Source organism: Erythrolamprus reginae, chromosome 6 (genome assembly GCF_031021105.1).
Source record: "Erythrolamprus reginae isolate rEryReg1 chromosome 6, rEryReg1.hap1, whole genome shotgun sequence".
Lineage (NCBI taxonomy): Eukaryota > Metazoa > Chordata > Lepidosauria > Squamata > Dipsadidae > Erythrolamprus > Erythrolamprus reginae.
Genome location: NC_091955.1, coordinates 31,799,780 through 31,943,958, shown reverse-complemented (window position 1 = coordinate 31,943,958; position 144,179 = coordinate 31,799,780). Strand labels below are relative to the sequence as shown.

The 144,179-nt window shown below is 40.8% G+C and overlaps 1 protein-coding gene across 2 annotated transcripts; it reads right to left on the bottom strand.

Moving 5' to 3' along the window:
- Nucleotides 1-50,197: 50,197 nt before the first annotated feature.
- Nucleotides 50,198-117,712, bottom strand: TFEC (transcription factor EC). 2 transcript variants are annotated; one of them, XM_070755483.1, is made up of 7 exons: nucleotides 97,626-97,688; nucleotides 95,847-95,942; nucleotides 68,906-69,020; nucleotides 67,808-67,858; nucleotides 63,350-63,425; nucleotides 61,518-61,665; nucleotides 50,198-50,921 (listed from the first exon to the last, which is right to left on the bottom strand). In XM_070755483.1, exons 2-7 carry the CDS (start codon nucleotides 95,940-95,942, stop codon nucleotides 50,550-50,552), a joined length of 858 nt encoding a protein of 285 aa, XP_070611584.1. In that variant the 5' UTR covers nucleotides 97,626-97,688; the 3' UTR covers nucleotides 50,198-50,549. The 2 variants fall into 2 exon arrangements, with proteins under 2 accessions (XP_070611584.1, XP_070611585.1); XM_070755484.1 differs by lacking the exons at nucleotides 95,847-95,942; nucleotides 97,626-97,688 and adding an exon at nucleotides 117,646-117,712.
- Between the last annotated feature and the right edge of the window lie 26,467 nt (nucleotides 117,713-144,179).

Below are 144,179 nucleotides of genomic sequence, written 5' to 3'. Positions count from 1 at the left end.
TTATATTTTTCTTATATTCAGAAATGTTCAAGCTACCAATCCCACACCAACTTCAGTAAAATAGAATGCATTTTGCAAGCAAAACTATCCATAAATTGAAAACACCTTCACAAAAACGGGGGGGAGGCACATTTATGTGCAAAATAAACCAATAAGGATTAATTTTTTCAGTTCAATTTTCATTCCATTGTGTGCAGAAATGTTCAAACTTGTTTCCAGATGAAAAAAGCTTTCAAAAAGACCAAATATAAGTATCTAAAATGATCAATTTGCAGTCCGGGTCAAATAGACCCGGGAACATAACATTAGGGAGTTTTTTTGCCCAGCAAAAACTAAGCCCCCCACCCCCACCCAAAAAAAATTCTCATAGAGAGAACCCCTGAAATGATGAAAAGTCATGAAATTTCAAGTTTCAGATATGCAGGGAAAATGTTTTACAGGGGACTCAAACTTGGTTTCGGGTCACATACGACCCGAACAGAACAGCAGGGTAAAACATGACATTTCCTGCTTTGGTTAACCAACATAACTTGGGCCTTTGGATGGATAGTTTGGTGGTTACAGTGCTATGCTTTATTCATACCTACATGTCTGCCTTGCCTTGCAAAAAAAAAATCCCTTACCAAAAATGTAGTGGATACCTTTTATAATGTCTAGCCAAAATTGAGCATCGTGAATGTCCCCTAATCTGCTAGCTCTCTTATTTTCATCTAGGTCTGAAAAAAATAAAATAGCAGCTTTCTCATTATATTTTTTTTACTATTTTCTTTTTCCCAATTGAAGTTTTAAATAGTCCATATTAGATTCTTTTATTCTCCAACTCAGATTGCAAGCTTGAATTACATGGGATTTCTTTGGATTTTAGAATTCCAGTCCTGGAAGAATCAGGGCTGATTGGCTCAGCTTTGTGATAGAGAAAGAGAAATTGGCCACTGATTGGAAACATAGAATAGTGGAAAGTAATTTTGTGCAGGAAGTATGTGGAATTGGGAATTGAAAATGACAACATTGAAGTGTCTCTGCGTGTAAAGAAAGATAATTATAGACATGAAAATTAAACATTCATATCTGTTTATTCATTTTAGTATCTGGCATCAGAAATTGGAGATGAATTGGCAAGACCTTGGGGTCAATACCTTGTGGGATTTAGCTCATCATCCACTATCTAAAACCTAAAAATGCCAGGGCATGTGGATTTCATCAAGCCTAGATTTGGGAAATGAAATAATTTTATTATAAGAAATGCATGGGGTTTTTTTTAATCAAGGATATGATTATACTCTTTCCTCAGGAGTCTGGCATTGTACTGTTGCACAATATTTATTCTAAGCTAGCAACATACATTCACAAATGCAATGAAAGATTATGAAGCAAATATACCTGGGCTATCAATGCCTAATCCTTAAAATGATCTAAAAGCAATTCATTTTTCCTAGGGAATCCTGGAAAGTAAAGATAGCAAATAGAATTGTAGAACTTTAACTTTGATTTTGTTCAGTACTGCACCAAATTCCAATTGTTGGGATTATTTAGAATTGAGTCACATGTTAAAACATTTGAGTACTTGTAATGAAATTATTATTTATTATTTATTATTTATTATTTATTATTTATTATTTATTATTTATTATTTATTATTTATTATTTATTATTTATTATTTATTATTTATTATTTATTATTTATTATTTATTATTTATTATTTATTATTTATTATTTATTATTTATTATTTATTATTTATTATTTATTATTTATTATTTATTATTTATTATTTATTATTTATTATTTATTATTTATTATTTATTATTTATTATTTATTATTTATTATTTATTATTTATTATTTATTATTTATTATTTATTATTTATTATTTATTATTTATTGTAACATAGAAACATATAAGATTGACGGCCGAAAAAGACCTCATGGTCCATCTAGTCTGCCCTTATACTATTTCTTGTAATTTATCTTAGGATGGATATATGTTTACCCCAGGCATGTTTAAATTCAGTTACTGTGGATTTACCAACCACGTCTGCTGGAAGTTTGTTCCAAGTATCTACTACTCTTTCAGTAAAATAATATTTTCTCACATTACTTCTAATCTTTTCCCCAACTAACCTCAGATTTTGCCCCCTTGTTCTTGTGTTCACTTTCCTATTAAAAATACTTTTCTCCTGAACCTTATTTAACCCTTTAACATATTTAAATGTTTCGAACATATCCCCTTTCCTTTCTGTTCTCCAGACTATACAGATTGAGTTCATTAAGTCTTTCCTGATAAGTTTTATGCTTAATACCTTCCACCATTTTTGTAGCCCATCTTTGGACCCGTTCAATTTTATCAATATCATTTTGTAGGTGAGGTCTCCAGAACTGGAGACAGCATTCCAAATGTGGTCTCCCCAGTGCTCTATACAGTGGGATCACAATCTCCCTCTTCCTGCTTGTTATACCTCTAGCTATGCAGCCAAGCATTCTATTTGCTCTCCCTACTGCCTGACTGCACTGTTCACCCATTTTGAGACTGTCAGAAATCACTATCCCACTTCAGAAGTTTTTGCTAGCACAGAACTGCCAATCCTCAACTCAGATTGAGGATTCCTTTTGCCCAAGTATATTATTTTACATTTGGAAACATTAAACTGCAGTTTCCATTGCTTTGATCACTTATCTAGTAAAGCTAAATCATTTGCCATATTGCAGACGCCTCCAGGAATATCAACCCTATTGCACACTTTAGAGTCATCGGCAAATAGGCAAACCTTCCCTATCAAACCTTCCCCTATGTCACTCACAAAGATTTTAAAAAGAATAGGACCCAGAAAGACCCTTGTGGCACACTGCTTGTAACCAGGCTCTGCTCAGAATACTCATCATTAACAACAACCCTCTGATATCCACGCTTCAGCCAACTGCAAATCTACTGAACTATCCAGGGATTAAGTCCAATCTTCACTAATTTATCTATCAGCTCTTTATGTGGAACTGTATCAAAGGCTTTGCTGAAGTCCAGGCAATATCCACGGCACCACCTTCATCCAACACCTTTGTGACATAGTCAAAGAAATCAATGAGATTAGTCTGACATGGTTTGCCCTCAGTAAAGCAATGCTGGCTTGGGTCCAATAAGTTATTGGTTTTTAGGTGCTGATTTATCCTCTTTTTGAGTAGAGTCTCCATCATTTTAACTATAACTGATGTCAAGCTAACTGGCCTGTAGTTACTAGCTTCTTCTCTTCTGCCATTCTTGTGGATAGGCACAACACTGGCCACTCTCCAGTCATCAGGAACATCTCCTGTTAAAAGGGATTGTTTGTTTGTTTGTTTATTTAGATTTGTATGCCGCCCCTCTCCGCAGACTCGGGGCGGCTCACAACAAAGTGAAGAAACAATTTGCAACAAATCTAAATTTCTATTAAAACATTTAAAAGATCCCATTTTCTAAACACACGTACATACACACATACCATTCATAAATTGTATATGCCCGGGGGAGATGTCTCAGCCCCCCATGCCTGACGACACAGGTGGGTCTTAAGGAGCTTACGAAAGGCAAGGAGAGTAGGGGCAGTTCTAATCTCCGGGGGGAGTTGGTTCCAGAGGGCCAGGGCCGCCACAGAGAAGGCTCTTCCCCTGGGGCCCGCCAACCAACATTGTTTAGTTGACGGGACCCGGAGAAGGCCCACTCTGTGGGACCTAATCGGTCGCTGGGATTCGTGCAGCAGCAGGCGGTCTCGGAGATATTCTGGTCCAGTGCCATGAAGGGCTTTAAAGGTCATAACCAACACTTTGAATTGTGACCGGAAGTTGATTGGCAACCAATGCAGACTGCGGAGTGTTGGTGAAACATGGGAATACCTAGGTAGGCCCATGACTGCTCTCGCAGCTGCATTCTGCATGATCTGAAGTTTCCGAACACTTTTCAAAGGTAGCCCCATGTAGAGAGCATTACAGTAGTCGAACCTCGAGGTGATGAGGGCATGAGTGACTGTGAGTAGTGAGTCCCGATCCAGGTAGGGCCCCAACTGGTGCACCAGGCGAACCTGGGCAAACGCCCCCCTTGCCACGGCTGAAAGATGGTTCTCTAATGTGAGCTGTGGATCGAGGAGGACGCCCAAGTTGCGGACCCTCTCCGAGGGGGTCAATAGTTCCCCCCCCAGGGTAATGGAAGGACAGATTGAATTGTCTTTGGGAGGCAGAACCCACAGCCACTCCGTCTTATCCGGGTTGAGTTTGAGTCTTTTGCACCCATCCAGGCCCCAACAGCCTCCAGGCACCGGCACATCACTTCCACTGCTTTGTTGACTGGACATGGGGTGGAGATGTAAAGCTGGGTATCATCAGCGTACTGATGATACCTCACCCCATGCCCTTGGATGATCTCACCCAGCGGTTTTATGTAGATATTAAATAGCAGGGGGGAGAGGACCGACCCCTGAGGCACCCCACAAGGGAGAGCCCTCGGAGTTGACCTCTGACCCCCCACTAACACCGACTGCGACTGACCAGAGAGGTAGGAGGAGAACCACTGAAGAACAGTGCCTCCTACCCCCAACCCCACCAGCCGGTGCAGAAGGATACATGGTCGATGGTATCGAAAGCCGCTGAGAGGTCAAGAAGCACCAGGACAGAGGATAAACCCCTGTCCCGGGCCCGCCAGAGATCATCCATCAACACGACCAAAGCAGTTTCCGTGCTGTAACCGGGCCTGAAACCAGACTGCTGGGGACCTAGATAAACAAATCAGTCAGGGGGGTAGCAATCACATATCTGAGTTCTTTAAGAACTCTGGGGTGAATGCCATCTGGACCCATTGCCTTATTAGTCTTTAATCGTTCAAGTTCTTCTAAGGCATCGGCCTCTGAGATCACTGGAGCTGAATCCCTACAGCTGGAAGTAATGCTATATCCACCCATAGTATTATATTGTAAGCTGCCTTCTGAGAAAACTGAACAGAAGTAGCTATTCAAATAGTCAGCGACCTCCTTATTTCCATCAATGTATGTATCATCTCCAGAACTAAGCTTTGTGATGCTGCAGTTTTTCTTCTTCCTATCACTAATATATCTGAAAAATGTTTTATCCCCCTTCTTTACAGATTTGGCAATTTCTTCCTCTTTTGAGGCTTTAGCAGCATAAATTATCTGTTTCGCCTCCATCTGTCTCTTTTTATACACCTCTCTGTCAGCTATACTTCCAGACTCTTTATATCTCCTATAGGCAGACTTTTTTTCATTGACTAAATGAATTTGACTAATGGATTTGACTAATACATCATTACTAAAAGGTTTCTTCTTCCTTTTACCTTTAGTTATTTGCCTTACATACAAATGGCCTTTTTTAATACAGTCCACTGGGAGGTTGCTCCTGCCGTTTTATCCCTGCCCTTTAATTCATTATTTAAATATTCCCCCATTTTATTGAAATTTGTTTTTCTGAAATCCAATACAGTAATACCTCGTCTTACGAACCTAATTGGTTCCCGGGGAAGGTTCGTAAGACGAAAAGTTCATAAGACGAATCATTGTTTCCCATAGGAAACAATGTAAAATCAATTAATCTGTGGCCTCCCGAACCCAAACTTTTGCCAAACTTCCGGGTTCGGCGTTCAGGAGGCCACTGAGAAGCCCCGCCGCATGGCTGTCATCTTTTAAAACAGCCGGGGGGCTTCTCGGAGGCCTCCTGAATGCCGAACCTGGAAGTTCAGGTTTAGCGTTTGGGTTCAGGAGGATGCTGAGAAGCCCCCCGGCTGTTTTAAAAGGTGACAGCCAGGCGGCGGGGCTTCTCAGCGGCCTCCCGAACACAAACTTTTGCCAAACTTCCGGGTTTGGGGTTCAGGAGGCCGCCGAGAAGCCCCGTTGCCCGGCTGTCGTCTTTTAAAACAGCCGGGGGGCTTCTCGGATGCCTCCCGAACGCCAAACCCGGAAGTTCGGGTTTGGCGTTCGGGTTCAGGAGGATGCTGGGAAGCCCCCCGGCTGTTTTAAAAGATGACAGCCGGGCGGCGGGCCTTCTCAGCAGCCTCCCAAACCCGAACTTTTGCCGAACTTCTGGGTTCGGCTTTTGGGAGGCCGCTGAGAAGCCCCGCTGCCCGGCTGTTGTCTTTTAAAACAGCCGGGGGGCTTCTCGGAGGCCTCCCGAACGCCGAACCTGGAAGTTCGGCAAAAGTTCGGGTTCGGGAGGCCGCTGAGAAGCCCCACGGCTGTTTCAAAAAGCGACAGCCAGGCAGCGGGGCTTCTTGGTGGTGGCGGCGGTGGCAGCGGCGGGTTCGTAAGAAGAAAAAAGTTCGTAAGAAGAGGCAAAAAATTTCTCAGGTTGTTTGTAAGACGAGGGGTTCGTATCATGAGGTACCACTGTATTTGGTTGTAGTATGGTATAGTATATATTTGTAGTATATATTTATTGTAGTATTTATTTATTTATTTATTGTAGTATTAATTAATTAATTAATTAATTAATTTAGTCAAGTACGTATTGGTGGTATACAAAGATATAACAATATTTATATGCATGATACTAATAAGAGAGAAACATTAGGACAGGGGACTGAAGGCACACTGGTGCATTTATGCACATCCCTTATTGACTTCTTAGGAATCGGGAGAGGTCAACAATGGATAGTCTAAAGGTAAGGTTTTGGGGTTAGGTGATAATACTACAGAGCAGGTAGTGAACTTCATGCATCAACTACTCGGTTACTAAAGTTGTATTTTCTTTGGTCAAGTTTAGAGAGGTTTAGTTTAAGTTTGTATCTATTGTGTGCTTGTGTGTTGTTGTGGTTGAAGCTGAAGTAGTCATTGACAGGAAGGGCTGGTAGCAGATGATTTTATGGACTATGCTTTGGTCGTGTTTAAGACTATGTAGTTCTAAGCTTACTAATCCTAGGATTGTAATTAAGTTGTGTAGGGTATTATGTTGCGAGTGGGGGACTCTTCTAGTAAAGTATCTCTGCACATTTTCTAATGTGTTTATGTCTGAAATGCAGTGTGGATTCTAGACAGATAAGCTGTATTCAAGGACTGGTCTGGGGAAAGTTTTATATACTCTGGTTTGTAGTGTGAGATTACTGGAACAGAAGTTACGTAGGATTAGGTTAACAACTCTTAAAGCCTTTTTGGCAATGTTGTTGCAGTGAGCTTTGGCACTTAGATCATTTGATATGAGTATTCCAAGGTCTTTTATGGAGTGAGTGTTGTCTGTAAGGTCTTGCTTATTCAGCTTGTATTTGGTGTTCTGATTTTTTTTTTTTTGCCAATGTGTAGGACAGAGCATTTTTGGTTGAGATTTGGAGTTGCCAGATCTTTGACCATTCTGACACAAAGTCAAGGTCTTTTTGGAAAGTAGTTGTGTTATTGGTGGTGTTGAAAGATTTTGTATTGTCAGTGAAGAGAACCCAGTTGCTTGCAATGTGATCACAAAGGTTATTTATATAGAGTATGAAGAGTGTTGGTCCTAGTATGCTGCCTTGTGGTATACTGCTTGTTAGATCAGAATAAATGGAAGGACATACGTTGGCCTGATTTGTCTTTATTAGGAATCAGCCCATTTAACAAAGTAACCAGTAACTGTAACACAATTGAAGTTTGCGGCAAAAGATGAGGCGTGTGGCATGGTCTCTGTATTTAAAGGGCTTTATTACTGTAGGCACGGCTTTGACAGCCGTTTGGATTTTTCCACCTGTGATGTAGCCAATCAGTGGGTGGGTATGTAGATGAGTAGATTTAAACAGCTATTAACATAACTTATTTACATATCCTTACTTACATAGGTACATAACACTGCTGTTAACAGGAGCAGGATTAGATATGGTCCTTCCTCTTTTGACAACCTGTTTTCTGTTTGATCGGAATGCAGTTATCCAACTATGGAGGGATTCTAAAATATCATAGGATTTGAGTTTTAGATGTAGTTTGTCATGAACCACTGAGTCGAAGGCTTTACAGAAGTCAATGTAAATTGCCTCTATTGATTTCCCCTGATTGAGATGTGTAGTCCATATGTTTTGCAGTGAAGGAGTTGCAGGTTATAAGTTTTCTGAAACCAATTTTTTTGTTAGAGAGTAGGCTGCTAGTTTCTAGGTGGAGGGTAATTAATTGGTTTATGATTGATTCCATGACTTTGCATGGGACACAGCATAGTGAGATTGGTCTGTAGTTTTCAACTAGACTGGGATATCTTTGATGTTTATCTCAAACCCATATTGGATAAATGAATTTAAAATTATTAAAGGTTTTAGAAAGTTCTGCATTCAGATTCTATTTTTCAAAATCTACAAAAACCATGTTTCTGTAGAAGGATGAACTGGAAAAGCAATATCAAGAAATGCAGATGGCATATGGTATATCAATATCATACTGAAATGAATAGTTGCTTGGGCAACAAACACCTGTATAGTAATCATTTATTTTATACTTCCAAATCTCAATTTGGAAGTATAAAATAAATCTTTTTTATATAGACTGCATAGAGAGATTTGGTAATGAAGGAAAAATCATTAAAGCATCATCTGGCCCTTTTGCTGTATATTTTAAAGCTTCTGGGTGTGTTCTAGTTGCGTTTATCAAGGGGAAACATGGCCAAATTGAGCAGGTCTGGTTACAACTCTACACAATGGTAATATTTGGACAAATATATTTCCAAACTAATCTACTATGATGTTTCACTAACTTTGTACAAAAATTCTTCAGCAGATAAACTGAAAGAGAAAAGAATCCTGGATGGTGGTAATGTGAGATTTATTCCTTTATTTAGACAAGTGTTCAGAAATTAGTTATAACAAAAGTTGTACTCATTCTTTTCTGTTTGTTTGTTTTAAGTACTGAAAAGTACTTAAAAGTACTGAAAATGAAGAAACTTCTTAGCTAAGTAACATCTTAGCTTCAGTTGCACAATGAAAAGATAGATATTGAGATCTATGAATTACACTGCATCGCAGTCTCCTTGGATAGACGATCTAATCACTATGAGTGACATAGGGGAAGGTTTGGTAGGGAAAGTTTGCCTATTTGCCGATGACTCTAAAGTGTGCAATAGGGTTGATATTCATGGAGGGGTCTGTAATATGGTAAATGATTTAGCTTTACTAGATAAATGGTCAAAGCAATGGAAACTGCAGTTTAATGTTTCCAAATGTAAAATAATGCACTTGGGGAAAAGGAATCCTCAGTCTGAGTATTGTATTGGCAGTTCTGTGTTAGCAAATACTTCAAAAGAAAAGGATTTAGGGGTAATGATTTCTGACAGTCTCAAAATGGGTGAACAGTGCAGTCAGGCGGTAGGGAAAGCAAGTAGGATGCTTGGCTGCATAGCTAGAGGTATAACAAGCAGGAAGAGGGAGATTATGATCCCGCTATATAGAATGCTGGTGAGACCACATTTGGAATACTGTGTTCAGTTCTGGAGACCTCACCTACAAAAAGATATTGACAAAATTGAACGGGTCCAAAGACGGGCTACAAGAATGGTGGAAGGTCTTAAGCATAAAACGTATCAGGAAAGACTTAATGAACTCAATCTGTATAGTCTGGAGGACAGAAGGAAAAGGGGGGACATGATCGAAACATTTAAATATATTAAAGGGTTAAATAAGGTTCAGGAGGGAAGTGTTTTTAATAGGAAAGTGAACACAAGAACAAGGGGACACAATCTGAAGTTAGTTGGGGGAAATATTAAAAGCAACATGAGAAAATATTACTTTACTGAAAGAGTAGTAGATCCTTGGAACAAACTTCCAGCAGACGTGGTAGATAAATCCACAGTAACTGAATTTAAACATGCCTGGGATAAACATATATCCATCCTAAGATAAAATACAGAAAATAGTATAAGGGCAGACTAGATGGACCATGAGGTCTTTTTCTGCCGTCAGACTTCTATGTTTCTATGTTTCTATGTTTTGTTGACCTCACAATCTTTCACTCCAGCAGAATGTCTGTGTTCCATTTTATAAATGTAAACATTATTAGTACATATATGAAGACCACCTCAACTGTACAATAGAGGATAAATAAATAGGAGATGTTATCACACTCTTGACTGAATATTATATATGATAGGCGCATTCAAATTTTGACAAAAGAAAAAGAAAATGCTTGTAGTAAGGACTGAAATATAATGGACCATTCTAAAGCAAGCTAAGTAATGAACCTTCTAAATAAATTTCATTATAATTAGGGCTTACAATAAAATTTCAGATGTTAAAATCTCTCCAATTGCTCTTTTTTAGTAAAGCAGCACTAACTCATTAAAACATTTATTCCTCTTTTATATTGAGCTTATTTTCAAAAGAAGCCATTTCTGAAGCTGGCTAGATTTCTATTATTACAAATAATTTATATTATTATAAGTCTGCTCTGTAACACAAAACACATGTGAAAGAAATGGGTGGAAAGCACATATGGAAAAGATGCCCTTCATAAGCATTCTGATTTGTATTTCCAATATGTAGAAAATCAAAAAATACAAGGGAATATTTTTAACCTAAATGCTATTTGTTCATGGCAGAACAACCTCTTGTAACTTGCACAGTTATTATTAAGTTACAAAACACACGTGTCTTTTGATGCATAAACCTCCCAGAAATATAGCTGGAATATAGTAGGTGGATTCTAGATACCTCTTCCTAGGGGTTGGCCCAAAGCAGCTTGAAAACTGTTTTGGTGGAAAGCTTGGAAACCATGCCAAAAAGCCACAGTTTAGGAAAAACATAATATTAACCAGACATGAGTTGATTGGGCCAGCATTCCCAGCAAAAACAAGCTGACAGTCATCGTGTTGATTAATGCAGATCAACCTCATGCAGATCAACCAGTTCTTCTGTTTCCATCATCACCAGGCAGACTCTGAAGCTTGCCCCCAGAAGAAGCCTCCAGAAGAGCCGCCTTCAGCAACACCACATCAAACTCTCTGACTATCGCATTCCTGTCATAAGCCAAGAGCACTTCCTGGTCAAGTTCAATCATTTCGAGGGGCCTCTCCAGCTCACCATGGTCACCGGTAGCCTTTGAAGCCTCTCCAGTCCTGTTGCTTGATCTTGCTGACTCTGGCCTCATCAGCTCAGCTCAGCTGAAGTGGCTAGGTACATGGCTAAGGACCCTTCACTCAAGACTGTCTTGAACTGGGTGTGAGGGGGATGGCTGAAGGACCCTGAATTCAGGCCATTCATACAACGACAGCATGGACAGTCAAAACAGGGAGGTTGCCTCCTGTTGTGTATACTCCCTTGCAGCTTGAGCAATATTCAAACTCAGATGAGATAGTAAATTTGCCAAATTTAGCCACAGAGGGCATGGTTAATGGAGACCATGGAGCTAGTGATATACAAATGGATTCAGATGAATCAAATGGGGAGATGAGAGATGGAGAAATGCCCATTTCAGAAGGTTTCACAAACACTTAGGGGAGAAGGGGAGGAGATATTAGAGTGATTAATTAATTACCTCACGTCTGTGTGTGAAACAGAAGAGAAGCTGGTTTCGTCAATCTTTCAATCTAAAGATGGTTGCATCCAGGACTTGCTCCGGAGCATAAGCTATCATGTGTGATTTATTACTTGCTTTTTTATGACTCCTGGCTAACCCTGATTAGCCCATACATTTTAGAATGATTTGTGGAATGTTTTTTATCTACTTAATTGCTGAGGTAGAGATGAGGAGAGAAGAAAACTGCAACGTAGAGGTGTTAAAAGGAGAAATAAAGAGGATGTGTTTTACAATGAGATGTATTGACAAATCATTTATTCCAAGTATTATCTGTATGAGCCTGAAATCTGAACACCTCCTATGAGGTGACCATGTGTCTGTGTACTGGCATTCTAAGGATCTTGCATGGGAGCCATCCAGGGATTGTGTGGATGAAAGCCCTTACTAGATGTTATGTTTGGTGGCTAAATATGAACTTGGAAGTTCAAGGTTGGGTAGAATACTGTAGGTCATGCCTACAAAGTGTGTAGGCCTTGCCAGGAGTCCAGGCCAGCTTCCCCAAAGGCCCCAGTTCACAATTGGGACAAGCCCCTTGGTCTACATATAGTCTTAGCAGGCCCATTTCATGACCAGACCTTTATGATCTTGGTTGACGCCTATTCCAAATGGCTTGAGATTTTTCTAATGGGCTCAACCTCTGTCGAAGGTCCTCCAATGCCTATTTGCTACCCACAGGTTACCAGTTGTCCTAGTATCTGATAATAGAACACCATGACTCACCATGACTCAATGAGTCACCATAACTCAATTTGAGGGGTCCCTAGTGGACCTAGGGATCTACCATATCCTGTCCATGCCAGTCCATCTGGCATTGAATAGCCTGGTGGAAAAATTCATATGATTCGCCAAAGAAGACTTTGGAAAGCTAGGCCACAGGGACTGGCATGCCAGGGTGGACAAATTTTGTCACAGCATATCACCCCAGTGCAATAACAGGCCTTAGCCCAGCCAAACCAAACCATTCATAGGTCACAGGATTTGCTGAGTCTTAGACCAACTTCACCCCAACTACATGCTAAAAAACCATGGCAAACCAAACCAAACCACTAGGTTCTTCATTGAAGGAGACCTAGTATTTGCCAAGGGGTCCCTACAGTTACATGGGGAAGTTGAAAAAATCCTGGGCCCAATGTCCTATTCAACAATGGCCGGCAATGCAAACAGCACATTGACCAAGTGAGGAAGCATGTTAAGGGGAGTTACAAAACCCTCAAAATGTAAATAATTATACTCCTTCCCTAGCTAACTCAAGCCTGATAGAGCTGGAAGACTTACCTGTCACACCAGGAGTCCAGCGGCAATTGCATGATGAACCAAGTGGCCACACCTGAAAGCTTCCAGGAGCTTCCAAGCTGATACCACAGAGCAGCAGCAGATCTGTCCACTCAGGATACTGCCTCACCCATGACTGAGCTGTGCATGTCAGAGATGGTTCCTAAATGCCCCACCTACCTGTGTGATTATGTGTGCTGCATGGATTGCTCCATCTGGGATTATTCCCACAACTCAACAGAATGATTTAATTATAAGCAAGGGCATGAAGATACACCTAAATTATCTTACTTCAAGTGATGTGAACAATGGGATCAATTCCTTTGATTTCCATTTTTTCCCTAGAGGTAAAAAACCCCACCTCTGCCACAGGAGACTTCTGAAATATATCATTTATTATTATTATTATTATTATTATTATTATTATTATTATTATTGTTGTTGTTGTTGTTGTTGTTGTTGTTATTGTTGTTGTTGTTGTTGTTATTAATAATAACAATAATAATTAGATTTGTATGCCACCCTTCTCCGAAGACTTGAACACTCGCGAGTTGCTCGCGAGATATTACAATATATCATATCATATATATCACTTATTTTCAATTTAACTTATTTTCTTTAACATACATCAATAGCATAAAGGTAAAGGTTCCCCTTGCACATATGTGCTAGTTCTTTACAACTCTAGGGGGCGGTGCTCATCTCTGTTTCTAAGCCAAAGGGCTAGTGCTGTCTAAAGATGTCTCCATGGCCATGGTCATGACTAAACGCCAAAGGTACACAGGACAATGTTATCTTTCCATCAAAGATGGTCCCTATTTTTTTACTTGCATTTTTAAATTGTTTTTTATCTTTAAACATCATGACATTTTTTTTCACAAATCTACATCCAAATTTCACACTTTGCAATTCACATATCTATTTACAATACCTTTTCCGATTCTTGTCCCAATTCTTAGTCTTTTTACTTGCATTTTTCACGTGCTTTCGAACTGCTAAGTTGGCAGAAGCTGGGACAAGTAATGGGAGCTCACCCCATTAATAACAGGAGCTCATCCCGTTACATGGCATTAAGGATTCAAACTCTGAAGTGCTGACCTTTTGATCAACAAGACTTAGACAGTGAGCCACCATGTCCCTTAGCAAGAGCATACAAACAGTTAAAAGGAGTGTGAACATGGGTTATATAGATATAACATTTTTATTTTTTCCAGATTATGAAATAGACAATTATACTTGAATTCAAAATCAGGCTTCACTTCAACTGAAGTAAAATCCAAAAAATCCATATTATATGTCTTTAGTTGGATATGATCTTTTTTCCTTGTTAAATTGTTACTACAATTGTCTTAAAAACAAAACAAAAACAAAAATACTCACTAAAAATCCATGGGAAAATCAGTGATATTTCTGTACCTAGCTAAAGACAAAATTTGGCATGACCAGGATGCAATAGTTAGAAACCTGGCCCAGTATCTGCGTTAATTGAAAAGGAGTTTAGAGGGGAAGAGAGAAAAAAATGTTTTCAGAAGACATGTTTAAAATAAACTACTTAGAAGAAAATTACTGTGACACTCCATGGGTTTTTATTGATAGGAGGGATATGTTTAAGACACACTGACACAAAATAACAAATCAATGCTGACTTCTGTTATTAAAAGCTAAAAGTAACATTCACTGATAGAAAAAAAAATGAGGGTGGGTCTCCTGCTTCTAAATGATAAATATGTATGAAAAAAGAAAAGTGTCACCATGGAAACCAAAGTCTTTCCAGAGTTTTTCAGGCAGGCAAGTGTTATAATAGAAACTTGCAACATTGTGAAAACAAATGGCTGGAGACTAAAAAAGGAGACCACATGTTTATTTGGGCCCATTTTGTACTTAAAATGGCACTATTCTTTTTGCCATTCTCATTCTCAACTGCAGCTTACAACATTGTGTTTTGGATTTTTTTTTTTCTTAAATAGGGAGTGATTTTAAAAGTTGCAGTAGGATGGGGAAATCTGAGTGGAGGGCTTTTCTGGTGAAGTATTTCTGGACATTTTCTATTGTATTTATGTCCGAAATGCAGTGTGGATTCCAGACAGATGAGCTGTATTCGATGATTGCTCTGGTGAAAGTTTTGTATGCTCTGGTTAGTAGTATGATATAACCAGAGAAGAAACTACATTGGATTAAGCTAGAGAATGAGTTTGCTTGCAATGTGACCACAAAGGTCATTTATATATAGGGTATGAAGGGGGTTAGTCCTAGTACATACCTTGGGGTACGCCACTGTTAACAGGAACAAGATTGGATATGACGCTCCCTGTTTTGACAACTTGTTGTCTGTTTAACAATCCTGCTTGTCCTTCAGGGAAATCAAGACTAGCAATTGGCTGCTATATGGATTGATCTACCCCTAATTACCTTTTTTGGGGTGATGTCATTGTTGGTCTCTGAGCTTGTTATTGTCTTGCAGATGTTTCATTACATTTTCAGTGCATTTAACGATTATTCCTTTCTCACTAGTCCTAATGCTTTTACTTTGCTTATTTGCATGCCTTCACTCTATCCCCTCCTTCTCACATTATCTTTTGACACTAACACAGATCCCTTTTTTTTCTCTTATATTCACCATTGCTTTCATTCTACAAATAGTCATACAATGGGAAAAGTGTGGAGGTTTCATGGAAACTTTGCAACAAGGTTGAACAGCTTAGCTTTACAGAAAGAAAGAAAGAATCTTCTTACATTTCAACTGTACATGGGGATCTTGAGCAGAAAGAGAAGACAAAACCCTCCCTTTCCCTTGACCCCCAACAAGTATACCCAAGGGAATCCTGCCTGCCTCAACCAACATAGAGGTGGCACTTGGACATCTGTTTCAATAACCACCGATACACTTGACATCCATGAATCTGTCTAATCTTGCCTTGAAGCTATCCAGGCTGACAGCTGTCACAGCCTCCTCTGGAAGTGAATTCCAAAAACCAATGACCCTCTGGGTGAAGAAATATTTCCCTTTATTTGTCCTCGCTTTCTTACCTATGAGCTTTAGGGACTGCCCCCTCATCCTAGCATTGTGTGATAGAAAAAATATTTTTTTTCTATCCACCTTTTCTATCCCATGCATGATTTTATACACTTTGATCAAGTCACCTCTTAAACTCTCTTTCAAGGCTGAAGAGACCAAAGCATTGCAACCTGGTTTCGTAAGGGAGGTGCTCCTTGATAATTTTGTTGTCCTTTTTTGCACCTTTTCCTTCTTGAGGTGCAGTGACCAGAACTGTACACAGTACTCCAAATGTGGTCTCACCATCGATTTTTAATGAGGCAATACAACACTTTCCGACCTATTTTTGATTCCCTTCCTAATCATGCGAAGCATGGAATTTGCTTCTTTTTTTTACTGCTGCTGCACACTGGGTTGACATCTTCATTGAGTTGTCCACCAAAACCCCAAGATCCCTTTCTTGGCTTGTCTCAGAAAGCTTGGTACCCATCAGTTGGTAGGTGTAATTGGGGTTCTTCACCCCAATATGCATAACTTTGCACTTGTTTAGGTTAAAATGCATTTGCCACTCACTCAATTTCAAGAGATCTTTTTGGAGCGACAGTTTCCCTTTTCACTACCTGGAACAATTTAGTCTCATCAGCAAACTTTGCTACCTCACTATTTACTTCTACATTCAGATCATTAATTAACAAATTAAACAGTAAAGGTCGCAAAACTGAACCTTGAGGTACACCACTTCTCACTTCTTTCCATCCAGAGAATTATCCATTTATTGCCACCCTTTCCTTCCTACAATTTAGCTAGTTACCAATCCAGGACAAGACCTGTCTTCTAATTCCATGACTGAGGAACTTTTTTAGGAGCCCTTGGTGAGGGAATTTGTCAAAAGCCTTTTGAAAGTCAAGATATACAATATCAAAGAAGTGAAATATACAGAAAATAAAGGAATGGGAATATTTACAGTATTATGAGCAAGGAATGGGAAAATTGGTTCACCCAGCCTGGACATAAACCATTGGTATGCTCCTTGGGAGATGTAAAGTTTGTATGAAGCATGAGCTTCTAACTTCAGAGAATAGGTCCTTGATTTATCAGCCATCCTTGGATCCATTGCAAACTTATAAAATATTGAGAACATATTAGCCTGGCATCATAGGATGAAATGCCTAAATGGAGCAGCGACCAGTCCTGTTGGAAAAGGAGTGTTTGCAGCTGTAACTGGGATTGCTATTATAAGAAAAATAATGGATGCAAACCTTTTTGAAAGAGTTAAGATAGCTCAAGTCCAACAAGAGCAGTTTTGAACTAAAGCTGGAAGACACCAGGGAGTGGTGAGAAGACAAATTATCTGCTTTTTGCATTCTGGAAGCCGTGTCTGGCCTGTATTGGCAATGGGCCAAGCAGAAAGTATAAATCTGCTTGTAGTTAATGAAATATGTTGAAAGAGTAGCACTAACGAACATGAAACAGTTAAAAACTGATTTAAAAAAAACACCACACACGTACACCCTCCAATTACATACCACAACAGTAATGAACCCTGTATGAGTTCCTCTCTTCTATCCATCCATAAAATTACAGTGATATTTGCAAAAATTAGTTATACCTCTATATCAGGAGTGCTAATAGTAACCCTGTAAAGAGATTTTATATATCTATTTATTTAGTTAGCAAAGTTATATAGTTACAAAAAGTTACTCTGGACATTTTGCAAGCAATATTATGATTAAAATCATGTCACATTATAAAAACAATCAGAGATAAATAATTTTAAACAAAAATTATAGTTTATGAACTGTGAGTGATATTTTTAGGCATTAGTACCACCTACCTATGAGTCACATAAAGAATAACTACTATAGTGAACATCACAAGGAAGATTGCTACCTTTTGGCTAACTTGGCCTTTGGGCCTTTAGCAGATTGTAGGTACAGTGCGGCAGACTCAAATCTATCAAAATTTAGAAATAGTGGGCACATAGAATTCTACTTTACATTTACCTTTACAATTTACCTTTACAATTACATTTGATGTTGGTATTTTATGTTGACAAAGGTAATCTAGAAGTGCATATATAAGATGCCCTAACTGAGAAAATCCATTCAATGTTGATGGGGGAGTTGAGGAGGTAGAGGGAAAAGATATGCAAGTAAAGAAATTATGATATGTGGCGATTTTATATCTAGAACAAAGACATTGTTTCATTGCAATACTATTTTTATGTTTTACTTTTGTTTTTCAAACAATCTCTAAAAACACAGATGTAACTTGTAAACATGGTTGGCTTGGTTTACCTTTTTACTTGCCAACAGTTTACATATTGTTTTGATTATACAGCCAAACATAATACCAAAAATATGCAGGCAGATTTCAATTCTTAATGACAGCTTGTGGCTGATTTAACAGCCTTGGCTGCTAAAGGCAATTGTTTTTATGTATTTATGCCAACATTTCGTTGTAAACAAAGCACATGGGCTTATATTATTGTATCACTACTGCAAAAACCATTTTAGCAGGTTTGTGACAGTATAAATGCCTAAGATTTCAAAAGTAGCATTAAAAGAGCAATATTCTAAGCCTCCTTGACATAAACTAAAATCTAGTGAAAGTCAGGCCTGCGTCCAAACTACATTTGAGACTGCTGTGATTTAACAAAAACATATATAAAGAGAAATACAATAAAACTGAAACCTGAAATCAATATGTAGGGTGTGGAGGGGGATGAAGAGAAATAAATTAGATTTAATTGTGGCTTTTGTTTTTCAGTTCTACTTGCATTTCTAAAGTTTCATTCTTTGAACAATATCCCAGTTTCCAATATTTGTATATTTATATAGGATTTCATAACTCTTGAAGCATTGATATCTGTTTAGTTAAATGTAATTGGTTTTATAACTTGCTTGTTATCAAGTGCCAGGCATTGTGTAAGGGGTGGGGAGAGAAATGCTGTCTACCAACTGGGCTTCCACTAGTTTTTGTCATGGATTACCAGCCCATCTAGGGTTGAAATAATTATCTTGGCTCTATACCAGTGGTTCCCAACTTGAGGCCCATGTCCCACAGGGGGCTAATTTGATTTTTAATGAGAGCAATTGGAACCTTGTTTAAACAAAGTTAATGGCCTTTTAGGCTTCCTTCATGTGAGTAGTTCACTTTTTGAATAATAAGCATTATATGTCACAGGGGTGGGGTTGGGGCTCAGGATTTAAGAGATGCTTAGGTGGGGCACGGCCAAAAAAAAGTTTGGGAACCACTGCTCTATACCTTTCCATAGGATTTTGGCAGAAAGTAATATTTCCCAAGTTGCAATGCAAATTTCCAAATATCCGCTGGCACCACAAACATAGAGTGATTGCAGCCAGTGGTAGGTTGCTACTGGTTCCCCCAGTTTGGGCGAACCGGTAGTGGTGGTAGTAGGCTCTGCCCATCCATCCACATGTCAGACAGATGATCTGTGCATGGGAAGAAGGTTCTGAACATATGCAGAAGCATTGCATGCATGCAAAGCATGCACGCACACATGGGCAATCACAGTTCTGAACCAGTAGTGAAAGTAAGTGAAACCCACTACTGATTGCAACAGCTTTGATGCAACACTCCTAGGGATCTGCCGAATATCATTCTGTCCCATGTTGTTTTATATTTTCTTCCCCACTCACTCACTCACAGCATTCCATTAATTTCTGACATCCCCCCCCCTTATCTTTTTAAAGCATTGGAAAATCATAACTCAACTTTAGGTTTACATAAAACCTTTACTAATTTGAACTTTTTAAAAGCAGAATACACTAAGTGATTTCCTTAGACTGAAAAGAACCATAACTCTGATGAAGATCTTTGCAATTTTCATTAAATATTCCAGGTTCAAATCCTAAATTTCCAGATTAGACATATGCTCAAAGAATTTAAAGACTTATTGCTAGCCAGTGTAGGTAATCTGACTTATTTATCACAATTAACAGCCTGTTGTAATTCATCTTTTTGTGTCACTAAGAAAGAATGTTGCTGGGGATTAGGATATTAGACAATATTTACCATAAAGTCACCAAGAGGCAGATATCACTGAATGGATAATATTATCATTACTCATATTAAAAAGAGTTCTTAGGCTGAACAGAAGGAAAGAAACAAATAGCATTTATTTTTTATACCTAGTAAGTCTGGCATACTCTAATTTGGGATAGGGTAAAGAGCTAGTAGAGAGAGGAAGATAGATAATCTTGGCAGAGATATGTGGGGACCGTTGCTTAGGCAAAGGGAATGAAATATATTTTACATCCAGAAGAAGCTAACATTTGGAAGACACACACTTCCCTAATATTACTGAACTATAACAAGCAAGTGACTGGTTCAAAAACCTTCAAAGAATCCTTTGTCCTTGGGGCAGCTCTTAGGAACTCAAGCAAGAAGGGCCCCAGGGTAGCTATTTAAACAGCTATTTAAAATTAAGATTTTAAAAACCCACCCAGTTTCTTCCATTTTTTTATGCTTGATGATAATACTGCACTCTGCTAAATATCAGTTATCAATATTAATTCCGTTGTTGCATATTCCTTAGCTAAACATTTCAGCTTTTATTTGTCATAATACAACATGTGATGGCAACATGATATTGCAAGTTTGACGATCATGGGCTAGATTCTAGCCCTACAGTTCAGGAGACTGTAAAATTGTACGACAATTTAAGAGTAGTTTCTCAATACTCAAAAATTGTTCCTTCTGCCCTTCTTGTGGATAGAAAAGAAATACACACACACACACACACACACACACACACACAAGCAGAGAGAATGGTAAGAATGACTAAAGTCTAAAGAGACACTCACTAGAATGGGCCCAGGAAACTGGCAAGAAAGAATCAACCAGTTCCTGCTGGCCCAACATATCACCCAATGTGCAGCCACAAATCAAAGCCCTGCCAAAATACTGATGGGTCATAGACTAACGTCACAACTAGACCAATTGAACCTAAACTATCACCCAGAGAAACCTTTCAACTCTAGACAAATATCCCAGTCATTGGAAATGGGTGACCTCGTCTTTGCACATAATTACACTGGAGATCCCAAGTGGGTGAAGGCAGAGGTAATCCCAGTCAGTGGCCCAAAGTCATACCATTTTGGAAGTTAGAAGAATGGACAGGTGTGGAGACAACATATCAACCAGCTTAGAAGGATGCTGGGGGATTTGTGGCTTTGCTATCAGATAAATTCCAGCCTCTTGAAAACTTGGAACAGTTAGAGTCTCTATCTCATGGGACCTTCAAAACAATTGAGAGTGCAATTCCACAAGACAGACTTGTCCTGACTACCAGATACTAAGAAACCCTAGGCTCAATACTGGACAAATGAGCGGACACCTACCAGATTCAATTATAGTCCAGCGAAGTCATCCTGAATCGAAGAAAGAGGACCCAAGAGTGGCTGCCACCATGCCTAGCAACAGGTTCCAGATAATTCCAGAGATGAAGCTAGGAGCACCAAATGGCATGTCCACCACCAATGAATTCCCCGGCATTAATGAATTGCACAGGCCCAGTAAAACTGCACAGTGCCCCACCTACCTGCATGGCTATGTAACTTGTACACAGAGACAATTAGAATATTCAAAGAGAGGCGGGATGTTACATATGATTGTATGTGGCACAGATTTGCAAAGCCACTGCTGATTGCCTAGTCTAGCGGCGGGAGAAATGAACTGCTGTCAGTGGCCAGCTAGCTACAAGAAAGGCTTTAAAAGTGGCTTCCCCGTAGTCTCCCAGCAGCCTGTATTACTTTCAGCTACTGATAAATAAAGGTGCTGAATTGCTCCTACATCTCGCCTCTTCATTCCCATGCAATCTAACAATACTACTTAAGGCTGAAATAAAACGCTATCCCCAGGGACTTTTAAAAACTTCAAGAGGTCCAGAGGACAATTATTCAGCTGTGCCTTCCCACTCCAACCTCTTTTCTTGATACTGGATTCTGTATTAAGAATATTTGGTATTTCTGTTGGTTTTGATCTACTCAAGTCAATAACCAGTATCAGGCTTTTGAGACAATCCAAAAGAGTTTGTGCTTTTTATTACACAGAAATTTTGTGCAAGTAAATGGAGGGAAAAGGCCATTTTTTATGTAGTTATGGGACTATATATTCAGATATTTTGTTCAGTTCTTCAGATATTCAGTTAGGTTTTTAATGTGGTCTATCTCTGTTTATCCCTAAAATTGTCCTGTGTTCAAGAGAAAAATGCTACAATCTAGCTTTGATGTAGACTACAAAATTGTTTAACCTTTATTTAACCTTTATAACTCCTTACATTGATAAATGAGTTGATTCACCAAAAGAGGTTTATAAGTAAATTCATGTTCTATGTTTATAGAAAGACATAAAATGTTTTGGATTCTCTTTTTGGAAGCAATCAAAGCATCAGGCCAACATTTGCAGATACTTTAGTTTGACACCAAAATCACAGTTTTCTATTGGAATCCTGCTAGCTAAGGTTATGGTATCGGCAATGGTAAATTAATTCAGAATGTAAAGATGGAAATACAATATTGGGAAATGTAAATAACCCACAAGGGTGTTGTGGACATGCTAAGTGCAGGTCATTTCAACTTCACTGAGTCTAAAATTGCTTTCTCATTATAATAAATTGATCTATCATCAGCTGACATTAAAGTCATCCTTAAAATAATGCATGCCTTGGGGTATATTAGAAGGTGAATTTTTTCAGGTACCCTATTGACTTGTCCCTTATACCCTTATATCTTTCTTTGAGAAATGTAGTTGCTGCTCCAATAGACATTAGCATAGTTTACTTTTCTTGGTTGTTTTATCTGGAAGGCATTCTTTTTCTTTGCTTTTATCTCCTTTTTTTGTATGATTGCTCTATGATTATAAATTGAATAAACTAAATGAAACAATGTTCCTGCCAAAACTTTGCAGAAGGATTTGCTGACTAGGAAAAATAATTCCAAACCCTAATCCAGCAAAATGGGGGGAAGGGAGATTCAATGATTCCAGATTGCTTCAGAGACTAAGCAATGATGATTTGCTACTATGCATATCTGACCTGGTCATATTCACAATGAAATAAAGTATGACTTATACCATCCTGGCTACTTTACATTCTTTTAGCTATCTTTGCCCAGTGGAATAAACCTTATGACTATTTTTAATAAAAGATAAATGTGTGCCTTCAATAGAATATTTCCAATTCACTTTATAAAAAAATGGGTAAAGTAAAATCATAATGATGCACTCAACCTTTCTCTTCGAAGAGGAGTCAAAAAAGGTTTGTGCTTGCAATTACGGGATCTAAGTATATGTTGAATCTTAAACATGGCGCTGAAAGTCTCATGCTGCCTGTCTCTCAACAGTAAGGCACTTTTACTGTATTGTTTTTATCTGGTTGGAATATTCAGTCTTTGGAAAACTAGGGTGAAAGCTCAGACTTCTGTGCCAAAGTCTACCCATTGTGTATTAAAATATCGAAGATGATTCATTCAGTCAAGCCAACATCTACTCATCAGCAGGTGAACTGGTTAAGGAGGCATTATATCTTTCTTTGGCATAAGTTAAAGGGAGGAATTCCAATCAAAAAGCTAAAACTGTTCTTTTGAGTAAAATATTTAAAGGAGCCTTCCTTTAATTCAAAAGAAAGCTGTTCCAAGAGAGACCTCTAGTGGCCAATGCTACATGCAACAAACGCTCTGCATTTTTAAACTGTTTTAAGCTCACATGGTTTGAATTTCATTTCCAAAAGAAATGACTGCACATTTCCTCTTACCTCCCCTTTTAATGTGGGTAGTTAAAGATCAAAGGTGCCATCTATTAAATATTTTATAAACTTGCATATAGCTAAATCCTTGTTAGATACTGAAGCGAAATTATTTTAATACGGCACTTACCTTCTACTCCAGTACAAAGAAAATTAAAAGACTGGAGCGCAGAACAATATTTCATCTCAAAAACAAAGAAATGTACTAAGTTACCTCTGTCAACTTGTCATAATTTGGGCTTTGAACCATTTTTAAAGGAGTTGTTGCCAATATCTCATTGTATAAATGATTGACTCCTGGTCATTATATGTAAGTTCCTTAACAATCAAGTGTGGGGCGGGGATGGAAATGTTCAGCTGAAATGGAACAAGTGAAGCTTCATATGTTTTTTAATGTGTATCATACAGATGATGGACATAAAAAATAGGCAAAATTTCATTTGCACCAACACCATAACATTTTGACTTTTTAAACCATAACCTGCAGACATCTCTATTCAGTATATTTAGACTGCTATTGCATTTTTCCAATATTTATTTTATTTTTACTTCTCAGCCTTAAAACTTCTGTTTTCACATCCATGTGATATGAAGGTAGGGCAATTCTGTTTAGCTTCTCAAGATTAGCCAAGGCTGTATGAGGGGTATAATCTGCAGTGAACATGAAGAATTTATTCCCATAAACACTGTTCTACCCCTTTTCTTGCTAGAATCATTGAAGCCATTCTTTTTGTCAAAAAAAACCCCAGTAGTTTCATAGCTGAATGTTACTACCACTCTGGCAAGAACACACTTGCTCCTCACAAATATTTGAAGACACCTTTATAGAGCACAATGAATATTGTTTAAAAGTGAGAACTTTAGCCCAATATTTTACTCCTCTCTTCTCCTTCCATGTTATCTAAAGTATCTGAAGTATCTTTTATCTAAAGCCTTAGGTCCATTCTCTATTCCCAACTGACGGTATTTGCCTTTAGAGGCAAATCATATAAATATAAGTATACCCAATATCAACTTTATCTCAATCAGGATTGATCAACTATATACAGGCTCACTAAATCTGCCAGATAATGATTCTGGGACCAGGAAATTTATTTCCTATCAAGGATCAGCTTTTAAAAGAAACCCAACTCTTTTCCAATAAGGAAATCAAGTGACACATATGCTTAGAAAATGTGGAGTACAGTAGTCCCTCGCTATACCGCGCTTCATCTACTGCGGCTTCACTTCATCGCGGGTTTCTGAGAAAGTCGATTGGCAGATTTAAACAGCCCGCCGAACTCGATCGGCAGGTTTTTCCCAAAAAAAAAATAAAAATCTAAAATTGTAAATACTGTATTTAAATACTGTATCTAAAATAAATACTGTGTGGGAAGGGTTTATAAACACTTAAAACAATGAAAACTTACCAAACAATTACAATATAAATACTTAAATAAGTACTATCAGTCGATAAATTCCCCATCGCGGATTTCACCTATCGCGGCCAGGTCTGGAACGTAACACCAGCGATAAGTGAGGGACTACTGTATTTCATAATAAACCTAAAGAATTGAAATGTGAAATATTTCTTCTTGTATCTTGAAAGAATATTGAAATATTTAAAAGTCAAATGGTGAGCAAATACTGTTTAATTCCAAAAAGGCCAATTCTGGAACCATATCAAACAAAATTGATTTGAAAATTGACTTTACATTCAGGCCCATCTTTGATCAAACTAAACACAGGCTTTGTTGGCCAATAGGTTTTACATTTTACTGATTTACAGCATACTTCCTAGAACAAGGGCTAAGTTTCTTTAGTTCTGATTTAGATATTTGCCTGCATTCAGGTGCTGAATTTTCCTCAAAATGAATAAAATCTGAGGAATCTACGTTTGGTTTGAGAAATTAAGGCTTTAAGGCATTTGCAATTGAGGGAAAGCAGACATTCAACCTGAAGCAAGGCATCGAAGTCATTGCAGTAATCCTTCTCAGAGGGCCTCAGACATGAACAGAGGAAACTTCAACTGCTGAAGCAATCACTCAACCAAAAGCACAATAAGAGCCAACGATTTAGAAAGGATTAACAAGAAAAGCTTGTTTGTTTTTTAATACTGTGGTTTTAAAAACACAATTTCAAACTCTTTCTAGGGTTATTGATCAAGGATCAAATGGTGGCCCATTCCTCATATAGGAACTGAATGCCCACTGAAAACGTGGCTGCAAATTAAGTACCACTGTTTCAAGGGGTGTAGGGGAGGGGCTTAAGGAAGAAGAGACCATGCAATCAAAGCAAAATGTGCAGATAAAAAAAAGCCAGGCATTCAAGTGTGTAATTTTGACTTTTTTGACATGCTTGCCGGCTTTCAGACAGGTTTGCTAATATGCTTTTTCTTTTCATTTATCATTTTTCAATCATTTTGTTGAACTGTTTTTCATAGAGCTGTGCAGTTTACTGGAGATTTGTATCTGACAATAGTGGGCAGGGAAAGCTATTATAGGCATTCATGCATTAAAAAAAACAGTTGTTCCTTGACAAAGTTTTGTGTACATGCAAATTTCTTTGATTCTGAAGCATTTGAAACCCATATGTGGTTCCAATAAGGAAAAAAATATATCTTTAGCTCAGGATAGAACTATGGAATCCTTGGAGTTCTGAGAGTTTGGTTCTTTTCTTGTAGACATTTCATTACCTGTTCTGTCTGGGTCCCTCCAGAAGCCAACACCAACCAAAAAGAGAATCCAGACACACTGGTAAAAAGCAAAGGCAGTTTATATAATTCAAAGCAAACACAGGTAACAGAAACTGTTCTTACAGACAGGAGCACACTAGAACTTCACAGAGGTTTCACGAAGGCCATGAAAGAAAACAGGATTCTTGCTGTCAAAAACAACGCTGGAGATAACAAACCCACACCTCCCCCAAGTCTTCCAGACTTCTAGGCCACAAGCCAAGATCAGAGACGCCGAGAAGCGAAGCAGGGTCACAGAACTTCCTGTTGATAACTCTCCACAAGGCTGCAAGGGCGGGCCTGCCTTTTAAACCCTGCTGAGGAGAACCACACCCAAACCCAGCTGTTGCCAATTCAGTGATGCAAATACCTTTCTAATTGATCCGTCTCTGAGCTGCATGTCGCTGTCTCATGTCAATTATAGCCTGTGCTGCTTCATCCAATGAGTCCAGGCTACTAGCTGGGGAGAGCCCCCCCCCCGGGGCTCTCAGGCTGCTCTCCCTCCTCCTCTTCCTGATGTTCCTCTCCCCCGTCTGCCTGGTCCTCCCCCTCCTGTTCACTGTCCTCCTCCTCTGGGCATGGATCCAGCAGAGACGCAGCCGGTCCCTGAGGAGCCTCAGGCTGAATCACAACATTACCCAACTAGGTAATATGAGTCAAGTGAGTGTGATGTTTGCTCCCAGTTTATATACAGTACTTATCCTGCCAGTGCTGGTGGGAGTGTGGTTTTATTCTTGTTAGATCCTTGATTAGGGTATTGTATTATTTAGGGCCATCCCTGCTCTCACAGTCATAGCACATTTTAGAAGAAAGTCTTCTCTCTTTTTCTATCTTTTCCATTTCTTACGTTTTTTTGCTCAGTGCCTGTTCATTATATATTTATTCCTCCTGTTCTACTTTAAGTAAAATATCCTTGCAACATACATCTTGTGCTACAATAGTAAGTGTATGTCATTTAACATACAACTAATTAAAAATATTTTAAAGTTTAAACAATCCGTCAATTTTCCATATATTTTAGTTGTCTCTTTATTAAAAATATTTAATATTGTTTCTCATAGAAAATAATCTTCAAGTGGTTTGCACATCAAGTACAAACTAACATTCAAAGCACTCAGATTCCTTTTCAGATGAAAGGGAGTGAGATGGCTATTACAATAACTTAAAACGGTTTGTGTTTAAAAGATATCCAAAGCTTACAAGCCTTAGCAAACCTGAGAGAAAAGATCTACAGGGCAGGTACTATTATGAGAAAGTGATGTGTACAACCAAAGCTGAGATAATAGGACCTTCCTGGAAGACTTAATTGGGGGCATTTTAAATCCCATAATTAGTTATATCTCTAGAAATATTCTATTTGAATCCTACACTGGCAATTTTGGAAATAGTTTAATACAATTCAGACTGATCTGGAAGCCCTTTAACTCAATTTAACTGAATATGAATCTTATTGAACAAACATGAAACTTTTGACTACAAATTGAAATCAACAAGTGGCTATAATTTTCTCTCCAGCATATAACATTCTCTCAAGTATATTGGGAGTTTTTGTTCTAGCTAACTTTATTTTTTTAATACAAGAAAAAACCTTTTTCCTTGGCATAATTAAATGAAAACAGCTGGCAAATGTGTCTCTTAGCTAGGATCAAACTAGCTAACTTCCAGATTAATAAATTACTGTACATTTACATTACAACCCCAAAAAGGATGTGCATTTTCCAAAGTGATAATGTTATAAAGTGTCACAGACTGTAGAAGAAACCCTAGATAAAAAGCCAGCAATATTTCAGAAGATTAGGAACACTGATTTTTAAATCTGGAAGAGGGAAGTGATTCCCTTTCCTCTCCTTTGAGCTTGTTTTAATAGGATATTATATAAAAATGACATATCATAAAAATGACTCTAGGCAAAAAACTTGCGTATTTCAGAAGGATAGCTGCAGGGGCTTGAAAATGGTGATGAATGAAACACTGCTTACAGGTTTTTTTGTTTTCTGCTCAATTAGCACCAACATCTAGGGAACTATAATGACAGTTGAAATAGTGAATAGGGAGCAGAAGTAGAAGCAGGCAGACTTGCATTTTCCAAGCAATCTTTCATTACTTACAGCTGAGTCCCACAGATCCTCCCTTTCCATCTTCGCTTCTAAGAGAGAGAGACTAAGAAAAATTATTGAAGTCTAGAGTTCTCCTCTAGTAGAGTGTTTTTCCAAGTTGGCAACTTTAATGTGTCATACTGCTGGGGAACTCTAGGAATTGATGTCCACACACTTTAAAGTTGCCAAGTTCAAGGTAACACTGGTCTAGTATGTTACTTCCCCAAACAGTTTGATTTATTAAAAACACAGTATTTAAAAAGCCAAAGATGTTAGCTACGATATTTTCTTCCGTCCTTTTTCTTTATTTATATTGAACACTTGGTAAAGGAGTTATCAACTTTTGCTAAGGGACTGAGCCTGTCACCATCTCTGAGTCTCTGAATCAATAATGAAATTCAATACATTTGCTCCAGCTTTGATATGATTCCAAGAAAGCCTACTTAAATTTTGATATACGTAATCCAAGACTGTGAGATTTTATTTTCAAATTCAGTTAAATCTAAAACACAGTGCTTCCTAATCCAGGTTGCTCACTTCCAGTAATAGGGTGGCAGTAATGTTGTCAGGACATATAATGGATATGGGAACACAATATAGACAACCTACCAGCAGACGTTGTGAACTTCAACACTCTGGACCTTTTTAAGAGAAGATTGAACTGCCACTTGACTGGTGTACTATAGGGTTCCTGCTTGGGCAGGGGGTTGAACTTGATGGCCTCCATGGTCCCTTTCAACTCTAACAATAAATAAATAAATAATAAATAAACAATGCAAGTAGCTGTCCCACAGTAGTAGATCTATAGTAGACTGTGGGACAGCTACTTGCATTGTTTGTGGCATTTGTTTTATATATTTATTTATTTATTTATTATTTATTTATTTATTGTTAGAGTTGAAAGGGACCATGGAGGCCATCAAGTTCAACCCCCTGCCCAAGCAGGAACCCTATAGTACACCAGTCAAGTGGCAGTTCAATCTTCTCTTAAAAAGGTCCAGAGTGTTGAAGTTCACAACGTCTGCTGGTAGGTTGTTCCATTGGTTGATCGCTCTGACCATCAGGAAGTTCCTCCTTATCTCCATGTTGAATCTCTCCTTGGTCAGCTTCCAGCCGTTGTTCCTCGTCCGGCCCTCTGGTGCCCTGAAGAATAAAGTGATCCCCTCCTCTCTGTGACATCCCCTCGTATACTTGTAGACTGCTATCATGTCCGCTCTGGCCCTCCTTTTCTCTAGGCTATCCATGCCCAGTCCCCTCAGTCTCTCTTCGTAAGTCTTGGTTTCCAATCCCTTAATCATCTTGGTTGCTCTTTTTTGCACCTTCTCCAGAGTTTCAATGTCTCTTTTGAAGTGTGGTGACCAGAACTGAATACAGTACTTCAGGTGTGGTCGGACCAGGGCGTAATAGAGTGGTATTAAGACTTCCCTGGTCTTGGAATGTATTCCCCTGTTGATGCAGCTTAGGATTGTGTTGGCTTTTTTTAGCTGCTGCTGCACATTGTTGGCTCATGTTTAGTTAATTGTCCACCAAGATTCTGAGGCCTCTTTCGCAGTCACTACTGCTAAGAGGGGTTTTTCTTGATTTCTTTTTGCAATACTTTGATGATCATTCTAGAGATCACAAAGAGGCAGTATTTTTATTGTCAGTTTCTGTTATATTCTGCTTGGACAGTTGTTCTTGTTTTGTGTTAATTATATACTTCTATGGCTCAATAGCTGAGTGGAATGCTTGACACTTTTCAGGCTGACAAGATTTTACATTATCTCTACAAGGAACAAAGAACCTTCTCCTACCACTCATCTAGTAGGACTTTGAAATTTTTGACCATACCACCATTGTGCAAATTATTTCACTATTGCTACTTTATTCAAGGTCAAATATCATTTGACTTTAATTGTTCAATGATGAGTGCTATTAGAAACCATTCCAATGTATCCCAAACTACTAGTCTATCTTCTGAATTAAGATATCAATAGTTAAATTTACTGGTACTTCCAACACCATCTTCTCCAAAATACATACATTAGCATAATGTATGGTGATACTTCATGAAAATTACATATTTGCATCCTGATGTTAGAGATAAATATGTTAGGTTACAGCCAGTGAAGGGCTACCAAAATGTTTACTACCGCACCGTGGGTGTGGCTTATGCAGGATGCCCTGCATTTTCTTTCAACATCTTTCAGTGCAAATTGGGTGCTCTGGAGTGGAGCTACATTTTTGCTACCCCATTGCGTGTCCCCCAGTCTGGACAGTAGCCCACCCCTGGTTACAGCATATACATGAGATTGGGACACACATTTTGTCATTTGCTACCCTTACACTTCCTTATCAACACTCAAGGTGAGCTTCTGATTTTTACAATGAACTCATATTCTTTCAATACCAGACTAACCCTGTTTATTTATTCAATCATTTAAAATCTATATTTATTCTCCATGTTTATTCTGTTGTTGCTCTGTCTTTAGGCACTATTCTTGTTATAGTCTCATATGCTTCTAGTGTCTTGTTTGGCATATTTTTCAAGAACAAAATATTTCAAACCTGAATAATCATGCTGTCTTCTTTATCACAAGATGCCTCAATCTCAAATATAACACAATGAGGCTGCCTTGTATATGGTTGTTTGGAAGGCTTCAAGCTTTTGTCAATATTAGAACTGAGTATCTTAAGATAATCAGGAAAGGAAGACGAGAATGGAAACATCAAATCTCCATTCAATATTAATTAAAAACACAGAGGACTTTTTTCCTTGGATGAATTATATTCTACCTAAAAAAATGACATAAAACAATATGTTTATTTAGATGAGAGAGATGAATGAAAGACTTATGAGAGCAGCATAGGAGAAATAAAGATTTGATAAGTATGTGCTATAAAAGAAATATCTCTTACTACAGCAGGTCTTGTGAATTCTATCAGCTAATGCTGTCACCTTAAAGGTTTATGAGGCAAGTTAATCCAGAATGAGTTTCTGAGGATGCTATTTCTTGACTTTTGGAGGTTATTAATAATCATTACTTTTTAAGTGACAGAAAATTGAAGATCCTCAATTCATTGTTAGTGCCTTTTCACTTGAACTGACCTTCTCATATATTTGCACACTGCAAGGAAAATATATTTATTATACAATAGGTTAATGTTAATTATGCTTGGATTCTAAATGAAAATTCTATTTTATAAAAGCAATGAAATAAAGTAGTTTGTAAACATTTATTAATATGTACAATGTATGTCAGTAAAGTCAATGCTGACCAGTTATTTATGTATTGTCATTTTGAAAAATAATTGTATGCATTTGAAGCACTTTTCAACAGAATAACATTTTTCTCTATTATTTTATAGATCTTACAATTTAATGATGACATTCTGGGCTTCTTCTATAGAGACAAGTTGAGGTAAAATAAGAAATGGGAACTTTTTGAAAAAGCCTATAAAGACTATGCATGCAGGGCACATCTAATATTTTACTCTAAGGGATATAATATTATAACATCTGATAAGCAAGACAGAAGTGTAGGAGAAGAGACATTTTTGTCTTTTGACATCTTTGTCAGCTCCAAAACTAGAAGAGGTGAATTGCCAAGAGGATAGGACTTCTGCAGGCAGTGAATTAATAGTTTATTCCTATCATGGTTTCTTTTTGGCCTTTTGGATAGTCCAGGTTTTTATACATTGAGAAGATGCAGCCCTAAAGGTGTTGATTGCTAGCAGATTTCAGGGATGCCTGTACCTTATTTAGTCTTGCGATGAACGTGAAAATGTGTCTTAACTTTTCTGTCACAAGGTAGTTTTCTATCACATCTACATTAAAGCAGAATGGTAAAATGCATTTGAACATGTTCAAATTAAGGGTAAAATGTTTGACAAAACAATTTAAAACAGCCTTCACATGCTAGATATGTCTTAAGCTAATCATAAAATTCATATGGTAAATCAGAATATTTCAGAAAGGATATTCAGCTAAAATTCAACCAGAGGTCGGATGCTCCCATTTCAGACCAGTTCTTGAGAATCGGTAGCGGGAATTTTCCCCTGCTCGCCAAATCAGGAGCGATCACTGGTTGGCCACGCCTGGTGACAACATCTTGTTTTTGGCTTCTGCACACATGCAGAAGCTGTTTTGGTTTTTGGCACTGCTCATGGAAGGGAGTGAACTGGCGGTGAGGTAAGTTAGAACCCACCCTTGAATTTAATAACCCTGTAATCCCTTGCATCAGGATGGAGTCATAGAGACTGAATGGAGATGAGAATTTATTGGCTGGAGAGAGACCTATGTGCATCTCATAGCAAATATCTTCTCTTTGTGCCCAGAGAGAGAAATATCTGCCACTGCCTTCTGATTGTCTGTTAAGAGCTCATCACCATGTTCCCAAATAGTTGGCAATAAATGAATGAAAATAACTGTTTCAAAAATGTACAAATTAAAAAGGATATCAAAACAATAAAATATCATTGCAATGGCATACCTAGTATATTTGACATCCAGAGCTGATAAAACCTTTTAAAACCTTCTTCCTCATGTTACAAATTTATTTTCAGTAATAATCTTGAAACAGGCAATAAAGATGGTCAGAAAATAAATCCAGACAATGAATTTTTTCTTTTCTTGAACAATAATCATGCTAGTAAATTACATAAATAAAGGATGCACTTTATAGCATTAAAAATTTTAAATGTTTATCCTGCTCTTACTGCTGCCAGTAAACTAATATCTTCAAATAAGAATACCACTGCCATCTGGTCTTCTACAGGTGAAACTCAAAAAATTAGAATATTGTGCAAACATTCGTTTATTTCAGTAATGTAACTTAAAAGATGAAACTTAATATATGAGAGATATTCATAACATGCAAGGCAAGATAGTTCAAGCCATGATTTGTCATAATTGTGATGACTATGGGGTACAGCTCATGAAAACTCCAAATCCCCCATCTCAGGAAATTAGAATATTACATGTGATCAATAAAAAAAGGATTGTACATAGAACAATATCGGACCTCTGAAAAGTATAAGCATGCAAATGTACTCAGTACTTTGTTTGGACCCTTTTTGTAGCAATTACTGTCTCAATGCGGTGTGGCATGGATGCTATCAGCCTGTGGCACTGCTGAGGTGTTATGGAAGACCAGGATGCTTCAATAGCGGCCTTCAGTTCTTCTGCATTGTTCGGTCTCATGTCTCTCATCTTTTTCTTGGCAATGGCCCATAGATTCTCTATGGGGTTCAGGTCAGGCGAGTTTGCTGGCCAATCAAGCATAGCAATCCCACAGTCATTGAACCAAGTTTTGATGCTTTTGGCAGTGTGGGCACGTGCCAAGTACTGCTGGAAAATTTAAGTCACCATCCCATATTACTTGCTTGTGCCCTGGTACCCTCACTTTTTTCTCTTATTATTTTCTCTAACTCTATCTCCTCTCTAAATAGTGCTTCTTTATTCTCCCTCTCATTCAGATATTTACATATTGCATATGGCACTGGACCAGATTATCTCAGGGACCGCCTTCTGCTGCACGAATCCCAGCGACCAGTTAGGTCCCACAGAGTGGATCTTCTCCAGGTCCCGTCAACTAAAGAATGTCACTTGGCGGGACCCAGGGGAAGAGCCTTCTCTGTGGTGGCCCTGGCACTCTGGAACCAACTCCCCCCAAAGATTAGAATTGCCCCCACCCTCCTTGCCTTTCGCAAGCTGCTTAAAACCCACCTCTGCCGTCAGGCATGGGGGAATTGAGACCCTCTTCCCCCTAGGCCTTTACAATTCTATGCATGGTATGTATGTATGTATGTTTGGTTTTTTATATTAATGGGTTTTTAATTGTTTCTAACATCAGACTACTATTGTATACTGCTTTATTGTTGCTGTTAGCCGCCCCGAGTCTCCGGAGAGGGGCAGCATACAAATCCAATAAATAAATAAATAAATAAATAAATAAATAAATAAATAAATAAATAAATAAATAAATAAATAAATAAATAAATAAATAAATAAATAAATAAATAAATAAATAAATAAATAAATAAATAAATAAATAAATAAATAAATAAATAAATAAATAAATAAATAAATAAATAAATAAATAAATAAATAAATAAATAAATAAATAAATAAATAAATAAATTTGTTTGTAGCCATCTTATTTATTTATTTATTTAATGGGATTTGTATGCTGCCCCTCTCCATGGACTCTTACTTACTCAACCCCCATTCTATACGATTTCTACTTGGCCTCCCATCCTTCTCATATAACTGTTCTATCTTAGTTATCCCTCTTCCCTTCAACTCTCCTATAACCCTATTAAAGCTTCTTTCATCTATTTATTTATTTAAGTTTGTTTCATTATCTCTACATATAATGATGACAATTTTGATTTATATAATCTTATTTTCCCCTGCCATTTTTTCCAAATTTCCATAGTCCCTTTCAGGGGACATATTAATTTATCTAGATCACTATTATTCCACCTTCTAAAAATTAATTCTCTATTTTTCATCCTATTCATCTCTTTTTCCAGTTTCACCCATTTATTTTCAAATAATTGCAACTTCATTAATCTTTCAATTTGAAATGCTTCTCTATACAACTCCAAATAGGGAATTCCTCATCCACCCTCTTTTCCACCCTCTTTTTCATTAGCTATTAACCGCTTTTTCCTTACTCTTGGTCTTTTATCTTCTTCAATCCAATAATTAAGTTTTTTGTCCCACTCCCTGAACTTTGATACTGATAAACCCTTGGCAATACCTAAAACATGTACATCATCTTGGGAACTATCATCTTTTTAATGCTCTTATTTTAGCCATTCTCCTTAGCTTTTTTCTTTTTACAGCTCCTCATTTGTTTCAACATTTTCCTCCATATTTGTCTTTAATTGACCTCCTCAATTTTCGCTGGATTTCTCAATAACCAAATTACCAAGTATTTAATTTTCTTTAGTCCTAACGTCAACCCTGATTCTTTCCTAATTTCTATCTGCTCTCCTGATTCTTGTTTAAACTCTTGCAAAATATTTCTTATACCATTAATCGTCTCCATCAGGGTCTGGGTCAGTATAATTGCATCGTCTGCAAATAGGTTAAATTTCATTTCTAATTCTCCTATTTTATATCCTACCCAAGTGTTGCTATTCCAAATAACATTAGAGATAATGGGCATTCCTGCTTGGTGCCGTTTTGAATTTTAATTCTCTGCATTCTTTGTCCATTCACTCTTATATATGCTTCATTCCCCTTATATATCTCCCCCATATTTAATTCCTTACATAATTTATATAAATAACTGTGGTTAACTTTATCAAAAGCTTTATAGACATCTAATTTCAAAATTCCCAATTTCCTTTTAGTAACAGTAGCATGGTGCATAACATTTATTACATTTCTAATTGGTTCGCTTATCTTCCCATATTGATCCTCTTCAATTATTTTTGGTAGGATATTTTCAAGTCTATTTGCCAATATCTTCATAAATATGTTATAATCTTGATTTGCCAAACTAATAGGATGGTAGGATCCTGTCTCTCTTAAATCTCGGTCGATCTTCGGGATAATCACATGTAATATTCTAATTTTCTGAGATGGGGGATTTGAGGTTTTCATGAGCTGTACCCATAATCATCACAATTATGACAAATTGCAGCTTGAACTATCTTGCCTTGAATGTTATGAATATCTCTCATATATTATATTATAGATCATAACCAACACTTTGAATTGTGACCGGAAACTGATCAGCAACCAATGCAGACTGCAGAGTGTTGGTGTGACATGGGCATATTTGGGAAATCCCATGATTGCTCTCGCAGCTGTATTCTGCAAGATCTGAAGTTTCCGAACACTCTCAAAAGGTAGAGAGCGTTATTGTAATCGAACCTCGAGGTGATGAGGGCATGAGTAACTGTGAGCAGTGACTCCCGGTCCAGGTAGGACTGCAACTGGTGCACCAATTGAATCTGGGCAAATGCCCCCTCGCCACAGCTGAAAGATTGAGGTGGACGCCTAAGTTGTGGACCCTCTCTGTGTGGGGGGGTGTTAGGGTTACAGGTAATACACACCCAGAGGCCTGCACCTGAAAACTGACCACTTCTACTGCCCCATCCTTGGTGGACCATTCCAGCAATGGCAGGCCATTAAAAAGATGAAACAATAAACTCAGTTCTCACTGAAGACCTTCCAATCCCAATTGTATTCAAATGACAGTCAAAGAATAATAAAAGAAGGCTAGACCTCAACCACAACTGATTGTTGCATATCTTGAGGTAAGCTTGGGGAGTTTTTATATGGGCATCCTGACATAATACACAGCTTTGAAAGGAATGAAGTGCAGGATGTGATCTACTATCATTACTGTGACAAAAACATCAATTTTTCCCAGTGTCAAACCAACTAGATTACTCTTATTCATATTTCAAAAGATAGTATAACAAAATCTTATATTGCTAATTTATTTGATAGGTTGACTCCCTCTTCTTTATGGTAGTCTCTTAGATATTGGAATACTGCTATCATTTCATGCTTAGTTCATAGTTTTATTTCCTTGGGTAATTTTTTTATATTTTATATAAAGGACAACTCAAAAATTTGGGCAAACATGTATACACAACAGAATTTTGAGAGAAGAGATATTTAATAAATTTGAATGTTGTTTAAATCTGAATTCATGTATTTAACAGATTTAACTTCATTTGTACGAAATAATTTGCATAGTTATACAAGTGATCTAATCACATTTTTGTCAATATGCAAATGACAATGTCATAATTATAGAATTATACAAATGACAATTATACAAATGACAATGTCATAATTATAGAATTATACAAATGTACATCAAATGACCCCAATTATTTGGACTGCTTTGGAATCAATGGAATTTATCTATTTGCGAGTAAAGTGAATTAAATTGTGTTTCAATGAAGTTTTGTTTTTCTATGTTAGAAGAGGGGGGGAAATCAAAACATATACTATATGAAATGGCCAAATAGCTAAATCCCTACCCCCTCTATATTGTTTTCACATAATTTTTCTGTTAATGCGAATACAATGTATACATTTCTGTATTATTTGCATAGCAATGATATACATTCCTTTGCAAATGTATTTCTTCTTCATAAAGTCCATCAATGCCTGTGTTCCCCAATGTGATCCCTCATGAAGTTTTTTTATTTATTCATTATTTGCAAACCATTACCTGTTAACCATTTCCCATTTACTTTGTTAGCTCCATCCTGGATCATTAAAAAAAAATCCAAAATCATATCAACAGTATGACCAAAAAGGCATTTTTTTATTTCAAAATGGTAATGCTGGGAAATCTATGCAAGAATGATATATCAATTTCAGTATGTTCAGAAACAAACAAAAACCCCAAAGAGATAATCCATTTTAAATTCTTGGAGCTTGAAAAAAGATAGCAGTCCACTTGATGTATATAACTATTTAGCAGGATTCGCAGCAATTCTGCTACAGGATTCTAAGACTGCTTCCTAATTTTTTAAAAACAGTTCAAAGCCTCTCTCTCCTATTCACAACAGCAGCTCTTAAATATCTTTAAGTCAGTCAAAAACTGTTTTATCAGCTTCCCATTAATGCATTTTGAACCTTGCTTAGTTACAGTCTTCAGTCATTTTAGTACATGGAGAAGTAATCTCTAAGTCTGCCATTCCCTTTTTTGCATTACAAATCATTTGTAGTTTTATAACTGTCATTTCCAAGGACATCTGGAAAAGATAGATTTATGAAAGGTTATCGTGCATTCTAAAGAGGCCAGAAATTAGCATGACTTTGTAAAGGTTTTTGGAAATTGAGCAGGAGCTATAACCGACAATAAACTATTTTCTGCTCTAGTCAAGTATCTTTATTTAAATATTAAGAGAAAGGTATGACCCCTGGCCTCAAAGATCACTGTGCTACAGCAATAGTGCAATCTATTAACTGTCAATGAAGTACCATGCACTTGTATCTCTCAAGATACCTATTTGTAGACAGTGCTATAATGCTCCTTCCATTAGGCATCCCCAAGGCAAATAACCTTGGCTTTAACAGAGTCAATTTAAAATCCCTTAGAGTAAAATTAAGAGAATATCTGAGTTTTGTGAATTTAAGATAGAATGCCCGCATTAGTGTCATTCCATTATCTAGATGTCATCTCAATGGAAGAAATTCACATATGCCTACAAGTAAATGAAGAAGACATCAAAAAAGCCAAAAGGGTGTTTTCATCAGAATGACTCATTTTCACTGATATACATCTTATTTATTTTACTATAAAGAAAAAAGTCAACAAGAAGTTTGTGCAGAAAAACTCTAGTATTGCGTAAGTGAAAACTTGTTTAGAAAAGCCAGTAATTACATATTTTTTCAAGTAGAATCAGTGATGGGCTCCTACGAGTATGGTGAAGTAAATAGAACCGGTAGAAAAAAATGGTTTTTTTTCTTTTTTTCCCTTCTGGGCTCTGGGTATGTTTTTCCTATTGCAGTAAATGAGATTGAATGTGTATAATTTTAGAAGAGCTGTACATGTTTGTGCATTTGTGTGTACATACACATATAGTTTATATAGTAGAAAAATATTTTTTTGTGTGCCTATGTGTCTATGTACACATATGGCATATATACATAGAATTAAATAGTATATTTTGGATGTTCAGTAATAGTAAATAGATAGGGAAATTGTATCTTTTTGAGGCGAGGAGAAGCCAGGCACCGTAACCCTAACACAAACTTTTGACATTAGTGATGTCAAGTTGGCTACCTCTTTAAGCCAGTCACATGATCGTCAAGGCACTCCCACCTGGTCATATTTCCAGCAAGCCACACCCACAAAATAAGCCATGCCCACAGTGTGATAGTAAAATTTTTTGCCTCCCTTCACTGAGTAGAATTGATATTAACATACCATCAAAAGTAACTTTTGGATAAATTTTGGATTTGGAATTCAGATTATGACATTTTCCCAATCTAATTTAAATGTTCAAAAATATATATTTAATATGATTTGTCAGGAGTAAAATGTATGTTATTAACTGGACATTAATGAATCATAATTAGTAAAAAATATAGTCAATCGTTCATATGGTATAATTGTGAGATGCCATACTTTAAAAAAACCACTACGTATTCCATCCACATTTTGAATCTGAAATAATTTTGATAATTGTTAAAATTATGGAATTTTACTTGCAAAATGTCTTAGTCTCAAGACCTGTAATACTATTAGGTAAGAATCTTTGGGTAAAGTTCAGCTATTACCTAATTTCAACAGTAAATACGAGAGAACCCATCTTGATTTTTTTAAACAAATAAATTAAGGCTGCAAATTGTCTCACAATGTGTCCACATAGTACTTTGGGCACTGATCTATAGTTGTCAAAAGTTAACAGTACAATTAAGTCATTAATAATTGTTAAAATTATGGAATTTTACTTGCAAAATGTCTTAGTCTCAAGACCTGTAATACTATTAGGTAAGAATCTTTGGGTAAAGTTCAGCTATTACCTAATTTCAACAGTAAATACGAGAGAACCCATCTTGATTTTTTTAAACAAATAAATTAAGGCTGCAAATTGTCTCACAATGTGTCCACATAGTACTTTGGGCACTGATCTATAGTTGTCAAAAGTTAACAGTACAATTAAGTCATTAATAGTTACAGCTTAAACAGTAAGGGTTAGATAATAGGCTTGTAACATTGAAACCATTAAAAATGGAGCCATGCATACAATTCTAGTCTTTCTGTCTGAGTTATGGAAAAGTACTCATACTTTAGACAATTTAAATACTTTTTATTAAGGCCATGGATTCTGTGTAGATCTATATTAAAGCTCAAGCAAATATTGACTACAGATTTCCTTCAAAGTACAGTTCTCCATTTTTAAGTTTCATTTACAATCAACATTATAGAGAGGGGTGGAGCTAGTCGTTTCACCATTTTTTTTGTTGTGGTTGTTTTATGTTGGTATGAAAGTGCAGGGTTTTTCTAACAACTGGTATTTTTTAAAAAATTAAAAGTATTTTAGGATAAATCAACTGATCAGAAGGTGGGAAAAATGCTAAGATTTTGTTTATTGAGAAGTATAGAAAGTAATAGTTGTGGACAACTACTTTAAGAGAAGTCTTGCTGCTTTCAAGAGTGTGGCGAACTGCTTGGAATTTTCTGAATTATGTTCAAAGATATTTTCACCAGTTGATTTCCTGCATACCAGGTATTTCAAACCATAATAATAATAAATATGAAAATTGGTCACAAGAATGGAACAATCTGGTTAATTTAATCCAGGGGTGTCAAACTCAAGGCCCAGAGGCTAGATCCATCCATTTATTGGGCAGGCTAGGCCCAATATGATTGCTTCTGACATCTTAGGAGCGACTATAAATTGAATGAGTTCATGGTGATGGCCCATTTGCAGTTCCACTAACTCAGTTAAGAGGGAGGCTGGACACCACCAACCCCATTAAGAGATCTGTCCACTTCTTGGAATCAGATGGGTTTAGCTAAAGGTTTGTTTTGATTCTCAATTTTTCTACTTCTGTTTTGCTAATCAGGCATTTCGAGCAACCTGTATCTATCAGGGCATCCACTTCCCTCTCTTCCCCATGCCTTAAGGAGGAATGGATGGATGGCTTCACTCACCATTAGATCATTTTCTCCACTGCCCCCACCTCAACCCAATATGAGCTGAGCTCTTCTGTCAGAGATCTGTCACTTTCAGTCCCAGGGGGAAAGGCTCCACTACTTGTAGAGCCCAGAGTCCCGGCTCCGGGTCTTTCACCGGTTTCTCTTTGGCTTTGCTCTTGGGAGAGAGAGTGGGGGTCTGGTGCCAAGCATTCAGACACCCTGTGACCAGCCTGACCATATAGTTAGCACTTCACATCTGTCATAGCTTCGAAGCAAGGGGGCACAGCCTGATGAGGAAAAGCATGACATCCTGTTGGTTTGCAAGCCATACAATTGGGGATTGGATTTTTCTCATTATGGGTTATAACCAGGGGTGGGCTACCATCCCCGGCCTTCCAGAACGGGCCGGGAGCTTGCCCCTGTGGCCCCTTGTGCACACCCCATGTGTGCATGAGATTTCTGGGGGGGTTTTTTGCTTCTGCGCATGCTCAGAAGCAAAAAGAACCAAGAAATAGGAAAAAAGGCAAGTACCTGCTCACTGCTGCCAACCGCTGTTCGACACTCCGCACCTCCTGCTCGATGCCATTCGCCCCACAAGGCGGCTTCCACCACCCACTACCCACTCTGCTGCTCCGCCATCCCCTCGCTGTCCTGCAGCAGTGGGCTTCTAGCTGGAACGGTAAATTGGGCTCACCGCCATGGCTCGTTAGTGCTTGCAGGGCCAGTGCGATTTTACTTATTTGTTTATTTATTTATTTATTGGATTTGTATGCTGCCCCTCTCCGCAGACTCAGGGCGGCTAACAACAATGATAAAAACAGCACGTAGAAATCCAATTAATAAAACAACTAAAAACCCTTATAATAAAACCAAACATACACACAAACATACCATGTATAACTTGTAATGGCCTAGGGGGAAGGAATATCTTAACTCCCCCATGCCTGGTGGCATAAATGAGTCTTGAGTAGTTTAAAAAAGACAGGGAGGGTGGGGGCAGTTCTGATCTCCGGGGGGAGTTGGTTCCAGATGGCCGAGGCCGCCACAGAGAAGGCTCTTTCCCTGGGGCCCATCAAACAACATTGTTTAGTCGACGGGACCCAGAGAAGGCCAACTCTGTGGGACATTATCGGTCACTGGGATTCGTGCGGTAGCAGGCGGTTCCAGAGGTAATCTGGTCCCATGCCATGTAGGGCTTTAAAGGTCATGACCAACACTTTGAATTATGACCGGAAACTGATTGGCAGCCAATGCAAGCCACAGAGTGTTGAAGAAATGTGGGAGAATCTTGGAAGCCCCACGACGGCTCTCGCAGCTGCGTTCTGCACAATCTGAAGTTTACGAACACTTTTCAAAGGTAGCCCCATGTAGAGAGCATTGCAGTAATCAAACCTCGAGGTGATAAGGGCATGAGCGACTGTGAGCAATGACTCCCTGTCCAAATAGGACCGCAACTGGTACACCAGGTGAACCTGGGCAAACGCCCTCCTCACCACAGCCGAAAGATGATGTTCCAATGTCAGTTGTGGATCGAGGAGGACGCCCAAGTTGCAAACCCTCTCTGAGGGGGTCAGTAGTTCCCCCCCCCCCAGGGTAATGGATGGACAGATGGAATTGTTCTTGGGAGGCAAGACTCACAGCCACTCCGTCTTGTCTGGGTTGAGTTTGTTGACACCCATCCAGGCCCCAACAGCCTCCAGACACCGGCACATCATTTCCACTGCTTCGTTGACTGGACATGAGGTAGAGATGTATAACTGGGTATCATCGGCATATTGATGATACCTCACCCCATGCCCTTGGATGATCTCACCCAGCGGTTTCATGTAGATATTAAATAGCAGGGGGGAGAGGAACAGGCAGCAACTGCGCTTCTCAATGGCCTCCATTCCAGGTTAGATGCCCATGCAACCTCCATCTTGGCCGCACACTCTTGGTGAAGATACAGGCTTGACACTCCCCCCACTGGCTGTGGAAGATCTGCTCCTCCCAAAGAAAGGGATTCAAAAGCCAGTCATTTCCATCAAGCCACCAGTCACTCCCCCTCCATAGTCTCCAACCAGCCCATTGCCTCCAGAGGAGCAGGATTGAGGACTCCAGCGCTTCTCACATCTGGTTCCTCAGCTTGCTCTTTCTTCTCTGTTGCGCCTGAGTTTTCCCACCACCTGATACTGGGAAGCTCAAGACCCCAAACAGCACCCCAACTGGCTGGATGAGATGAAAGTTTAGGAGTATTGAATTAATGTCAGCATTCCAAATAACACCAGAGAAATAAATTAGAGTCCAAACCTTGGCTGCCTTCCAAGTTCCAATTTATTAACAGAGCCATGTTGGTTATGAACTGTAGTCAACCCGATACTAACATTTCCTACAGTTCTCCACCAAGGTTAAAGTTTATCCCTCATCCCCGCACCCACAAGTTCATCATATGGATCACTCCGGTTCTCTCAACATCCATGATCCTTCCCTGTACTTCTGGCTAGTGCTAAACAAAGGATGACCTTGAATCACTGGAAAGAATTTGTTGTGGCTAGTACCTGTTTCTATATTTTGTACTTTTATATGTTGTAAGCCACCATGAGTCCTTGGAGAAGGACAGCATATAAGTAAATAAATTCAATGAATGAATGAATGAATGAATGAATGAATGAATGAATGAATGAATGAATCTTTCCATCTCATGCAACCACCCCTCCTCAATTCCCACAGTACTTTTCTACTTGTGGCAGGCCAAAGTCTCTAACTCAAAATGATGGCTTCAGACTGACATAAATATTTTTTTCCACAGAACTTAACTGAGGTCTAATGCAGTCAAATATGTTTGTGATTCTGCCTACAAAAGTTTCACATATATTAAATCAAAACGTACTACTATAGGATTGCCAAGTGCCCACTGATTTTCTTCAGAAGACAATTTAGAAGATAAAGTTGATCCAGAATGCAGTGGCATCAGTAGCAATTCTTAGGTCATCCAATTGATCTCAGTAGGTTTCTTAGGTCAGTTCAAATGCTGGTTATTGCTTTTAAACAGGGTTAAAATGCTCCCAGTTCGTTCATGCCTGTCGGTCTTTGGAGAGCCGGTCAGGAAGGGAGCATGAAGCTCTGCCCACCTGCCCACCTTTTACCTCTGTGCATGTGCAAAGCGTTCGGTGCATGTGCAGAGGGTAAAAGAACACAAATGGCGGTGTCCAGGCAGGTGGGCAGAGCCTTGCACTCCCTTTGCAACCGGCTCTCTTACGACCAACAGGCATGAGCAAACTGGGAGCATTTAACTCATGCTTTTAAAGCATTTAATGCCACAGAATTAGGTTCCATCAGGCACCTTCTTGCCTGTTTAAAGATGGCCTGCAAAAACATCTCCTAAGCTTGAAGTAGTAGATGGATACTTTCTCTGACATGCACATTGGGACACAATTCTTCAGAAGATATGCTTTACTCCTTTCTTTTGCCTCCAGAAATTATGGGCACTCTATCACTGGATGTTTTTAAGATGATTCCAGACAGTCACTTATCTGGAATAGTATCGGTTTTCCTGCTTGAGCAGGGGGCTTATTAGAAAACCTTCCAGCTCAATTATTCACAAAGAGCTAAAACATACAGTACTATTTCATTCTATATCTGATGCAAAATGAATGATTGGGGAACATCATCTTTATATAAGTTAGGAATATTAATTACTGGATTATTGGCTTTTTCTGATTTTTCGTTTCCTTCATGGCCTATTGCAGCTGATTAAGGTTCCTTACAAATATATAAACAAGCATGGTGTATTGAATGTGAAATATAAAATCTATGTCACCGCTGCTTTTTAAAAGAGTCTATAAGTTGTAAATATGAACTATACAATGAAATATTTTATAACTTCATTGAGGGAGGTAGACATTTCTTGACTTCCTGTGGCTGTAAAACCTGTATGATATTTATTATTAAGACATTCAAAAAACCTTTTGTGCATTCTTTGTAAGGTACAAATATTACAGATAATATCGAATCAGCTCAATTCATCCAACCACCAGGGAAGATTTTTCCTATTGTCATCTTCTAGGATATTTTTGAACTGCTTAATCTAGTTATAACTTTTAAATTCTCAACCCTCCCCCCAAAAAACCACACCCCAAACCCACTTTCCTTCAAGTTTTGACCAGGTATCTCCATGTCTGAGCTTTCAGAAAAGGTTGCCTTTATACTCACATTTGCAAACAATAGCATATTTCCAATACCTAGCACAATCCTGTAACACACAAATTATTAAGAGGGATTATGCTCACTCGTTTTACTACATCTCACAATATAAGGACACATGTATGTTTAGAAAGATATGAAATGATACCAAGAATAACAGCAAGATTTTAAAAAAATTGTATTAAGAATGTCAGCTGGATAAAAGCATTCTTCCTATCCCCATTCCAGATAGAAATCAATATATTAATAATATCTTAATAGTGACATTTTAGCATCACAGCTAATTTCAATAAGAATAATTGTCATTTTTAATGACACCTGGAAGAAAATGTTTGTATAATATGAACATTGTTCCTGTCTCTTTACAATATATTGCAAAGAGATTGTTATTGTTATATATAACCTCCCATAATTTTCCCTATACAGTTGTTTTCCATCAGCCTTTCTCTCCCTAGCCTGCCTCTTATTCAATTATAATACTTGAATGAGTCACGTGCAATATTTCCAGGCTACTTTTCCTTGCTCATGAAACTTTTTAACGAAATGTTAGCATTTGCAGACACCAGATGTTTTGACATAAGGAGAGGCAATATGCAAATTTTAATCCATGCTAGGAACAATAGCCTGCAGGCACCTTTTTCTTATTACATGAATCATATACTTAACCACATTGTGGTGGATTGTATCAGAATCATTGCTATCCTGAGCATTCGACACTTGTCTTGTAGTTGCCAATTAATGAAACTGATGTATATTTAAGTTGATGGGTATCAGTGATTTACCAACATTGCTTGGCATACTTCACAACTGGTGCGTCCTTGATTTGGCTGGCAGACTTGACACTGATTAGCATCAAACCTCCCCAAGTTTGCTTCTAATCGACATTGTCTTTCCATACAAATGATGCTGACACTGAGTTTGATTGGAAGTCTTTTGTTAATGTCATTGTCTCTAATTAAGTAGATAGCAGACTGTTTTTGAAAACTGTATATTGTGATTCCATTTTCTCAAGCTATTTAACTGAATTAACAGAGTGACCCAACTCTGCCTATGTACAGATCATTCTGTGACTTCAAACACACTAAAGCTTTTGCATCATCAGCTCTCATGTTAAATTTCTTTTTCTAGTCCATCTAATTCAAATTTAATTGAATTACAAGTGTTAATTAGTCCCACTGTGTACAACAAAATAATTAAAAGAGTTATAATTAAATAAGTCCGAAGTAAATAAATCCGTATATGTACATTCACATGCCATGCTAAATAGCATTTTTAAAGGCTGTGAATTTTAAAATATGCAAGGCTGCTACAAAGTTATTGCTAGCATTGTATACTATTTAATCACAATGTACCATTCTATCATTTGCATAATCTTTTAAATATATTCTAGAAAAACACACACTTAGTACTGGGAATTTTAAATGCTAAAATTCTTTCTTAAATTCATGAAACATGGATATCTTTTGAATGACACAATGTTATGTAATTATCAATGATTTCCAATATATTGCTTGCTGAGATAAAATATTCTGTTTCTCTTAAACTGTCTGAGGAGGAAGTTTTAATATACTTAAAAGGTTGGTACAATGTCTTTATTAATTATTCAGTATCATCTTGCCTACCAGCAATTACTACAGCATTTTAAATTGTTTCCAAAACTTTAAGAACATGAATGAAACAAAAAAGGAAGCAACATGAACATGATTTAGCAACATCATAGCAACATGAACATGATTTAGAATGGCGTTGTGTATTTATTGTTCAACATAGTCTCCTCAGTAAGGATGCTTAACTGGTAGTAGTAGTATTATGTGTCACTGGATATATTGTTTAGTGCCATTATGACTTCATGCAATTTATTAAAAGATCTATTTTACCTTTGTTATAATCTCATACTTTAAATAAATAAAATATTAGCATGTATTAAACCACTTTAATGAAGATTGAATCAGAGTTGGTAAAAAAACATATTCTTTTGCATTCAATTGCTTAAAAACAAGTGATTGTATTATTATTATTTATCAATTATTTATAACAGTAACACTAAATAACAGTAAATGCAAATAATCTACAAGATTTTACCTAATTTTAAATTACAATAATTTTTTTATAAACAAGCCCTATTATAATTAAAAGATCTATAACAATGTTCTTAATATTAAGCGATGAAATTATTACAGTGATATAAAGCCATAGCAATTCTTTTTTATTTTTATAGAATCTTATCTCTGCTCTTAGATATCTTAATGCTTGGGTTTGTATTTATCTCATGAATACCTACATTTACTGTATAAATTTAATAAATTCTTTCTCTTAATTTTACTGTTCATTTTGATTAAACGACTTAGGGAATGTAGAATATCTCTTACTAGGGAAAAAGATAACAAATATTCAAAGTTCCTGTTCCAATGAGTAATTTCTATGACCTTTACCACATGGAAAGTACATACTTATTACTGAGTCTTGACTAAGTGATTTTGATAGCTTTTGGGTTATTTTTCAAAGATATTTGAACAAATATTCAAATACCCATTTGGCCTACCTCTCTTCCCCATGTATGGGAACACAGTAAGAAGGCAAATCCTACCTTCTTTGCATAAAGGACACAATAACTATCTTTCAATATTCATCTTACATTTCAAATATTGGTAAAAAATAAATGCACTTCATGCAAAGACGATATTAGAGCAATTTGGATCTCCCTCTCTCTCTTTCTTTCTCTCTCTCTCTCACAAAGAGAGAGACATATAGAAGAGTCAGAGAGCGAGAGAACTGTGCAAATTGCTCTAATGTCGTCTTTGCATGAAATACAATTTTTTTAGAGGAGGGAGAGACATAAAATATACAAGTACTTTGTTTGAATATTTAAATTGAGATTCAAAACACAAATGCATGTATATTGTAACATGATCAATAAAATTATACTGCAGATGAAAATGCAAGATTTAAAAAAACACAAAATAGCAAGTACCTCAATATAAACTAATGGGCATATAATTGATTTAATTTCAATGTATTCATTAAGAAAGTGTCCGTTGTAATGTTATTTTGAAACTGCTTAGATTCTTTGGCAGTCCTACTTTGTGGTATGCTCCTTCTTTTCTTTTTTTTGTATCAAAATTTCCTGCTATTCTCCAGGATGTCATATAGCCTAAAATGAGGTAACCCATGCCTCTTAGTACTGAAACTTTTTCATCATCAATCTATGTTTTGTGGACATCTATTACAAAAGCATTTCTGTTATTAAGCACATCCTTAAGCCAATTTTCAAAGATTATCCCAAAGTCAACTAGTTTCATCTTTGGATCATAAATTGTGTGTGTGTGTGTGTGTATGTGTGAGTTGTGTGTATAATATAAACAGACACTTTCTGTGTAGTATATATAAAATGCTCCAGTGGCAAAAATTATGAGTGCTTCAGTCTCTTTAGCCTTGATTCTTATCTATCCTTCTATTCATACCTAACATTGATATTTCATTTCAAATAATATGCACAATGAATTCCACAAAAAATTTCCTGACTTTAATGGGGTATAGTTTTCAACAGCTATACTCCTGTAGTACAATTTCTCCATTCTAATAAAATGTCAATTCTTCAGTGATTGGAAGAATTAACATTCATGATAGGTATTTTACTATATTTAAGTATTAAGCTGAATCAATCTAGGCCAGAGGTCTTCCAACTTGGCAACTTTAAGAATTGTGGACTTCAACTCCCAGAATTCACCAGCCAGTTATGACTATAACTATAGTAAAACTCTGAGTCTGCGGAGAGGGGCAGCATACAAATCTAATAAATAATAATAATAATAATAATAATAATAATAATAATAGTAGTAGTAGTAGTAGTAGTAGTAGTAGTAGTAGTAGTAGTAATAGTAATAGTATTCTGAGAGTTGAAGTCCAGAAATCCTAAGGTTGCCAAGGTTGGGCACCCCGATCTAGGCCTTTGTTTATATGGCCTGGACTTTTAAAACCACTGAGTGATTTTATCTCCAAAGTGCACTGGGGCAAAATTTGTACACCAATTTATAATCATATAATTCACCTTCAAGTGATAATGCTGGGCTATACCCTGTTTATGGGGAATAGGGCAGTCCAATTATGTGAAGATAGAGATGTCTTCCCATATGCAATACTGTTTTATATCCCTAATTCATGCTTTCCGTGCTGTTAGGTTTATTACCCACTGAGATTCATTCCTAGTGAGTAAATAATTTAAATTGATCAATGTCAAGAATTCCAGGATGTGAAATACATTCTCTGAACTTGAATCTTTTTAAGCTGTTATGGATGCAGTATGATACATAGAACAATTTCTAGAAGTTGCCAGGTATCTATTTTAGGGTCCTGCTTCAAATATCTATTTTAGGGTCTTGCTTCTCATTTTCAATAGTTCAAGCATCCTTGAACTATAGTAGTATTGAATTTCTGGAACACATTCCCTCAAATTTTAGACTGGTATGCAATGGGCTATCTTTGACCCCATCACTCTCTAGCACCAACCTGCTTCAATACAATAGTGGAATAAAATTGCAAGATAATGTATGTAGGGCATTCCTGGTATATAAGTAAGAACAATGCAAAATGTCTGATGCTTTGAGTCATCACTTTCAAACAAGAGAGTTATGGAAATAAATAGATTTTACATATGTTAGAAACATAGAAACATAGAAACATAGAAGACTGACGGCAGAAAAAGACCCCATGGTCCATCCAGTCTGCCCTTTTACTATTTCCTGTATTTTATCTTACAATGGATATATGTTTATCCCAGGCATGTTTAAATTCGGTTACTGTGGATTTACCAACCACGTCTGCTGGAAGTTTGTTCCAAGGATCTACTACTCTTTCAGTAAAATAATACTTTCTCATGTTGCCTTTGATCTTTCCCCCAACTAACTTCAGATTGTGTCCCCTTGTTCTTGTGTTCACTTTCCTGTTAAAAACACTTCCCTCCTGAACCCTATTTAACCCTTTAACATATTTAAATGTTTCGATCATGTCCCCCCTTTTCCTTCTGTCTTCCAGACTTTATGTTCCTGCATAAAATGGTATAGTAGAGCTTCTATATATTAGCTTCCATGCACAGAGAACCAAGAATAAGCTCAAAGTTCTTTTCATGATTCTGAGACTTTGTAATGAATAAATTAAGCTCTCATTCAAAACGTTTCTCTGTATGCATGAAAAAGTAATGTTCTCCTTGAAAATGGGTGTCCCCCCCCCTTGTCTTGCCTAAGTGTAAAATCTTTCTTACTTTCTATAAAGTTGGAAAATTTCTTCTTATTTTTTTATTTCACACTCAACTCTTTCCAAAACAGATTCTATCAGCAACCAAACTGATTATGCTCAAATAAACAGTCACATAAATATAGCACCAGTAAGGCAAGGGAAAATTCATTTTATTCTATCTATGGAATGTTCTTCTATGTTATACGTCATCATCTGAACTGTAACTGCTCCTTCGGCTGCTTCCTTTTGATACAGCAGGAGACATAGAAGATAAAAGAGGGTCAATCCCAAGAGGCGATATGGTATCATCTAGTAATATTTCCTCCAGTCTCTGTTCTTTTAAAGCAGCACTAAAAGACAAGTCTGTAAAATGGGAGAGTGGATCAGAAAAGGCTGCAGCTGGGTCGTGTAGATCAACATGTTGCTCATGAGCCATGGCTATATGTTGAATATAGTCTATTGAATTCTCTTCTGGATATGCCTGTTGTCTCATGACTCTGGATGCTAAGTCAACTACGCTGACCGAAGACATGATTGGTAGTCCATGGGTATGTGCTTGTATTTCTAGCTCCTGTGTGAGAAAACAAAATATTTAGAGAGCAGGAATTTTAAAAAATTGTAGGAATTTCATGCATCATGGTAGTATATCTGGCGCAGTTCTGAAATCTAGTCTCACAGTATGCTTAAAACGTAACATATTAACGCAACAAGCCTAGTTTTTTATGTTTTCATAAAGCCACATAAAGACTACATAATCATCATAATGTTGAATTCTGGTCAGTTTGGTATGATTTGGGAGTCTAAGTTTCAAACACAAATATAAATTTATTTATTCCTTCCTTCCTTCCTTCCTTCGTTCATTCATTCATTCATTCATTCATTCATTGGACTTATATGCCACCCTTCTCCAAGGACTCAAGTCGACTTACAACACTTTAAAAATACAAAATACAAATACAAAAAAGTCCAATATTTAAAACAGCCTAAAACCCCAAATTTAAAATCATGCACCCTTATTCACTCATACTAAAATCATACTAAGGCAGGGCTAAATGTTAATGTTCAAATGGCTCCAAGCCTGCCGGCAAAGGTAAGTTTTCAAAGCCTTTCAGGCCAAGAGAGTGGAGGGCGGTATGGATGTCCAGAGGGAGTTTGTTCCAAAGGGCCAGAGACACCAAAGCGAAGGATCTTCCCCGAGGCTCTGGCAGATGACATTGCCTGGCTGACGGGACATAGAGAAGGCCAACTCTGTGGGACTTGACCAGTCACTGGGATACATGGGGCAGGAGACGGTCCCATAGGTAATCTGGTCCTAAGCCATGTAGGGCTTTATAGGTCATAACCAACAATTTGAATTGTGCCTGGAGACCAATCGGCAACCAATGAGCTTGTGGAGTTATTCTCTGAGAAGGGCAAAAGTCGTCCCCCCCCCCAGGTAATGGATGGACAGATGGGATTGTCCTTGGATGACAAAACCCACTGCCACTCCGTCTTGTCAGGGTTGAGCCTGAGCCTATTAACACTCATCCAAATCCTAACAGCCTCCAGACACTGGCACATTACTTCCACTGCTTCACTGAGTGGACACAGGTGGAAATGTATTGCTGAGTATCATCAGCATACTGATACTAACTCACCCTGTGCCCTCGGATGATCTCACCCAGAGGTTTCTTGTAGATATTAAGCAGCAGGGAGGAATCCCACAAGGGAGGGACCTCTGACCCCCTGCTAACACCAACTGCAACCAACCAGAAAGATAGGAGGCAAAGCACTCCTGACCCCCCCAGCCAGTGTAGAAGGATACCATGGTATCGAAAGCCACTGAGAGGCCAAGAAGCACCAGGATAGAGGATTGACTCCTATTCCAGGCCCGCATGACCAAAGCATAAATGCCTCCATTCCAGTTCAGGAACAAAAAAAAAGTCTCCTAAGACATTTTCCTTCTAAATAATGGAAATTAGATTATGAGATTTATTTATTTATTAGATTTGTATGCCACCCCTCTCCAAAGACTGGGAGATATTGTATAATACTTTATTTTGCATAATACTTTATTTTGTAATGATATAGAAAATGGTATAGAAAATGACCAAGATGCAAAAGACATTAATCTATGTTTGGAAATCAAGATACCCATTTAAAAATAATATTAGTGGAAAAAAATTAGTTTCCAAAAGTTCATAAAACAATAATATTATAATTAAATTATTATTTTATAATAGAATGATGAAAATGAAGGCTTACAGGATATTAAAACTGTTGTGAGGGGGAGGTTTGGATTCTTAAAAAGAAACTTCTTTATACACAGTCTTTGTGACAAAATATATAATCAGAGCTTCTTCACAATTTTTCTGGAAAATCAGTACTTTCTACATCCGGAATACACACATACACACACATAAATATTAACAATTCTTTCTGTTTACAGGATTGTTTTTCCCATATCAGCTTCTTTAAACTAACAAAATTGAAGAATACTTCATTCTAAAGCTAAGCATTTTGCATATGCGTTTCAGTAAAATATTTCTTAAAAATAAATTCAGTTAATATTACAATTATTCTCTCAATATATTGATTGAAAGTATATTTTCATTTTACTATCCCAGCAATTGAAAGAGAAAGAGAGAAGAAATCAAAAGGAAAAGAGAAAAAAAGAGATGGAGAGACCAAGAGGGAGGGAAAGGATGAAAAAGAAAAGAAAAGACAAAGTCAAACATCTAAATAACTATCCATAATGAGTGCTGAACTAAATAACTCTATAGAGTGCTAAAAATAACTATAACAATAAAAACATTTAATTTTCTCCAAAATTTTCAAAGCAAAACAAAAACATTTTTCTTTCCTTGATTCAGAGTTTACAGAAATATTAAATACCTAAACTTATCCTTTGTTACTTAGGACAGATGAGACTGGAAATCTTTGTTCTCACTTTCTTAGCTAGTGAAAGTTTGGCATGATTCTTACCTTGCTTACAGCTTATAATTGATTGAATTAAACCAGTTTTAAACATTTATAAATCAAGCTGTCTTGTTTCCATAAAGTAGAACTTGATTAAAACTGTGTGTGTGTGTGTGTCTTTCAATATTTGTAAACTAATCCAATTAGCAATGTTGTGTACATAACAAATATTAAAATAGTATTATATAGAAAACAAGATTATTATAAATAAGATTAATAACAAAATTAATAATTTTAAATTTACTACTTTTAGAATACTAACATATAAATATTTTAATCATCTAAAATATTATCAGATGGTCTTCCTATTTTGCTTGTAGATGCAATTCTACTGTAGAATGAATTCTTAATATCCTCCATGATACAGGTGACATCTGAAGAAGACAGAGGTCAGATACGATACTGGGAAAATGAGGGAGATCTACTGTATGAATAAAGAATGGCTGCTTAATATAACTGTTTAGCAGGGCTTTTTAATTATGGGGAAGCAGTGACAGTATGGAGGCAATTGCCTGGGCTTAACTCATATTAGGTTCATCTCCAAAGAAATTAAATTATTTGAAATTATCAAGATCACATTTTTAATTCATGTCAGAAAAACTAATCAGTTGAAGTATGATCCTAATAGATATTCTATTAGAAATTCTCCACAAATTCCCACTGTATGGGTTCTTGAGTTCAATGGACCAAAATAATCAAAGTGGGGGACTGTGGATTTGCTGGAGAGACAGAGTAACGACACGGACACAAGAGCTGGATTTAAACTGGGTCATTTTAATTAACATAATTTTGCATAATTTATTCATTAAATTTGCATATATTAGCATAATCAACTATGACCCGGAAATGGACCTGCAGGGTCAAACAAATACTTCCGGGGCGGAAATGACGTTATGACAAAAACTTCCTGGGCAACTCATGGGCGTATCTCAATGCAAGTCCAGGTGAGGGACCATTCCATCACCTGCGACCCTGCCATGCTTTGCATGAGGGCGGTCCCACCGGCTAACCCGAATCCGGGAATTAAAGGTGCAGGACCCAAAGACAGGTTCCCCCCAGCTGCTCAGGCAGACACTCCCTCCATGAGCTTGCGGAGAACCTGTCAATCATCCCCAAAGATGCCCAAGGGAGAACGCGCGGTTGCTAAACCACCCCAGTTTTCCGCCCCTAACCTGCCTACCCAAATGACCAAAGGTAAGCCAATTAACCTAATAAAGGCAAGCACCCCCTAACCGCACATCCATCTCCTCAGTGTGGAATGGGTGAAAAAACAGCCCGGCTAAGAGGCAGAACTGCAAAAAATTCCCATTCGGCCCCCTAAGGGCAACCCCTAAGCACACTGCAAAATAGGGAGGGAGGGCGGGTGTCTGCTCGTGGCTGATGTCCGAGGCGAAAAGGCTGAGCCTCGGCCTGCTCGCCCTTATATAGTGCGAGCAGGCCCCGCCCAGACCAATCAGCAGCCAGGCCTGTCAGGCCTGAACTCCCGAGCGAAGTCTCGCCTCGCGAGACTTCGCTCGGGATCCAAAATGGTGGCCGCCATGAGGGTCCGGTGTCTCCCGGTCCCTCCAGCAAAGCCTGCTGCCGGGTAAGTCCAGCGCCGCTATTGCTGGAGAGACGGAGTAACGACACGGACACAAGAGCTGGATTTAAACTGGGTCATTTTTATTAACATAAATTTGCATAATTTATTCATTAAATTTGCATATATTAGCATAATCAACTATGACCCGGAAATGGACCTGCAGGGTCAAACAAATACTTCCGGGGCGGAAATGACGTTATGACAAAAACTTCCTGGGCAACTCATGGGCGTATCTCGATGCAAGTCCAGGTGAGGGACCATTCCATCACCTGCGACCCTGCCATGCTTTGCATGACGGGGGTCCCACCGGCTAACCCGAATCCGGGAATTAAAGGTGCAGGACCCAAAGACAGGTTCCCCCCAGCTGCTCAGGCAGACACTCCCTCCATGAGCTTGCGGAGAACCTGTCAATCATCCCCAAAGATGCCCAAGGGAGAACGCGCGGTTGCTAAACCACCCCAGTTTTCCACCCCTAACCTGCCACGGAGCGGGGGTCAGATCTCTATCTTGGCCCCCCGACTCCCCCCTCTAGCTGCGCCAGCTCACGCAGAGACCGCTGCAGGTCCTGTAAGAAAATGGCGTTCCACTGTTCTGCCCGGTAAAGCCATGGCCGGTCTATGGTGATGAGTGGATGGGCCACTACAACCCCACCTAATTCCCTAACTGTATTGCCCAGGGCCCTATTCACTCTACATCTAGCCCGGTGAATGGCCCTAAGGGAAGTGGCGGCCCTCCCATCCTAGGTAGGATCTCCGACCACACCACTTGCGTGGCGGGCCACTCTGCACGAAGCCTTCGCAGGTCTTCGCGCGCCTGGATGATCAGCGCCAGGCCTCCCAGAATGCAAAGGTCATTGCCCCCGAGGTGCAATACCCACCATCTGGGTGCGGCCACGGGATGCTGCCCACCCAGACCCAACTGGGCGCGACCCTGGGTAGCCGCCCGCCCAGTACTGCCGAGCGCAGCCACAGAATGCTGACCGCCCAGCAACGCCGGTAGGAGACCCTCCCACCGCATACCTCTCCGGCCCGTCCAGGCAACCTTGACCCACCGCCCCAAGGACAACTGGGTCCCGATGGCGCTTCTGGCTGCTGAGCGGCCGGCCCCAAAATATCATGCCGTGGCCACACAGCAGCGCCGTCGGTTTCGCGTTAGCCTGGGGACCTGCAAGAGGACACACACAGAGAGGTTACCCAGCCTAAGCCCTGCCTAGGATCCTCAGCGGGCCTAACATAACCCAAATATGCCGCTGCCCGCCAGTGGCCGATCTCCTGAATCCGATGGGCCGGAAAACCAGAAAGTGCCGTGCTAGTGGCAGCGCCGATACGGAACGAATGTGTTCCATAACCGGCGGGATCCATACCTACCTGGGCCATTGCCCTGGACACTAACACCCAAACTTGGTAACGGGTCAGAGGGGTACCGACCCAATGCCTAAAGAGGTACCCCTGCCCCGACCCCCGTAAGCTACAATAAAGCTGTAGGGCGGCCACCGGACACACCGACTGGTCGGCGGCCGCACTAAGCTGGATACTAACCCCTCTGTGTAGCTGATCCGTCTTAGACTGCCTTACTACAAGGGATACCCCCCCTTGTCTAAAGGCCAGATCATCATACTGGAAGGCCCGGAGCAGAATGTCAGCCAGAGATGACGCATGGCCTCGCTGACCCTGAGGGCCCCAAAAAACATGACACAAGTCGCAGCCCTAAAAAAGACGGGACTCATACAAGGAGGCACACAGACTGTCAAAAACCCCTCTAGTCAAAGACAGCCGCTCCACCGTCAGAGCCCGACGAGTGTCACCAGGGCCCCCCGCTTGCTCCCTCATCCTGCCTTCCAGCATCTTCTTGATGCGGAAGTCACCTGAAAAATCCGCAAACCCACCCCCGCCTTGGACAAAAGGCGAGGCCGGCTAACCTGGACCAAATAGTCCTAACTGACAGGCCACGCTGTCTAAGCTGGACGCAAAAACACGGCCAGGCGCTCTACAGGGACAGGCCAAAAATGGGGAACCCCTGCCCTGCCTGAAATCCACAAACTCCCTACCAGCTCGCTGGTATGCCCGCAGGGTGCCGGGCGCTACAGCTAGGGAGACAGCCCTGGATGCCTCGTCTCTCCACCGCTCGGTAGCCCCCCAAGACTCCAGAGGTGGCCGGGAAACGCTTCTGGCAACTCACAGGCCCATGGGGCAAGGGTCCGAAACCTGGACAGCTGACCATGGGACAAGGCATCAGCGACCCCGTTATCCAACTCGGGGACATGCCTAGCCAAAAACAACGTGTTTAGGGACAAGGACCTGTGCACAAAATGGCGGACAAGCCGCATGACCCTGTCGCTCTTAGAGGACAGGGCATTCACCACATGGACAACCGCTAGGTTGTCACACCAAAAGTGCATGGTCTTGTCCCTAAACTGCTCCCCCCAAAGCTCTAAGGCCACTATTAAGGGGAAGAGCTCTAAGAACGTCAGGTCCTTAACCAACGAAGAGGCACTCCATTCCGGAGGCCATGCCGACCAGCACCACTGGTCACCTAACACTACCCCGAAACCACAAGTCCCCGCGGCATCAGAGCAGAGCTGCAACTCAGCTTCCAAAAGAAGCTCGTGCCTCCAGAAAGACAAACCATTAAACCTGACCAAGAAATCCCGCCACACGCCGAGGTCAGCCCTGACCCCAGCGCAGAGGCGGGTACGATGATGGGGCAAACGGAGCCCCTTCATCGCGTCGTACAACCTCCTGGAAAAAGCCCTACCAGGAACAACCACCCGACAGGCAAAATTAATAATGCCTGCCAATTCCTGAAGCTGACATAGGGTAACCTTCCGGCAGCCCAGCACCTCATCGAGCTTCCTTCTGATCTTGAGCAACTTCTCTAGGGGCAATCTGGAAGATTGCTCCTCTGAGTCCAATTCAATACCCAGAAAGGTGATCCTGGTGGCGGGGCCTTCGGTCTTCTCAGAGGCTAAAGGCACCCCTAATTGAGCACAAAGGGCTTCGAAGTCCCGCATTAGAGCAAAACATTGCTCCGAATGCGCAGGCCCCGCCAACAAGAAATCATCAAGGTAGTGAACGACAGTACCCAGACCACTTTGCCTCCTGAGCGCCCACTCCAAAAAGGTGCTAAAAGTCTCAAACAGAGAGCACGAGACAGAGCAACCCATAGGCAAGGCTCTGTCCACGTAATAACCACCCTCGAAATGGAAGCCCAGCAGCTCAAAGTCGTCGGGGTGTATGGGGAGGAGCCGAAATGCCGACTTAATGTCGCATTTACCCATAAGGGCTCCTGTCCCACACTTCCTAACCATAGTCACGGCCGCATCAAAGGATGCATACCTGACTGAACAAAGCTCGTCAGGAATGAAGTCATTCACTGACTCCCCTTTTGGAAAAGACAAATGGTGAATCAACCTAAATTCACCACTCGCCTTTTTGGGGACCACACCTAAGGGAGACACATGAAGATTCGGGAAGGGCGGCTCCAGGAAGGGCCCGAGGATCCTGCCCTCGGCCACCTCCTTCCGAATCTTCTCCCTAACAATGTCTTCATGATCAACAACCGACCTAAGGTTGTCAGACATGAAGGCCCTCCTAATACCCATGTAAGGGATACTAAATCCCTTCGAGAATCCTAGCAAGAGAGCGGCCGCTCTCGAGCGAGGGTGGTAGTCGCCCAACCAACCCTCAAGCACTTGTAAATTGATTGGACTGGGCCCCTTTACCCCCAACAGGTGGGGGAGGCTTTGGGGGACCCCCGCCCTTCTTTTCCGCCCCCTTCTTGGGGCGGGGACACACGGCTGAGGAATGGTTCCCCCCACAATTCCCGCATGCGTGACGAAACCTGCAAAAGGGACGAAAACACGCCCCTTTTGCGGCGAACTCGTGGCACACCAAGGAGGCCCCTTTTCCAACACCACCCGCTGCGGCCTTGGCCGGCGCGGGCGTCACGGGCTCCTCTTCCATAAAGTGACCGCTGTCGGTCCTATCACATCCTTCCTTACCGGACATATGAGTGGCCTGGAACCAAAGGTCCGGGACCACCATATCCCAGGGCAAGTAGGGGTCATGGGCGATACGCATCCTAAACCCCTTATCGTAGTGCCGCCAGATCGTACCTGCGTACTCAAAGTGGGCTCTCGCTATTAGATCTATGTATTTCAGCAAGGCAGCGGCCCTACCCGGCTGCCTCTGAATCACTACCGAAGCGAAGGTCAAAAAAGCGTACAGCCAAGAGCTGAAACACTTTGTGACCTTCGTTTTTTTAACCGTCTCCCCAGGCACCACCTCCTTGTCCTGCTTGGGGACCTCCCTATTTAAAAGGGAGAAAAGGTCGACATATTCCCCCCGCCAGATTGCTTCCTTCACCGAGGGATGGAGATGATAGCCCAATGGTGTCGCGGGCAACCCACAAGGGATGGCCCCAGGCTTGATACTGGCGAACGGGTCCCACACCGTGGTGGCCCCCGTCCCCAGCACTCCAAGCCCTGGTGGGTACACCAAAGGGGGCGGTGGCATAATGGCCGGCTGAGGAGGGATCCAACCCCCCACCCCTGCCCCAGGTGGGAAAGATACCCCTGGCGCCACTGCCGGCGGGGCCGGCGGGGACCAAACCTGTCCACATGTGCCTGCAGTGGCCCCCAGAAAGCTAGTGCCACTCCCCAATGCAGGCGGGATAAACCCGGGACCCTGCACGGGGAGGAGCGGTGTAGTACCAGAGTGTGGTGCAACCTCACCTGCCCCATAAGGGGTGGAAGCCATCCACGGGGGGCCCATCCTGGCTGGGCCCTGGAATGATGACCACTGCCCCGGCTGGGCCATCTGCCCAGTCTGGGCCGTCTGCCCGGTATGGGCCCTCTGCCCGGTATGGGCCAGCTGCGCGGTGTGGGCCACCTGCCCCTCCTGGGCTGGCTCCTCTTCGGGGTCGGAACCCCATGCTATGGAGGCAGTCATGGGAAGCCCCTCCGGGCCACCGCTCCAGCTCATCGAGCCTCTCCAGGACCCTGGCCCAGGAGACAGAAGGAGAAACCTCGGTTTGAGGGACTGTGGGCATAAATCCCACCCCCCTGCCGCTGGGACCACCCCCGGGGGCCCCTCCGCCGCAGCCCGAGCCCGGGCAGAAGGCCTAGCAGCCCTCCTAGGCCGCACCACAGGTTGGGCCGGGAGGGCCTGAGCTTGCCGCTTTTTAGGGGCCATTGAACAATGTATTGTGTTTCTGTTATTAACAATAGACAGAAGAAGGGGGGAGGGCGGGACCAACCCCCAAGAACCCTGCACCCACTAAGCAAGGCCTACCCTACGCAGCAGGCCTCGCAAATGCAACTCCCAGGAGGCCAATCCTCCACCCCTCTCAACGGTGGCAGCAAGGCCCCACCACCAGGCCTTTTATAACCAAGACCGCCCGCCCCCCCAGGAACCCCCGCGGGCCCGCGAGGCCACCGGAGGGCGGCACCCCCACAACCCCCAACCCAGGGGCAACGGGGCTCCAAACCAGAGCGGAGCCCAGCCAATGCTGGCTCCGCTGTTCGCAGAAGGCCTTTCGCCAACAAAGCAGACCACAAAATGGCGGCTCGCACGAGGCCGCACATAAAATGGCCGCCGCGAGCAGACTGACAAATGTCTGCTCGTGGCTGATGTCCGAGGCGAAAAGGCTGAGCCTCGGCCTGCTCGCCCTTATATAGTGCGAGCAGGCCCCGCCCGGACCAATCAGCAGCCAGGCCTGTCAGGCCTGAACTCCCGAGCGAAGTCTCGCCTCGCGAGACTTCGCTCGGGATCCAAAATGGCGGCCGCCATGAGGGTCCGGTGTCTCCCGGTCCCTCCAGCAAAGCCTGCTGCCGGGTAAGTCCGGCGCCGCTAATTTTACTCTGTGCCTCTCAGAATTTTAAAATGCCCACATTTTCACATGTTTCACTGTGACTGTTTTTATAAAAAAGATTGTTTTCAGTAAACATCTATTTACCATGTTATGCATATTCTAGATAACATATTTTCAAACCCTGTAATGTTTAGTGTTTTTAGCACTGTGTTACTTGAATGTTGAAGTCCTATCAATCTCTGTAGAGTTTTAATACTATGTTACCTAAGATCACCATACTTTGCAACATAGTCCTACACATGTCTATTTAATTTTAATTTAATTTAAGATATGACAAACCACTTCTGAAATCTTTCCAAGAAAACTGCAGGGACTTGTCTACATTATTGTGGCTAAAGATTATTCGCTTGATTCTGGTTGCATTATCTACCTCTGAAAATGAAACAGGTCCATGGGTTTTGCCTTACACTAAATACTCTAAAATGCCTCTTTTTGCACACCAACTCTCCTGCAATATGTAGGAATGCTATCTAGAACTGTGTGTATACCCTACCGCATTAAAAATTATATAGCTCAATCACAGTCAATTATAGGAAGTGACCATAAAATTTGTGCTGCTTAATTTCAAGTTGGACAATGTAACTCAAAGTAAAACAAGTAAGGTACAAGTAATATAGATCTCCCCCTTATAGTGTAGATTTATGTATATGTGTTTTATAATCATTCAATATGGTTTGATCATGTAGAAACTATAGCAAAATTAAAAGAAGGAGGACGGAAGAGGCTGGCTTTGAACCAGCATTTTTCTTTACAAACCTGAATTCGTAGCAAGAGTCTTCTATTAGCCTGTTCTAATTTCTTCTGCCTCTGCTCTAATTCTTGAGCTTTCTGTTGTTCTTTCTGTAACCACTTGATATACTCCACTGATGCCTTTAAAATAGTTCCTTTATTCCAGCGCATATCACTGTAGAAAGTAATGATAACCTTTTCACAATTATGCATGTCAGCAAAATTCATAAAAATGTACAAAATCTTTTATATTCATATGAAATAATGATTTACATGACCATTATTCACTCTTAGATATTATTGCTTCTGAATGGAAATTTTAATAGAATAGTTAAAAAGCCCTTATATATTAAAATTAATCCCAGAATGAAAATAAGTGTCAAAGGAACATAATAAAGTACCTTTTTTTGTGTAAGATCTAAATGCAGATTCGTGATTCTATTTTTATAGTCTTTATATTTTTAGTAAAAATGCTTTTGTTATTAACTCTGATTAAATTCTATGTGTAGAACTCTCCATTAATGAACTAGAAACCATATATTACTGACAATTTAAGCATAAATTTCTGAATATAATTTAAAATTTATCTCTTTCCACGTGATCTTCTAATGAACATGCTTTTATTCTTATTTGAATAAAAGGTTCTATCTAATTTTGATATTCAGTGTTAATAATACACCAAAATCATAGTTTAGTTTTAGCAACAATTCCATATCATATTTTAAAATACTATATGAAAGTGTTTTGTATATCTAGGCTAATATGATTTCTCACTGTTAATAAGAGATACTTAGTCCCAAATGGCATTTATCTTTTATCTATCTATCTATCTATCTATCTATCTATCTATCTATCTATCTATCTATCTATCTATCTATCATCTATCTATCTATCTATCTATCTATCTATCTATCTATCTATTTATTTTAATTGGACTTGTATGCTGCCCCTCTCCATGGACTCGGGGCGGCTCACAACATATATCGAAATACATAACAATAGTTTGTCCAATTAATGTACTAAACAAGAATTCTTAAAATTCTAATTTTAAAACTTTCATTCACACTCTCATAATAATCATGCTAACGGCATTTGTTGGATAGGGGAAGGTCTAATGTCCCCAGGCCTGACGGCAAAGATGTGTTTTTAGGCTCTTTTGGAAGGCAAGGAGGGTGGGGGCAGTGTGAATCTCCAGGGGGAGCTGATTCCAGAGGGCCGGAGCCCCCACAGAGCCTCTTCCCCTAGGTCCTGCCAGCTTACATTGTTTGGTCAACAGGACCCTAAGGAGACCAACTCTGTGGGACCTCACTGGTCGCTGGGATTCGTGCGGCAGAAGGCGGTCTTGGAGATAGTCTGGTCCTATGCCATGTAGGGCTTTATAGGTCATAACCAATACTTTTAATTGTGTCTGGAAACCAATCCGCAGCCAATGCAGTCTGCGGAGTGATGACAAAATATGGGCATGCCTTGGAAGGCCCATAACCACTCATGTGATTGCATTTTGGACGATTTGAAGTTTCTGAACACTCTTCAAAAGTATCCCCATGTAGAGAGCATTGCAGTAGTTGAACCTCGAGGTGATAAGGGTTATAAGAGTTATAAGTATGCTATTTCAAGTATCTTGTTGAAAATATCTTACTGTGTGGACCAATATATTATATGTAGATGATCAGTTAAATTTGAATCTGAAATTATCCATCAACTGACACAAAAATTGACTCTAGCAATGTGCCACTTTGGACAAAATGTCCACACTAAATATGAGATTGAAAATTCCTGCTTCATACTCCGCTCCATTTTTTGAATTTCCTTTTTATTTAAATTCTAAATACAATTATAAAAATGACAGGTGAACTCACGGATCATTAGACTTTGGAATAAGGGTGCCAAGCTCTTTGATCCGGTAATTAATGTTATACCTTCTTCTTCTTTCAACTATAAAACAAGATATCTTAATAGTTGCAGAATATAACAGAAAATATTTAATTTGTTAACAAACAGCAATACAGTTGTTCTGTTACAAAACATGATATTTCAAACATCACAGTATTTCTATTTTGTAAAGCTTGAAAATATTTAACCTGTGAAAACCATTAAATATCTAGTTTAACTATCCTGGAGACAACTTATTTTAAAAGGGGAAAAATAAGAAATACAAAAATATTTATTTTAATGAAAGAACACCTAACTCTTCATTTAAACTGGGCTACTAACAAAGCTTTTATAAGGATTTAACATATAAGCAGTGAAGGGCTGCAAAACAATTTTATTACCACACTGTAGGCATGGCTTATTTTGTGGGTGTGGCTTTGATGATCAAGTAACTGGGGGTGGCTTAAAGGGCATATGACTGGCTTAAAAGTGGCCAACTTGATGTCACTCAGGTCAAAGGTTTGGTTTAGGATTAGGGTGCCTGGCTTCTCCTCACCTCAAAGCGATACAATTTCCCTATCTATTTACTGTTACTGAACCCAGAAGGGAAAAAAAGAAAAAAAAATCAAAATTTTCCTACTGGTTCTGAGAACCTGACCAAAATTTTTCAACCTGTTCTGCATACCTGACCCCACCCTCAGGAGCCCATCACTGCATATAAGATAAATATAACAATGGCTACCTCTAACATTATGGCTGTGTGTTCAAATTGTGATTCTCATTTGATTTGACAATTAACTAAAATTGTGAATCAGTGCACACAGATCAGTGTTTTTATTTTATCAGATAAGTTATTTTGAAAAGCTGCAAAGAGGTGATACCATGTATTTGCTGTTGTTTGAATGAAAATATTTACTTTACAATTTCATCCATGTTTACTTTAAAGGAAGGTCTAGCTTTGATTTTTAAAAATGAATGCTTTATTCTTTCACAAATTGTAAATCTTGGTTACCATTCATGCTTGAAATTGGTCTGTGAGACCCGAAATCAAGGTTTGAGACCCTGTAAAAAATTTTCCCTGCATATCTGAAACTTGAAATTTCATGACTTTTCATCATTTCAGGGGTTCTCTCTATGAGAATTTTTTTTGGGGGGTGGGAGGTTTCTTTCTTGCTGAAAAAAAAAAACTCCCTAATGTTATGTTCCCGGGTCACCCTGACCCGGACCGAAAACTCTTCATTTGCAGTGCTTATGTTTGGTCTTTTTGAAAGCTTTTTTCACTTGGAAAGTAGTCTGAACATTTCTTCACACAATGGAATGAAAATTGAACTGAAAAAATTAATCCTTATTGGTTTATTTTGCCCATAAATGTGCCTCCCCCCCCGTTTTTGTGAAAGTTTTTTCAATTTATGGATAGTTTTGCTTGCAAAATGCAAATACCTTGAACATTTCTGAATATAAGAAAAATATAAAGGAACTGAAAAAAATGATTCTTACTGGTTTTTTAACATCAGAAATAAGCCCCCCCCCCCCCCCCTCGGCTGCTTGCAATCATTTTCACTTTTTATTTTTTTATGCTCCAAATCCAAAATATTCTTTAAAATCTTAGGCATTCATTTACTTAATTTAACAATGCTGATCATCAAAAAATATTTTTGGGGTGGTGGCTAATTGTTTTCTGGGCAAAAAAAATTCATAACTTCGAATCTGTTTCTGTTCGTATATGACCGGACCAAAAATATTTTTTTTAGGTACTTGAATTTGATCTTTTTGAAAACTTTTTCAACTGGAAAACTAGTTTGAACATTTATGAACATAATGATATGAAAATTGAACTGGAAAAATTGAGACTTATATTTTTATTTTGATCAAAAAGCCCCTCCCCCCATCCTTTCTGAATTTCGTGTCAATTTCTATTTTTTAAGGCTACAAATCCCTAAGAAATTTTCCCCCAAAAGGTTTGATATACTAAATTGAACATTTCTGAATATAAGAAAAATATAAATGAACTGAAAAAAATGGTTCTTATTGGTTTATTTTTGCCACAAAAGGGACACCCCCCCCCCCCGGCCTTGCTGTGTGCCATTATTGTCACTGTTTATACATATTTGTCTAGAAATATTTGGAATATCCTTTTGAAAATCAACCACATTGTAGCCAGATAACTAATTTTATGAAAGAAATCCATTTTACTAAAAAAAAGTATGTAAGTTTGAAATTAACAGCATAATTTTTATATAAATTGAAATAACTTTATATGCAAAATAAACCAATATGCATCAATTTTTCCACTTCAATTTTCATATCATTATGTTCAGAAATGTTCAAGCTACAAATCCAACACCAACTTTAGCAAAATTGAATGTATTCTGCTAGCAAAACTATCCATAAAGTGAAGACTATGTCACAGAAACGGGGGGGAGGCACATTTATGTGCAAAATAAACCAATAAGGGTTAATTTTCTCAGTTCAATTTTCATATCATTGTGTGCAGAAATGTTCAAGCTACCAATCCCACACCAACTTTAGTAAAATAGAATGGATTTTGCAAGCAAAACTATCCATAAATTGAAAAAACTTTCACAAAAACGGGGGGGGAGGCACATTTATGTGCAAAACAAACCAATAAGGATTAATTTTTTCAGTTCAATTTTCATTCCATTGTGTGCAGAAATGTTCAAACATGTTTCCAGGTGAAAAAAGCTTTCAAAAAGACCAAACATAAGCACTGCAAATGAAGAGTTTTCGGTCCGGGTCAGGGTGACCCGGGAACATAACATTAGGAACTTTTTTCGAACAGCATACAAGGGTTAAGTTTTTTAATTACTTTACAAGTGTTTTTTTAACAAACAGTATGAGTCACTTTTTTATTGTAAAATATCTTGTGTTTAGGGTTGAGTAGCATTAATCAGTTTAATTTGACGTTCATGTGCGAACTCATCTTTCACACCTAACATTTTATATTTAATATCTACTTGTTGCATGCAGCCATCCACTTGCTTTATATTATTATAGAACATTATGGCACAGTTAGCAGTCACTGTCATTAAATGTTTATGCAAACATAAAAATATCAGGTTAACTAGAATATTGTTCAAATTATTTGGCACACAGACATAATTTATTTGGAATGGGCAGTTTCATTTCAAGATGCCCATGAAGCATGATGCATATATAAATTGCAAAGAAACAATGCAAATAAAGTACAGTACAATTATGTTAACCTCACCAAACCTTGCATAATTCAATACAATGATATTAAGTGAAGTGGAATGTTGGTTTCATTACTTAGTTTAAACTAGATATCTAACCTTATGGCAGAAGTCATTATGATTTATTATTGATAAGATGATATGGGCCATACACACATTTTTCTCCTAAAAATCAATTTCTGGTCATTTCAGGATTTATTTCTATGCATACAGCATTAGGCAACATATCTACATTAATCCAAGGCACTGAAGACCAATAATGCAGTATTATTGATATTTAATAATTTGGGGTAAAATAAAAAACAATATATGAAATTAAAATGCCAAACGAGCCATGGCAACACAGTGGTTAGAATGCAGTATTGCCAGCTAACTCTGCCCGCTGCAAGAAATTTGATCCTGATCAGCTCAAGGTGACTCAGCTTCACATCTTTCCAAGGTTGGTAAAATGAGACCCAGATTGTTGGGAGCAATATGCTGATTCAGTAAACTGCTTAGAGAGTGCTTTAGAGCACAATGAAGCTGTATATAAGTCTAAATACTATTGCTAAATGGAAAAACCAGCAGGAGCTGTCTGTGAATATTAAGCAACATATGCAAAAAGTGAGAAGAGTGATGGAAATGCATCCATACCTGGACCATACCTATGATATAATACACATCTGAAATTATGATTTGGATACAACTTGAACTGGCCAATTCGGAGTAAAACCATTAAAGCAAATGATGATTCACTATACATTACATTTCCATAAAAACATTAATAGATGATGTCTTTCCCACAAAAATGGAGGAAAAGTTTACTTCAATCAAACAAATTGTCAAAAAAGGAAGTAATTGCATAAAAGACAGGAAGAATAGGCACTGATGCAAGTTTAAGATTGGCACTTATTGAATACATAAGAAGCAAAATAATATAATAAAAACAAGAACAGAATACTGGCATAAAATAGCATTGCATGGTCAAATTCTATAAAAAATTGAGGGGAAAGTAGATGACAATAAAATATGGCAATGGCTTACAACTGGGACATTTAAAAAAAAGAAATTGAAGACATGATTGTGGCTGAGAAATTGGAGGAGTTGGTTTATTATCCATGTCAATGTTTCAGGTCTATCTCCTTCACATACAAAAAGTTTGTTCAGTCTTTCTTCAACTATAACTCTAAAGCAGAATTATTTCCACAATCTACTAACAACAATAAATATTTGGAAAGTGTTAAATGTACTCACTGAGATTATGGTTGTCCTTTTTTATTCTCTCTTTTGTGATTCTGTGTGTATCTGTGATAGAAAGAAAAAATATTTATACAGGTCATAGATTCTGTGTGTATCTGTGATAGAAAGCAAAGTCTAAGTAAACAGTTAGATTACTCTATATGAACAAGAATTTTTTTACAAACAAGGTTTTAAGAAAAGTTTACCATCTCAGACTTCCTAATTCTTTTTGATATTTGGTACTTCCTTACTTGTTATTTACAGTATGTGCTGAGGTTTTGTTTTGTTTTTAAATATCATGCATTTTTAATTTTTTAAATTCTGAGGAAGCAGTATCCAATTTGTTGTACTTTACATTGTGGTGAGAGAAAACTTTATAATATTTTAAAGTGAATTTGAGTTCCTATTATTATCTTGCCAGGAATAATCAGATTTGTATGTTGGAGAAAGAGGAAGAAAATCATCTCTTTGTTCCTTTAAGTTGTACTGATAAACTCCATGGTTGTTAACATTCTTTAGATTAATTGAATAAAAGTCTGAAAGATGTTAATTCATTAATGTGGTGAATGGCTGTATTGTGAACCTTTAAGAGAGTCACTTATGATGACCTGGAACAAATGTAATGGATGATAATTTATTTATATCATGGGCCAGAAGTCAAAATGTGTGCAGATCAATTATATATCCTACAGTAATTACAACCATTAGCTGCATCTGTCTAGTTATAAGGACCAGCAAGGACAGCCATGACTTTTATTGTTAGGGATATTCACTTCAGAACAAATAGAGAAAAATGTTTTGAAGCAGAACATTCTGATCCAGGGAGGCTACTAGTCATTTAGAAATAGAATGCTAAATGGCTAACAGTGTTCCTTACCTGTTCTCCACATTTCATAATTCATTACCAAGAGTGAAAACAATCACATGGATGGTTTAAAACCAGTTAATAAGGAATTAGAGAGGAGAAACAATACACTGTGAAGGTGTCCAATGTGTATTTAAATCACTTCTACTTTATTTTCAATCTGCTTGATTAACTTTGTTCTACAAACAGATCCTTGAGCCTTTGTTTAAACAAGCTTTTTAGTATGCCAAAATCTCAAGCTGTATTACCTGTGATTTCCCTTTTTACTGGCAAATTGGAAGGACAAGAAGTATTGGTAAGACCCATATTGGCAGCCGACATTCCTTGGTCACTATTGTAGATATCCAGAATGCTATTTGAAAGCTTTGAAGAACAGAGAGAGAATGAAAGAAAAAGACATAAAATTAGATGTGAGGGAATAAAAATAAATTTATGATTTTGCCATAGGAACTTAGGAAAAAAATTCCATTTCAGATGTTTATTCAGGTCTTAATCCCAATGGGAACTGCAAATGTTCATCTAAAAACATACTTTGCCCTTATCATCTATAAAATAAAATAAAGTGCGGGGGTCAAAATTGCCATTGTTCAATATGCAGAAACTAGAAGGAAATTGATTTGAGTTTTATATGCAGAATGATGCCTGGTTATGGCCCCTGATGTCTAATTTTGAATTAATGCCATAGCATATTTTCCAATAACAGGATTACTGTTACTACACTTCAAATATGAGTCAAGTTGAAAGGAAAATAACCTTGCTGATCTTACCTGGGACCCAAGTGAATTTTCAACTATCTCCCTGAACTCAAATCCTAAATTGTTTGTGCTTTGTGCAGCATACAAAAAAGATGCAGCTATGCAAAGCATTTTAAAATAGACCTGGATAGAGCATATGAGACCATGTTATGGGCAATTGTCTTGCAAGGGCATTAGGAGACATTATGTAATTAATTCTCTATCTGCTATGTAGATGTAATTTTTATAATATGCTATTTGATTATTCATTTCTGATCTTAAATATAAAATCCTTCCAAACATAAAATTAAGCTTGTATTTTGTTGGGATTTTTAAAACAACATTCAAATTTGTAAAGCCTTTGATTGATACAATTTCACGCAATATGAACAGTTGATTCATACAGATTGATTTTTGTGTGGCTGCAATTTTCCCCCTTTGATACTACATGATTTGGAATGGGGACTGTTTCCAGAATTTTAACTTGCTACATAATTTGCTGGCTACTCAATGGACATAGAATCAACTTCCATATGCTCTTACCTAGAGTTCTGCATAAAGTTTAAGTTTTATTAAGATTCTATAGCCCCAAGAGTGTGCTTTTTATTCTTTTCAAGATCAGTGCCAACAACTGATTGTTTTATCCTATTTGTTATATGGCTACAAGGAACTCTTACAGACAACAAGTAAGGAGTAATAAGGCACCAGGCTAGAAACCTGGAGTGGAGACTGTGAGTTTTAGCCCTGCCTTAGGCACAAAAAGCCAGTTGGGTGATCTTGGCCCACACTTCCACACTCTTTAAGAAGTAAGCAATGGAAAACTGCTTGCCAAGGGACTTGTACAGCCAGTCACCAGGAGTCAAGACTAATTCAAAGGCATCAAAAAACACCAAACAAAACCAATCAAAACAAAAATAGTAAATGAGATATCAGAAAACGGATAAAATGAATCAAAAAAATAAATGTCTAAATTGCACCATAATCCATAATATCGGTAAACTGGAGTATTTAACACTATATCCAAAGTAACTCTAAATATAAAAACCAATTAACATTGTAATTTTATCACATGTATTTGCAAGAACTGATGTTTTTATTAAAATGATTAAAAACACTGTTGCACTGTAATACTTTCATGGATTGCTATTGTTAGCAGCAGACTTCACACATGTGAAGTTTTGTTGGATGTCTACCAAATTCTTTCTCTATGCTTGCATGCATTTTCTATCCTGAGTCTGAAACATGCAGTTTTCTTTACTGCTGTGATTTTTTTTTTTTAGCCCTTGATAGAGTTAACTGGTTAGGGAAGTAGTTTTATAATTTCAACTGGCAAGCTTCTGTTAATGTAGCTTTACAATAAAGCAGAATTATGTCATCTAATCTTTTTGCATGTCTGGCTTTCCTGAGATGGCTGACAATATCCTAGTCTAGGTAAACACTTGTTCAGTTCCAATGTACAATACTTTTAAACTTCAGTGTGAATATAAAAAATGTGGAGAATCTATCTATCTGTCTGTCTGTCTGTCTGTCTGTCTGTCTGTCTGTCTGTCTGTCTGTCTGTCTGTCTGTCTATCTATCTATCTATCTATCTATCTATCTATCTATCTATCTATCTATCTATCTTGTATACCACCCCTCTCCCAGGACTTAGGGCGGGTCACAACAATCCAAGAATCTTGGAAACTTTGGAGGAATCAGTTGTGATACATTCCATCAGCTACATTAAATATTGCCCCAAATTATGTACCAAAGACAAATTCCTTGTGTGTCCAATCACACCTGACCAATAAAGAATTCTATTCTATTCTATTCTATTCTAAATTATCAATAATATGTATAATGTTGGTGTTATGGTTAGCTCTGGCCCAGCTCCTGCCCCAAGGACTGTGGATGTGGGGACGACATCCACATGCTGCAGGCCTTTTTTGCCCCTGGTGGAATCTGCTGACCAAAAAGACATGAGTGACAGGGAGGAGGAGAGTGTGGCCGACAGCTCAGAAGGAGATCAATTATCTAGCTCCTCCTTGGATTCAGAACAAGAGTTAATGATACAGCCACGCATGCGTAGAGCGATGCATAGGCAACAACAACTGAGAGATTATTATCAAAGAAAATGAGGCCACCTGTGGTTGGGTGGGGCTGTGGTGATTAGTGAGGCTGCTATAAATAGCAGCCTGCGGGTTTGGCCATTGTGGAGGATTATCTGATCATTGTTTCGTGACTGCTTTTCTGACTTTGACCTTTTGTGTGCTGCTTTTTCCCCACTTTGAAACTAAACCAGAGCAAAGGGTGTTTCACTTTGTGAAAGAAGAAGGACTGTGAATTGCCTCACAGCTGCAAGCTAAGTATCGCAGAACTGATAAGAGACTTGTACAAATTACCAGTTTGTTTGGAGACGAGTGTTCTTTGCTGTAGCAAAAGAGGGCTTAGGTTAAGTGAATTTTCCTTATAAAGAACATTGTTTTGAATTTTCAAACGTGTGTGTGTCTGAAATTTGTACCTGTGAATTTTTGGGAGGAGTCTACCAGAGAGCCCGACAGAACAGTATAATTCTCCACCTTAGACACACACCGTTCCAGAGGAAAGTGTTTGGGATTGTTTGCTTCTCTTTTTTCTGGCATTTACCTGATCCTGGCTGCTGGTATGGCAGACATCCAAGCAGTCTTTGAAGCTTTGCGGTTGGAGATACAAGGGCTGATGCAGACAGTGCAACAATTACAGAATCAGATGGAGTTATTATCTCAGCAGCCTGTCATTTCACCAGTGCAGCCAGCAGCTCCTGTCCCACAGCCCCTGCCAAGGAGGAAATGCTTTGTGGCTCTGCCTGAAAAATTCTGGGGTGACAGACGCATGTTTGCAGCTTTCCTCAGTCAGGGGCAGTTGTTTATAAATGCACAACTGCCCCATTTTCCAAGCGATGCAGAGAAGGTGGCATTCCTCTGCAGTTTGTTGGCCGTCCCTGCTGCTTCCTGGGTGTCTCCATTACTGGACAGAGATGATCCAATACTGCAGGATTACATCGCCTTTTGCACCCAGTTGCGCTGGCAGTTTTCAGATCTGGTGCGGGAGCAGACGGCCACGAGGGCATTGAAACAGCTGAAACAAGGTTCACACCCCCTAGTGGAGTATTTAAGTGACTTTTGTAGCCTCAGTGGACAGGTGCAGTGGACAGGTGCAGCCGCCTTGATGGAAGTGTTTCAGGATGGCTTGTCAGAGACTATGCTTGATGAGCTGGTGCATGAGGCCCTGCCAGGAACCCTGGAGGAGCTGGAGCAGCATTGTTTGGCCATTGAGGCTCGGCTGCTGGCTTGAGAGGTGCACCGGGCTGGGCGGTCCTCCCCCCATGTTTCAGGTGTCACCCCAGTTCCTGTACCCCATCGCTTCCTGCCTGCCCTGCCTCCTCGTCTAGAGGATCGTGCCCCTGCCAGAGAGCCCATGAAGGTGAACTTCGTGTGACCCCGTTTGTCCCTGGAGGAGAGAGCGCAGAGGCGTGTGACAGGCTGGTGCTTCTATTGTGGGGGGCAGGACATTTCGCGCATGCCTGTCCCAACAGATGAAGGAGCACGGTTGCTGCCATGGTGTCGACTCCTCCCAGTCCTCCTGTTGCCACGCAGACTCTTGCAGGACAGCTCCCAGAGTCCTCAACCCATGTTCCCACCATGGCTCCGGATCCCTCAATAGCTATCCCCGTGCCCCTGGTTTCCCCGCCGGAAGTGCAGTCAGGAAACGAGGGCAGCCCAGCTTGGTGGCAATGCTAGGTCGGGCTGGCATTTCATCAGTTAAAGATTCTTTGGCTAATGACCCCGGGATGTACCGTCACCTCACGATTAATGTCAAGCTCCTAGTGGATCGGCGTACTCAATCAATTTCTGCTCTTGCCCTCGTGGATTCGGGGGCCACCACAAATTTCCTGGATGAGGAGTTTGCACAGAGACATTCGTTGCCCTTGTGTCCTGTGGACCCTCTGTTGACTGTAGAAACCATTGATGGGCGGGTGTTGTTGTCTGGGCCCATCTATTTTCAGACCTTGCTGGTGTGGATCAGCATCGGGACTCATGTGGAGGCATTACAATTTTATGTCACGTGGGGCCTCTATTTCCCTCTTGCCTTGGGGTTGTCCTGGTTACAGGCGCATGATCCTCAGGGGTGTGGTCGCAAAACATCATCACGTTTCCCAGTTTGCAATGTGTAGACCACCATCGTCATGTGTGTGCCATGCAAGGGCCTGTTATCCCCGCAGCAGTGTTACCAAAGGGCCTCGCTGAGTTTGCAGATGTCTTTAATGAAAAAGAGGCAGACCCCATGCCGCCGCATCGCCCTTATGATTGTGCCATCAACCTATTCCCTGATGCCAAGTTGCCGGCTGGTTGTTTGTATTCTATGTCAGAACCTGAACTAGTGGCCCTCAAGGACTTCATAGATAAAAATCTGGCCAAAGGGTTCATCAGACCATCGACCTCCCCTTTGTCGGCGGCTGTCTTGTTTGTGAAAAAAAAGACTGGGGACTTATGTCTGTGTTGTGACTACTGGCGCCTGAAGGCCATTACGGTGCACAATCGCTATCCCTTGCCACTGATTCCGGAATTAATGGAACGTTTACGAGCTGCCACTGTTTTTCCCAAGATCGACCTATGCAGCACTTATAATTTGGTTCGTATAAGGCCAGGGGATGAGTGGAAAACAGCGTTTGGCACCTGATACGGGCATTTTGAGTATACAGTGATGCCCTTTGGACTCACCAATGCCCCGGCTGTTTTCCAGCATTTGATGAACGATGTATTCAGGGACATGTTAGACCATTTTGTGGTCATATATTTGGATGACATTTTAGTTTACTCCCCCTCCATGGCTAGTCATTTGGGACATTTGCGCCGGGTATTGCTCCGGTTGAGAGAGCATTGTTTATATGCTAAGCTGGAGAAGTGTCAGTTTCTGCAGACCACCATAGAATTTTTGGGTCATGTCATTTCTCCAGGGGGCATCGCTATGGACCCGGGCAAGGTGTCAGCACTAAAGACCTGGCAACCCCCAAAGAGAGTCAAGGATGTGCAGAGGTTTTTGGGGTTTGCAAACTACTATCGCACATTCATACCAGGGTTTGCCCAGTTGACCGCACCTCTCACCTGGCCGTTGCAAAAACAAGTCTCGTTCCATTGGGGTGAGGAGGAGCAGCGGGCTTTTGTAGCTCTTAAGGACGCATTCATGAAAGAGCCCTTGTTGCAACATCCTGATCCGTGTCGGCCGTTTGTCATTGAGACGGATGCCTCTGATGTTGCCGTGGGAGCTGTACTTCTCCAGACCCGTCCCGAAGGGGGTACCTTGTTTCCGTGTGCATACCACTCCAGAAAACTCACACCCTCAGAAAGGAACTACACGATCTGGGAAAAGGAACTTTTGGCAGTCAAGTCGGTGTTCAAGATGTGGTGACATCATCTTGATGGCGCCTGGCATCAGATAGAGGTCAGGACCGACCATAAAAACTTGGAGTACCTGAAAACGCCCCGAAAGTTGAACCAACGACAGATACGTTGGTCGTTCTTTTTCTCAAGGTTCAACTTTCAAATCCAGTACACACCCAGCTTCCAGAATCCCAGAGCGGATGCTTTGTCTAGGAAACCCGAGTTTCTGCATCCGAAAGAGCCGGCCCCATTACAGACAATCTTTCCAGCAGCAGCGCCCCAGGACCCCATTGACTTGCTGAGGCGTATCCATGAGATGCAGCAGGGGGATGGGTTTGTGGCACAGCGAGTCAGGGAGATGGTGCCCAATTCTCCCTGGACATTTGCTGAGGGACTGCTCCGGTACTGGGGGCAGCTGTACGTCCCAGCAGGGCTGCTTCGCGGATTGATTCTGTCCCAATGCCATGACAATCCTGGGGCAGGTAATTTTGGCTTGTTTAAAACCTTGGACTAAGTGACTCGAACATTTTGGTGGCCACGAATCCAAGATGACGTTCACTCATATGTTGCCACATGTGAATGGTGTCGTGCAGCCATGTCAGCCACAGGGGCCCTGCCAGGATTATTATAGCCATTGCCAACGCCCACGAGGCCGTGGGGAGCTGTGTCCATGGACTTTGTCACACACTTGCCCCCCTCATTGCGGTTCACCACAGTCAAGGTGGTGATGGACATGTTGACAAAAATGGTCCATTTCATCCCCTGTCACAAGGTACCCACATCCCATGACACCGCTAAATTGTTTGTGCAACATGTCTTCCGGATCCATGGACTTCCAGGTCGAGTTGTGTCAGACCGAGGAACTCAGTTCACGGCACGGTTCCGGAAAGAGCTTATGTCTGCTTTGCAGGTTCAAGTGTGTCTTGCTTCGACCCAGCACCCTCAGACTGATGGGGGAACAGAAAAAACCATTGGCATTCTGGAACAATACTTGTGGTGCTTTGTGTCCAACCAGCAGGCTGATTGATCATGTTTCCTCCCGGTAGCGGAGTTTGCATTCAATAACTCCCAGCATACGTCCATAAGACTCACACCCTTTTATGCTAACTATGGTTTCCATCCCCGGTTTTTCCCGTTAACCCTGTTAGATTCCCTGGTCCCTGCAGCAGAGGACTTCTTATCAGAACTGCATGTGGTTCATGAGATGGTGAAGCAGTATTTAATTAAGGCCAAAGAGAATTACAAATGGGTGGCGGACCGGTCTCGGTGAGACATCCCCCCGTTGGCTGTTGGTGACCAGGTGTGGTTATCCACCAAACACATCGCTTCGGAATTATGTCAACGTAAACTGGATCCACGCTTCATGGGCCCTTTCCTGACTGAGAAGGTCATCCATCCGGTGGCCTATTGGCTTACGTTGCCTGCCAACCTGCAGGTTCACCCCGTTTTCCACCATTCCCATTTGGTACCTGTTTCTCCTGAGTGCCCCCTTCGTCCCAGTGTCCCTTTGTTGCCTTCCCCCTGTGTTCGGGATCATTTGCCTGAGGTCATAGTTCATGCCATCCGGGACTCCCATTGGGTGGATGATTGTTTTCAATATCTTGTGCAATGGGTGGAGGGTGAGCCTGATGATTGTTCGTGGATGGAGGCTGTCCTGGTTGATTCTCCCGTCCTTATCCAAGCATTTCATGCCCAATTTCCCCAGAAATCTCATCCCTTGCGCTGGAGCCAGGGGAAGGGCCTTCCGAGAGGGGATGGTGTTGTGGTTAGCTCTGGCCCAGCTCCTGCCCCAAGGACTGTGGATGTGGGGGAGACATCCACACGCTGCAGGCTTGTTTTGCCCCCGGTGGAATCTGCTGATGAAGGCTCCTCTGACCAAGAAGACATGAGTGACGGGGAGGAGGAGAGTGTGGCAGACAGCTCAGAAGATCAATTATCTATCTCCTCCTTGGATTCAGAACAAGAGTTAATGATACAGCCACGCATGCGTAGAGCGATGCATAGGCAACAACAACTGAGAGATTATTATCAAAGAAAAAGAGGCCACCTGTGGTTGGGTGGGGCTGTGGTGATTAGTGAGGCTGCTATAAATAGCAGCTTGTGGGTTTGGCCATTGTGGAGGATTATCTGATCGTTGTTTCATGACTGCTTTTCTGACTTTGACCTTTTGTGTGCTGCTTTTTCCCTGCTTTGAAACTAAACCAGAGCAAAGTGTGTTTCACTTTGTAAAAGAAGAAGGACTGTGAATTACCTCACAGCTGCAAGCTAAGTATCACAGAACTGATAAGGGACTTGTTTGGAGACGAGTGCTCTTTGCTATACCAAAAGAGGGCTTAGGTTAAGTGAATTTTCCTTATAAAGAACATTGTTTTGAATTTTCAAACGTGTGTTTGCCTGAAATTTGTACCTGTGAATTTTTGGGAGGAGTCTACCAGAGACCCTGACAGAACATGTTGGTATGCTAAAGAAATCAGGATAGTTACAAAAGAATAAAAAGCAAATATGATATTATCTGAAAGGAGAAAAGGATATACAATGACCATTAAGAAGGCAGTGCTGATTATAAAGTTAACATTATCATTGGAAGGTTAATTTATTAATAACTGCCATATCGTCAAAAAATGTTGGTCCAGGATGGAAGGTTGTCTGCTGTCGCTGTTGCTGCTGTGTCCCCAACTGCAGAGCTCTGAGGCTGGGGCCGGAGGCGCGTGGGTGACTGCGGAGCGACCAGCTGGGACGCGGAACCAGCTGGGACGCGGAAGATGGCGGCGGTGCCTGGCGCGGAGTTTTGACATAGGAGGGAAGAGAGCGGCCGAGAAGATGCAGAGCGACTGTCGGGCTGAGCCCCCCGATCCGGCCCGACAGATGGGAGCAGACGGTGCCGAGATGGTGGGGGCCGGGGGGTGTTGTAGGCAACGAAAAAGACCACAGCGTCGAGAAGTGGCTGACTGGGACGCGGAAGATGGCGGCGGTGCCTTGCGCAAAAACCAAGAAACATCGGAGAAGAAAGGAGGAAAGGAGGAAAGTGGATGGTGTTGAAAGAACGTGGAGCATGGAGTGTGGGGCTACTGATGAACTGACCCCCCCCCCTGACCTGGTGAGTGAGAGTGACCGGCGTCGAGGCGGAGAGAGACCAGGGGAAATGGAGGCGACAAAGAGCGACCTGTTGCCAGTGGAGGATAATTGCAAGCGGGGTATATTTGGAATAACAACCCCCCGCCCCCCCCCCCCTTCCTGCATGGCACCGGCAGGTGAGAGCTGCTGGTGCCAAGGGAAGATTAGGTGGGAAAGACTGTGGAGATGGACTTGCTGGACGATAAAATCTGATGAACTGACCTCCCCCCCCCGACCTGGTGAGTGAGAGTGACCGGTGTCGAGGCAGAGAGAGACTTTGCAAATGACTATCTTGGTTTGTCCCCCCCACCCTCCCCTCCCCCCCCACCCTCCTGGCTTCTATGCACTTTACAGAAGATCCATGCCCCCTAGTGGACCGGCTGGAAAAAACAACAGCACTTTTTAAAGACTTTTTAAGATCTAAGTTATATTGAAGACCTACAAGACACTACACCTGGGCCGATTGATTAACCGATGATTAGCTAATAATTAATATTAAGAACTGATTTTATACCATTTTTACTATTTTATACTATTTTATACTATTAATTATTAATCTTGTGAATTTTTCTATTTATATGTATTTATATTGTGTCACATTTTATCAGCATTTTTATCTATTATTAATTTAATCCTTTTTAATATTGGGGGGGTTCTCTAATTAATGGATGATTGGAGTAGATTCAATGTTGTACATGGAATGAATGATTGGTATGAGTGTGATGGTTTGGGTGGGTGGGAGTATGGTATGGATGGGATGAGTGACAGTAGTATGAGTCATAGATTTGGCCCACCTGACGCTCGGGAGACGGGAGAGGAAGGGGCATTGATCTCTGGGGTGGCAGAGGGCCGGAATATCCCTGTGTTGCTGGGGAGAGGCAGATATGGCGGGGGTCACAGAGTTAGCCGTTCCAGGGGAACGAGAGACCGTTGCTTAATAACGGTCCCTTGTTCTGGCTCTGTGAGCCCAATCTTGGGTACTGGTGATGAGTGTAACTCTGGCCCTGGGCTCAGGTTGCTGCTGCTCAATGCCAGGTCGGTGGTAAATAAAGCTCTCCTCATCCGGGATCTGATCCTGGATGAGGAGGCCGACCTGGCTTGTATTACTGAAACCTGGCTGGGCCCGGAGGGAGGTGTTCCTCTCTCTGAAATTTGCCCAGCTGGGTTTCAGATATGGCATCAACCTCGACCCCAGGGAATGGGGGGAGGAGTGGCTATTATAGCCAGGGAGAGCCTTTGCCTGCGTAGACTCATTGCTCCGGAAATTGTGGGTTGCGAGTCTCTCTTGCTGAAGTTGGACTTAGGGGTTCAGGTGGGCTTATTTCTCATGTACCTGCCTCCCAGCAGCGTGTCAAAAGCCCTGCCTGTGCTACTCGAGGAGGTAGCCGGGTTGGCGGTGGAGTTCCCCGGACTCATCGTCCTGGGGGACTTCAACCTGCCGTCACTCGGTGAAACCTCTGGGCTGGCACAGGAGTTCATGGCCACCATGACAGCCATGGACCTGACTCAAGTAGTACAGGGTCCGACTCACGAGGGAGGGCACGCACCTGACATGGTATTCCTTTCCGAGCAATTGAGTAATGGTCCGAGACTAAGGGGCTTAGAAGTGTTGCCTTTGTCATGGTCAGACCATTTTCTACTACGGCTTGACTTCCTGGCTCCAATCCTTCCCCGCAGGGAGGCGGAACCAATGAAGATGTTCCGCCCCAGACGCCTGATGGACCCAGAGGGCTTTCAGACGGCGCTTGGGGTTATTCCAGAAGCACTCATCCACAGTTCGGCGGAGTCCCTTGCTGAGGCCTGGAACAGGGCTGCGGCTGGGGCTCTTGACCGGATTGCGCCTTTGCGACCTCTCCGCGGCGCTAGACCCCGTAGAGCCCCATGGTTCAACGAGGAGCTCCAGGAGTTGAAATGCCAAAAGAGACATCTAGAGAAGCGATGGAGGAAGAGTAGGTCCGAATCCAATCGAACACTTGTAAGAGCTTTTATTAAGACTTACAAAGTGGCGCTCAAGGCGGCAAGATGCGCGTACCATGCCGCCTTGATTGCATCAGCGGAATCCCGCCCGGCCGCTCTGTTTAGGGTGACCCGCTCCCTTCTTAACCAGGGGGGAGCTGGGGAGCCCTTGCAGAGCAGTGCCGAGGATTTTAACACATTTTTCACTGATAAAGTCGCTCAGATCCGGGCTGATCTCAACTCCAATTGTAATACAGAGTCGACTGACAACGAGTCAGTCGAGGTGACTGGGGCACGTACTTCTCCACCTGTCTGGGAAGAGTTTGATCTGGTGACACCTGATGAAGTGGACAAGGCCATTGGAGCTGTGAGTTCCGCCACCTGTTTACTGGATCCGTGTCCCTCCTGGTTGGTCTCGGCCAGCAGGGAGGTGACACAGAGCTGGGCCCAGGAGATTACCAACGCTTCCTTGGGGAGGGGAGTCTTTCCAACTCTCTATAAAGAAGCGCTTGTGCACCCCCTCCTCAAGAAGCCCTCCCTGGACCCAGCCGTACTTAATAACTATCGTCCAGTCTCCAACCTTCCCTTTATGAGGAAGGTTGTCGAGAAGGTGGTGGCACTCCAACTCCAGCGGTCCTTGGAAGAAGCCGATTATCTAGGTCCCCAGCAGTCAGGCTTCAGGCCTGGTTACAGCACAGAAACCGCTTTGGTCGCGTTGATGGATGATCTCTGGTGGGCCCGGGACAGGGGTTTATCCTCTGTCCTGGTGCTTCTTGACCTCTCAGCGGCTTTCGATACCATCGACCATGGTATCCTTCTGCACCGGCTGGAGGGGTTGGGAGTGGGAGGCACTGTTCTTCAGTGGGTCTCCTCCTACCTCTCTGGCCGGTCACAGTCGGTGTTAGTGGGGGGTCAGAGGTCGGCTCCGAGGTCGCTCCCTTGTGGGGTACCTCAGGGGTCGGTCCTCTCCCCCCTGCTATTCAACATCTACATGAAACCGCTGGGTGAGATCATCCAAGGACATGGGGTGAGGTATCATCAATATGCCGATGATACCCAGCTTTACATCTCCACCCCATGCCCAGTCAACGAAGCGGTGGAAGTGATGTGCCGGTGCCTGGAGGCTGTTGGGGCCTGGATGGGTGTCAACAGACTCAAACTCAACCTGGATAAGACGGAGTGGCTGTGGGTTCTGCCTCCCAAGGACAATCCCATCTGTCCGTCCATCACCCTGGGGGGGGGGAATCATTGCCCCCCTCAGAGAGGGTTCGCCACTTGGGCATCCTCTTCGATCCACAGCTCACATTAGAAAACCACCTCACAGCTGTGGCGAGGGGGGCGTTTGCCCAGGTCTGCCTGGTGCACCAGTTGCAGCCCTATCTGGACCGGGACTCATTGCTCACAGTCACTCATGCCCTCATCACCTCGAGGTTCGACTACTGTAATGCTCTCTACATGGGGCTACCTCTGAAAAGTGTTCGGAAACTTCAGATCGTGCAGAATGCAGCTGCGAGAGCAGTCATGGGCTTACCTAGGTATGCCCATGTTTCACCATCACTCCGCAGTCTGCATTGGCTGCTGATCAATTTCTGGTCACAATTCAAAGTGTTGGTTATGACCTTTAAAGCCCTTCATGGCATCGGACCAGAATACCTCCGAGACCGCCTCCTGCCGCACGAATCCCAGCGACCGATTAGGTCCCACAGAGTGGGCCTTCTCCGGGTCCCATCAACTAAACAGTGTCGGTTGGCGGGCCCCAGGGGAAGAGCCTTCTCTGTGGCGGCACCGGCTCTCTGGAACCAACTCCCCCCGGAGATTAGAACTGCCCCTACTCTACCTGCCTTCCGTAAACTCCTTAAAACCCACCTTTGCCGTCAGGCATGGGGGAACTAAGACATCTCCCCCTGGGCATGTTTAAATTGTGTATGGTATGCTTGTGAGTGTTTATGTACTATATGGGGTTTCTTTTTAAATCTTAAATGTTTTAAATGTATTCAGATTATTTATGATTTGTTTTTCTCTGCTGTGAGCCGCCCCGAGTCCTCGGAGAGGGGCGGCATACAAATCTAAATAATAAATAATAAATATTAGGGTTTCACTAAATGTTTACCATACATTTGTGAGTTTGAGTAGGTCTGTCATTTAATGGGGTGAAAATTAGTTTTTCAATTTTTTTTCAGTGAGGGATTCCAAAAATATGCATTTTTTACACATGTTGAATTCAAATTTACTGTTATTTTTGCAATTGCCCAATGTTTAGCTTGGAATAATAAATCCATATCTGATCATATACCTCACAAAAGTATCTTGTAACCCAACTTGTGCTACAAAACATAAAGAATTTTTCTGCATGAATCTTATCTAGTGAAGAAAAAAAATAATCCATGCAATCATAATCCAACATCAGAAAGCAATTATCTGAGTTACAAAAATGTTTAAGCAAATTTCATCAACTCTTGTTTTGTTACATTCTTCAACATCATCCACCAATTTGCTTCTTGGCCTCTGATATAATCCACACATTTCTCCTGTGTATACACTCTGCTTTCTGCCTCTGTAACCTATTTCACTCATCTCTCTATTGATTGGACATGACATGGCCACTATGGTGTTTGCATTGGTTAGTCAATGAACTTCTTTACCTCTGCTGTAGTCAGTTTGCATGTCAAAGGTACCTCATATACATCTTCAGACCAGTCAGTCAGTTCCAGCAGAGTGGAAGCTCTGATGTTGAATAAAGGCATTTTTCTTGCATGTACAGAAAAACCTCCCAGCACATCATCATCTGCACCCCTCAATTCAATGATCTTTTGCACACCACTCTCCTCTCTTGAGTAACATCTGAACACAAGAGTGTCTGGATTATCATTTCACTGAAAGAGTATCATGCTGAGCCCTGAATGGTTAGAAAACAGCATCAGCTATAGCCTTCTTTTGCAATTTGACTTGCTGCAGCTAGAACAACACACATATATGCCCCTGTTATATATACAGTTGGGGTTAGGCACTTGTTGTGTCCTGAGGACAATCAGGGTTTGTAACTGCCCATAATTGGGGTGTGGAATAATGCTGTAAGTTGATTGGCTAGCTGAACCTTGTAGGCTGGGTTATACATATATAAGCAGCTAGGTAAGTCCAGCTGTTGCTGTTAGTTCCTTTTAATACTTGTTACCTGTTTTAACCTGCAATAAAGAACCGTCAACTGCTCCAGGTCTATGGTCTATTTTATACGAGGACCCAACATTTTGGCGACGAGGAAAAGTTCTTCACGGACTTGAGGTAACCAGGATTCTTCTTAGCCACCGCTGCCTTTCTTTGGGCTCCACCATTGCTGTGCCATTGCTGACGACGGGGCGATTGTTTCGCCACAAAATCGGATCGAGAATTGTTCGACGGGGAGGAAGAAGTATTTTTAGCAGCAGGAGGTGGGACTAAAAAAAATTCCATGGTTGTAACTATTGAGGGGTCTTCCCTAGAAATGGAAGTAGACACTGGGTCTGCCAGGAGCTTGGTTTCCTGGGACACACTCTCCCACCTTGTTGTGGACCCATCTCAAGTCAAGTTGGGCCCAACAAGCATGAAATTGAGGGATTATCAAGGAAACCTAATTCCAACCAAAGGAGAGGGAAAATTCCATGTAAAAAAAGGGACATTTTCTGGGATTCTTCCATTAATAATCGTAACTAATCCCCTACCATCACTATTGGGGAGGGACTGGTTTACCAAATTAGGGTTGTCTGTATCAGGAATTCATTCAGTAATCTCTGACGTATATTCTTGAATATTTGATGAGTTCTCTGATGTATTTAGCAATAGTTTGGGCTGTTATGTGGGAACACCAATATCCCTTAATTTGGATCCAAAAGTGGCCCCTATTAGATTAAAACCTAGACAGGTGCCTTTTGCGCTACGAAAAAAGGTAGACACAGAGTTGGACAAGCTTATTCAGCAAGGGGTCTTAGAGGCCACCGATTATGCTAAATGGGAAACACCACTAGTAATCCCTGTTAAACCTGATGGATCTCTCCGCTTATGTGGAGATTACAAGGCAACACTCAATCACGCCCTCAGCTCTAACCCTTATCCGGTACCGGTTGTACAGCACTCCCTGGGCCAGGGGTCAGTTTTTGCCAAATTGGATATGGCGCAAGCATGCCAACAGCTCCCGGTGGATGATGCCACTGCGGAAGCTCAAACATTGGTCACCCATCAGGGTGCATTCCGTTGTCGCCGCCTCCAGTTTGGTGTAAGTGTGGCTCCTGCCCTTTTTCAGAACATCATTGAGAGGCTGCTATATGGACTGCCTGGTGTAACGCCCTATTTTGATGACATTTTTATATCAGCCGCCTCACAACAACAACTTTTCACACGAGTTAGGGGCGTTCTATCTCGCTTCCGGAAGGCAGGCCTTCGATTAAAACGTAGTAAATGTCAAATAGGAGTTCCCCGAGTTGATTTTTTTAGGTTATACTTTTGACGCTGCCGGCATTCATCCAACACAGACCAAGATATCAGCTATCAAACAGGCACCTGCACCTGTGAATAAGCCTGAATTACAGGCCTTTTTAGGCCTTCTTAACTTCTATAACACCTTTTTACCACACAAAGCAACGATAGCAGAACCCTTACATCGACTATTGGGAAATGATAGGGTTTGGGGAGATGTGGAACAGGCTTCGTTTAAGGCAGTTAAGGACTTGCTGTCGTCTGACGCAGTCCTTATCCAATACAATGACCAATGGCCATTGGTACTTGTGGCAGATGCCTCGCCTTACGGTATAGGTGCCATTCTTAGCCATCATTTACCCAGTGGCTCGCAGGCCCCCGTGGCATACTTCTCACGGACCTTGTCAAACACCGAGATAAATTATAGTCAGACGGACAAGGAAGCCTTGGCCCTTGTTGCATCAGTTAAAAGGTTTCATGATTATTTATATGGCAGACCTTTTGTCCTGCAAACGGATCATAATCCTTTATTGGGTATTTTAGTGAGCACTAAAGAGTCCCCTCAATTTACATCTCCTAGGATGACCAGGTGGACGGAATTTCTAGCTGCCTATAATTACCAGTTGCAATATCGCCCCGGGAAGAATATGGCACATGAAGATGCCCTTAGCCATTGCCCTCTACCAGTACCGGTCATGGACCCCGCACCAACATCACAGGTCCTCCTGGTAGAGGAACTTAGCAACTCATTGTCTGCAGCCGATATAGCGGCCCACTCCTCTATGGATAATACCATTTCCCAAATTATTGACTGGGTTAAACGGGGGTGGCCCACAGCAGCCATACCTAGCAAATTTACACCATTCCAGACAAGGCAGAGCGAGTTATCTATGCATAGAGGGTGCTTATTGTGGGGATAAAGAGTCATTGTTCCCCCTTCCCTACAGGACGCAGTTTTGAACCTCCTCCATGAATGCCATCCAGGCATAGTCCGGATGAAGGCCTTGGCTCATAGCTATGTCTGGTGGCCGGGATTAGACCAAGCCATTCAGACTTGGGTAGATCATTGCATGGAGTGTCAGAACTCCAGGCCTATGGAATTACCTAGAGGACCATGGTCTAGAGTCCACCTTGACCTGGCTGGCCCTTTCCATGGACATCAGTTCATGGTATTAGTAGACGCTTATTCAGGCTGGGTAGAAGTAGATATCTTACAGTCTACGACATCAGAGAGCGTTGGTAACCGATAATGGACCGCAGTTCACATCCTCACAATTCCAAGCATTTTTAGCCGCCTTAGGAATCAGACAAACCTTAACAGCCCCTTGGCATCCGAGGAGCAACGGCCGGGCGGAGAGGGCTGTGCGGTCCACAAAAGAGGCCCTCGGCCGTCTCAAGGGACTGGATTGGAGAAGTAAGGTGAACCTCTATTTAATTACTCAACATTCAACCCCCTGCCCCACCATAGGCAGGAGCCCAGCGGAGGCACTTATGGGCCGACGTTTGCGTACGAGGCTAGATCGGATCTACCCTACATATACTCCTAACATAGATAAGGAACCACCAAAATGTACGAGAGTATTTGCCCAAGGAGACCCGGTATATGCTCGAAATTATGGGGGGGGGGGGAGAACACCGTTGGGAGCCAGGTTGGGTCTCTGATGTAATTGGGCCTTATTCTTACAGGGTCCAGCTAGGGGATGGACGGACCTGGCACCGGCACATAGATCAACTACGTCGCCGAACTTTAGAAGCCGTTACACCAGTATCACAAGTACCATCTGTCCAACCAACCGGCACTACACTACCCGACTACACAGAGATCACTCCCTCCCTGGATAATCAACATCTAGGACCAATACCGAAACCATCACATCAGGAAAGTCACACAGAAGTCCAACCACAAACATGAGAGACAGAGTCATCAGTTCCTCCACCAGAGGTCGAACACCGCCGCTCATTAAGGTCACACAAGCGACCCGCATATTTAGAGGATTTTGTGTGCACCAACTAGGTGGGAAGGGGTGTTGTGTCCTGAGGACAATCAGGGTTTGTAACTGCCCATAATTGGGGTGTGGAATAATGCTGTAAGTTGATTGGCTAGCTGAACCTTGTAGGCTGGGTTATACATATATAAGCGGCTAGGTAAGTCCAGCTGTTGCTGTTAGTTCCTTTTAATACTTGTTACCTGTTTTAACCTGCAATAAAGAACTGTCAACTGTTCCAGGTCTATGGTCTATTTTATACGAGGACTCAACAGCACTAATAATTTTTTGTCATTCTTCTCATCTTCACTTTAAAAAATTTTTAATTACTTTTATTACTTTTATAACTAACTCAACAAGATGGCAAATATATCCTCCTCCTATATTCCCCACAACAACCCTGTAATGTGAGTTGAGCTGAAAGAGAATGCCCAGCCGGTGAATTACTCCCCGGCCCGGATTTGCCGCAGGGCCAGGGAGACACGACCCTTCAGCATAGCTGCCATCTTGGGGGCATCTCGCGAGATTTCGTGAGATCTTGGCCATTTTGGGAGCATCGGCTATAGCCGATGACGTCGTCGGGGGCAGAGCCTGCCAGCCCTATAAAAAGGGCTGTGCAGGCTTTGGGCCTCCTTTTCGCCCCGACGACGACAGAGTGAACACCCATCCGCCCTCCCTATCTTTCAGTGTGCCACTGTGGGTCACCCTTAGGGGGCCGAATAGGAATTTTTGGCGGTCTCAGTATTTTCTGCAACCGTTTTTTTGCCTATTCCACATTGTGGTGATTGATACACTATTAGGGGGTGCTTCGACCCCTGTTTAGGCTAATTGGCTTACCTCTGGTCATTTGGGTAGGCAGGTTAGGAGCAGAAAACTGGGTGGTGTTTAGCAACTGCGTGTTCTCCATTGGGCATCTTTGGGGATGATTGACAGGTTCTCTCCAAAGGCTCATGGTGCTAACGGCCTGAGCAATTGGGGGGAGCCTGTCTTTGGGTCCCGCCCATTTCTTTCCCCTTGTAGGGGTTAGACGGCGAGACCTCCCACATACAGGTGCATGGCAGAGATCCAGGTGAGGGCGGGGCCCTTCACCTGGATCAGCATGGAGCTACGCCCATAAGTTGCCCCGGAAGTTTTTCTGATGTCATTTTCCGCCCCGGAAGCAATTGTTTGACCCTGCGGGTCCTTGTTAGGGTTATAGTTAAATTTATGCTCATTTAATGAATAAATTATGCAAATTTAATTAATAAAATGACCCATTTTAAATCCAGCTCTTTGTGTCCATGTCGTTACTCCGCCTCTGCTGCAATGGCTGACCTAAAGTTTCCCAGCTCTGTTTCGTTCCTAAGGAAGAACTCAAACTCATGATCACTCGGTGCATTAATCACTGGACCAAACTGATTCTCAAAAAAATTCAATCTGGCTCTTTTGGGTCCCTTAGCTTAATTTCATAAGGCTGTCTAGCAAAGTAGATAAGATGAAAAAACAGTGTCCAATCTTTTAATAATTTTATGAAATAGCCCCAGTGACTTTATCCTTCTGCATGTGTATATTTATCCTATTTAAGATATAAGAACTGTTGAATCAAGCCAAAGATCAATCTACTGCAACATTTTTATCCTTGCAGCTGCCAATCTTCTACCTTTAAGACATTAAAATTAATCAGTAGCCTCTGCTTCTATACATATAGCTATTATTTATTATTTATTTATATGCCGCCCCTCTCCAAGATCTCGGGGTGGCTCACAAAGTTACTATTATTAGTAGTAACTATTGATATTCTTTTTTGATCAAGTCATGTAAATTGGTGGCTTTCACTATACCTTGAAATAACAAAATTGATAAAATATAAAGAGTGTAAATAGTTATTTCCTTTTGTCTGTCATGAAGAAGAATGGTCATTGAGAAATCTGTCTGATCTTGACTGCCTAGTTTGGACACATGATATCCGGCTTTGGTCTTTGAACACATAATTCATTTAGTTATATCTGTCCAGTCTAGGGTGATTAATATTGGGAGTTAACAGTAAAAAGCCTTCTTTCTAGTTTGCATTTTCCAGAAAAAATTCATAGCTTGTTGTTTTGAATTAGCAGCTTCCTATCAATGAATTTTGGGCCAGCTTTTTTTATTATTACTTTGATTCTATTTTAACTGCTAAGTTTCCCTATATTGGATATTGCTAGTTTACCTAGCTCAGGAAGCATTTTATTATGAATAGTTTGATCTATTAACAGGTTTGGCAGCAATATTTTTTAAACGGGATCTTGAAAGCATTTTAGTCCAATGTCTGCACAGACTAGGAATCCTCAGACACTCCATACAAATAGCTATCCAAATGTTATTTGAAAACCTCTAGAGATAGAATAGAATAGAATAGAATTTTATTGGCCAAGTGTGATTGGACACACAAGGAATTTGTCTTGGTGCATATGCTCTCAACGTACATAAAATAAAATATACATTTGTCAAGAATCATGTGGTACAACACTTAATGACACATTCCAGGAGATATGCTGTTCTATTGCTTAATAGCTCTAGCAATTAGAAACTACTCCTTGAATTTGAATTTGTCTCTGTAAAGGTTCCTTTTATTGTGCTATTCTAGGATATCACAGAAAATAAAGATACACCCTTTTCCCTGGGACATCTTCCTATATTGGAAGATTGCTTTCATGTCTTTCCTTAATGTTCTCTTCATTAGGTAGCTATACTTATCTACAACCTAATATACATTTTCTTTCTATGAACCTATTTGTAATCTGGTTTCCCAATCTGTTTCCACCTCGTTTATTGCAGCAGTCGCTATTATCCATGCTAACATTTATGCTTCTATTATCTTAAAGCAACATACCTGAAACAGCTGTCAGACATTGACTCTACAGATACATCACATCCAAAATTCATACATACAGTTATAAATAACCATATGTTCTATATTAAGAACTACTTTGTACTTATTTGTGAAATCAATCCTGTCTGGGCCATGTTAAAATCACGATTGATATCTGTCCAGCATTCACTGAAAACTTCTCTACATTCAGTTAATTCAAAACTTGCTTACTGGTTTAATTTGTTCACCTGTTAATTTAACTGCTTCTAGTTATTGCTTACAATTTGTCTCAACAGAATAGCACTCAGAACCCATTTTAAGCCTATAATTAATTAGAAAGTATGGGGCATAGATGGTGACAAAATATTTGGTTTTATGCTAATTTCCAGGGAGAAACTTAAAAAATAGGTCTTCAGTTTAAACCTCAGACACACTGATTTAAAATACAGTCATCAATGACAGTGCTTCAAAAGTTTAAGAATGTAATGGTATTTTCATTAACAATGCATATGAGAAAAATGAATGTTTTGTTTCAATTTAATTAACTAAAATAGATTTTGTTCAATGTTTGTTTCATATTTTAATCATTTCATTTTTAGGTATATCCAATTTAACTAATCAACATGTTCACGTCTTTGCAGATGAATGATCGAATAAGTATTGACTTTGGACCTTTTAATGCAAACTGATACACTGCCTCTAATGCAACCACCAATGCAACCACCTACACAACCACCTATTGCATTGGCAGTTCTGTGCTAGCAAAAGCTTCAGAAGAGAAGGATTTAGAGGTAGTGATTTCTGACAGTCTCAAAATGGGTGAGCAGTGTGGTCGGGCGGTAGGAAAGGCAAGTAGGATGCTTGGCTGCATAGCTAGAGGTATAACAAGCAGGAAGAGGGAGATTGTGATCCCCTTATATAGAGCGCTGGTGAGACCACATTTGGAGTACTGTGTTCAGTTCTGGAGACCTCACCTACAAAAAGATATTGACAAAATTGAACGGGTCCAAAGACGGGCTACAAGAATGGTGGAAGGTCTGAAGTATAAAACGTATCAGGAAAGACTTAATGAACTCAATCTGTATAGTCTGGAAGACAGAAGGAAAAGGGGGGACATGATCGAAACATTTAAATATGTTAAAGGGTTAAATAGGGTTCAGGAGGGAAGTGTTTTTAACAGGAAAGTGAACACAAGAACAAGGGGACACAATCTGAAGTTAGTTGGGGGAAAGATCAAAGGCAACATGAGAAAGTATTATTTTACTGAAAGAGTAGTAGATCCTTGGAACAAACTTCCAGCAGACGTGGTTGGTAAATCCACAGTAACCGAATTTAAACATGCCTGGGATAAACATATATCCATTGTAAGATAAAATACAGGAAATAGTAAAAGGGCAGACTAGATGGACCATGGGGTCTTTTTCTGCCGTCAGTCTTCTATGTTTCTATGTTTCTATGAAACAAAACTATGAAAATCTATTTCTCCTTCTAAACTAGAAAGGAAATAGCACAGCTTTGTGTATTCAATTTGGTCTAGCCTATATTAAACCTGTTCATAAAGCCTGTCTTATTAGCTGCAAACTACAGAAATGACCTTGAAGTAACTTTAATTGTTTATTTTCAATTCTCTGTGATTTAACTGCCCATCTACAAGACCTTTTATCTTCAAGGTAACATTTGTCTTTGTACTAGGCAAGCAAAAATGCTGAGTTTGATTATATAGTAAGCAGATGGATGAGGCAGACAATATTGGAAAAGCAGAACATCCAAGGAGAATAGTGTTCAAACTAGATAATGGAAACATAGCAGCAGTATTAACTAGAAAACCTTTCAAGAAAGAGGTCAACAGCTGATATGTAATTATGCTGTGGTCCTTTTCTTCAAATAGGACTCAGATTAGAACATAGGTAAAGGTAAAGGTTCTCCCCCACATGTGTGCTAGTCGTTTCTGGTTCTAGGGGTGGTGCTCATCTTCATTTCTAAGCCAAAGAGCTAGCATTGTCCCAAGAAGTCTCCATGGTCATATGACCAACATGACTAAACACCAAAGGCTCATGAAGCACCAAAGTGGTCCCTATTGTTCCACTTGCATTTTTATGTGCTTTCGAACTGTTTGGTTTGCAGAAGCTGGGACAAGGAACAGAATCTCACTCTGTTACATGGCGCTAGAAATTCAAACCACTGATATGCCGATCTTCTGATCCACAAGCTCAGGATCTTAGCCACTGAATCACCGCATTGTAGAACTACAATGCTGCAATATCATTTCATTGCCAGATTTCTGATTACATGAGTTTTTAGATCATTTCCAGTATAATACATCTATCTTGGACAGGACTGACTTTCTCATGGTGTAAAACAAGATCTTTCATTAAGCTAGATTTTAAGGTATCTTCTCCACTAGCAGCTTGTGTTTATTTATTGAGAATAATTCTATAGCAGAATATAAATAAATGTGAGAGTGATCAACCCAAAGACTGTTCTAGCTGTCATCTTAGGTTTTTTGACCTCACCTCATAAGCACTAACATCTTAACCTTAACCATGAGGATCCAAATATTTACTGCAATGAGTATGAGAAGACTGCCTCTTGTCAATATGGGACTTATCTGATTCTTAAAAAAATGAAGCATTCAATCTACATTAACTCACATTTTAAATATTTGTTCATGGAGATTAATCTTTTTAAAGGCCATGATAATTTCAGAGTAGCGAAAGAAAGCAAAGCAAAACCCTTCTACAATGGCATGATAATAAATGATGATTTTTGATAAATTATCAGTAGATCATTAATGCCCAAAGATTTAATGTTCAAAGGTTTCATCTTCTCTGTCCATTCTTTTTTAAATATATATTAAGATTTTAATGCTTGCACAGAAGGAAAGTATATGGGCTGTCCAAAGGACAAATATATAGCAAACAATGTATAAAATATAAAGCACAACTTGCTTTGCAAGAATCTGTTGTTATAGCCAATCCCAATAATGTATAGTTTTAGTCTTTCTGCGGAGTTGATTTCCTGGTTTAATCTTATTTATTTATTATTTATTATTTAGATTTGTATGCTGCCCCTCTCCGCAGACTCGGACTAGTTGGACTGATATTAATCCTTTTCAACAGAAATTCTACACATTAACAGTGGGTTTTTCTTTAAGTGATCTATGTGATTGTGATTTCTGTACAATTGGTATACAGTGAACCCTCGATCATCGCGAGGGTTCCGTTCCAGGACCCCACGCGATGATCGATTTTTAGCGAAGTAGCGGTGCGGAAGTAAAAACACCATCTGCGCGTGCGCAGATGGTGTTTTTGCTTCCACTGCCGCCCGCCCTTCGTCCGCCCACCCCGTTGCTCGCGCCCGCCCACCCCGTTGCTCACGCTGTTGCTGGGGCCGCTTCCCAGCTGGGGAGCCGAGCTAGGGAGTCCCCACCGCGCGCGCGTTGCTGGGGAAAGCGCGCGCGCTTGGGGACTCCCTAGCTCCGCTTCCCAGCTGGGGAGCGGAGCTGTGATGTCCCCAAGCGCGCGCACTTTCCCCAGCAACGCGCGCGCGGTGGGGACTCCCTAGCTCGGCTCCCCAGCTGGGGAGCGGAGCTGCGATGTCCCCAAGCGTGCGGGCACCGCCCGCCCGCCCACGCTGTTGCTGGGGCCGCTTCCCAGCTGGGGAGCCGAACTGGGGTGTCCCCGCGCGTGCCGCCCGCCCGCCCACGCCGTTGCTCGCGCCGCCGCTGGGGTCTTACGGGGGCAAGAGGGGGAAGACCCAGGGAAGCCTCTGCCCGGCGGGGAAACTCCACCATCTACGCATGCGTGGAAGGGCACGCATGCGCAGATGGTGGAGTTTACTTCCGGGTTGAAAACTAGCGAAATAGCCCTTTCGCGATCCTTGAGGACGCGAAACTCGAGGGTTCACTGTAATGATTTGCAGACCGCCCTCCCCACTTTCACATTATACTAAAATGGAACCATGAATTGCATCTCTCAGACATATTCTACTTGCAGAATATCACATGTATTAATTGAAGCTTGCTCCCTTTTATTGCACCCAGCTCTCAAATTAGAAGCTTTATAACTTACCCAGTTTGTGAAATATGAGGGTTTATTTTGGGTACAATACTAAATTAATTGTATTAAAGCTGCCCCAAGTCTTCGGAGAGGGGTGGCATGCAAATCAAATCAAATCAAATCAAATTAAATAAACAAACAAACAAACAAACAAACAAACAAATAAATAAAATAAATAAATAAACGTTAATAAGAAAAAATGGATACTGCCAACAACCACCAAGATTGCTAAGAATGTCATGCCAACTCCTATGAGACTGATGTGTGTAGAAATACACAACAAGATATGTTTCATGTTTTTATCAGCAATAAAAGCAAAGTAAAAAATTGAATGTCTATAAGATGCTAAGCTGCACAGTGAAGAAACACAGTCAAAGATCACTCCAAAAATATTTGCATGGGAGCAAAGGGGAGGCACAGTGAATGTCAGGTTGGGCAGGCAGGCATTCTATGCTGAAATAAATTGTATTGATTTAAAAGAAATGAGATGACCTAGTAGTTTGTTCTTTACATAGCAAGCATTTACCAACTAAATTCCCATTTATAACAAGTTTTATCTCAAACAAAAATGTTATATAAATATTTTATGTACAAATTAAGCAGAACAAAACACCATATTTCAAAAGCCTAGTTATTGATGAACAAATATTATGCAGACAGATCTAGGAATACACTTAGATGTCAGCATGACGAAACAGAACACATTGAGATATAACAGCTCTATGAAATCACATCCTCACCATAAAATTACACAATTATACCTTACTTAACTGGAAAGATGGTATCAAAATATAGTTCTACTTGAAACCACCTCCTATTACAAACATAGAAGATTGACAGCAAAAAAAGACCTCATGGTCCATCTAGTCTGCCCTTATACTATGTCCTGTATTTTATCTTAGGATGGATATATGTTTATCCCAGGCATGTTTAAATTCAGTTACTGTGGATTTGTTCCAAGCATCTACTACTCTTTCAGTAAAATAATATTTTCTCACGTTGCTTCTGTATTGAAGTGAAGTCAATCTGCATGTTACAGATTAGGGGGCATTTATTGAAATGCTCATCTTCATATGTCTCACCATGCACATGAATGCTATACCAAATATGACAGCAACCTTTTGTAAGAGACAAGGAAATAATGCACAATATTCTTGTCAAAATGGATTCATGTGTGTTGTAGATGGCAATATACAATGTTTATTGCCGACATTCTACCCAGCTATATTTCAGCAGAATCTGAACTGAGGGGATAGCTATTCTTTCCATTGCTGATAATAATCATTTATGCACAGTTTCTTTCTCAGTATTAGTGCATATAACAATTATCAGATCAACTTGAAAGTTCAGAACATTTGCTAATACATTAAAACCAATGGGAACAATAATAAAAGATTTGTACAACATCTCTTGTTATTTGCTAGAAATAGTTAATTGCAGCTTGCTTGGGGGATGCAGTTTACATAAATGATAAATTTATATTTTTCATATTTATTTATTTAGGAAATTTATTTGCCACCCATCTCATATCCAATTTCCCCTCTTGGGAAGTTTAACTTAAACCTTTTCATTAAACCTTTACCTTAAACCTTTTCACCGCACTTAATGGTATACCAAAGCCAACTCTTCAATTCTCATTACTCAGTCTTATTGAATTATACTATGTAACATTCATTATGCTTAGCTAAATAAATGGTTATTTTAAAAACTCAGTATGGAAACTTTGCATAATTTGATCTTTTTTCTTGTTAATTTTTGTTTTCTGTCAAGCTTGTACTCATGACATATTCACAGTTGCTGAAGCTGATATACCAAATGACTTTTGACTCCTCCTTGGAATTTATGCCCGATCTAATGTAAAATGTACTTAACAAAGTCATTTGCCTTGATGTCTTGTGCAGCCTTTTCCAGTCATCTAAGATTAGTGATAGAGGAGTTAATATTTAGTCAGCTCCTTTCTCTTCAAATATGTACTAAACTTTAATGCTCATAGCAATTACTGCTAGATATTGTTCATATCAACAACATTACTTCAGGTGCCATAAAGATATAATTTAATATTTGATTGTACAGCTAGACTTCAATTTCTGGTGAGACGAGAAGGGACAATTTTGATTTTTAATAATGGTTCAAAAATGTTGAAAAGTTGGATAGCGAGAGCTGGGATTATAAATAAAGTGTTAAACTTAATTGCAATTTGTTTATAGAAAATTGTACTTAAATATTTTTATATTTAACAACAGTAAGTTTCAACAACAATCATTAAGTATGTAAATATATACTATATACAATTCTTGTTCATATTTTTTCATACCTACAGAATACTTAAATAATTAAAATAAATCAATAAATATATTTTCTTGGCAATAATTTAATATTTTCATAGAATATTGTCTTAATAAATGTTCTCCGTGAACTTTTTCTGAAAAAAGTGTCCACAAACTGGTGAAGAAAATAAGAATATTAAAGGTATTTTAGCAAAAAGATGAATCCACAGCTTCACCTATTATAATATAGGTTTACAATGGCACACATTTACAATTTGTAAATGCAAAGAATAGTTTGACAAAAGAGTACAAGCAAAACATTTTACCTGACTATAATTCCAAACTGCAATTTTCTGACCCACATTCTCAATTGTTTGTATGAAAAAGTATGGGAATTACTTACCGCTCTTGGCATGAGCAGTGGTGTTTCAATACGACTTATCCCTTCATCATTAAAATTTGATTCCATGTTGATTATGTCATCAATAACGTCTTCCATCTAATATAACAAGAATTGCTAATGAGTGAAAATGCATAGTTAATAGAGAAACTTACACTACAATCCTATACAAGTTCATGCCAAAAGAAGATCAATGATACATACAATGAATGAAGTAGAGGACTGCGGTCTCAAAAATAATAAGAGAAAAAACCAAATTAAAAATTAATATTTGGTAAAAACTAATATTTGGTATCTCCTCAGAATGGTCTGAAAGAGCACAATGTTATGATCATTCTACAATTAACTGGAATGGTTCCTATATAACTATGCGGGTTAAAGATCACCTGGAAACAATATGTAAGATTTGCTGAATTCTTTGAAGAAAGAACAGAGGAAAAGAAAAATCTATCACTTAACCAAATGGTAACTTGTTGATGTGGTGGGGGGAGGGGGAGGTTCAGTATACCCATTTGAGGAAATAGACTATAAAGTGAAAATCTGCTTCCTCTCTGAAATAGGATTTGTCTTCAGCCAATCAAATTCATTTCAGTTATTTACTGATTTTATCATATTTCCTTATTATCTCTAATCAACTAGAATCATACACATGACTAATCCAAAACGTATTTCCCTTCTCTCTCAGTGGGATAGACATCACATAGCCCAAACTATACTGCTACTTAGGATAATAACCTCTTATTAACTATTTATTGATGTCTTATTAGCTAGAATCATTTATCTGACTAATTTACAGTGATAAAAGAAATAATAAATAGAAGTAGGCAAACTAGATGGCAAAAATAATGGCTCTAAACATTTTAAAAATAACTAAATGAACTTAAAGCATTTGAGAACAACTTTCTATCCCTGTAATAACAATATTTTGGCCATGACGCTAAGGCATGAGAATCTGAAAAAATTGGGATAATAAAGCAATAAAACAATAACAACAGCTATTTGAAATAGTTTCAAATTGGTCAAAAAATTGTTCCATAGGAAAAGGAAAGGAGCTTGAAAATAAGGAAGAATACATATTATTGTTTTACTCCAAAAAGTGAAGGAACATACTGCTTTATACAATCATTTCCAAGAAGTGATTCATTTCAGACTCTGTCCAAACCAACCTACCAATTGTTAAAGATCTTGACAGCCCTATGGTCTACATTTGCAGAATAGGAGCTGTTATATTATTAAATAATATGCTTATAAAGTATAGAATACAATCCTTATTTGCTGAAACAAGAAATACTTAAGAGTATATTTACATGAAAGAAAGACTATTTTTTCTTTGAAATGGAAAGGAAGTCTCAAATAAAACTATGGGAAAACAGATCAAATAAAGGATGTTGGAGTCTTTCCCCTACCTTATTTTTCAACCTCTAATAACAAACATCAACCATAGGTTGTTCAGCTATGGTTAAATACCTTAAAACATGGAAATTATTTTTTAGCACATCATATGCAAAACACATCATTAAGCAGTGATAATCAAAGACTTGTTAATGATGATGCATTGCTTGTTGATGTCCAAAGGAAATTGGATACACAATGAAGTTATGCCTTTTTAATATGCAAACTTGATTATGGTGCAATCAATAAAACTAATGTCTGAAGTCATCCTTCTTTAACCCTATCTTATTTAAATAGCAAGAGCTGGACAAACTGGAGAATTGTTTTCTTTGTCAACTTCATTTAGTACGATAGCTTTCTCTGAACTAATCTCATAATAATAAATCATACCCCATTTTCATGTTCTCCTCCAAGAGTTAGTATCTTGGTTACTGGACTTTCAGGAATGCTGATATTACTAGTAGGTGGCACATGACTATTCTTTATTATAGGTGTAAATCCTGAAGAAGATACAGATTGGGAATGAGGCAGTGATAGAGATTGATTAGATGACTTGGTATCCAGTGTCAGGAATGGTTTCACTTGATGCTGTGGAATGTGATACCTCATTGGATTTTCCAGGTGGGCTTGTACCTGAAAAGAACGGGGGGGAAATCCTGAAATGTTACTTTTCCTTTGTAAGCCTGATATACAAATTTCTGATACAGAAATGAGATAGCAGTGTGACATATTTCCACTTGAAATCTATATCCTTTGAATGTTAATACAAGTAGACTGTTATTGCTATTGCTTGCATCAGAATTATCTATGCTACATTCACAAGCCAGTAAAAAATGATGGTATTTCAAACAATTTTTCCTTACTCTCTAAATTTTCCAATTTTCAGTCACTACTCATCCCACTATTGGTGAGGATAAATATTTAGTAAAGATATCTAGGAATTATTTGATATATAATTAGCATGCAACCCTGTTTTAAAAACTTGCCTGAAATGAAATCTATCTACACAGTTACAGTATATCCTAATAACAAACATTCTAAACTATAGACATTGCAGTAGAAAGTAATCATTAAACATCTTTTAAAAAATTAGCTCACCTGATAGCAAGAGCAATCTGTCAAATGAGGCATTTTCAGGTTTATCACAGATTATCCAGGAAAGTATATTCGATGATAAAAGTCTGAGTTGACCAATACAGTGTTCTTAGTGCTTTACTTCGGGACTGACAAAATTTTGTGCAACCAAAGACGCATTATAAAGTTAGTGGTCATGTCCTAAATTGCTAATTTACAGCAGATTGACAGCCACAACTTCAAATAACACCCATTTTAGAGCCTCTCCACATTCCTACTATTTATCTACTTCAAGGATATAGGCTATACAAATATGTACTGTTATATTCAGCCTCTGGCTTTCTTGAAATACTCTAGTATGACTAATGAGAAATTTCTTCTAATTTTCTTCCAATGTTTCTTAAGTTTTAAATAATACTGAAGCTTTTGTGTATTATATTTTAATTTACTTCTAACATTAAATGCAGTATGTAGTTCTAATGCACCAAGACAAATTCCTTTTGTATCCAATCACACTTGGCCAATAAAAATTATATTCTAATCCTAGTTTTAGTTAATGTAATTATTTTTCAGGCAAATATAAGAGGATCACAAACTCACATTTATATACTAATCCTTTAGATACCCATTGCTTCCCTAGGTATCCTATGGTTATTTCATCTTGCTTTTACTTTTTTTCAAGCTCTATCCCATTAAAGGTGTGTGTGTGTGTGTGTACGTTTGTTTGTTTGTTTATTTGTTTCTTTAAATACAATTGCAAAAAATTAAGTCAAAAGCATTAAAGTTGAGTTTAAAGATAGCCACCTCAGTTTTCAGTCATCTACAAAAATATTTGCATTTATGGAATAGAAAATAACTGTGTATAAATCAGAAAATTCAGCCAAAAATATTTCAACTGTATTTTCATGGTGCTTCAGTTTATTATTCAATTTTGATTGAATTATGCAGCCAATGAAGCTGTTACTGATTCACAATTAGAATTGAAATGTTCATTGTATAGTTTATGTAGCCACATAAACAAAGCATGGCTGTTTTAAACTAATTTTTATACGTGCATTCAATATTTGAGTTAAAATATCTCCCAAGAGGAAATATGTAATATTCAGCATCTGAAATCAGACAATTATTTTGCAGTGGTTATTATTCAGTCTGGTCTGAAATAATCTTCTGGATTATATCTAGATGTTAGAAATTATATGCATGTTTACTTGGAAATAGATCTTTGCATCTGTATAGATTATTATTCATTAATATAACTGTAACTTATTTGTATTGTGAAATAGAATCCTGATTAAATATTTAAAAGGATATTTCAACATCTAGTTTCAATTTAACATTAATCATTATATTTCAAGAGTATCCTACTATATCATTCTATTTATCCTTCCTAAAATCATTTTTATTTTGGCATAGCTTTTCATTTACATCAAAAAAATTTAAGTGATCTATCTGAAGGGCAACTGACTCACCAGAACTAATAGTAATTAGTAAGTATACAGTACCTAATCATATAGAATATTACATTGGTGAAAGGACCACCTTAAACAACATTTGATCCTTCCAATATTCTTATAAATATGACTTTCAAGACCATCATTTTAGAGTTTAAGTTGAAAACTAAAAGCATCTGCATCGGGCTGGGTTCCTCCTGGTATGGTCCCGGTAGCAACCCGCTGGTGATGTCATGATGACATCACTGGCCCGGTTGATGCCCATCCCTGAACACCTCCATATTTTAAAAATGTATTTTAATTTATTTGTATTTTTTTTCTTCTGAACATGTGCAGAAGCTGAGTTTTCAGCCCTGTGCATGTGGTCGCCATCTTGTTTTTGGCTTTCTTTTTTTAAAAAAATAATTTATTTTATTTTATTTTATTCTTCTGAGCATGTGCAAAAACCAAGTTTACGGTCCTGTGCATGCAGTTGCCATTTTATTTTCAGAGTTCCTTTTTTTCTTATTTTTTTAAAAAATATTTATTTTTCTTTTCTTTTTAGCATGTGCAGAAACCGATTTTCCGGCCCTATGCATGTAGTTGCCATCTTGAGGAAGTCAGCCAGCAGAGAGGTAAATTAGAACCCACTCTGCTTGGGCCACTCAACTTTTCAGCCCCCAAAATAGCGTATGGCTGTAAAGTGCCTTTCTCCTATTTGCAGCTAGGCACCATTACCCTTGCCTCCATTTTTAATTTGGTTTTCCCTCCCACCCTGAATGCAAAAAGAAGCGAGAGGGGCAGAGGGGAGAAGGATAGCTCAAACTATTACTATGATTTTTTGCTCCTGCAATCAGGCTGTGGAGGGGTGGAGAAAGAAAGAGAAAAGAAGGAAGGAAAGAAGATAAAATCAAAAATGGAAGGAAGGGAGGAATAATGGGATTCATGTGACTGGATGGGGGTTTTCTATGGAAAATGGGTCCAAATGGCTCTTTGAATGTTTAAGACTGCTGATTCCTGACCTAAACTAACAAAAACGACGACAAAAAATGATTTAATGTGCCTTCTGCATCATTTTTATTACCTCCATGATATTATTTGGGGTGGCACAGCAGGTAGAGTGCTGTACTGCAGGCCACTGAAGCTGACTGTAGATCTGCAGGTAAGCGGTTCAAATATCATCACTGGCTCAAGGTTGACTCAGCCTTCCATCCTTCCGAGGTGGGTAAAATGAGGATCCGATTGTGGGGGCAATATGCTGCCTCTGTTAAAAAGTGCTATTGTTAACATGTTGTAAGCTGCCCTGAGTCTAAGGAGAAGGGCAGCATAAAAATCGAATAAATAAATAAATAATTCAATTGTTAAGATATCCAAGACCTAAACAAATCCTTTGCTGGCATACTCCTTATAGCAGAGGTAGCAGATCACATATATGAATAAAATTCACTTATATCAATCAGTAGAGCTCATATAAGGTATTAAGAAAGAAAGAAAAGGGGAAGGAGGGAGGAAGAAAAGAGAAAGAGAGATAGGAAGAATTGGAAGGAAGCACATTGAAAAGAAGGACTGGGAGAGACATGATAGCAGTGTTCCAATCTCTCAGGGGCTGCCACAAAGAAGAGTAAGGTCAGACTATTTTCCAAAGCACCTGAGGGTAGAACAAGAAGGAATGGGTGGAAATTAATTACCATAAGCATAAGCCTATAACTGAGGAGAAATTTCCTGACATGGAGGACAATTAATCAGTGGAACAGCTTGCCTCAAGAAGTTGTGAATGCTCCAACATGGATATCTTGGAGGTCATCTAGTCTATTTTGATGCCTCTGGCAGAGAGGGATATTGCCAGAAAGGACATGGAGTTTACTATAACAAGATTGCCATGAAGAAGAAGGCAGAGATAGTCCTTGACTTATGACCATAATCGAGCCCAAAGTTTTGGTTGCTGAGCAAGAGCGTTGTTAAGTGAGTTTCACCATATTTTAATCAATTAATTACATTTCCTGACTCTAACAGTCATGTGCAAGCTAGGGAAGAACATCTGAAGGCATATTTAATGTTCTAATGCACAGATGTTATAGTTAAATGTGTGGCAGAAACTGGACTCTGGGTGTGTTTTTCCAAAAGCAGTAAGTGAGGTGGATGTGTAGTTTTAGAAGCGCTCTCTCTCTCTCTCTCTCTCTCTCTCTCTCTCTCTCTCTCTCTCTCTCTCTCTCTCTCTCTGTGTGTGTGTATATACATACATATACAGTATATATATATATATATATATATAGTAGGTAGCATATATTTTTGTGTGCCTTTGTTTAATATTTATGTACACATATGGCATATATATATTCCCAGTGTAAGTGTCAGGATGGTTCTGGCAATAAATTGGAACTTTGAGGAGTACTTTGACTTGGACTCAGATTTAGTTTGGATGCTACCTGGAACCTTGAAAATATTTTGGATGTTCAGTAGTAATAATTAGACAGGAAAATTGTATCTCTTTGAAGTGTGGAGAGGCCAGGCACCCTAACCCTAACCTTTGACGTGAGTGACATCAAGTTAGCCATGGGCACCTAGTCACATGAGCACCCAGCAACCTCCACCTAGTCACATGACTGCAAAGCCACTCTTATCTAGTCACATAACTGCCAAACCACCCACCCAGTCACATGACCATGAAGGCACATCCACATCACATGACCATTAAGCCACACTCACGAAATAAGCCACAGAGAGAGAGAGAGAGAGAGAGAGTGATAGTAAAACATTTGGAACCCATCCATTATCTGCAGCATGAGAATCTTCATACATGAAGAATCGGCTTCACCCTTTTCTGGAGACACAACTGAAATATTTGATTTCTTTGGTCATCTTGGGATTTGAACATACATTGTTAGGAAAGATTCAGTCCCTTGTCCATGTAGATTCTCAGTCATCCAGGCCATGGTTGTCTCAAAGGTGCTTTTTCAAGAGGCAACTGGGCTTTCTGATTTTTTATTTTTTTTTTACGTTTTGCTTCTCCATCCAAGAAGCTTCTTCAGCATCTTGGATGAAAAGCGAAACATCAAGAAAAATCCAGTCCAATTGCCTCTTGAAAAGGCACCTTTGGTCCAGTCCTTTGGTTATTAATAATAAAACAGACCTCCTTTCATTTCATCAAGATGCAAGAGCTGCTCTGTTGCTTTTGGCATTGTGAAATCAGAGGGGAAGGCACTTGGGGTTTTGCTTCTTTGTTTCTGATTTTCAAAGGCAAGAAAGAAGGTTGTCCACTTTTAGGAGATATACAGCAAATGCTAGGATCTTCTATCTGCTGCTCTACATGGTAAAGTTAAAGGTTCCCTTGAGTTTTCATATTTTCCAAATGGAAGTCGTTAGCTATTGCCTTCACAGCAGTTGGCAAAATCTCAATTGATTAAGAAAAAAGCTAAGCAGGAACAATTACAGTTCATACTTGAATTAGACAACGTTTTAAAAAGCATCGGGCTGGAAACAAGCCTGGAAAATAAAAATAAAAATAAAAACAAAAAGTAAAATCCTAATAGACTGATTACTTCTACTTTGATACAAAGAAAACTATATGGTCATGTTCATGTGGTCCCCTGAGGTTAGCTAAGGAGACGTATCAGTTTATATGGTCAGATTGCAAATATTATTGCTAAGGGTTTTTTCTTTCTTAACCCTGAAAATAGAATCTCCTTTATAGTCATCTTCATCAATAGCTACATTTTATTCTGTCCTGTTCATAATAAAGGTTATTGTGTGTAAAAGCTTTGAAGTTTAAACAAAACATTCACATGACATTAAATAGTTATTTATATTAACCTTTTGACATCATAATCTTCAACAAACTTTGAGTGAAATGAAAGAAACTGAAGAACAACTATTTTCACGGTTCCCGCTACAACACGGGCTGCACAAACTGCATTATTGAGCTGTCTATTTTAGTGTCAAAAATCTAAAAATAGTTCTGGTTTCTCCCTTTCTGAATATACTTCTTTATCATAGCTGTTAGGCATTATTAAATCTTCTTGTATCATAGTTCAAGAGGAACTATCTTTAGACCCTGAATTCCTTGCAATGTTATAGCACTAAGATTGACATGCCGGTAAGCCAATTTGAAGCCAAAATAGTTAAATAATGCAATGTTCAACTTGATGGGAGGAACTTGTACTCAAATCTTGAGCTGAATATATATTGATGGACCAGATATACAGTATTTTATAGTAACAACGTGGATTTACTTACCCCTTCCATCATATATTCCAGAGTGATTTATGAGAAAAATAATTAAAATTATAAAGTTAATACAGAGCAAACCTAAGATTTAATCAGAAAAGCAATATGAACTAAAAGGAAGGAAAAAGGAAAGGAATCCTTGAGGATTTTACTCCACTAGCATTGCCAACTATAGGGGGTGGCACTCCTCTGCATTTCAATATGAATTAATAACCAGTTTTAAATTTATGCTGGTTAAAGGCAGTAAAGCAAATAACCTGATTAAGAAACACATACTACAATATTTCATTCACCATAACTAAACTAAACAATAACTGAAATCTCAGCCTTATGCTAGCACCAGCTACTTATTGTAGTTTACATATACCAAGAATTGGAAACCAAAGCCCAATTCAGTTTCCATCAAGCCAAAACAGAATTAATGACTAAGGTAAAACAATTTAAAATGTCTATGCAGGGGAAATACATTTTTCAATCTAATATTTATATGCATGATGTCTACCATAAGGGATGAATGAATCTATTATATTGCAACTTTTAAAAAAAGAAATATTATTTGTATTTTTGTACATGCTTCTATTAATGTGTTATATATGTATAGAAATTTGTTTTACAAGGTGTATTCAGTTGGTGTAGTCACTTTTTCAAGGAAAAGTGCTAGTACAGTGTTCTGCCGGCGTGTCCCAGAGAGACACACACCACATGATAGAAGGAAAACCAAAAGTCTTAATCAACAGAAAAGCAGAAAAAACTCCCTTTTTAAATGTCAAAGGGATTTTCTGGTACACACAAGGCACAGGTTAAATGCAATCCAATTTCTCACCCAGTAACTGGGAAATTGAGTCCAAATTCCAAAGTCCAGAAAATCCACACAGTCTTGAACAGCAAAACCACAATCTTGACGAACTATGAATCAGATAAACTTCCACAAGGCTAAATCAGGTGGGATTGTCCTTAGGAGGCAAAACCCACAGCCACTCTGTCTTGTCGGGGTTGAGTCTGAGCCTATTAACATCCATCCAAACACTCACAGCCTCCAGACACTGGCATATAACTTCCACTGCTTCACTGAATTGACATGGGATGGAGATGCATAGCTGAGTATCATCAGCATACTGATGATAACTCACCCCGTGCCATTGGATATCTCACCCAGTGGTTTCATGCAGATTAAACAGCAGGCGTTTAATGTAGATCATTAAACAGCAGGGGCAAGAGGACCGACCCCTGAGGAATCTCACAGAGGAGGGACCTAGGTGTCAACCTCTGGTCTCCTGCCAACAGCTACTGCAACCGACCAGAGAGGTAGGAGACGAACCACCATAAAACAGTGCCTCACACTCACAGCCCCTCCAGTTAGTGCAGAAGGATACCATGGTTGATGGTATCAAAAGCTGCTGAGAGATGAAGAAGAGGATGACCCATATCCTGGGCCCACCAGAGATCATCCATCAGCATGACCAAAGCAGTTTCAGTGCTGTAGTCAGGCCTGAAACCAGACTGCCAAGGGCCCAGATAATCAGCTTCATTCAAGGACTGTTGGAGCTGGAGCAACACCACATTCTCAATAACCTTCCCAAAAAAGAGAAGGTTGGAGACAGGATGATAGTTGTTTAGAACAGCTGGGTACAGGGCAGGCTTCCTGAGGAGGGGCTGCACAATTGCCTCCTTTAAGGGACCAAGAAAGGACCCCTCCCTCAGAGAAGCATTGACAACCACCTGGACCCAACCCCCAAACCAGCCAGGAGGGACACGGGTCCAATAAACAGGTGGCGGAGCTCACAGCTCCCATGGATTTGTCCACTTCATCAAAACTTATTAAAGTCCTCAGCACTGCCTGCAAGAGTTCATCAAACTCCCCCTGGTTTAGGATTGAGAGAATCACCATAAACAGGGTGGCTGGGTGAGATTTTGCTGATGCAATCAAGGCGGAATGATACGTGCATGTTGCCACCTTGAGTGCCACCTAATAAGTCTTAATATAAGAACTTACAAGAGTTCAGTCAGACCCAGATTTACTTTTCCTCCAACACTTCTCTAGAACCAAAGAGATCTCTTGCGTCTACTGCCACAGAGAGGTCACAAAGGCGCAATCCAGTCTAGAGCCTCTTCCATGGCTTTATTCCAGGGTGTTATCAGGGACTCTGCTGAATTGTGTATAAATGAATCTGATAATACCCTAAGTACCCTCTGAAAGCCCTCTGGGTCTATCAGGCACTTGGGGTGGAATCCGTTCCACCTTCATGCCAGTGGGAGAGGGAATTGGAGCATTAAACTCAAGACATCAAGTAAAAGGGGGGGAAAACAGCACTTGGCAATTGTAGTAATCTTCAGGGATTTACATATTACTGTTCACAATGAGTGGCCAAGAATCTTCTCAGAAATTGTTAATATTTAATATTTATTTATTTATAGGACCACCTAGCCTAAGGCAATGAGACTCTGGGCAACATACAGGAAAAAGAAAAGAAACAGAACAAAAAATAAATCCAGAAATAACCATATAAAAAGTAAAAACGTACCCAAAATATCATATATAAAATGGAGAATGAACATGACAATTAAAGCAGAAGGGAATTCCAGTCAGCTGTTTCCAAGTACATGGGGCAAAACCAAGACCTTAATGGCTTTTCTAATGAAGTTATTCCTTTGTAATTTTAAATATAAAGTGCTCTGTGAATAAAGCTACCGCTTGAAAAATGAGAAAATAGGGTTATAAAATATATTTTGATTGTTTTCATGTGTAAAAAATACACTCCAACAAATATTCACACAGACAGGTTTATAGAGCAAAAAAATAGTATAAATGGGTGACTTAATCGTCTAGAGCCGTGATGGCAAACCTATGGCACACATGCCACAAGTGCACACAGAGCCCTCACTGCAGGCATGCCAGCTGTTGCCCCAGTCCAGGTCCACCATGCATACTTGCATGCCTTTTGATGTCCAGCTGGACTACAGGTCTCTTTGGTACATGTTTAGGGGGCAGGGCACATGCAGAGTACATATACATGCACAGGAAGGTGCCTGCCCTGGGGGCACTCGCATTGCATTTTGTGGCCTCGTGCAGCGCCCTGTGCCCAGTTTTGGCTTCCAGGTTGGTGCAGGGTGCTTTCCAGGCTTTCCCCATGCTGTTTTGGGCCTGGAAGCCTCCTGCAACAACCTAGAAGCCAAAAATAGTCAAGGGGGTGGGGCACATGCAGGGGGTGTGTGAAATCATGCACGCATTGCATTATGGGTGCTGCTGTGCACAATCCTTTGGCAAATAACAACAAATAGATTAGCCATTACTGATCTAGAGGCTTAATGCAAACATAGGATTCAAGCTAAGGCTTCCTGTTTGCAACTCTGTTAGTTTTAATATTGATGCTAGACACGATATTTAGCTCATCACTGCCAGATACATACTGGGGAGATTTTAAAAAGTCAATATGGCAGTCACAAATACTGTTTTGACTTTATGACCTCCCTCCTGCAGACATTCTTGCTTCCTAGCACCGGAGGTAGTTATACAAGATACTCCCAGGAGCACCTTGTATTTGATTAGGCATAGCATCACCTTCTGCACAAGGCTATCCCCTTTCCAAATAAAGATATTACAGTATAGCAAAAGGTATTGAGAAGGTCAGAAGAACCTACAAGTTGCTCTTTGGTCATCATTGTCTATTCATCTGATTTAAACGGATTGAGACAATCAGTCACAAAAATTACATCAGCAGCGAATTCCTTCTAGCACCACTTGTTCAGAGTAAAAGAAATCTAGAAGGGTGATTTACTACTTAAAAATGAAATCTACATTACAGAGAGCTTTAATTGTTTACTTCATTCTCATTTAGAGAGATTCTAATTGTTTACTTCATTCTCATTCTTATTTAGGCCAATTTAATATCAGTATCATTGCTACTATACATTTTTTTTTTAGTTGAGGATTACCTACCTTAAACTAGTAGGTAAGGTTGTGTTATTTGGGAGCAGCTGGAAGGGGGATGATAAATGCATGAGAACTTTCATTCAAGACTTCAAGATTGTAATCTTGGGGTAAGAAAGCATAAAATTAGTATTCGTTTTTGAAATAACCATTAAAAAGAAAAAAGTAATTTGTTGAAAAAAATCAGCCTTAGCTGATGCAATATTATCAAATATGTATTTTCTTTTAATAATAAAACAGCACATCACACATCAGCAAGTATTGCCAGCCTAGTTGGCAAAATAAATCTGAGGACCATATTGGTTGGAAACATGCAGCAGAGGCCGTCATTTGCAGGGGATAGACAATGGCTAAAATGATGATGATGATATATGATCTTTAAAATCTTTTTGTACATACATTGGAACACATTGCTGTATTACCATATTATAACAACTGTGAAAACAAACTAAGATCTTAATGCACATTAAAATCACATATGCCTTAAAATATAGTATATCAGAATTCACTTAGCCTTATGAATAAGTCATATTCAATAAAGATATATATAACATATTACTTCCCAAAATTACTTAGCCCACAATAAGATGCTGTGTTTTAAAAAGAAGAAATTTATAAATGGGATTTGGCCATTTTAGTTAAGCAGCAGTATGCAGAAGATCCTAGCAGCTTAGTTATGATTGGAGCTATTGGATTTTAGTAATTTATATAATTACTCATATTATGCAACCCAGTTTCAAAGATCACTGTTACTAGAATGAAAATTGCTTGCCAATGACAAGTGAACAAACAACAAGGTGTTAAATATCTGACAATGCCGCCGGCGACTTACCAGCCGGCGCGGGGTTGCGGCGTGGGTGGGGAAGGAGGCCGCCATTGTGGGGGCGGTGCCTGCGGCCCCTCGTCATCCCCAGGGGCCGCAGGGATGACGTTGTATGGTGGCGCTGGCCACCCATTGGCAGGGCGAGGGTGAGGCAGCCCTATAAAAGGGGCTGCCTCGTGGCGCAGTTCCCTCGCCCTCGCAGATCGCCCTGCTGCTGTGTCGAAGGTGCGGCTAGGCCCGAAGGCCGAAGAGGACGCGTGGGCGGCGATCCGAGTTTCGGATCGGCGGCGAGCGCTGGGAGAGGGCGCGGCGAGGCGAGGAAGACGAAGAGGACGCCGAGGAGACAGCGGGAGGCCCTGGGCCGGCGGTGCACGCGGCGCTGAAGGCGCGACTGGGCCCGGAGGCCTGTCGACGACGCGTGGGCGGCAGAGGCTCCGGCCGGCAGTGCTCGGCGGTCTCTAGGGCCGTTTTTGTTAAAGGGGGGTAACGATGGCTAGCGGCAGCAGGGCCAAGCCGGGGACCCGGCGGAGGGCAGCAGGGGGGCAGGCTGGAGTTCTGGGCACCCCCCCCCCAGCGAGCCCCGCCATACGGGCAGGAGGAGGGCCCCCAAGCGGTCATGGGAGGAGGCCCCCGGAGATGGACAGGCCGGTAGGCCTGCCAGGGAGGTCAGCTCCAGGGGGGAGGTGAGCCACAGGGGGCGGGCCGTAAGGAGCCGGGGGATGACACCCAGGGCTGCAGGCCGCCAGGGGAGGGCCCCATCCCGGGGGCCACGTGGCAGAAGGAGGGAGGCCTATGACCCAGGGGAGGGGGACCCCAGCCCAGTGGAAATGAGGGGGTTTGATGAGGGGTCCCCCGCAGCACGGGCGGTTGGGGATATGGATGCTGGGGAGGAGTCAGTGTCTGTATCCTCACACCTTCTTTCTGCCTTACTCGAGAAATTGGATGAGGGGCCAAGGAAGAGGGGCAGGTCCCGGCACGAGGACGCCAGGGGTGCCACGAGTGCAGAGGGGACCCGGAGCTCCTCGGAATCGGAGGAAAGGTCCCAGAGGGTGAGATCCGGCCAGCGCGCTAAGAAGAAGCGCAAGAGGAGACGGGGAAGCAGGGCTGCTTCCGGCTCAGAGGAGGCTGATGATGACTCTTCACATTGGGGTGAGTGCCCTGTGCCTGGGCATCGCTGGTCCCGGCCACGGGGGCCACGAGGCAGGCTACAGGCGGTTAAACTCAAGTCACACAGGTCACATAAAACATGGCGTTCGCGCACGGCAGCCCAGGTGTGGGGGAGGGGCCGAAAACGTGGCGTATCAAAGCGGGGCAGGAAGAAGAGGGACTCCTCGAGGGATAGCTCGGAGTCCACAACCACGGTGTCCACGGATACTTCCACAGTTGATAGTGACAACCCCTTTGCCCCGGGCCTCCCTGACACTCCTTTGAGTATGCACATGTCACAGGCCCTTAAGCGTAAAATTTGGCGCGGGGCCTATGTGGATATATTCAAGATTTTATTGCCGGCGAAATCCAAGAAGGACAAGGACAAGGACAGTAAGAAGGGATCCGAGGGGTCAAAGGACACCAAGATGGACAAGGGGATATTATCTTGGGCATACGCCTTTCTGGCATATCACTCGGTGGTGGTCGAGGATGACGTCCATAAGACTCACGAGCTCATCCTGTATATGAATATGATTCTACGAGCGTATCAGGAGTTCGGAGGGGAGGCTTGGAAGCAATACGATGAAAACTTTAGGAGGTTCGCCGCACACAATAGGCACTGGCCGTGGGACATGCGGCACAACGATCTGTGGCTTCAAGCCACGCAGCAACCAGCCACCCCGGCTAGTGGGCGTACGCCTACCGGCCACCTGCTGCTGACCCAAGGAAAGGAGGCTACCCTCCCCCGCCCAGGGGCGGGTTCGTGGACCCAGGGCTCTGCGCAGAGTAGTACGACAAGTTCGCCCTTTCGGATCCCGCCGTACTGTTACGAGTACGGCGCCAGGGGAGCCTGTTCCAGGCCAGTGTGCCGCTTTCGCCATGCCTGCGCGTTGTGCAATGGCAGACACCCCACATCCGCCTGTTATAAGAGCAGGGGGGGAGGCGGTAACAAGTCAGCGTTGGGCTCTGCCAAGCCCCAGGCGGCTGGAGCTCAGAACAAGGGGACCAACCCCCATTAAAGTGGACAGGTTGAGGGACTGGCTCACGGGCTATCGCCCTAGGAAAGGTGCCGAATTTTTGGTTGCAGGCTCATTCATCACCTGTCTTTTCCTCCGGGTGACTCGGTAAATGATCGCATCCCTGGGGACTTGTGCTCAGTGCGTTACACCCCCTTTTGAGACAGCTGTCTCGGTGGTACGTGAGTGCGGACCGGGGGCCCTGATGGGCAAATGTGATATCAAGTCGGCCTTCCGGCTTTTGCCGATTCACTCCGAGGATTTTGACCTGTTGGGTTTTCAGTTCGAGGGGGGGTTCTTTGTTGATCGGGCCCTGCCGATGGGTTGTTCAGTTTCATGTTCATTGTTCGAGAAGTTTAGTTCTTTCTTAGAGTGGGCCCACGTGAAGAGCTCAGGGATTCGGTCAGTTGTCCATTATTTAGATGACTTTCTTTTCGCAGGGCCGGCGGGCTCTGATGTATGCCAATGGGGAATGGCTGGTTTTCAGGGGTTGTGCGGGGACCTTGGCGTGCCTCTGGCACATGAAAAGACCGAGGGACCCACCACTAGGCTTACATTCCTGGGCATCGAAGTAGACTCGGTTGCCCAGACCTGTAGGCTTCCGGAGGATAAACTCTCTAGGCTCCGGAACACGGTGAGGGTGGTTAGGGCCGCCAGAAGGGTGACTCTTCGGCAGGTGCAGGAGTTGGCGGGTTTGTTGAACTTTGCTTGTAGAGTGATAGCGCCGGGGAGGGCGTTCATGTTTAGGCTCTATCAGGCGATGGTCGGTCTCAGCAAGCCACACCACAGAATTTGCTTGACGGCTAGTGTCAGGAAGGACCTGGGAGTGTGGCAGGAATTTTTGGACACGTACAACGGGGTCTCCTTCTGGAGGCAAGACATGCTGTTGAAGGGCGACTTCCAGGTGAAGTCTGACGCAGCCGGGGCGGCTGGATGTGGTGTGGTCTGGAAGGATGGGGTAGCAGACGCGTTATCTAGGGGGCAGTGGGCTAGGTTCCGGCTGCTTGCCCCACAGGCCGCGGAGCATCCGGAGGCACCACCCCCCCGCACCTGTGGCAGATTGGAGGGTCGACGTGAACAGGGCAATGGACCTGTCCATAGCAGCAAGCACCAGGAGGTCATACCAGCGGGCAGGTAGGGAATTTTGGGCTTTTCGTCAACTTAGGAGAAACGATCAGCTTTGGCCTGCCCCGGTGGAGCACCTGCTTGAGTTCTGTTCACTTAGTAAGCGCCGGGGGTTGTCAGCCCGCACAATTCGGGGCAAGCTGGCTGGCCTGGCTTTCATAGCCAAGTCCAGGGGCTTCGCGGACAACACGGGGGACTTTAGGGTCAGGAAAACACTGGAGGGGTGGATCAGGGAGAAGGGCCCGCCCCGGGGAGATTGGAGGCGCCCCCTTAAGTTAGCTCACCTACTGGGTTTGGGCGACTTGTGGAACAGTTTGTGCCGCTCGCAGTACGAGGCAGCGCTTTATCGCGCAGTTGCGGTTACGTTGTTTTTTGGTGCGTTCAGGATAAGCGAGTTTTTGGCGGCATCCAAGTTCGATAACTCTGGCCGAGCCTTTACGGCCAGGGACATTCGATTCCAGAGGGGCTCAGTTCGCCTCCGGTTGCGCTGCTCCAAAACGGACCAGAGAGGCCGGGGCATGACAGTCCAACTTTCCAGGACCAGCCATAAGAAGGTGTGCCCCGTTAGGGCACTCTCAGCGTATTGGAGCATTCGAGGAGGTTACCCCGGCCCGCTTTTCTGTCACGCATCTGGGGAACCTCTCACCAGGTACCAGTTTTGGGCTATGACGACTAAGGCCCTGGCCCGCACGGGCCTGGACCCCAAGCGTTACGGGACTCACTCTTTCGGGATTGGTGCAGCTTCCTTTGCAGCCACAGTGGGTTTCAGCGCTCCAGACATACGTGCGGTGGGCCGTTGGCGATCGAAGGCCTTTCGGGCCTACATCCGTCCTTAGGTGAGTGGGGCGGGACCGGGCGCGGCCCAGGTGGCCGATTCTGATGCTGCTTTGTTTCTTCCCTTCTTTCTAGATGATGTACAGGGGGCTCAGAGAGTCCTGATCTTTGGCCACAGCATGGTGTACTGGGCCGAGAGGCGGGCCCAAGAGACAACGCCTGGCACGCAGTTGCAGCTGGACCGGCATGTTAGAGTGCAATGGTTGGGTCGTAGAGGCCTACGTTGGTTGGAGTTGCTTCCCTTGCTTTTCAACAGCGGGAAGGTGCAGGGGGTGCCGGGATGGTTGGTCTTACACGTGGGGGGTAATGACCTGGGAGCTATTACGGGCGTTGACTTGCTGTGGCACATTTGGGATGGCTTGCAGGCGATTTGGAAGCGGTGGCCGGACACCCGCATTTTGTGGTCCAACATCTTGCCATGTAGGGTTTGGAGGCATGCTAGAAACCCCAGGGTGGTTGATAGGGCTAGAAAGAGGGTCAATAGAGCAGTTCGGAAATGGTTATTCCAGGCGGGGGGTGGAGTGATAGACCACCCTGACATCAGGGCAGCCCTGATGGACTTATATAGGCAGGACGGCGTACATTTGTCAGATAAAGGGAATGACAAATTTTTAGCGGACCTGCAGAGGTGCCTGCACATTCATGTGCAGGGGGGGAGCAGGGGGAATAAATTAAAATTTCACCCCCTGCTGTGGCCGATAGGGGGCGGAATTGGGCGTAAGCAGCAACGTGTGATCTCCTTTAGGGGCACCTCTACCGAGGTGAGGGGTGATCTCCCTCTCGGATCACAGGGCTCGACCGGCCTGGGTTCGGTGAGGGGGGTTGCTCCTGTGGCTCGCTGCATGGAGATTATCAGAGACCAGTGGCGAGCCATCCCATACGCCGCGGGGGCGTGGCCTGGGGCAGGGCGCAGGTGTAATTTTACCATGACCTTGCACCCGGGCTAGGAGCTTTTGCCCAGATGTTGCTCAGTTGAGTTTGGTTGGAAAGTTAACTCCGCCCCCATTTTATTTTGCACCACTGCAGGTCACGTGGGCTTATTTGGTAAAATAGTTAATCCAAGTTGAGTTAATAAAAGTGACCCTATTTATACCCATACCTTGTGTCCGACTGTTACTCCGCCTGCGCCGCAATGCCGCCGGCGACTTACCAGCCAGCGCGGGGTTGCGGCGTGGGTGGGGAAGGAGGCCGCCATTGTGGGGGCGGTGCCTGCGGCCCCTCGTCATCCCCAGGGGCCGCAGGGATGACGTTGTATGGTGGCGCTGGCCACCCATTGGCAGGGCGAGGGTGAGGCAGCCCTATAAAAGGGGCTGCCTCATGGCACAGTTCCCTCGCCCTCGCAGATCGGAGACACCCGCCCACCCTCCCTCTGCTGCAGGGTACATATGATGGGTCGCCCACGGTGGGGCCGATTACGAATTTTTTGCAACCACAGCAAATTGGACGAGCTCTGGTTGTTTTTTCGCCTGCTCTACTCTGTACGTGGGAGTGCGGTTAGGGGGTGATCTCACCAACTAGTGCCCCCCCCTCAAGGTCACTGGGGGGGGGGGTTGGCCGATAGGGGGCGGAATTGGGCGTAAGCAGCAATGTGTGATCTCCTTTAGGGGCACCTCTACCGAGGTGAGGGGTGATCTCCCTCTCGGATCACAGGGCTCGACCGGCCTGGGTTCGGTGAGGGGGGTTGCTCCTGTGGCTCGCTGCATGGAGATTATCAGAGACCAGTGGTGAGCCATCCCATACGCCGCGGGGGCGTGGCCTGGGGCAGGGCGCAGGTGTAATTTTACCATGACCTTGCACCCGGGCTAGGAGCTTTTGCCCAGATGTTGCTCAGTTGAGTTTGGTTGGAAAGTTAACTCCGCCCCCATTTTATTTTGCACCACTGCAGGTCACGTGGGCTTATTTGGTAAAATAGTTAATCCAAGTTGAGTTAATAAAAGTGACCCTATTTATACCCATACCTTGTGTCCGACTGTTACTCCGCCTGCGCCGCAATGTATGGCTAATTACTTTTTATAAATTTAAAGAGGCTATTTTTAGAGAGAGAGAAGTGGTATATTTGTATACTTCCTTAATATAAAATGAAATGTTGGATAAAGCACTTTTCAAGATAAAAACATTTCATGTTAACTTACTGAAATAAAAGTTTAAATGTATATTTAAGGATATATCTAGAAATAGGAAAACATGAAGATAGAAATATAGATAGAATTATCACAATCAAGTAAATTAAACTTCAACACACAATTCACTGCTAGCAAGGCTAAGGGTCAAACATTATGGAACTTGAAGTTCAGTTCTATCAGTTATGTGAACTGAAATGTAGATTTGGTATACAGTATCTACATTTAGGCTGTGATATACCTAGAATATTTACTGTTTTATGTTTATAGTTTTCTGAATATTATACTTTTTGAAATATAGTTGTAGGGTCCTTGATGTTCTCTTGCAAATCTCCTTGATGTTTTCTTGCAAATATTTCATTACCAGTGCACTGATGATGTTACTAGTTTGTTAATGAAACACCTCCATGAAAGCAATTAGAGAGAACACAAAGGAGTTCAAACCTGAGTTTGTTTGTTTGTTTGTTTGTTTGTTTGTTTGTTTGTTCGTTCGTTCGTTCGTTTATTTATTTATTTATTTATTTATTTATCAGATTTGTATGCCGCCCCTCTCCATAGACTCGGGGCGGCTCAAACACAATAAAACAGTTCATGACAAATCTAATAATTTACAATTTAAAATATTTTAAAAAACCCATTATTAAGCAGACATACATACAAACATACCATACATAAATTATATAGGCCTGGGGGAGATATCTCAGTTCCCCCATGCCTGACGACAAAGGTGGGTTTTGAGGAGTTTACGAAAGGCAAGGAGGATAGGGGCAGTTCTAATCGGTTCCGCCTCCCTGCAGGGAAGGATTGGAGCCAGGAAGTCAAGCCAGAGTAGAAAATGGTGATGCTTCTAAGCCCCTTAGTCTCAGACCATTACGCAATTGCTCAGAGAGGAATACCATGTTGGGTGCGTGTCCTCCCTCATGAGTTGGACCCTCTACTACTTGAGTCAGGTCCATGGCTGTCATGGTGGCTATGAACTCCTGTGCCAGTCCAGAGGCTTCCCTGAGTGATGGCAGGTTGAAGTCCCCCAAGACAATAAGTCCGGGGAACTCCACCGCCAACCCGGCTACCTCCTCGAGTAGGCAGGGCTTTTGACACGCAGCTGGGAGGCAGGTACATGAGAAACAAGCCCACCTGAACCCCTAAGTCCAACTTCATCAAGAGAGACTCACAACCCACAATCTCTGGAGCAATGAGTCTACGTAGGCAAAGGCTCTCCCTGGCTATAATAGCCACTCCTCCCCCCTTCCCTGGGGTCGAGGTTGATGCCATATCTGAAACCCGGCTGGGCAAATTTCAGAGAGAGGAACTCCTCCCTCTGGGCCCAGCCAGGTTTCAGTAATACATGCCAGGTCAGCCTCCTCATCCAGGATCAAATCCCGGATGAGGAGAGCTTTATTTACCACCAACCTGGCATTGAGCAGCAGCAACCTGAGCCCAGGGCCAGAATTACAAATATTCACTTCTATTGGTGCAATATATGGTAGTTCTCTGACAAAAAAGTTTAAAATTATATTTATTTTGATTAAAGTAAGAATTTAGAGTAAATTATTTATGAAAACTAATTGCTGTTTGGCATAATACTCATTTCTGAAGATTCAAACTTCACTAGCTCAAAATAGGACTAAGTAAAAAGAGCTAAAAGATGGCAAACATAAACCATGGCCCCACATGTCCTCAAATGCATAAATACTTCCTGTGTTTGGTGTTTTAAAATTTACAATTATATCTCAAGGCTAAGTTGATCTGAGTGATTGTACTTCACCCATCTATGCAAATGACAACACTATTTTATGACTATGATGAAGATTCTTCATTATCACAGATCATTATGAATGAAAAATTAACAGCCAAATGTATAACAATGATTTTTTTCCCCAAGCAACCTAGCATGAAGGGAAAATAAGTATTTGAATTTCCACCATAGTTTATTCCTTCTAATATATAAATATAACCGAAAGTGCAATAGAAATAAGTTGTTTCTATTTTTGTTTGTTTTATTTATTTTTACACTGACTAGCTATTCTCTTTTTCTTTCCTTTTTAAATTCACATTCATTCACATTCTGGTATTTTTGAACAAAGATTTTGGAGTCTTCTATTAATCTGCATTAGCGTTATACATAGTGTCATGAAAGGACATATTTTTGTTTTTAAATTGGGTTCCATCTTTATGTTTTGCTACATTAATTTCCTATATATCAGTTGCTCTGGAAATAACATTTGAACAGCACTTAGCAGACTTAAAGTATATACATGAGTCTCAGGAGAAGGGGGGGCATAGAAATTGAATAAATAAATAAATAATGAATAAACAAATACAAAAAATACTAAAATACGAATTTCATAGTACTAATTTCAGGGTACCTTTCCCCCCATTATTTGATTATATATGTGATTATATATATCCATATTTCATACATTCAATCAATATACACCTCCCGCTTGTTTGCCATTTTGATCAATTCTTTCTACTGAGCCTTTCATTCTTTTGAGAAGTCAAATTAGATCATGGTGATAAATAAAAAGTCTTCCCATTAAAGTATTGGGCTTGAACTACGGAGATATAACTTCAGGTGTAGATATTTCTGTGCTCAAATTACCAGTTTTTAGAGCAGAGAAGAGGTAACCTATATATCATTTTAAGATTAGAAACGCATATAAATAAAAGAAACATAATGCACCTACAATCATAGGCATTTGAAATATAGCACAAAGCCGTGCATCCTCAAAGATAACGAAATCTCACTTCTCCAGATTGTAACTTGTAGAACTGATTCTTCTATATTAAAAATTGACATCCTCACAAGTTAAACATTAACACGTCAGTCTCCAGGCTAGTAAAATTTAACCTATATTTTCAAATCCTCAAACCTGTCTTTCATGTTAACTATTGAAGTTTCATTTTCACTTCTAAAGTACCTCATCACATTACACTACATGTCCCCCCCCCTTCCAAAACCATTTCAGTACTGCTGATTTGACATTTATGTTTGACAAGAGAGTGAATAGATTGAGATGAACTCTCACACTAAACCATTTCACCTTCTACCTGTGGAAAGCTTCATAACCCCTGAACAAAAAGGAAGAGTGATACAAATGGAAAGTGTCTTAGCCACCATTAATTTGGACTTTATCATAATCAAATTTCCTAGCAAATGTTCCCTGATCTTTAATTTAATAAAATAAATAATAGGAACTCTTGATTTGTGGTAAATAAAAAGATTAAAGCTGAAATTCTGGACAGTTCATAATACCTAAATTGATTTCCAAACAATAATATAATCAATATAAGTAGAAAATAAGAAAATTAAAGAAGCTCAACCCTGACCTGCAAATATTCTCCCCTGTTGGTTAAAGATGCTTATGGGATTACTATTTTTTTTTCCATGCGTGTAAAATTGTAGAAATGCATTAGAAATTCATTTTTGCTTTTTGGACTTTTCAATACAAGCATATCCAAATTGTCATTGTCATCAGTTTCTTCAATTAATGACTACCTTTTATTTCCATCCATCCAGGATATCTATATAAATACTGCAAGCGCTATTGAAAACATGAATCATCTATCACAAATGAAAACGTGTTTTGCATATAAGAAATCTTAACCTTAAGGTGAAAAACTGATTAAAGTAAATGAAATGTATTTAATTGTCATAAATTAAAAATAGAAATAAGATATTTGTATTAAATCAGAACAGGTATATCTGAACGGAACATCTAATGTTTTATTATATGACTATAATAAAAGAAAAAAAATCTACTGATTGTAAAAAAAATGCAGACCCCATCCCTCCCCCAAAACAGAATTATCTCATCTCTAGTATATGTACGCTGTTGCTTTCTTAGATCAATCATGAATTCAATGATTAGAAGAATTTGACTTCCATAATTCCCATTCATGATATCGGAAATTATGTGATTTGTAACAATGATATTATGGGTGATATTTCAAATCTTATACCTTGTCCTTTTATTGATATTCTCCCATACCATTATAATTCCTTCCCATTTTGTCATTAAAATGTAGAAGGTGTGGTTATTCTTATATTTTTCATTTTTTGTGATTTTTTTCCCTTGTGAACTTCTTCACAAAATGTTATACAGTATTTCCTAGAATTTCACTTGTTTAAGGTTCTATCAGTTCCCTAATTTAAATTATATACTTTAAAAAGTTAAATTCTAAAACTTTCTCAATAATAAAGTTGTTGGGATTAAATGTGTATAGATCTGCCCTTATTAGGTGCCTGATATAAGATGACATTTGCTGTTTCTCAAATGTAAACAGTTACAGATACCTTTTCACTGAGCTTATATTTTTAACTAAAACAGAGAGTATGCCTTTCTTGCCCACTTCCTTTTAACTGATAAAACATGATGATTTCCCCCTTAACTAAAACTGTCATGCCTGCTCATGTTTATGCAAAATAGAAAATTTGGAAGAAGAAGGAAAAGAAGAAAGGAACACAGTAACATCAGAAGAAAATATCAAAGCACCTGTCACAACATCTTATGGCTTTTATCAAAGTAGTAAGAGAATACATTAAAGTAACAATATAGGTAGCTCACATGTGACAGGACTACTAACTCAGCACTATATTTGATTAACATTAGTATGTACAAGATTTACATGTATGCTTTGTTTATAAACCCAGACACCATTTAAATATTACAATGGAAAATATAATCTTGTAAAAATCAGGTTTAAATTTTCTGCAAGAAAAATGCTTCTTTTCCTACAATTTTTCATATGGCAGCATAGATTACAACAAATATTTCCTTGCCTTTCATCTTCTTAATATAGACCTTTGAAGTCTAAATGCATCCTTTAAAATATATTTGTATTCAAGACATTGTATAATCTATTTTAAAAACACAGAAGAGCATACTGGTATTTATAAAGCAATACTTTATATGCAATATTATGTTGAATGGACAAAGTTATGGTTCAAAAAAAGAAAGAAAGAGAAAATTTAAGGCACAATCCCAAAGGAATATTAAAGGTTGCATTGCAATAAGAATATCAACATTAGGAATATACCGGTATTTAAAATACAAGGAGTCAATAACAAAATATTACATATGTTTCCCTAATAGTCAAGGAAACATGGCAGAAACAGAAAGTATCTTTTGTAAAGGTACATCTTGATAATGATATTTATTTAAAGAAAAATAGTGGTTTGCTATAGGCCAATGCTATAGCTGAAAATGTGTCCATCTCCTTAGAAAAATAGCAAAGACGGAGGGATAATCTATAGTTGAGATGTAAATTATGAGTGATAAGTAGCCTAGGTAAGTTATGAGTGATTTTGTGAATAAAAAAACCCTTTCCCCATGACAGCCATTTTGTGGCTCCCATGACAGCTATTTCTATTGAATCATTTCATCCACATGATTGTTGGTAAAATATTATAAATATGCGCAAAAGATGTACATTAAAAGAACAGCAAAACTTCCAATAGACTTTGAGACCATTGCCTGGATCCAATATTTTAAAAAACATGCTTCTACCACCAACAGCATTACAATTCTACTACTATTTCAATCCATTGACATTTGTGGGATTTATATCATAATTTGCAATAATGTATCTTTTTTAATCACTACAGGTTTTTTTACTGGATGACTATGTTTCATTAGTTTTTCCTTAACCTGATTTCATCCCAGAATATTCCCAAATATTATATTGGTGTGTTCAGTTTTGAGATCAGAGGCCACAAATGCTAGGAAGCATGGGAAGTTAACAGAAATATTATAAAGCTAAAGTAAAAATTAGGAACGGTTTTTGATAAGCCACAGGAGAAATGACTGGTGGTCATTTCTGAAACCAACCAGGAAGGCAGGTCTACCACATTTCCGAACAAGCTTATTTTTGAACTAAAACACTGATATAAAACAAACATTTATTTTGTAAACATTTCTTATGCTCCATCATGTTAAAAATATAAGAAGACCCAGCATAGATCAGTTTTACTTGTAGAACATTACTTTCTACAGTGATCAGCTAAAAAACTAAAGAGGCCATAAGGCTAACAGAAAATCAAACAAAATTTAAGAATGCCAAAAGGAGTAACATATATTTATTTATTTTATTTGCTATTCTACATTCTTCAATTAAGAGAAATGTCATCTGTATTTCCTGTTCTTCGATACCAATAAATCTTGACCTTATTTTGTCATTATGTAGAAAGTGCATTTAATCTAAGTCTGTAAATATTCATTTGATTTGATATTCTGTAACTGTAACTGTAGTTATTTTTATACAATATAAAAAATGTATAGCAAGAACACAATACCTATTCCATCCCAGTATTTCTAATTGGGCGAACACATAAAATAGATTTTTTTTTAACAAGAAAAAAACTATCTTGTGGACTATTCAAAATGTTTTGCTGTCTCAGATGAAAAAAGTTGCCCTTTACAACTTTTATATATATTCCAACTGAATGGTAAAATTAAAGTCTTCTAAGATAGTTTAAGAATAGTGTTTAGAAGAGTGAGCAGTAAAAGGAAATTAGGCCATCAAAGAATACAAAAATGCTGACTCTGTTTAAAAGTGCTATTGCTAACATGTTGTCAGCTGCCCTGAGTCTAAGGAGAAGGGCGACATAAAAATCAAATGAATGAATGAATGAATGAATGAATGAATGAATGAATGAATGAATGAATAAATACTGTGGATGGTACCATGAAAGCTGACACCAGCCAGGGCATAGAAAAAAATAAAATAAAATAGTGCAAAATTGAAAGATGTGCAAGATTATGAGCTGTGGCAGTGCAGCGGTTAGAATGCAGTATTACAGGCTACTTCTGCTGACTGCCAGCTGCCTGCAATTTGGCAGTTCAAATCTCAACAGGCTCAAAGTTGACTCAGCCTTCCATCCTTCCGAGGTGTGTAAAATGAGGACTCAGATTGTTGGGACCAATTTGAGACCACTTAGAGAGAGTTCTAAAGCACTGAAAAGCAGTATATGTCTAAGTGATATTGCTATGGCCCTTAGAATCACCAAAAATTAGATTTGACTGAATGGATATCATCATATTCTTCTTCATCATCATCTTAATGGAACAAACTATCCATGCAGGATATTTTAATTTTTAAAAATGGCATACTTCTTATCTTCATTTGATTTATAGCATTTGTTCGTTCATCCATCCATTCATTCATTCATTCATTCAATTTCACTGCTGATCTCATTCAATGACTCTGGGTAGCTTACGATTCAAAAGTATATTACAATTAAAAAATTAAAAACATTTTAAAAGCAGCCCTCGAGATAACAATCAACATTTAAAACAAAAAGAAAAGATTCTAAGGAGTAAAGATGATGGAGATATACAGATTGGGAAAAAGAAGCATTCTTTTAAAGTCCAGATTTTAAAGATAACCTTTGGATGTGATTCAGACACATGCTTCCATAATTCATTGAACTATAAGAAGAGAAAAGCACAGCACAATAAACTTGCAAGATTGTTATCACGGCAAATTTCAATAAAGGTACTATTAGCTTTCTTATAGAGATAATTTCCTGATCATCGGGCTGGCAATATAAAAATTCAAAACATAAATTAGAATGAATAATATAATAAAGTTTGCCCAGTAAAAGAAGTTTGAAGTCACCTTTTTAGAACAATGAATTTTATAAATAGGTATAGGCTTTTGTTCCATCTGACTTTTGGATCCTCTAAAACAAAACTGCTTTCATACAGAAAATAACAAGAGAGACTTGAGAATGTCAGCTGGGGAGAAGACAAAATTGGGTATTGAGGTAACCTTGTCAAAGTGAAACCGACTTTCAAAGATGCAAATATCTGTGTCCCATCCCTGCAGTTCAACTGTCATTTTTGTAATCTTAAGTGTGTCACTTATGGTCAGCACACAATGCAATTCAATAATATGAACAAACCCATCAAAGAATTGTTTTTAATGAAGCAACAGTAAGGGCTAAAGGTGTTCCTTTTCTTTCTTTTCCTTTTCTTTTTTTTAAATGTATATTTATATACTTCAGAAATAGTCCAGCTTCTACCTCACAAATATTTTCTCTTTTGACAAAACATATACCAGATCACACTGAGTTAAGAAAGTTAACAATAAACACAGGAAGGCTTGAATCATTCATTATCTCCTGCTACATACACTTAAAATGCTCCCAGGAAGTCCTATTTTTATATGCTTTTGTGCCGATTTCCAACAGAGGCCATGACAATCTTTTCAACAGATTTATGCATACACATTTCAGTACCACTTAGGGAATAATGTCACTGTTTGAATAGTCAACAATTTTCTGTTAAAAAAAGAGTAATAACAGCAGTAAGCACTAAAACCTATTTAAATAAAAACTGTAGATGGCTATGATGACCATGAAAGATAACATAGAATAGAATATAATTCTTTATTGGCCAAGTGTGATTGGACACACAAGGAATTTGTCTTTGGTGAATATATACTCGGTGTACATAAAAAGACAAGATACATTCATCAAGAAACATAAGGTACAACAGTTACCGTATTTTTGGTGTATAAGATGCACCTTTTTACCTCCAAAAATGCTTTAAAAATTGGGACCATCTTATACATCGAATGCTGCCAAGGCCGCGCGGCAGCCTTTGGCAGAAGGCTGACAACACAGACCCGGGGATGAGTGGGATGCCAGGCAAACAGCTGGGGCAGGGGCCATCTCTCCCGGGCTGAGACAGTTCCGAAGCTGGCCCCTGCCCCAGCTGTTTGCTGAGCTGCCACCCAACAACAAGGCACAGGTGCTGACGATGGCTCTGTCCCTTCAGGGCCAGTTTGCCGAAGCTTCGGAGCTGTCTCAGCCCAGGAGAGATGGCCCCTGCTTCAGCCGTTCGCCGAGCCACCACCCAACAACAAGGCGCAGGTGTGAACGATGGCTCTGCCCCTTCAGGGCCAATTTGCCGACCTCCTCAGTCTTATGATTCGGCAGCAGGGGCCTGGAGTGTGGATGTGACATTCCCAGCACTGCTGCTCCTCAAACAAAAGCCATCAGAGCCACCAGAGACGGGATCAGCTAACTCGGGTGGCGCGCCAACCTTGCATTTTCCTATTACTTCTGCCCTACTGTCCTTGCCTTCACTTCTGACCACGTGACTCCACCTGTGCCTTCGTCCCTGACCCTGGCGAAGCCCGCTCTTTAGTTCCACGGACCAATTTGCGTTTAGCTTTATAAAGCTTTGCGATAGCTTGCACCAACGAAACAAAAGAAACGATTGGAGTCTATATGGTCTCTACATCAAATCCATGAACTAAATTTGAATAACCTACTGTAGTCTCCTGGCATAAGAGAACGTATAATGCCAGTGGAAGAATTCTATATTTCTTATATGCTCCTCCATCTATTTCCTACAGTTTTGTTTTCTTAGCATGAGCCCAGTAACCAAACTTCACAAACAAAACTCCAGTGGTTTTTTTATTATTAATGCTGGATCATTATTTGGGGGGACTTTATTATTTTACTATATAAAATTTCAAAACTATTGTAAAAATAAATATAACTATAAACATATTCATTAGATAAACCTTGTACTTCAGAAATATTACAAACAATCTTTTAAATGAATTTGTGCATTATAGATTAGAAGGTGATTGAGCAACTCTTACTTGGGTTTTATTAATAAAAAATAAAACTGAATTAGAAAGAGGGACAGTGTGAGTGCTAGTTCTCCCTGAAAAATGAAATATGGCTAGTGATTTGGGACCAGCCATATTATCTCAGCCCAACCTGGTTTCACAGATTGGCACCAGCCGAGACCTCAAGGAAAGGGAGGTAGGTGGGAAACGGGGCAGTAATGGGCTGCTGCCCCCAAGTGATGGGGGGAGCACAATGGAGGTAGTAAATTTATGCATTATTTATTTAATACTTAATGATTTTTTATTGTCCTTCCTTCTCTAGTACCTTAATATGATCCTTAGTTAATTTTAAAATTGGAAATAATTAAATAGTATGTTTTTACCCATAAACGCTTTAATCATTTTAAAGAACTTAAGTGTTAGGAGTGCAAGGGTCTTCAAACCTGGCAAGTTTAAGGCTTGTGGACTTCAATCCCCATTCCTTAGCTAGCATGACTCGTAGAGGAATTCTGGGGGTTGAAGCCCACAAGTCTTGAAGCTGTCAAGTTTAATGTTTGTAAAAAAAGTGTACATTGTTTTTAAAAGTATACATGGTTGTAAAAAGTATTCTGCTACACTTGTATTTTATTAAACAATATAATACTACACCATTTGGTTCAGAATACTTTTTTCCTTGTTTTTCTCCTCTAAAATCTAGGGGCGTCTTATACACTGATGCGTCTTATACACCGAAAAATATGGTAATTATAGTCATAGGGTACAAATAAGCAATAAATCATACTAGGAAACAATAAATATAAATCGTATAGATAAAAACCACAAAGTTAAAGTCATGCAGTCATAAAAGTGGGAGGAGAAATGATAGGAACGATGAGAGGAACGATGAGAGGATTAATAGTAATAGTAATGACTTAGTGAATAGTTTGACAGTGTTGAGGGAATTATTTGTTTAGCAGAATGATGGCATTCAGCGAAAAACTGAAAAAGTTTAAAAACTCATCTTTGCTGCCAGGCCTGGGGTTCCTTAGACCTTCCCCCCTGACCGATGAATGCTTAGTTTGACTGCTGAATGAATGATATTGATAGTTTTTAATTAGAATTTTAAGATTGTTTTTAACGTATAATTGGATTGTTATTATTGTTTCCTGTTTTTCTGTACATGCTGTGAGCTTCCCTGAGTCCTCGGAGAGGGGCGGCATATAAATCCAATTAAATAAATAAATAAAATTTATTTACTTACTTACTTACTTACTTACTTACTTACTTACTTACTTACTTACTTACTTACTTACTTATTTATTTATTTATTTGAGATTTTTTTTTTTTAAATGCCACCCTTCTCCTTAGTCTCAGGGCGGCTTACAACATGTTAGCAATAGCACTTTTTAACAGAGCTAGCATATTGCCCCCACAATCCGGGGCCTCATTTTACCCACCTTGGAAGGATGGAAGGCTGAGTCAACCTTAAGCCGGTGATGAGATATAGCAGTCAGCTTTAGTGGCCTGCAGTACTGCACTCTACCCACTGTGCCACCTCTGCTCTTATTTATTTATTTGTTTGTTTGTTTATTTGCTTGCTTGCTATTTTTATTAATTTTACAAATAATTCAAGGCAGTGAACTCATCCAATACATCTTACTTCTATTTTTCCCATAGCAATGACCCTGTGAGGTTCCCAACGTGGGAGCTACGTCCCATGGGGTGGGGGTGGGAATTTGATTTTTAATAGGGGAAATTGGAACCTTGTTTAAACCAAGTTAATGGCCTTTAAGGCCTCCTCCACATGAGCAGGAGTTCACTTTTTGAATAGTAAGAATTATATGTCACGGGGTAGGGGGATAACATCAGGGTTTTAGAGATGCTTAGGTGGGGCATGGCCAAAAAAAGGTTGGTGACCACTGCTCTAGAGTCTAGATTTATCCTTGCAGAGAAGAATGCAATCTGCATATTTAAAAACAAATCTTAATTTGACAATGCTCAGTTCTATAGTTTATAAAATTAAAATAGATTAAACAATTCTTGAGTATGTTTGGTCTGAAGTATTAGTATGATTGTATTTCTATCTAACATGGTGATCTCGAATGTACTTAATATGTGGCTTTGCACTTATAGCAAGCTAAAAATAAGCCATTTATTGTGAACTGAGCTGCTGTAATCAATAACAATTTACTCAATATCTAGGAGGGTCTGTAGAAATTGCAGGTCATCCCTATTCATCAAAAATTAGACAAAGATTTTCCAGTAAGAATATAATACTTCTTAATTGATTTGAACTCTCAAATCTTCCTTGGATCTTTTCCACCCTGTGACTGACAGAAATAATGGGTATACTAAAACAACTGTCTTTAACTTCTATTCTTTATTGTTTCAATTTATCAATCAGTCCTCTCTGATCTTCTGCAATTTGGGCTACTGGCACCACAGCTATTTAGATGCTGCTGGACTCATATCAGGATTTTTGAGATTAGCAGTGCTAGAGAACTTATTACAAGTAGTTCATTGAAGGTACAGGAATTTGTTGTGCTTTCCAAAGCACAACAAATGGGTGATTTCCTGAAGCTAACAAGAATATCTTTCAGTATAGATGATTAGGGGAAGTGGAAGAAATTTGTCATGGTTACAGATGGAAATAACAGTTTCCTGAAATAGACTAGAGAGCATTAGGATACATTAACACACAAATATAATTTACCTTTGTTTTTTAAGCATTCAGCCAGGGTTCCATGCAAACGTATTTTATTACAAGAGAAATGATATACAATTAAGTATAACATCGTAGTTTAGGACCAGATTACCTGTGAACTGTTTTTACAACTATATTACAGTATTGGACAAAATTGTGAAAACCTCTTGAGAAAAGTATACAGTATTTTTGAGGTATGATGGCTAATAACGCCACTTTTTTGGGGGGGAGTAGTACCCTAAAATTACCATCAATGGAAAGATAATTTAATCAAAAATGTAATGTAACAAAGTTTGCTCAATTATCTGTATTCTAGCCAAATAACAAGAAAAATGAAGCATAACTTGCTTAGGTTGATATCAAGTAGCTTTCCTTCATCTGATTGAAGCCAATCAGCATGAGTGTTTAGAGAGCCAATCAGGTGCCATATTGTTTTGGCAATGAGACAAATAACCCGGACCAGTGATGGGAAGCCAAATTTTTTACTGCCACACTGTGGGGGTGGCTTATTTTGTGGGGGTGGTTTGATGATCATGTGACTGGGTAGGACTGGCTTCACGGCCATGTGATCAGGTAGGAGTGACTTGAACAATCCTCATTGTTCAAGTGAACTGTTAAGTCCTCAACTTACAACTTCACCAGTGTCCCTCGCTGTGGTGACAATTTGCTTTGTGTTTCCCACACTCTCCTTCCTGGCTTGCCCCCTGCCTCAGGCTGGGTAGCTAGGTGAATTGGTGCTGATCAACTATTGAGAAAAGAGGGGGGAGGAAAAGGGCCCCCTGCAACTCCTGCCAGTGCTGGTCTCCCTGACGCTTTCCGAGGAGGAGGATGGGAGGGGGGGATTTAAAAATATCGGAAAGCCAAGGGAGAGTTACAAGGTTATTATTGCTGCACAATGTGTTTTCATCTCAGCTGCAGGCAGATTGAGGACGTCACAAGGGGGAAAAAGACTGCAGCCCAGACCACTTTGGCACGGCTCAGCTCGGCTTGGCTCAGCTCTCCTTTTCCCCCCTAATGCTGCTGCTATGTGCTCCTTGCTTTTTTCCTCTTTCCTCCTTCCTGGCCTCTGGAGGTGGCCACGTGAGGCTGCAAGGGAGCTGGGCAGGAGAGAGGGAAGCTCGTCCGAGACCAAGAAGGAGGAAAGTGGAAAAAAGCAAGGAGTGCAGATGCAGACACAGCAGCAGGGGAAAAAAGGAGAGACCAGCCTGAGACCTGTAATCCTGGAAGTTACTGCCACTGGTCAGCTAGAGCTGAGACTGCAGCTTCATTTCCACTGGTGGAACTGCGTTCCACCCTGTCCTGCCTGCTGCCCACACCTGACCCTGACCTTAACCCAACTGAAAATCTATGGAACTGACTAAATAAACTTCAGAAGCAACCCAACAATAAAACCCAGTTAAAACAGTAAAAACTGTTTCTTGTCTCATGTATCCCAGCAGCCAGGGCTCACAGAGTTGGCCTTCTCCAAGTCCCATCAGTCAAGCAATGCCAGCTGGCGGCCCCTAGGAGAAGAACTTTCTCTGTGGTGGCTCTGGCCATTTGGAATCAACTACCCCCAGAGATTCGCATCGCTCCCACCCTCCTGGCCTTTCAGAAGTTGCTGAAGACACATCTTTGCCGGCAGGTTTGGAACTATTGAACATTCTGCTCCTACCCATGTTATGACTGAGATATGTATGAATGTGAGTGAATAGCATTAAGATATGGGCTTTTAGGATTGTCATTTTAGTATATTTAATGGATTTTAGATTTTTAATTAGTCCATTTTAACTTCAATTTCTACCATGGTATATTTTGTATTTGTTCCTACATTTTAAGCTGCCCTGAGTTTTCAGAGAAGGGTGATCTACAAATTGAAACAATAAACAAACAAACAAACAAATAGTAGAAGCAATTGTTCAATCTTGGTTTCACATTATGACCAGTGTTCCCTCTAATTTTTGGGGGTGGTGGGCGGAAAAGTATAGTGTCTGAGCGGCAGTCCCTTCGGGACTGGGCGGCACAGAAATAATAAATAAATAAACTAGATTTTGATTTTCTTTCTCTCTTCCTTACTTTCATTCTTTTTCTTTCTCTTTTCCTTCCTCTCTTTTTTCTATCTGTTTCTCTCTCTTCCTCTCTCTCTCTCTCCTTCCCTCTCACTCTTTCCCTCTCGGCTTCTGGGCAGGTTTGGAAAACTCTGAGTTGATGATGATTTTTAAGTGAGCGATTGCTCACTGCTCAGCTTAGAGGGAACTATGATTATGACAGCTGCAGAACTAAAAGATTTGGTTCATTCCATGGGAAGACGTTGTAAGGCTGTAATTCATGATAAAGGTTACCCAACTAAGTATTAACTGACATTTGTATATCTCTTTTTTTATGGTGATAATTTTTTATATCTCATTTTTTCCTGTGTTTCATATCTCTTCATTATAACTGCTATTGGAGAAATAAACTGCTGTCAGTGGCTAGCAGGCTACAGGGAAGAAGAACACTATGCAACCTCAGACCATCTGATGATCAGCAGAAACGAATTCTACCATCGATGGCTGCAAGAAAGTGAATCAATAAACGACTTCATGACTAAACTATGGGAAATCTCATCCAAGTGCAAATTCATAAACCCAGAGAAGATAATGAAGGACAGAATCATCTTAGGTATGAGGAACCTCAACCTTCAGAAGAAACTGCTAATTTGAAGGGAAGCAAGTTCGAAGATGTGGCCGATGAAGCAAGAGCCGCTGAATCATCAGACACTTCTGCACCCAACATCCGGAGACCAGCAGACTCCATCATACCCATTGGCAGACTGACTGGAGGACTGAGGTACCGGAGGAAGAGGAGGAATACAGTGATGTGATGACCATATGCACTGTATCAAACAAGAAAGAGGGTGAGCCCCAGAGACTTTGACCAAAGGCAATCCCATTTTTCCAGCTGCCTATGGGACCATACCAGGGCAGCCTGCAAATTTAAGAAGCCATTTTCTGCTGCTGTCAAAAGTGGGGCTGCACGTGCAAAAACGACCCCCCATGCAGCCTTTTCCAAGGCCATGCACAACAGAGCTGGGTGTTGGAGTTGGGGGCAGGCCGCGATGAAAGTGCAGAAGCTGGCAAAGATTTTTCTTGTTTTGAATGTCGCGCGCACATGTGTGCGCGCTCTGCATCCCCCTACCAACCTGCCGGGGTGGGGGCGGATCCATGCCCTGCATGCTGCTGGTGCCGGCCCGATGATCATCTGGGGAGGATGGATCCACACCCTCCGTGCTGCCGGCGCCATCCCGATAATCATCTGGGGGTGGCAAGAGAGAGAAAGACAGAAAGAGAGGGAGAGAAAGAAAAGGGGAGAGATAGAGGGAGAGAGAGAGAGAGAGAAAGAGAAAGAGAGAGGGAGAAAGAGAGATAGATAGAGAAAGCAAGAGAGTGAGCAACAGACAGAGAGTGAGAGAGAAAAAAGAGAGAGGGAGAGAGAAAGAGTGAGAAAAAGAGAGAGAGGGTGAGAAAGAGAGAGAGAAAGAGCAGGGAGAGAGAAAGAGAGAGAAAGAAAGCAAGAGAGAGAGAGAGAAAGAGAAAAGGAGAGGAAGGAAGGAGGGAGGGAAGGAAGGAAGGAGAAATAGAGGGAAAAGGAAGGGAGGGAGGGAGGAAGGAAAAAGAAATGGAGGGAACAAGGAAGGAAGGAAGAATGAAATGAATGGAGGGACAGAGGAATGAAGGACTTTTTTGGGGGGGGTAGTATTTTTTTTTACATTTTTCTCTCAACATACATTCAAATAATACAGTGTACCATCTAATTTTCCATGAATAAAATGCGATATTTTGTTAGTAACTAATATCAATCATCAAAAAGTTGCAAAAGTTTTTTTTAATGTCATCCATGTACATACTTTTCCTTTAATTAAATTCCCTCCTTAATGTTCCTTCAAAAAGTACACCAATTATATTTCTAACTTATTAACCATTATGCCAAAGTACTTCCTTCTTTCTTTATACATTTTTCTATAAACTAGTAAGAAATCTACATTTCTTACTTAATTATTAATCTTAAATTTCAATTTGAGAAAAGAAAAAAATTCTAAATATTCTCTATTTTCAATCAAGTAACCCCCTTTTGTTTCTAACCGATCCATGCCCAGGCATGAAAATGTGCTGTTCAGTCATTATACTTTTCCGCCCACACCAAAAAAAAATTAAGAGGGAACATTGCCTGTTACATCCTGAGACATTGTGGAACACACAGCAAAAGACAAGGTATTGTCTAAAATCATGAACTGGGTGAACTATCGATGCTAAAGGGGTGTCTGTTGTGGAGGGAGCAAATTATTGTTCCACAAACCCTGCAGAAAAGAATAATCAAAATGCTACACACGGGACACCCAGGGATAGTGCACATGAAAGTACTGGCAAGGTGGTGGACCATATTAGACCAGGACATTACCAGGTGAATAGTGTCAGTCATGCCATGCCAAGAAATCAGGCCAGCTCCACTGCAGACCATTCCCTTGGAATGGGAGACACCCAAAGCCCCATGGTCAAGAATCCACATAGACTTCATGAAATCTATGGCAGGGCAAACATTCTTGATAGTGGTGGACACATATTCTAAATAGCTGGAGGTGGTCCACATGCCCACATTGACAACAGAAGCCACCATAAGAACTCTGAGGACCCATCATGACCCATGGCCTGCCAGATGTCCTCGTATCCAACAATGGGCCACAGTTGACAGCCAAACATATGAAATCATTCCTAGCCAACCTTGGAATAAGGCATGTGTTCATATCACCATCCAGTCTGACTAGCAATGGCCAAGTAGAGAGAATGGTCAGAATGACCAAAGAGACACTAATTAGAATAGGCTCGGGAACTGGCAGGAATGCATTGACCAGGTCCTATTGGCACAGCACATAACTCCATGGACTGGTACCAACTTAAGCCCTGCTGAAATGCTAATGGGATGGAAACTTAGGTCCCAATTGGGCAGGCTGAACCTCACATACAACCTGTTCTGTGCACAGCCCTTGGAGTGAAACCTTTGATTCCAAAATCCTTTATTTTATGAATAAATCAAACTCTTTATTGACATAAGCACACATGGTTAAAAGCAGGTTTAAAAGACTCGGAGAAAGATGGATTTTCTTTTTGGGAGCTAATGTCAATAAGGTCCAGGAAAAAGGCCAAGCTCAGCCTAATCAGCATTCCAATAGATAACAAAGTCAATTTATAATTTAAGCATATGAATTTTGCTCACCAGAATCCTGGCAACAAGCATCCAGCTGAGAATGAATGTTATTGAGGCAGAAATCATGGTTTTAAAGCTTCATTCAAGCACACACACACCAGTTTAACATCTCTTCCACTGAACAACATTGAAACTCAGTTGAAGACTCCCAAGAAACTGTTTGTGCATGCCAAGTAGACTATTAGGCATCCTGTTTACTTACATGATTATGCGAACCACATAAGTTCTTGATTGGACATTCCATAAACTAAGAAGGGAGGGTGTTATGTACTAACATATAGAATATTATTTACAGAGCTGCTGCTGATTGGCTAATTTAGAGATTGAAAGAAATAAACCACTGTCAGTGGCTAGCAGGCTTCAGGGAAACCCTTAAAAGCAGCTTCCCTGCTGCCTCCCGGCAGTCCGTATTAGTCCTAGTGTTGTAGAATTGACGAGACAGAAGCCAGCACTTTAGATGAAGGAAAGGTTTATTGCGCAGGTTCAAGCACAAGATAACAAAATAAATGGCCTGAACCCCGAATGGGTGTCAGAATCATTCTTTTATACCCTTGGAATACACAGTAGCTTGGGGGAGCATAAGTTGCCATATATGGTTATAACAGTTTGTGGAAAATAACAGTTTTCGATATATATCATCAGTTGGCATGTGTACATGGGAACATCCTGTTTCTCCTAACATAAAAAGAGGACCTTTATACCCACACAATAGCACATTTCCAGTAAGCAAGTCCCCCTACACATTTTCCCTACTTCCTTATCGTATCTGCAGCTGCTGATTATACAGAAAGCAATAATAGCCAAGGTTATAGTGACCTGAACCAAAGCCTTGGGCCTTCATCCAAGTTAACTTTGGTTCACCCATTTACTTTATTCCCCCCTTTGCGACTCTTCTTCCTCAGCAAGGAGAGTCGCATACTCAGTTTCCGCAGTTTCCGCATCCAATGCAGCATATTCAGCTTCATTACGATCTTTAGCAAATTCCCACATAGCCATTACCTGAGCAGTAGCTTTACGCTCAGCCAGCAATGATAAGCTATTGAATATAGTCCTAATGAAGACAGGTAAGATACAAGGTAAAAGTACACAGCCCACAGCAATCAACCCAATAAATGCCACTATTGCCTGTAATCCAGGCAACTTAGGAAACCAAGTACCGAACATATCTTTTAAATTAATGCCCTTCCATACCTGGTCCGGATTATGGGTCAATTGTCGTATCTCCTTAGTGAGTTGCTTAATCACCTTTCCAGTATCATCTATCTGTAAGCAGCAATTGGAAAGATTAAACTTCCCACAAACTCCTCCCTCCTTCGCCAGGAGGTAATCCAATGCCAATCTATTTTGATACACAGCAGTCCGAAGCTTGGTAGAGGTTTCCAATAGATAATTCAAAGCAAAATCTATCCTCCTTCCAGACAAGTCAAGGACTGCCTGTAGCCTAATGATCCTATTTAACATATAAACCGGTGTCCGGTATCCCCAGGACCCATCTTCCGCCCACGTAGCCTCCCCATATGTACACACAATCCTTTCTGAGCTCCAAACCTCACTTTCCTCATATTCAGTCAAGGTCTTACATGGGAACCCAGAAAAGGTATTACCCTGGTTGTCCGTGGTCTCTATATCTCGCCGTCTTCTATCGCGTGGGCCAATGGGTTCATACAGGGGGACACCTAACATTTGGCGAGTTGCTATCGGCAATAAGAAAAATGAAGGTTTAATCCAGCCTAGCACACAGGAGCCAGACCAATTACTAGGTAGGGCTTCATAGGCTATCTTGCCACACATCCAATACATATTCTGAGGAGCTACCCATTCTTCTCCCTGACCTACAGACCCAAGGTATTTAAGATTAGTAGTATCAAATTTCACAGGTTCAGTAGCATTCCCCGGGGAAATCCACTTTTCATAAGCTAAATCCCAAAATCCCAAACAAATCAAGTGTCCAACATTCACACTACCCATTCTCATAAAGCAATTTCTACCCACTAAGTTAGTGGTTAAAGTCCACATGATTCCTGTCACTCTTTCCCTTTTAGTTATGTTGCCAGTAACAGACAGATTATTAAAAACAAGGGGCTCTGCCTCCAAGGCCTCCCATGGCCATTGTTCCCCCATATTCGTCCCTCCACACACAAAACAATTCCTAACAGTCAGTGTCTTTGCTACTTTCTCAGCCATTTCAACAAACAACTTTTTGGCTGTGTCACTGATTGGCAGGGGTTTTTCCAGTTTCCTAAGGGAATCATAAACAGACCACCCCAAGGTTCGCACTTCCCCTGCCACCACCTTCCACATTTTAACTGAGAGATAGGTAATAGGATCCCTTCCTAGCCCATTTATGCCAAAGGCAAACGTAGTTCCTGAGGGAATAGAACGATCAACCTCTATCTGTACAATGTTTCCAAAGACTCTCCTAAAAGATATTATATATTTACACCCTTTATAGATCTTCCCCGCCAGACCTCCAGTATAAGCACACACACAGTTATGAATACATACATGATTAGCATCAGCAAAGCATAAGAGCAAGATTAACATAAGTACCCCAAAACCCCTTGACCCCTTCATCCCAGCCTCTCCCGTGCGTTGAAAACCAGCTTCCGGTGTGGTTTAGCAGGGGGGGCTTTGTCTTCACCACTGTGCGATGTAGACCTATTGCCGGTAAGGTCCCTGCAGAGTGGTCTCCCTTTAACACGCAGCCTTTTCTCGATAGCCCAGTTATATTTGTACACAACACATATGCTAAAAGCAAAGCGTGTAGCAATTAATATACCCAAAGCAAAATTTCAATTTCATTGGATGAGCAGTTGGCTGCACGCTCCATTCCTCATCTGCTGCTTTCGTCACTCGAGTCCAATATATCCAAAATTTGGACTCGGCTATCTTAATAGCAAGGGGAGATGTCATAATTACGACATACGGACCCTTCCATCTCCCTTCTGATGGTTCCTGTTTCCAATGTTTCACCCACACCCTATCCCCTGGCTGAAAAGTATGGCACTTGGTTACAAGTCTTGGGGGGGGATTGTTCCAATACATAATTTCGGATTTTTTTTTTTTTTTCTACATGTTTCTCCAATTCCTGTACCATTTCCATTTTCCATACTCCCCCCTTATGTCCCAATTCAGGCCATCCAGCCAGATCTCTCCTCTGAAGTGTTGGAGGGCGCCCAAACATCAGCTCATAAGGTGAAAGTCGGTGCTGCCTTCTTGGAGCACTCCTTATGGGATAAAGAGCCAATGGTAGAGCGTCCGGCCACCTCAAATGGGATTCCGTACAAATTGTGCCTTTTTCCGAAACACCCTATAACCACACTCCAACAACCATACAAGTAAAGCATTAGTGTTGTCCCAACATGATTCCTCTGATTGTCCTGTACCCAAAACATCATCTACATATTGCAATATTGTATCCCCTTGCTGTCTAGGTACATAATATACCAAATCCTTAGCCAAAGCTGTCCCAAACAACGTCGGTGAATTTTTAAAACCTTGAGGTAAACGAGTCCATGCATACTGCCTCTTAGCCCCCGTCTCTGGATTATCCCATTCAAAAGCAAACAGCGGCTGGCTAATTGGATGTATTGGGATTGTAAAAAATGCATCCTTCAAATCTATCACAGAAAACCACTTTGCCCTTGGTGGAATCAAACTCAACAGTGTATAAGGGTTGGGCACTGCCGGGTGAATGGTAACTGTCACACTATTTACCACCCTCAAATCCTGCACAGGCCTATAAGATCCATCTGGTTTCCGTATTGGCAAAATCGGGGTATTCCATGGGGATTGAATAGGGACCAAAATTCCAGCTTTTAAATACTTTTGGATACAATTATAAATTGCTGCTATTGCTTCCCTAGAACAAGGGCGCTGCCTAATGTTCACAGGAGTGGCAAGCGGTTTCACTTCCACTATAATGGGGGGGTGATGCGAGGCAAAGCCGGGGGGGTTACCTTCAGCCCACAGACCAGGCACCGCAAACCCCCTCCACTTTTCTGACACCGCCTGCTCCACTTCCTTAGCCACCATCAATCTCCACATTGTCTCAGGGCGATGACTAAGCGTTAAAGATTGCCTTCCCTCATTAAACGAAATAGTAGCTCCTAATTTATTCAATAAATCCCTGCCCAGCAATGGCTCAGGGCATTCCGGAATATACACAAACTCATGTCTGAGCTCAGAACCATTAAATTCACAGGTGACTGGGTTCAAAATTTGTCTCCCGACTACCCGTCCAGACACCCCCTGAACTTGTATTTCATGGGGTCCGGGAGGGGCAATCTGCTTATTCACCACTGACCGACCAGCCCCCGTATCCACCAAAAATGTAGTCTGATGACCCCCAATATTCATTGTAACCATAGGCTCAGGGGGGGTCTGCTCTAAGCCAGGTCCCCGTCACGCAGTCCATCCAGTGCCTGCCAAGCCAATTCCTTCAACCTGAGCGGCATTCTCTGGGGCTACTCCGGCCAATCCTGTAGCTCCCCCACCTATGGGATTTCCTTGTGCATTTCCTCCTCTATAGGGGAACCGAGGGGGGCCTCCACGGCCCATTCCTTGCCCTCGCCCCCCAAAAAGCCGTCCAAATGGCCGTCTCCACTCACTTTGTCCCCACTGTGCCCCCTGTGGGCATTCCCATTTCCAATGTCCTTCCAACTTGCATATCGCACATTGATTCGGTCCCAAACCTACCCTGCCTTGAAAACCAGCTCTGCCCCGAAACCCAGTCCTTCCTGGAAACCCTGCCCTTCCTTGTAACGCCACCGCCAACAACTCAGCCTTCTTATGCATCCGTGCATCCTTTTCCTTCTTCTCCACCTTATCCCTATTCACAAACACCTTACGTGCCACTTCTAACAACTCTGTAGTATTCTTTCCCAAAGCTCCTTCTAACTTTTGCAACTTTCTCCCTTATATCTTCATAGCTCTGAGCTGAACCAATTGCCAAGTCATTGATGCCGGTACATATATTCGACCATCCGGTAAAACATACCAACCATCCGTAACAACCCAATTAGGGTTATGAGTCTGCATAATAGTTTGAAACAAATCAGCCAACTCAGTTGGGTTAACCGACAACGGCCCAAAGTGCTGCTTCCAATTGAGCAAATCAGTTGTTGAGAAGGGGACATCCTGAAAACACGGTCTATATTCCAAATCCCCTGTCTGAGCATTCACCACTTGCTGATCCATTTGACGCAACGGAGCCATAAAATCTCTCTGCGTCTCCTCTAGTTTTGCCATTTCCTCCCTGGCTGCCTCAGCCCTTGTTTGTATCCGATCAATCGCCCCAGCGCCCCTCTCACGACCTGCTCCATATGCCATTCCTTCACCACCCCCTTCCCTTTTGGCGGGCCCCACAGCCTCTCCTTCCTCATCATCTCATAATGCAGCAGCCGCTGCCATCTGTGCGTTATCTACCGGGGGTGACACTTGTGCGTATGGTGGGGGCCTGATTATTTCCTCCTCAGCCTGCCCCAACACCTTCTTCTTAAAGTCTGACACCTTCGGTTCTTGCCTTTTCACAATTCCCTTCGCAGTTCCTCCTTTACTCAGCGTATTCTTAGCCTTTTCCTTCCGTGGTCTAGCCACACACAAACGTACCATTTCAGCCTGACATTGCAAAAGCTCCCCTGGCTTTTCTGCCACCGCATTTTCCCATGCCTCTATATATTGCAACTGATTGGGGTACTGCTCCTCATTTACAACTATCTTTCCCCACACATCATCTATAATTTGGTCTTTAAACGTTCCCTCCGGTGGCCACCCCACCCCCAAATAAGGCCATTGTTGTTGGCATAAAAAACGCTACCTCTCCTTAGTTGCCCTAGGACGGGGGGGGGCTTGTAATCACTATGATTGAAATAAGTATCAAAACCCTTCAGCATGCATTCCAGTGGGGTACTGGGAACGCTTCCTCCACCACCCATTCTACCCTAACCACACTACCTCCGGCCCACAGTGCTGGACTTTCCAACAGTCACTGAAGGGAACCGCGAAGGTTTAACCACCCACACAGCCTACACAGACTTCGTTAGGACAATCGCCCCGAGTCCAGGGGGGTGATCAGACCCCCTCTTCGATCTTCAAATGAGACCGGTACCACTTGAATTTACAAATACTCGCCTGCAGACGTCTTCCCAAACCTTCCTGGCCAGGATACCAATCCGTTCAGACCTCCTTTCCTTCCCTCAAGGGATCTTGGGCTCACCTTCAGCTCCGTCGGTCCCAGCGGGGTGTCACTGCAGTCTCCCGGAGGCTTGCTCCCCCGTGGCGCCTGGAGAATATTCAGCAGTGGCCCCCGGATGGGCCCGAGGGGTCAGGCTACCCTCAGCGAAATATCGCCTCGCTTACTGTCCCATCTGGGGTGCCAGAAAATGTTGTAGAATTGACGAGACAGAAGCCAGCACTTTAGATGAAGGAAAGGTTTATTGCGCAGGTTCAAGCACAAGATAACAAAATAAATGGCCTGAACCCCGAATGGGTGTCAGAATCATTCTTTTATACCCTTGGAATACACAGTAGCTTGGGGGAGCATAAGTTGCCATATATGGTTATAACAGTTTGTGGAAAATAACAGTTTTCGATATATATCATCAGTTGGCATGTGTACATGGGAACATCCTGTTTCTCCTAACATAAAAAGAGGACCTTTATACCCACACAATAGCACATTTCCAGTAAGCAAGTCCCCCTACACATTTTCCCTACTTCCTTATCGTATCTGCAGCTGCTGATTATACAGAAAGCAATAATAGCCAAGGTTATAGTGACCTGAACCAAAGCCTTGGGCCTTCATCCAAGTTAACTTTGGTTCACCCATTTACTTTACTAGCTAATAGGCAATAAAGGTGCTGACCAGTTCCAATGTCTCGACTTTTTATTCCCACACAAATCAAACACCATTGATATATAATTTTATGGTACTACTCGAAAAAAAAGTGGTGTTATTAGCCATCAAACCTCAAAAATACTTTTCACATTAGTGTATGAGTCTCAGCAATCGGTTAGGTCCCATAGAGTTGGCCTTCTCCAGGTCCTGTCAACCAGACAATGTCACTTGGAGGGGCTAAGGGGAAGAGCCTTTTCTGTGGGGGCCCCAATCCTCTAGAATCAACTCGCCCCAGAGATTCGCATTGCCCCCACCATCCTTGCCTTCTGCAAGAGTCTTAAGACTCACTTATGTCACCAGAGTTATGGCAATTAGATCTTGGCCCCCTTGCCGATGAATGTTATGTATGGCTGAATCTGAATGTGTATGACTGATTTTTAAAATATTAGAGATTTTAAGCTAGTTATTTAGTTTAATTAATTGGATTCGGCATTATTTTTTATTGTTTTTATTATATGTTGTAAACTGCCCCAAATCTTTGGAGAGGGGCAAATAAACAAACAAACAAACAAATAATGTTAGGTACATTTTTCCATTAAATGAAATGTAATGTTGGCTCTTCTTTATACAATAGCTGAGTTTCTATGATTAGAATATATTAAGTATTTTCACACTTGGGTTACAAAGATTCTTCTTTAAATTATATAATCTAAACACTTTTAACATATTAATGGTGTCTTTAAGATAGAATAGAATTATTTATTGGCTAAGTGTGATTGTACACACACGGAATTTGCCTTTGGTACATATGCTCTCAGTGTACATAAAAGAAAATATACATTTGTCAAGAACCATGAGGTACAACACTTAATGATTGTCAAAGGGGACAAATAAGCAATGAGGAAACAATCAATATTAATACACATCTTAAGGATACAAGCAACAAGTTACAGTCATAAGTGGGAGGAAATGGGTGATAGGAATGATAGGAATGAAAAAAAACTAGTAATAATAGTAGTGCAGACTTACTAAATAGTAGTTTGACAGTGTTGAGGAAATTATTTGTTTAGCAGAATGATATGTTCGGGGAAAAACTGTTCTTGTGTCTTGTTGTGCTGTGCTTTGCAGCCACGTTTTGAGGATAGGAATTGAAAACATTTGTGTCCAGAATCAGAGGTGTCAGTAAATATTTTCACCGCCCTCTTTTTGACTTGTGCAGTATACAGGTCCTCAATGGAAGGCAGGTTGGCAGCAATTGCTTTGTCTATAGTTCTGATTATCCTCTGAAGTCTGTGTCGGTCTTGTTGCGTTGCAGAACAGTCCTTGGACTTATTCAGTCCAAGAAAGTGGCTTGAATAATTAAAAAAAACAAGCACTATTAAAGCTGCTTGTTTTTTTAAAAAAATGTAAACACATTTTTAGAAAACATTAGCTCTATTTATGATAATTCATTCATTATTGATTTTATTACTCTTTTTATGATAATTCATTTATTACTGAAGTGAAACTATTTCTAAGTCAAGAATCTCTGTTCACTAAAAATAACATAAGATTAATTAATCAGTTTGTTGATACAATTTCTAATAACATTTACTGAAATGAAGCAGACCAGACAGATATAGTGAAGACGGTTCCGTTTATTCAGCTCTCTTGCAAGTGACTCCAGCAAGGAACGCGTCTGAGCTGTCAGTGTCAAAAACAGCTCTATTTATACTTTAAAGGCTCGCGCCTAAAAGAAACGGCCGCGCGTCTTAACCAATCAGACGCGACCTTGATTTATTCACATTTAAATTGTCAGAGACAGTATTTTTTACAGAATTTCTTTTTACAGACTTAACACCCCTCCCTCATTGGTTGAGTACAACTGTCAATCAGTGAGCCATGTGATATAATCCTCCAGTCTGCTTGGCCTGCGTGAAGTTCGCTCAGACCTGCGCAGATCATTTGTGTCTGGGATTTCCACGGAGGAGGATGGCTCGCTGTCGTCTCTTGTATGCGGCTGGGCCCGAGTTGGGGCTCCGGCCTGCGGCTGAAGATATGTTGGCGTTGCACCGAGTCCTGACGAGGAGGACGGCTCGGAGTCGTTGGTGGATGCTTCTGGTCGTGGTGAGTCCATTTGGTAATCAAAAGTTCCAGGCTGTGTGTGAGAGTCTGCTTGGGGGGAAGAATTGTTGTTAGCGGCCTGTTCGTTGATAGGTGTTAAACGCCCCCGCAAGTGATCTATGTGCCGCTTCCATGTGCGGCCATCCTCTAGCAGAATAATATATGTTTTAGGAGCTGTTTGCTGGATTATTTTTCCTTTGAGCCAATTCAAACCCCCATCAAAGTTTTTTGCAAATACATTTTGCCCTAGGTACAAACTTCTTTCAGGTGTTATACATATTACATCATTATAATTATTTGTACAATAATGGGGGTGCAACCTGTCCAGAGGAGACCTTATTTTCCGACCAAATAGAATTTCTGCAGGGCTTTTATTTGTGATGGAATTTGGGGTGATATGTTGCATTAATAAGAATTTATCTAAATTGTGTTGTATTTCCCCTGGGCCTGCCCTGCGTAGTGCTTCCTTGGCTACCCGAACATAACGTTCTGCCAGACCATTAACCCATGGCGAATAAGGGGATGTGAGGGCGTGTCTGACCCCCAAATTACTTAAAAAACATTCAAATTGTCTGGCAGTCAATTGTGGCCCGTTATCAGAAACCAGGATGTCTGGACACCCATGAGTGGCAAACAAGTGGTACAAAGCCTTTATAGTGGCACAAGTAGTGATGTTTTGCATGGCTATTATTTCCACCCATCTAGAGAAAGCATCTACTACAATCAAAAAATTCTGAGATCCAATAGGTCCCGCAAAATCGATGTGTATACGTGACCATGGCCCAGTGGGTTTCTCCCATTCAACCGGTGTTGTTTTAGGGGGATTGGGACGTGACTCCTGGCAAGGGTCACAGTTTGCTACCCACTGCTCGATGTCTGTGTCTAGGCCTGGCCACCACAAGTGTCCCCTGGCCAAGCCCTTCATTCTAACAATGCCTGGGTGGCCCTCATGCAGCATACATGGCACTTTTTGTTTTAGACTGTTAGGAATGACCACCCTATCACCCCATAACACACAACCCTTCATGTAGGACAATTCCAACCTTTTTGATTTAAAATCTGTTAGTCCTGCTTCCTCAGGGTCTCCTAACCAACCCTTTTGTATACAATTGATGACTTTTAACAATATTGGGTCCTTCTTGGTGTATTCAGCTACCTCTTTGGCTGTGGTCAGAGGGTTTTCCTCAAAGTCTAATAGCAATATGTCCTCTGAGGGGGTTGGGTCTTTAACTAATTCTGGCATGGGGCATCTGCTTAGGCCATCTGCATGGTTTATTGCTTTTCCCCCTTTGTGGGTTAATTCATATTGATATCCTGATAGAAATAGCGCCCACCTAATTAATCTGGGGGACATGAAAGGAGGAGTTGGCTTGTTAGAAGCCAGTAGACCTAATAGGGGTTTGTGATCTGTGATTAGTTCAAAACTCCTCCCACACAGGTAGTTGTGAAATTTCTTCACGCTAGATACTAGGGCCAGTGCCTCTTTGTCCAGTTGGCTATAATTTCTTTCAGCCATGGACAATGTCCTGGAGAAAAAAGCGATTGGGGCTTCTGTTTTGTTAGGCATTATATGAGGTAATACCCCGCCTACCCCATAAGCCGAAGCGTCACATGTAAGCCTTATGGGCAATATTGAGCTGTATTGAACCACTACGCTTTTAGATGTCAACAATTGTTTTATTTTACGAAAAGCTTCGCGCTCAGGTGTGCCCCAGGTCCAGGGAATTCCCTTCTGCAGCAGTCGGTGTAGAGGTTCTGCTGCCGTTGCCTTCTGTTTTAGAAAGATAGAATAAAAATTAAGAAGGCCCAGAAATGCTTGGAGTTCTGTCTTATTATTTGGCTCGGGTGCTTCTGTTATGGCTTTTAATTTTTCTGTTGTGGGGTGGATTCCCTCACCGTCTATTCTGTAACCCAGGAATTCGATGCTTTTGGCTCCCCATACACATTTGTCTGCTTTTACTCTCAAACCTCTGGATTGTAGCCTGGACAATACTTCTCTAATTCTTTCATTTAATTGTGACTGGTTGTCCCCTGAGATAAGGATATCATCAAAATATGGGGTGGTTCCTTTGATGCCTGCCAATAGTCGCTCCATTAGGCTTTGGAAAATGCCCGGGGCTATGCTAACCCCAAATTGTAAGCGGGTGCATCTGAAAGCACCCCTGTGAGTTACTATGGTCTGTGCCAGAGATGTGGGCTCATCGACCGGAAGCTGTTGGTATGCCTGTGCGAGGTCGATTTTAGAGAAGACCCTCCCCTCCCCTAGTGAATGCAGGAGCTGTTGGACTACCGGAATTGGATATGGGTGGTGTTGGAGGGCTTTGTTTATTGTTGCTTTGTAGTCTGCACAGACCCTTAATGAGCCATCAGGTTTAAGCGGTGTGACTATAGGGGTTTCCCATGGCCCTTGCTCCACCGGGACTAGAATGCCCTGAGCTATCAGTTTATCCAGTTGGATGTCCAATTTAGGGAGGAGCGGTAAAGGAACCCTGCGAGGCTTGAGTCTGACAGGGGGAACCTTGGGGTCTAGAGAAAAAGAGATAGGGGGCCCATTATATGTGCCCAATGTAGGGCTGAAAACCTCAGGAAACTCTTGCACAAAGTCAGGAATATCATTATCAGCATTAATATTGCAAATTCCCAATATTTCAATACCCAGAGGAGACATCCACGTTAACCCAAGGAGGGAGTGTTTAGCTCCCTCAACCACAACCAATGGAAGAGAACATTTACATTTCTTAAATTGGACAGGCACATCTACTTTCCCTAATACAGGTATAACATTTCCC

Excerpts from the sequence above, each read along its gene's own strand:
- TFEC (XM_070755483.1), bottom strand. The coding sequence starts at position 95,942 with ATGGAAGACGTTATTGATGACATAATCAACATGGAATCAAATTTTAAT. Across the intron at positions 61,666-63,349 it reads ATTCCAAAGTCTAATGATCC|TGATATGCGCTGGAATAAAG; the intron begins GTGAGTTCACCT and ends TACTTTCTACAG. Across the intron at positions 50,922-61,517 it reads GACTCTTGCTACGAATTCAG|GAGCTAGAAATACAAGCACA; the intron begins GTTTGTAAAGAA and ends TTTCTCACACAG.